This window comes from Pelodiscus sinensis, chromosome 1 (assembly GCF_052426305.1).
Source record: "Pelodiscus sinensis isolate ZL-2025 chromosome 1, ASM5242630v1, whole genome shotgun sequence".
In the NCBI taxonomy this organism is placed as follows: domain Eukaryota; kingdom Metazoa; phylum Chordata; order Testudines; family Trionychidae; genus Pelodiscus; species Pelodiscus sinensis.
The window spans coordinates 48,900,899-49,045,077 of record NC_143052.1 but is presented as its reverse complement, the minus strand read 5'-3'; the positions used below and the strand labels follow the sequence as shown (position 1 = coordinate 49,045,077).

Here is a 144,179-nt window from a genome sequence, read left to right as displayed (position 1 = left end):
TCTTTCAGTTTTGTAAAATTTCAAGATTATTGAGACCCTGCAATGGGTTTTGTATACCAGACCAGTGATAGGTTTTAAGAATGGGATTTTTGACTGTTCTATGAACTTAAGAATGAGACCTATTTTTTGCACAGCGGTGGATAACCGGTTGTGAAGACCTAACCATGGGTGAAGGAAGGTATCCCCTGAAAGCGAGGAAAACCCACAAGGTGGAAGAAGCAAGCCACTAGGTTTCCCCCACCCCCGCCACATAAGATAGTTTTGATGGTAGGAGACCTCATTACTTCACTTTATAATAGTCAAATAATCATCTAAACTTTTGAGACTGGATGAAAATTTTATTTTATATTTTCCTATTACAATTTGAGGCACTGTGATATGTCTGCTTTTGCAGTAAATAGCATCAAAGCTGATAAAATAAATCATGAAAAAATAGTCTTTACTGACCACCTGTTATACCAAAAATTACTCCCCCCTTTCTCTCCCCCGAAACAATATACAATGTTATCTTGATATCACATGGAGGGACAGCAGCAGGTGGAATATGATAAACATGGCTCAGATCATGGCTAATTTCAGTCTCTAATTTAGGTTTAGTTGTGACCCCTTATTGTGGAAACTGGCACACCCAGTGAGTAATCAGGGAAAGATGGTTTACCTTTCAGTTTATATCAGTATGGCTTATGCTGAGTAAATGCTAGGTGTGCAGAGTAATGTCTAATTGTCTAGTTTTCTCCACAGGGGTCTATATCCCTGTTAGGCGAACTCTGTGCCAGCTAGCAATGGCGTGAACCTAACCTAGGGAATAAGTACACATGAAATTGAGTAATTCCACAGGAACCAGGGCATTTCACAATCAAATGGTTAACCCTTTCACAGCTCTGTTTCTGCGGAATTAAATAAATGAGGGTATTGTAATGTAAAGAATATATGTTGGCCAAAGGACACCATGAGAGAGATTAGAGGGGGGGATTAGAGATGAAATTATAAAGTCTGGGTAAAAGATATTCAGTTGAATTCAATGATAAATGACAGCGAATGGACGAGAGGGATATTTCTATGATGAGCTGTATTTCCCCAAAGAAAAATACTTGTGAGATCAGATTTTTAAAGAAGGAATGTTCTTTTTTTATTATTGAAAAGGTTAGATTATATCATTTTTCAGAGCTTTGTTCTACTGAATATAATAAAAATTGACATGAAGTGTTTTAAATTTGTTGATAATTCTGTAGTATTCTGACTCACTTTATCTGAATATCTTAAAATTCAATTTCACTTGCAGAAGGTACTCACATATTATCCTGCTATATAGGCTACAAAAGACTGGTAAATCGATAGATGTTCATGACCACTCGTGCAGAAATGAAATATTTAACTACAAGGGTATCTTGTATTTGGGAAGTTATTTGCTGAGATTTCATTCCTTGATCCTTGTAGTCCATACAAAATGATTTGCACACAGGAAATATAACTAAATACTTTACAAATTGACTTTTTGAATATTTTCTGAATACTGTTAATAAATTTTATTAACTGCTTTCTTCTCTGAAATATTTCAAATGTTGTTGTTTTTATCAAGTAAAAGCACATTGCATTTACTAATCCTCTTAAAGGATTCCTCAGTTTTCCTCAACAAAAACAATAAGAGGATATGAGTGTACATTTTTGTAACAAGACATTCGAAAGCTGATGAGTATTAATTATAGCTATTAATTTTACTTTTGTTAAAAGAAAGATTAATTATAATGCTATTATTATGAAAAACCCTCCATAACTTTTAACTAAGTATAAACATTCAGACACTAGCCATTGATTTTTATTTAGTTTGAGTAGTTATTAATATAGAAATCTTACTAATCTTCCTGCTTTAACATTTAGAACAAACTCTAAGATACACATTTCATAGATTAAAAATGCAGCCTCATGTCATTCTAAATCACATTAAAAATCAGTTGAAATTGGGAGGGTGGATATCGAACTGTCAGGTTTTAAAAAGAGTAGAAAAACTTGATATCAGATTTTCAGCCTACAAATTCAGATGGAAGAATTTAATCAGTCACTTTCCATGTGCTTCATTGACTATCAGAAGTTCTGTCTGTCACACAGATGTGGATGTGGATGTTTGATGTGTGTTTCCCAGCTTTACCTAATTGGAAAACTATGAAACCAGTATTACAATAGACAGTAGTCAGAACTGGACAACAACCACATTTGTGACTGGAAGATATATATTTTTCAGCTTATTTTCTGTCAACACAAAGGTAAGTATAGTAGTAAAGTAGCTTTATGACTGGATTGCATTTTAGTGGGAGGGTTTGTATCAATAGGATTATCATGTGTGAGATGATCTGTGGTACAGATCATGTGGGGGTTTCTTTGAAAGCATATAATAATTGTCCCATTTATCAAAAGTAGCCTTTGTTTTAATTATGTGAGCCCTGAAATGAATGACAAATAGAACGGCTCTTAGAAAACTTATAAGAAGTTAGTCTGACAGCCTGGAAAAAAAAATGTACATACTGGAGTCAGGACTAAATTTTGTTTTCCGTTACACCCTGGGAATCCACAAGGGAGTATATTTAGTCACTTTCTCAGACTGGAAATGAGATCATTGCAAATGTAACCACTATAAAGCAAGTTTTGAGCATGCTCCATGTACAATATATGGGTTATGACACCATCCAATTTGGCATCACACTGTCCTTCACTATATGTTCAATAGTATTAGCATCACAGTTACCCTGTTCATTTTCTTGCCATTCCCATCTAATAAGTTAGTTCATGACTGGAGCAGACAGAACTCAGCAAAACCCATGAGTTGACAGATCTGGTTGAATTGTAACATGCAAGTTGCATGCATTATATTAGCAAAATGCCTGTAAAATTCCTGACCAGGGATGTCACTAGTATCCATAGCCTCATTCCACTGTGAACACAATTTTGTCTCAGTTGAGCTGTTTACATTTGAATAAAGCCCATGAAGAGTGGGTCTAAATGGGAGAGCAATGAAATTTTGAATAATTTACCAGAGGCTTAAAATATTTTGGTAAACTAAGATGTCTGGGAATTCTCCTCTTCACATCCTTGGTGCTGTAGTTTCATTAAATTAAAAGTGGAATCATTCTGGAACAATCAGGAGTCATATGAATGATATGGACCCAATGTAATCTCTTTATTTAACTGTGGCAGTGGGTCAAAAAGACTCCAGCAAGGGGTATAAATCTTAGTAATAAAATATTCTATGACATCCATAGGCTTGAATTATGCAGCTACATTGATGCCAAGTCCCCAAACAGGCAACTTGGTCTTGTTTCTTTCAGATGCTTGAATGTCACAATGCATACATCTCTTGCCTCAGGTTTGGACTACTGTGATATACTTTATATGAGATTCACTTCAAGTCAATCTAGAAAATAAAGCAGGTGCGGAATGCAATTGCTCATGTAAGTAGATTATATCATTGCTCCATAGTCTGCAATGGCTGCTTATTGTTCTGGGTGGAATTTAAGATTTGGGGATTTGGTCTATAAAATCCTGGAATGCTTTAGACCTGACTGTTTGTTATCTTGCCTCTTTCCCCATAGCATAATACCAGACAATCAGTCAAAGGGCTTAAGATGGAGCCATGGGCTGTGTCTACATTGGCACCCTTTTCTGGAAAAGGGATGCTAATGAGACACTTCGGAATTGCAAATGCCGCGGGGGGATTTAAATATCCCCCGCGGCATTTGCATGAACATGGCTGCCGCTTTTTTCCGGCTTGGGGTTTTGCCGGAGAAAAACGCCAGTCTAGAAGGGATCTTGTGGAAAATAAACCCTTTATTTCAAGTAGGAATAAGGGATCTTCTGGAAAAGGGTTTATTTTCCGCAAGATCTCATCTAGACTGTGACATTCAAGCATCTCCGGCAAAACCCCGAGTTGGAAAAAAGCGGCAGCCATGTTCATGCAAATGCCGTGGGGGATATTTAAATCCCCTGCAGCATTTGCAATTCCGAAATGTCTCATTAGCATCCCTTTTCCGGAAAAGGGTGCCAAAGTAGACACAGCCCTGGTGTTCTCCAAGGACATGTATACACTAGGAAAGTATTTCAAAATAATTAAATTCAAAATGAAAAACCTTGAAATAACTATTTTGAAATAAGCTTATTTTCTGAAGAAAGCAGGAGTACAGATTTCCAAATAACCAGCCCTTATTTCAAAATAATGGGCTTGGTAGTGAGCACACTCCACTTATTATTTCGAAATAAGGGTATTCGTTCAAAATAACTCCCTAGTGTAGGCCCAGGGCCAAGAGGGTGCACTGCAAGGCCCCCATGAGCCTGGGAGAAGATAAGATGCAGTGTAAAATGGTGCTTGTTAGTGTGGTGGAGTAATGTCATGTTTATTTGGATTAGTTCTTGTTGGTTGATTATTTTCTGTTTTGGAGGAAGCAGCTGTATTCTGTATTCTATACTGTCCTGTAGGGCTGTGTCTACATTGCCACCTATCTACAGTGGCCATGAGTACTTGCGCAAGAACACTGATGTTCTAATGTAGGAAATCAATGCTTCTTGTGCAAATACTCTGATGCTCCTACTCAGGGATAAGCCCTCTTGCGCAACTGTTCTTGCGCAAGAGGCCAGTGTAGACAGGCAATGTTAATTTCTTGCGCAAGAAAGCCCGATGGCTAAAATGGCCATTGGAACTTTCTTGCGCAAGAGAGTGTCTACACTGGCACGAATGCTTTTGCGCAAAAGCACATTTCTTTCGCAAAGGCACATGCCAGTGTAGACGCTCTCTTGCACAAATACTTTAACGCAAAAACTCTTGTGTTAAAAGTATTTGCGCAAAATCATGCCAGTATAGACGTAGCCTAGATATCAAAGGCAGATAGAGGTGCATCATAGACATTCCCCTTTCCCCTCTTTTAGTTGTAAAGATAAAGACATTTACTGGATAACATAACATTCTAGACTCTTAACTGTAATGTACTTGATAAAAATTGGGTGCAACACATCAAAGATTAGTGTCAATGGGTGTCGTATGGTGTTTTCCCATACAAATATTGGTATGTAGCCCTTCCAAAAAATAGATATATTTAGGATGTATAATAATTGAAATATATTTCCCACACACACACACCTCAATAGGTATAAAAAAAATTTCTCTTTAGTAAACGTTTTCTCAGTCTCCACCAGGTAATAATCATTTTAAAGTTTCTCATATCTGTAGGCCAAAGTTGGTTGAATGTATTCATTTAATATCACACCCACCATGAGAATACAGCAGTGCCAGAGAGTTGGATTTTATAGCTAACATATTTTTAAAATTAAAAGAAGTGTTTAATGCCACTTTAATCATGCATGACAGTAGCTTGGATTTAGTCACTACTAGTCACTTGCAAATAGTGAATTACCTTCTGCAGAAGTGTGCCAGAAACAACAAGTCATTTTGTATGTTTTCCTGGAATTCAGCTCCTGAAATGGAGTTCAAAGCTATAAAAGAAAAAGGTATGGAAGGGCCATATACAATAATCTAGACACAAATCTACATTGTTAGGACAGAAATGTTTAAGTTTAATTTGACAAGGGGAGTGAAGAAATCAAGTTGAAGCATAGTTAGAAAAGGAGATACTGTCGCACTGAAATTCTTCACCTAGAAAACATCTTTAGAAATTTTAATTAAGAAGAAAATAGCACAAATACTAAAGTACTTGAGTCACTTTAGGTTTGCAGATGACATTGTCATGTCTGCTGAAAGCCTTAAAGAGCGTGAAGCCATAAATAGAGAACTCAGCATTAAAAAACAAAGATAGTAGATTCAAGATAAATATGCAGGAGGCCAAAAATTGGTTAATCAGATAACTTAAACAAAAAAAGAAAAAAGAAAAAAAATGTTTTCAAGTGCTTAGAAATTTGCCAAATTGTAACCATTTGGACTTGAAATTTTCCATGTAGGTTGTCAGCCTGAGGTTAAATTTTGTGGAAAATTTCAAAATAGTTCAACTATTTCTGAGAATGACGTAAAAGCCTATGATTTGTTCATGTTAAAAAAATTCCAGTGACTTTTTTTGTTAAGTTCTAGCACTTCCATGTTTTAAAGGAGGTACAGGCAGTCCCCGGGTTACATGGATCCGACTTACATCGGATCCCTACTTACAAACGGGGTGAGGCAACCCCACACTAGCTGCTTCCCCCCAGCAGACCAGGGAGACGCGAAGCTAGCGCTCCCCCCCCCCCCCCCCCCAGCAGACCAGGGAGACGCGGAGCGGCTTTTCTCAGCAGACACCTCAGCTTGAGAATAAAGGACTGAGGAAAGTTGAAGCATAGTTAGAAAAGGAGATACTGTCGCACTGAGGTGTGGGAGAATAAAACTGAGCCCTGTAGAAATGTTTGGCTAGAGTTTCCCCTATAATATGTACCAGTTCCGACTTACATACAAATTCAACTTAAGAACAAACCTACAGTCCCTATCTTGTATGTAACCCGGGGACTGCCTGTACTCAAATTTTGGTATGGCCTTTTTGTTCAGGGTGTGCCTTTCACTGTTCCTGTGAAGATTTACCTAAAGGGGCCAAATTAAAAAACCTTTGAAAAATCAGTTTGCACATGCTCAGTAGAGGGAGAAGTGGGAGAACTATGTAGCTAAATTCCCTGAAGCTCTCATGCACACTGGGCATGATGTAGCTGGAGCTGAACAGGGCTTTCCCAGCAAGTGCAGCTCTGGACTTTTTCAGGTGAGGCCGGTGCTGGGCACATGAATTCTGAATAGGGAACCTATCACTCCTGTGTTCTCAATTCCCCCTATTTTAGGCTTATACTACATAAAGAAGAAGCTGCCTGATTCAATTGCAGAGGAAGCTACTGCAGGACCTTATAGTCTGCCAAGGATGGGGGGAGAGACTGACTGGAAGATGAAGTCAGGCAAGACCTGGGTAACCTGAATTTGGCCCCTTTGTGCAATATACTATGATACAGCCTCTAATTATAAATGTTATATATATATAATGTTTTAATATCAGTTTTGTGTATATGTGTGTATGTGTATGCAATTACTTAGGTTTTTAAAAATGCAACTCAACCAAAAGCTCCAGCACATACCATTATATTGTCATCCTCGTGGGTCAGCAGGCTTTAATCCTTTAGGTCCAGTGCACAGATCTTTGCCACTTAAGCCAACACACTAACTTGATAATGGTAGTAGGTTGCCATCTCTGTGCAGACCAGCATGACAAAGGGCTGTGACACAGGTTTTGCCATTGCTTGTCTAAGAGAATTGCAGATCGCAGAGGAATGGTGAGACTCAGGAAAGTTGTGATTCATTTCACGCTATGAAGAGAGCATGTCATCCCAAGTCTGGGGTGGGCAATAATTTTTACATGGGGGACACCTCAGGAATTTTGGAAGAGGAGGGGCCTTGGGTGGTAGAAGTGGTAGAAGTAGGGCCTTGGGCAGAAGAGGACTCTTTCCTCTAGGTGCAGCCTGCCCCTAGTGGGAGGAGGAGACTTTGTGTGCTCCCCCACCCCCTGGCCCTGATTGGCCTGGGGGTGGGGGACTGTGCAAACTCTTTGTCCCCTGCTCTGCCAGGTGTGTGCAGTGCCTAGAGAGAGTTGGCAGGAGAAGACTTTGCATGTCGTCTCCTCCCCACCTCCAGGCCAATTTGGGCCTGGGGATGGGGGAGCATGCAAAGTCTCTTCCCCCTACCCTCTGCACCCCGCCCTGTCAGGGGCATGCTGCTAGAGGGAACTGCCAGCTATTTTGGCATGGACTTTGTGCACTCCCCCTGCCCAAAGCTTTGATTGTCCTGGGGGCAGGAGAACAACAGGGCGGACATATCAAATGGCTTGGTGGGCCGAATCTGGCATGCAGACCCTATCTTACCCACACTTGTCCCAGATCCTGTCTACTCTATTTTCTACAATCTGCTCCAGTCCAGTTCTTACCCATCTCTAGCTCCTCATCCTGATCCCATTCTTCTCACATTGTCAGCATAACCTTGGTTGCATGTGGGGTTGCTGGGCCTACTCATCTGAGTATGTACCCACCCTTTGGTGCTCATCGGAGGTCCTGCTTATGTGGCTCAGGCTACAGTGCTATGTTTAGTACATTAGCTTGAGCGGAGCTAGTACAGCTACATCTATGTGAGCAGATCAAACAGACATACCCTTTTTGCCTCCTAGTAGAGTGCCTAACCACTTCTAAGTCTCCTTCTGAAACCATTCCAATTTTTATAAATAATTAAACCAAATTAAATTAATTGGGCCAGAGAAAGATTGAGTGATTATGTAGCCTAGTGGTTAGGGCACTCTTTTGGGGTGTGGGAAAGCTAAATTCAAATCCCTGCATGATATCAGTCTGAGAAAAATTTAAACATGGATGGGTTAAAAGCTAACAGTTACATGGGGTCACCAAGTTTGTGGATCCTGCTGAGGCTTAGGCACAACCTAGGTGTCAGGGTGACTCAGGACATAGGCAACAGTAAGTGCCCCAACCACTTAAATTGTAGGTGCCTAGTGGTGCTATCGATTTTAGGCACTTACTGAATTAGGTGGAAGTTGAAAGTGGTTTTTGTGAGTATTGTTGATGCCTAAATATTGTATGAATGTGCCTAAAGTGGCATTGTAGAAGAGCCAAGAACTGAATCTTGTACCTGAATCTTTCTAAACCATATATCCTTTTGTAAAGCACTGTGAGCATCAAACTCCTAATAACTTTTATTCAGATACCAATATATTTTTATCACTTTTTTTAGCATCCTGCTGTTCAAAGATTGAGGAGGGTAATCAGCAGAAAATGTCGGTTGTAGTGGGTTGCAAGTCATCAAGACTTGGTCATTTGTATCCTGCTAAGTAATGTGGGAGAGTTTGTATAATTTATTTTTTGCACATATTTCATTATTATAACTAATCATAAATAAGTTGCATTTGAATGATAAAGAGTTATAGAAAAAGAGGCTCTTAGTGTATTACAGAGCTGTACAATCATCAGGCTCTTATTTTTGTGAAGAATAAGTTACAGTAAGAGACTGTTATCAAAACCTCTTTAGAGTTTACTCTGAATAAAACTGGAGATAGGCCTAAGGTTAGAAAACAGGATTTAAACCTTGGGATGTATCCCAAGCCCAACTTCAAACTTTGGGCCCCTTTCTGCATGCAGTTGTATATACATCGTTTTAGATGCTTGTAATTCAAACAGCGTTTTTAGAGGATTTTTAGTGCATTCATCCTTGCACAACAAAGTTCTTCATAAAAGCTGTTTCTCTCCGCCTTGATAGTTAAAGCACAACATGAATAGTTTTTCACCATAGGAACTCACTGAGGCAGCTAAATCTGAGCTTAGTATCTTAAAAATTGCAGTCTCTTGGAGCAGTGTTCCCTTAGCTCCCTTCAGAAGCAATTAACTGGTGGTGATACACCTGGAGCTTATTAATTCTGGAGAGGGCTTAAAGCTACAGTTCACATTTCACTGAAGTTTGTAAGAAATCAAATAAAAGAGTGATTTTAAAAGGCAAAGTAATGCTTATTCCATATTTCTGGCAAGCAAAATATTCTATGGAAGTTGCTTGCTTCCTTTGGCTAGAAAAAACCCAATTTCCAGGCTGAGAACCTTCATATCATATGAATATTTCATTTCCTTCCATTTAACTGTGTAAAACTGAACAACATGTGCAGTATGTGATATCTTTAAAGGGTCTCTTCATTTTTGCATTACATTATCTATGCAGCCTTGTAAAGATCCATGGCCTCTCCTCACAGAAATGTCCTGCGTATAGATCAGGTCATTCAGTTTAATAAGGGTTCTGTGGTGAGTGAACTCTAGCATCACAATATGATGAAAGGTGCTAATAATATCTGGTGAGTCACATTCACTAAAACTGACTGATACTGATCCCGTTCTATAAATATTGTCCTTATAGGAGGCCACATTTTAGTCCAAGGATGATTTGGGGGAAAGTGTAATAAAAGTCAATTTAATAACTGGTATGGGGGAAATAGTGGTGCTGATATGAGGTAAAATCTCAGCTGGGGGTTTGTATTTTTTTTGGACCTCATTATAACCCTCAATCCACAAGTTGGAGGGGTTCTCTACATGTGGATCTCCCATCCTCCATACAGAAAGGTGGCTCAGTACCCTCTTGGGATTTCTTTCTCCCTGCAACCAGCCTAGATCTTGGTGGGGCGGGGGAGATTTCTGAATAGTTCTGGGTTCATGTGCACAGAGGGAAGTAAGGGGAGGAGTGAGTTCAGACCTACAAGAGACAGACGATCTCACATGATTCTCAGATGCTTAACAGCCTGGCCACTGCTGCTCACATCACAGGTAAATATCTGAAAACCAAAATGAATATGAAGATATCTGAATGATCCCAAATACCATTTGGCCTAACATAAGGAGCTGTGTGATAGGAGCCAGGAAACCAAGGATTTCTTGGTTTCATCTCTTTTAGTGGCTGCTCTTTAATGTTTTTCTGCAGCTCACCACCTTATTACTCACCAAGACCTCATGTCCTTGCTCATTCAGGCAGGTGTCATTGACTTATTTCACAAATGAGATGACTAAAAACTAGCAAAAACTCACTTCAGAGAGATCTGGAAATAGAACTCAGGTTTCTAATATGATAGAGCCAAGTCTCATAAACTTAGTCTGATTTTCAAAGTGAATGTACCAAATCTGTATGCTTAACTGTACTGTCTGTAACCACTAGACACTCTTCTTTCTCAAAGCAATGAACTGAACTTAGAATTCCTGATCCCTAACTTAAGGGGATCACCACTGCTGCTCAGATATTAAGTATTATTAATAACGTATTATAATAATGTATTATAATTATTTATTATTATTTATCCTTGTGCGTAGGAGCCCTAGCCAAAATCCATCATATTCAGCACTGTACGAATAGAATAAAAAGATGGTGTCTGTTCCAAAGAGCTTTCAAGATAAGACAAGAGACAACAGACGCATACAGGTAAATGGGAGAGTTATAAACAAACAATGAAATAATATTTGATAGGAAGTGGTCTCAGCACATCAGTAGCTCCCCTGTTGTAAAGTATTTTGTAGGCACCATGGCAAACAGGATTTGAAGTGGAACAATAGAATGGATATTTACAGGGAGCTCCTCCCAAGTCTGGGGCAGCCTGGAAGGAAGCACACAGATGCTTGTTTGAAAATGTAACAAATGGACAATGGAAGCTGGCATCATGAGTTGATTGGAGGTTGGTGCTGACAATGAATTAGAGAGGATAGGTAGAGTAAGGATTGACCATGAAGAGCCCTGACAGTGAATACAAGCAGCTTATGTTTGTAACCCAATGGCAAAGTATGTGACGTGGCCCTTGTACGGACTGCTCTACACCAGAGATTATCAAACGTCATTGCCCAGTATTTTTTTCAGTTGGTCTTTTCATTTTTGAACTTTCCATGGTCCATTATGTGTGTGTGTGAGAGAGAGAGGGAGGGAGGGAGAATTAGCATTGCACCCTCTTCCAAATGTGTTGGATAAAGTAGATTTAGTGATTGCTGCAGGATCTTTCACCCCCACCTGTGCCCATCTTCTGCCCGACACTCCATCTGTCCCCTAGCCTCACCTCCAGGCCCACCGACTGGGGGAGGGGAGAGGCAGGACAAATGGGACAGTTGCTCTGGGGCTCAGTGATTCAAAGATCCTTTAAATCTCTGTGGGGAGCACCGTGTGGCACACTCTGGATGACACTGAGGGCCGTGCAGAGGACTGGCTGCCTGTGACCCCACCCTTTCTAGGAGCATGGAGCTGGACCCCTCCGCACTTTGCCCAGGTGCCTGCGAAGGCTGTTGACACCCATGCTCATTTCTGTTTCTCCTGGAGTTCTTTCCTCTCCTCTCCCAGAGCTGGGGGGCTGCAGTGGGATCCTTTTCCTTCAGATGCTTGAGGAGGGGCATCTTCATGGGCTCAACACCCCGTGTCCCTTCCCTGAAAAGGGGTTGCAGTGGGGATGGGGGAGGAACACAGGCACTGTCCTATATTTTTCTCACAGGAGGTGCCCACCCTGCCTCTACTCTTGAGAATGACAAATGGGAGGGAGAGAGATTACTGGCTTCTGGTGGGGCTGAACTTTGCCATGGGGCTGGAGCTTTTTGCATTCATTTGTTTAGGTGTTTTTGACTAGGTGCAGCTTTAATGATGAGCAAGACCTGGCATCATTGACTTGTGGCTTTATTTAGAGTATTGTGTATTACCTACTGTAATGTAAAGAAATATAAATACATGAGGTTTAATTAAATAATTTTAGGGCATTTTCTGTCTGAGGTCATACTTGGGCCTATGTAGAAAAATTCTGAGGTGGAAGTAGACCAGGATGCAGTTATTATCAAGTCAAAAGGAAACACCCACTATTCATTATAGTACTGCAGTGTCTAATGATTTTTAGACACAGTACAGTTAGAAGGAGTGTTTGTATTTTTATATTTCTTTGGAATTTGATGCCAGGCACACTGAAATCAATAGAAGTCTTTTAGCTTCATTCAATGAGGTTTGGATCGGATCCTTATTGATTTTTTTTTCAAATGTGGAGATAGAAGATACAGTGATAAGAGATGTTCCCAAGCTGAACTGTAAGATGCAATTCATGAGTCTATATCTGTATCATCTAATACACAGCTATATAAAGGCTCCAGTACTGCAGTCGGATCCGTTTGAAGGAGTCCTATTGATTAGGCACCAAAGTTCTGAAAAGTTAGTGTACAAAATATATCAGATCAGGTGTTGTAGGGGGGAAATACTTTTTTTCAATTGTTCAGGGAAGCATGACTGTGGAAGATGACTATTACAAGAGAAAACTGAACATACTGTAATTAGTTTGAGTCTGCAAGTTCCTTAACAATTATGTGGCAACTGAAACTGTGAGATTTTCTCACATTATCTCTCAGTGGTAAACAAATAAATAAATTAGAAATAAAGTAAGAGGTTTACACGGCTTTTCGACAAAGGGAGGGCTCATCGAAAAAGCAGCGTCTAAACTACTTTCACTTTTGAAAGCTCTGCTTTCGAAAGTGCGATCGGAAGAAGATATGCAAATTCCTATGGAATTTGCATATCCTTTTTTGACTGTTCCACGTAGTCTAGATAAGCCCTTTGTGTCTTATACAGCCTTTGGCAGGATACAAGAAAGCAGCTGTGGCTCCACTCTCTATGGAAGCTGTTTAATACAGTAAGATGTTCTGGTTTTGCTTGCATTTTAGGGTTCACATCAGGTGAGAAAAGGGTGTGGTGATAGGCTTTGAAAGTTATTGCTTTCATTTTGTGTGCTGCATGTAATATTTTGTCATGATCTTAGTATTTGATGTTAAAGTAACATTGTTTTTGCACTTTACAGTGACTATTGGTTTTGAGTCACAAGCAGACACTATGTACTTTCATGCTCTTTCAACCCAAATGGATTTTTCATCAGTATTAAGTTTTAATATCCGAGTAACCCACTTTTCCAGAAAGGTCATTATGGTTCCGATGCTGCAATCTGATTCACATGGGAGTAACCAGGCATAGCCCAATTCACTTTAGCTGAACTAAATTAAAACTGTATGAAAACATATATCCCATTAATCTGAATGATACAATAAAGGAATCAAACAACCTACAAATTATTTACAGCTTCTCATTTAGGCCAGATTATTTGGAGAACAGAGAAAAGTAAATGTGGCACTACTGATCAAAAGGGTGAAAAGGACAATCTGAAGACACACTGTCAGCATCAGTTAAAATAGAAGAGGACACAGAAAGGAAATTGATCTATAAACATGTAAGTAACCATAAATAGAGGAACACGGGGCAGTACTTAATTTTGAAAGATGAGACCATCACATTAGATTTGCTACACATACGAAAATTCTTCAGAAACAACAAAGTAAACCCCCAAATCCTAAAAGTATTGTTTGATAAGGCCGTTTCTGGGGACGTACTTTATGAGCCACATACGCCAGCTTTCTTTGATAATATTTGATCTCTTTTCCAGAAAATAAAATAAAATTAAGTTTCCAAGGTTTCTGACTGTGTAGTACCTAGTTATCACTCTAAATCTCTACCAGCAGTTCTCAGAGCTTTTCTGTCATAAACACTGGAGTAGCAGGTATTCTTGTTCCCTTTCCACCCAGCAGTTCCAATTACTTTCTCCTTAGACGGCTGCTTTGACAGTATCAGTTCTGAGCAATCCAGTAGTATGATAAAGATTCTTAGGGTACGTCTACACTGCAAGCTTCTTTGGGAATAAGATTTTCCGGAAGATATCTTCCAGAAAAGCTTATTTCTAAATAGTGCATCTACACATGAAAAAGCACAACAAAATAATGATGTACTATTATGAAAGATAGTGTTCACACTGATTGGACGCTATCTCACATTTAAGGCCACCCGGAACCAGGTCAGGCAGGGCATTAGGTGAGCAGTTGCTTCGGGTGCTGCTGCCTAAGACTATCTTAGGCATGCTTAAGGGGATCTCCCAAGACAGCTGTTTCTCAGCTTTTTCTGCTTGCTTGTCTACCTCTCTGAGGGTACATCTAGACTACATGCCTCTGTCGCCAGAGGCATGTAGATTAGGCTACCCGACACAGTAAAATGAAGCGGCGATTTACATTTACATGGCTGCCGCGCTGAGCCGACAAACAGCTGATTAGCTGTTTGTCGGCTCAGCGCGATAGTCTAGATGCTCCCCTGCCGACATCAAAGGTATTTGTCGACCACCCAGGTATGCCTGGAACAGCTGATCAGCTGTTTGTCGGCTCAGCGCGGCAGCCATGTAAATGGGAATGAAGCGGCGATTATTTAAATTATTTAAATCGCCGCTTCATTTTACTGTGTCGGGTAACCTAATCTACATGCATCTGGTGACAGAGGCATGTAGTCTAGACGTACCCTGAGGGACAGCAAAGCAAAGCATGGTTGCCCTGCTTCAGGATTCCATAGCACTCCTTGCCATGGAGCCAGAGCTGCCTCTGTGCATGCGATGGCTGCACACTGCCATGCTGCAGTTTCTGCAGCAGTTTTTGCAGGCTGCCTTCATGGCCCTTCATGAGCTCGACTCTGAGCTCATCATTGAGAACCTCTTCCTGTGTGCAGGAGCAAGGCTCTTGCAACCGCACCTCACGGTGGAGAGACACTTCTGGAGGTTGGACACCAGTTACGACTGGTGAGATTGGCTGGTTATGGAGTGGCGGGATAACCAGCAGTGGCTCCACAACTTCCGTATGGGGAAGGATACATTCCTGGAGCTGTGTGTCTGGCTCGTCCCTGCCTTCTGATGACGGGGCACCCAGATGCGACCCACTATCCTCCGGAAGAAGCAGGTCTCCATCGCCGTCTGGAAGCTCGCAATGCCCAACAGCTACTGGTCCATGGGCAACCAGTTTGGCATGGAAAAGTTGACCATCGGGGCCCTCCTCATACAGGTAATGCACGTTCGGAATGCAGTCCCTGGAGGGTGGGGGAGTACTGGAAAGGGAGACCCAAGGGAAAGGGAGGAGGTTGGATGTGGGGAGGCATGGGCTGTGGGTGGTGGTTCTGAAGTTCCACCCTCACACAGCCCTGCAAGGGGGGATGGCTTAATAGGGGGTGGCTCCTGCAGTGTTTGCAGGGGAGGGGGGAAAGAAGGGTAGAGCTTGGGGACCTCCCAAGGACTCAAGCACCCCCTTTGACTCTGTTTTGTTTCTTTGTTTGTCTCTTTCTGCAGGTGGTAAGGGTCATAAACACCGTCCTGCTGCACAGGGTCAGCCACCTGGGAAACCTGGACCCCATCATGACTGAATTTGCCACCCTGGGCTTCCCAGCTGTGTGGGGCCTATAGATGGAACCCCCATCCCCATCCATGCCCCCAACCAAGGCGCCCGACAGTATATAAATTAGAAGGGATACATTTCCATGGTGTTGCGTGGAACCACAAACAGTTCACAGACATTTTCATCAGCTGGTCATGGAAGGCGTGTGATGCCCGCATCTTCCGCAACTCCAGCCTCTACCACAAGTTGGAGGCTGGCACATTCTTCCCCAAGCGCAACATCAGGATTGGGGACATTGAGATGCCACTATGCATCGTGGAGGAAGTGGCCTACCCCCTAATGCTGTGGCTGATGAAGCCCTATACCGGCCACCTGGACCCAAGAAAGGGCCGGTTCAATGACCGCCTGGGCAGGGCCTGCATACAGGCTGAATGTGCCGTCAGGAGCTTGAAGGCGCAGTACAGGTGCTTCCTGATGCTCCGTGATGTGCACAACATCCCCAAAGTGATCTCCACATGTTAGATTCTCCACATCATGGAGAGGAAGGGGGAGACCTTCCTTCTGGGGTGGGGGGTAGAGGCTGGCCAGGAGGGACAGGACTTCAAGCAGCCATGAAGTCTGCTGCCATCCGCCCACCCATCAGGTGAGGGTATGCATCCAGGAGGCCCTGAGAGAAAGTTTCTCTCAAGGACCCCAGTAACTCTCCCCAGGCTCTCCCCACTAGGGACCTGTGCCTTGCCCTTCTCTGCCTTTCCCACAACAACCCCTCCCTTCCCTCCTACAACCCTCTTTCCCTGAAGACCCAATAAACAGACATGTTTACTTTTGAAAAAAAAGAACACTTTGGTTTTTTATTTGGGATAGAAGTAACTGGGGAGGAGGGAGTGATGAAAACCTGGGTAGGTGATGAGGATTGAGAACCTGGATATGGGGAGGAGGAGGAGGTGATGAGAACCTGGATTTGGGAGTGGGGGTGAGACTCTGGATAGGGGAGGAAGGCTGAGGACCTTGGAGCAGAGAGGAGAGGCTCAGAGCTGTGGCTGAAACTGGTGCGTCGTTTGGGTGCTTGTTCCATCTCATGTTTGGGAACCTCAGCAACCTCGGGGACAGGGTAAGGTATGGGAGGTGGTGTAGGGGCTGGCATGGGAGGGAGCAGGTACTGGAGCAGGAACTAGAGCATGGACTGGGACTGGTACCAGATAGCTCATCATTTCCTGGATGGTGGCACACATGTTGTGGCTCTGCTGGTCCACATCTGGGCCCACCATTGTGCATTGATCTGGACCTTCTGGGCCATACTTCCTGCCCCCTGCCATGTCCCACAGACAAGCAGGCAAGGGAAGTGTCCAGCCACACTGGGATCCAATGGCTGAGAGATGGGCTTCAAGCAGCTTGGGCTTCCTTTGGTGCCACACACACACACACACACCTATGCCTGGCAGCGTTGTCCCCGGAAGTGGGTGCTGCCTTGAGCATGCAGGCATGCCTGTGTACGGCACTACAGAATCTGTGTACAGGCGTGCGTGTGCCCTTGTCCCCAGCCTCCCTCCAGCAGTGGCTGGTAGTGGGAGGGCTTCCCACACTGGGAGTCAGAAGTATGTCTGGCCTCCCCAGAGTGTGTGAGCAGGATCCCAGGGGTGCTCCAGGGTTGTCTCCTGGAGCTGAATAGTGCAGACTGGTGCTGCACATGTATCCACATGCACAGACTGCAGTGCGATGGCCAGGCCAAGAGACAATCACACCATGTTCCTCAGTGCCCAACACCCCTGCCCTATGTATGTGAAAAACTAAGAGCACTCACCTGATGATCCCTCTCCAGCCTCGGAGGATGCCTGGGAGACATCCAGGCCCTGGGGTACTGGCTCCAAAGTCAGCATAGTGACTGTGCTGGCCGTTTCCTCCACCTCTTCCTGTGGAGGGACCCTTTGGAGGGTGATGACAAGCATTTCCAGCCCCAATTCCACCATCAGGTGGGGAAGGGGCTGCACTGCTCCCCAGAATGCAATGGAGTTTGTCATAGTAGGGGCAGGAGTGGGGTCCTGCCCCGGAACGTGGACTGTGCTCCCTCGCCCTAGCATAGGCCTGCCAGAAATCTTTGACCTTGCTCCAGACCTGCTCCAGGCTCCTGTTGTAGCCTTTCATGGTCAGGCTGTCAGCCATCCAGCCATATATATCGGCATTACGCCATCTGGAGTGGAGATCCATTTTACATATGGATAGTAGTGTCAGGCACCTTTGGCAAAATCTCTGACATTTAGTATGCCTCTAAGACAAATCCAGCTGTAACATTAATTGCAGGCACAAACATTACAATTTACCAGTGCTTTTACTCACAATTAATAGTATTTATTTCTTATGTATTCCTCCTAAATTCCAAAGTAACATTTAGTTATTGCAAAGGCTTTTGCCTTCTAGACATTTTCAAGACCATTATATTGATAAATTCCTGGGGTGAAAGCCTAACCCTCTGAAGACGTTGGTAAAACACTTACTGACATCTGTGGGATCAGAATTTCACCTTTGGATTGTTCACGTCTCCCTTTAAGAAGTCAGAAAAGTACGGATTCAATAAACAGATAAATAGTAGAGGTTAAAATTCCACCTTTTGACTTTATCAAGAATACTGTGTAATAGCAATATTTTTGTATACTTTTGCTTTGAACCTTATTTATATTTCAATACTATGGAAATACCAAAGGATGTCACTGTCTTTTTAAGCATTTAAATGTGACTCCGCAGTTCTCTTTGACTTAACAAGATCGTGATATTGTTCATTTTTGAAGCGCATGTGTGTGTGTTAAAGAATTCTGTATCCCTAACAAATTTTATTAATTTCTCATGAGTTAGTATACTGTCAATTAACACTTTTAAATTCTATGGGCTTTTGATTTCCATGTATATACCAGGCAAAGATTATTTGTTGGAACGTGATGTCAGCTACGTAAAATTTTTAATTGATATTACTCCCTGTTTTCAAGCATTCATCATTACTATAGCTAAGGGCTAAGTTTTCTATTCTAGTCACTTGTTAAAATATATATATTTCTTCCAGAGATTTTATCAATGTCAGATTATAAATACAAAAATTCTTCAAGCAGTAAATAATCTTTCAGGTGGTCAAGAATATTATTCTTATTTGCACGTGAATAAACAGACAGAAAACTGGAGCTTCCATTTGCTATCTATTCTAACTATGCTATGGAAGATGGAGTTTGGTTTTTTTTTGTTTGTTTTATACATATGAAATCAGTAATGTTTTTTCTACCATTCATCTTAGATCTTATTCAGACATTCCAGGAATGTTAATGTTGTTCAACAGAATATATTCGGTTAGCCAGACATACTTCCTCTTGTGTTTATTATGTATATAACACCCTCCATCCAGGGATCTCAGCTCTTTACAAAATATGGATTTAAAAACAAATCCTAGCATATCCCTATGAGATAGGCCTTATTACTGTGTCTTATGGATGAGGAACCTGAGACATAACGTTCCCAGACAGTTCCACAGACACTACTCAGGGTTAAGAAAGGTATAAAGCGTTCACACATAACATTAAGGTGAAATTTACAAATTTGAAAATTGCAGACCATTTACCTGAGTGTGGGAGTGTTGTGGGGAGGGAGGTGACAGTTTTCATGGTTTACAACATTTGGTTTCTCAGTCCTTCCAGGCATTCAACAGTCTGGAAAACTTGAACGATTCTGGAGATTCCTGGAAGACAAAGGGTCATTTTATTCCAAGCTGTGAATGCTGAAGGACCTAGAAAGTACATCCTTCCCTGAAATGTGACCAGCTGTGTGGAGTTCCTATTATGGGAAAAGTTTGCAGCTATCAGCACTCAGGATTGGATGACAATTCATGGGGGAATCAATATGTTCTACTAGCTTCCATGTAGATTACTGCCTACCTCTAAGCCAGGGGTGGGGAACGTACAGCCCAGGGGCTGGATCTGGCCCTTGGCTTGTCTGGATCCAGTCCCCTTGCACCTTTCCTCCAGCCCATTCCCAACATCCCAATCCTGTTTCTTGGCATCTCCTTCCCACACGCTGAACCTCTCATTTTTGACCCCACCATTTTTTGCTTCACACTTTTGGATGGCCCCCAACTGATTTTTCTGTGGATTAGCAGCCTCTGAACCAAAAAGGTTCCCCGCCCCTGCTCTAAGCTACTGAAAGCTCTCTGCTGTAGTATAGATATGGCTTATGATAAAAGTTTATTTGGACTACATCTATCTGGAGATTGCATGCAAACAAACCCAGCACAGCACACTAAATACTGTACATATGGACTATATACCTACCATAGGGATTGATGGGATCCACAACAGACAATACATTGCTAATCTTCCCTCCCATTCACCCCCCAGCAAGTACTGGTAACAAATAACTACAAAGCTTCCCTCTTTCCCTGGCATGTGGGTGGACTGCATACAACCCCCGGAGCATTTAGGACAGTTAATTTGTCACCTGTGTACTACATGCCCCCCACCTCCCAGCACAGTTTACAGGAGGCTTAGTAGGCTCTGATATGACTGATTTGTACAGTGCAGTGCACTGCAAGGGAGGCAATATAAACTTCTCACTTAATACTCAAAGATATCTTTGCACATATTTTTACTCTAGCTGCACGGCATCGAGAGTACATGAGTTCTCTTTCTTCTTCTGTAGCTCACATGCTGCCAGTTTTCCTCCCCAATCTGTGCTGCCCTCTCTGATTCTTCAGCTTGCTGTGCCTGAAGTACCAAGTGCTGACTCCAGAAAGACTTCATTTTCTCAGATACAACAGAGGGTTGATACTTGGGCCTCTAATCCTTTAAACTTCTCTTCCAATGTGAAGACCAGCTTGCACTGTGTACAGATAAAGTCACTTCTATCCCCTAAGAGAAAGACAAACATGGTACAACCTGTGCAGGTCACAACAGTTGTTCAAAGAACCCTGAAAGACACAAACATTCTGTGAGAATTGCCCCCAGCACTCCCTCTGTTTGCTATTCACTCATTTAACAACTGGCTGCTTTTTTATAAGGCTGCTGGCTCAAAGCCTTCCCTCCAATTGACCACTCAAGGCCCACCTGGAATAAAGCACTCCTAAATCACACTTTTCAAACAAATACATGGTCAAACAGTCCCTGCAACTAGCTCCAGTCAAACAAAGGGTCACAGCAGGCAGAAACTCAGATATTTACCCCCACCAGCTCACTACACAGCCCTCCTGAGGTGGTGCTCATCATAGCTGTTCTTGGATGGTCCCCAGGCAAACTCCCTCTGTTCACCATTCACTCAGCTTGCAACTAGCTACTTTTTTTTATAAGGCTGCTTGCTCAAAGTAGTTGGTCTAGCACATGCACTAGCTTTTATGCCCCGGGTTATAGCACATAGTAAGAGGAAAGCTGACAGTCTAAATAGACAAGAAAGAAAAAAAGTAGGAGAAAAGAAGTAGATTATCCCAGTTCACAGATCAGGATCTGTAGTGCAGTCCCAGTCCATCACATTAACTGCAAACACCTGCTTTACCCCACATTCTAGCTATAGCTGATGTCTTATGGGAACTCCCAAAAGCTCTCCCCCCCCCCCCTTTTTCTGTGAAATCATGGCAAGAAAAAACACATCTATAAGCATTGTTACCTACCTCTGGCTGTTTGAATACCACTGATTGTCTTTGATGACAGATGAGAGCTATTAAATAAATAAGGAATAATAAAATAACATTAATCAGAGGATCCTAATTGTTTGAGGAGGTCTGGTATTGAAAGAATTATCTGCTGTCTGCACAGGGGGCTGGGAACTTACATCAGCATAGCTAAGTCAGTAACGTTGTAACGTTGGGGCTATGCCTCTGTAAGGGTTAAAGTGTAGACCTACCCAGGGATATTGAAAAGCATTTAAAACAGCCGTGAGGGTTTAGTAACATTCATGCCTGATACTCTGTGCTATTTCAGTTCTTTTGGACTTTTACAAGAGAAGCACAAATAGTTGACTGAGGTACAAATGCTGCAGGTAACAGGAACGTGGATCAGGCATTGAGAATATACTATTGCAAATCTGGCTAGGATCCTTCAGATTCTAAGCTAAATGTTAAACACGCTCTAAATGACTGACAACACTAAACTGCTCTTTGGCAGGTCTCCAAAGTTTAGAGACACATTATTTCTGGGAGTGCTTAAAGCCATCATATTAGCCACTTTCTGACTCTGTGCTACCCAATAAAACCATGTATTTCTATGTCTACAGAGTGTTACTGCTGTATTTGGATACCACCATATTCCCAGGTATTGAACACACCAGAGTGTTGTAATTCCCCTCTTTTATCATTATGCTTAGCATCTTTCTGTATATCTGCTATCTTATATGACTTAATTTTGTCCCATAGTGTTCTAACTCTAATGCCTCATTCTACTTCATTGCCTGTGATGTTCTGTACCTTGTACTGTGTACATTCCATCCTTTATTTCTCTCTGCTAAAGTGATGTTCAGAGTGCCCTTCAGTCCTGTTTATGTCAGTGGAATTAAGAGTGATCTAGACGTAGACCTCTACCGCATTACAACTTTTCTTTCAAACGCTTTACAAGCTAGTTTATTTTCACAACTCTCCACTGACATAGGTGAGTATTATTATCTTCCACATTTTCAAAAAGACACTCAATATGTAAGTAAACAAAACTAAACCAAAAAAAGTCAGGCAAGAGATTACAAAAATTCAGAATGAACTAGAAGCAAGTCTACTGACCAAGCTATGACTTGAAAAAACAGTAACGGATGGACAGACCGACTCATGGACAGACAGACGCATAAACTCTCTAATATATAAATGGGTGACGGGAGGGATCACATGAGGATTACCTCTTGTGATCCTTCCCTCTGGGGCATAAGGTATTGGCCACTATTGGCAGAGAGGATACTGGGCTAGATAGACCTTTGGTCTGACCCATTATGTCCATTATTATGTTCATATATATATATATATATATATATATATATATATAAAGTGTTGTAAATGTAGTCCTTATACATTTTATAGGGGCTGGTAATTGGGATTTTTATGTAAGTAGACATTAGATGCCTATAAGAAGGTGAATAAGACAGTCTATTTTATGCTGAAGCAGTCTGATACATGTTTAGAAAAGCTGGTATTTTGATGTGAGGAAAATCAACCACATAATACATTTGCAGTATTCTTCTCAAGAGTCTCAATGCAAACAAACGTGTACTGCCTCAAAGAAGCAATGTGCATGTCAAGCGGAATAAACACTCAGTAAACCAGACATGCATTTTATCAATACTCTAAACACTGAAAACAAATTCAACAAAATACTGGCAAAAGATATGACAGCAAACTTAGTAAGTTACATTTCCGATAAAGGAGAATCTCCTATGAAATTGTATCCACTGACTCTAGCATAAATATTAATATCGCTAGCTACAGCATTCTATTCCTGAAACAAATGCCATTCTTAGAAAAAGATTATTTTATAAAAACATGCCTGACTGTACTCACTCATTATAGCAATATTTGTAATTAAAATGTTTATCTGTTATTGCATATGCAACAACATTGTTGCCCTGCATGTTTTATAGTTGTGGATTTCTTACAGGTAATATATTATCATAACCTAAGCATAGCCTAAAATAAATTGGTTGCTTTATAAATTTAAAGGGCTGTTAAATTATTGGTGATCTTAAATTATTGAGGCAATTCAGTGACCTTATTTACTTAATTACCTAAAATGTTTTTTCTCTTTTGCATTTGACAAGAACTCTGGCTAAATATTTTATTCATTTGTCCCCTTTCCCTTCTGTGAACCTATTGTGAGGTTCTCACTTTCCTAAAGTGTTGGCGGTGATCTAAGACAAGATATTGAATTAGATGAACGTTTGTGCCTGATCTAGTCTGGCAATTCCCATGTTCCAACCACTCTGCAAGCTGGAACAGAAGACCAGTTATGGGCAATAAGAAATGCATGTAGATGAGCTCCCTGTATGCTAAATAGCAGCATAATGTAACTATTCCTTCCCCTTTCCCTCACCCATCTTGAATTACATAGGGAGTAGGAATTACTTCAGTCCTGAGCAGCAGAAACCATAAATAATTTTTTTCAGGTGGTAGGAGGGGTTGCAGGCTCTGATTTCCATCTCTAGTAAGGAGCTGCTAAGGGGACTATGATGCATGATCATTAGAAGTTTTAAAGTGGAAACAGCTAATAAAATGACAAAGCTAAATGCCAATCACCAATAAAATGACAAAGCTAAATGCTATGTCTCTTTGGGTACGTCTACACTACAGCGCTAGTTCGAACTAACTTAGTTCGAATTAGTTAATTCGAACTAAGCTAGTTCGAACTAACGCATCTAGAACAAAAAACTAGTTCGAATTAGCGTTTTGCTAATTCGAACTAGCAAGTCCACATTGAGTGGACTCTGAACAGGGCTTAAGGATGGCCGGAAGCAGTGCTGGCAGGGCATCAGAGGAGGACTTAGAGCGTGGAGATGCTGTCTCAGGCTAGCCGAGGGCTGCGCTTAAAGGGTCCCGACCCCCACCCCGGACAGACAGTTCTCAGGGGTGCCCCGCTTACAAACCAGTCCTGGCTTGGAGTGCCCGAAGTACCCACACTGGGCACATCACACCACTCGGCCATCAGACCGGCTGCACTTGCCGCATGCTGCCATCTGGGGAGAGGGGACAATCGGGGGGCTGCAGGAGAGCTTCCACCCCCAGAAGCCCGCAGAGCCAGCCCAGTCCTCCCCATCGGGGGCTCGTGCCCCATTCCTCCCTCACCTCCTTCCACTTACCCTTCCCTAGCCCCCCTTCTTATTGATGTACAAAATAAAGGACACGTGTTCAAAAATAGAAACTCTGTTTATTTAACAAAACTCGGGGAAACTGGGAAAAGGAGGTGGGAGAGGGGAAGAGAGAGGCTGGGAGAGGGGAGGGGGAAAACTGGGAGGAGGGAGCTGAAAGGGGGAAGCAAGGGAAAGGAGGGGGTGGGGAAACTGAAGGATCAGGGGTGGGGGTCTCGCCGGGCCGACCGCCTCCCAGTACAGCGAGGGAGGGGGCCTCGGCGTCCCCGGGGCGATGGGGTGGAGGGTGCGGAGGTTGAGGTGGGGGGTGTGGACATTGAGGAAGAGGTTGTGGGGGTTGAGGAGGGAGAGGTGGGAGGGGGAGCAGGAGTGGGAGGAGGGACAGCAGTTGGGGGGACAGCTGGTGCAGGATCAGCACGGGGCACCATGCTCTGCAGCAGGAGCTGCAGGTTGGTGCTCAGCCCTCGGACCTCAGACAGCAGCTCGTGGCGGACCTGCAGGTCTTCCTGCATCCATGACCGTAGTGTGCGGTGCACGGCTTGCAGGGCCCCAAGGTGCTGGTCCCAGTATTCCTGCTCCGTGCTGGCAGTCCGGAGCAGGCCGCGGGTGCGGGAGCATGTCCCAGGCGGGGTGGTGCGCCCTGCACGAGCAGCTGGTGCAGCTGTAGAGAAAGAAGAGAAGGGGTCAGTTCTCCCTGGGGACGCAGAGGATGATGCCCAGCCCCCTCCCCAACTCCGCAACGTGAGGGTGACCATGTCCTGCACCGTCACAGCCGCTGTGCTTGTACAGAGGCCATGGTCAGGATGTCTGGCTCTCCCCGGGACTGGAAGCTGCCCCAAGACCGCACCCATGTCCCTGTGCCATGTATAGTGTGGCCGGGGCGGTGGGGGGAAAGGGGAGATGTCCCCTGCCTCCGTGTAGAGGGGACATGTGAAGGGAAATCATCCTGCTGGGTCCTGCCCCGGGGTCGGGAGCATGTCACGTCTCTTTGCACAAGCATGTGCCTATTGGGCAATGGCCCCTGGGTGTCACGCAGCTGGAGCCACCTGCCCAAGGGTGGCATGGCACGTGCTCGCACGTGCACAGGTGTCTGCGTGATCCGTGGAAGGCATGGCCCACGCGCGCGGTCCCTGGTCTCCCTGCCACCTCCCCCCCCGAACTACTTAATTCAAACTACTTACCTGGTACAGTCTCCCTGGACGACGCTGCTGGCGGTGACCCTTCCGGTGTGCCCAGGTCAGGGCCCTCTGGTCCCGGCTCAATGTCCCCCGGGCTGGCACGGACCGCCCTGCCCCCCAAGACTTGGTGGAGGGCAGTGAAGTAGGGGCAGGTGGCAGCCCCTGCAGTGGCGCCGCCTCTTGTGGCCCTGGCGTACGCCTGGCGCAGCTTTTTAATTTTAATGCGCACCTGCTCCTGGGTGCGCCTGTGTCCCCTGGTGGCCATGGCGGCTGCTATGCGCCCATAGACGGCCGCATTCCTCCTCCTAGTGCGGAGATCATGGACGTTGGGGGCCTGCCCCCAAACCTCAATGAGGTCCATGACCTCCGCACTAGTCCAGGAGGCCGCGCGCCGTCTACGGCCCCTGGCTGGCCCCTGGGTGCTGGGGGACTGGGCAGGGGACATGTCACTCCCACTGGCTGCCTGGCTCATGGTGGGGCCACTGGTTCGGGGCAGAGACTCCTGGCAGGGCTGGCTGACTCCAGTGCCGTCTGGCCAGAGTCTACCCCTTTAAGGGCCCGGGGCTGGGGGAGAGGAGAAGAGTTTTCCTGGTTGTGCCCAGAGAGGCCACCAGGGGGAACCTGGGAAGGGCTAGCCTCCCACTAGTTCGAACTAAAGGGCTACACAGCCCTTAGTTCGAACTAGCTAGTTCGAACTAGGCGTTAGTCCTCGTAAAATGAGGTTTACCTAGTTCGAACTAAGCGCTCCCCTAGTTCGATTCAAATTCGAACTAGCGGAGCGCTAGTGTAGCACCTATTAAAGTTAGTTCGAACTAACGTCCGTTAGTTCGAACTAACTTTGTAGTGTAGACATACCCTTTCTTTCCTGTGATCAACATTTCTGAGTACAAAGTAGGAACAATGTTGGAGCAAATGAGTCTTTCTTTCTGTCTGTCTTCTCCTTAGCTGCCAGAAAAGCACAATTGTCATCTGGGAGAGGTTCTTTGGCCACAAACCAGTGCTTTAAGCCCTTTTTTCAGGATGGCTGACAGATACTTGAGGAAATACCAGACTGTCACTAGGGCACTGCTGAGTGCTTTCCATAATGTCACTGGACCTGATTTCTTACTGGTTTGTACTTGTGTTTTTGTTTACGCCAAATCCAAATGGTAGCATTTTACACCCATTTTGCAACAGTAATACACAAAGTATAAGGCCATAGCAAATCAATTCCCGTGACTCCGCTACTTGGCGACTAACATATACATTGGTTACCATGTGTGGGTTTTTATTTGCATTTCTGAGCTGAAACATTACCTCAAATTACAGAACAGTCTACTTAGCTTAGGAAGCTGGAATGAATTCAAGGAATTTTTGGCTCCACAGATGAGGATGAAATTTGGGTCCTGACAACTATTTAAAGTATTTCTATGCTAATTCCTTACATAATTGTGCAGGTATTAGACCACAAAACTGTCTTTCACAAAGGAACACTAAGATACCAGTGCTGAGTGGTAGTTTCATGGGGGAGAGATGAGTGTGCCAAACATGTACAACACCTCAACTATGGTTGCCCTGTCACAGTAGTACAAGCTGAACCTCTCTAGTCCAGAACTCTGGTCTGGAAACACCCATTGTTCAGAATGATTTTAGTTAGCCGGATGTCCGCTTTTCATGGGTGTAGCCAAGTTTCCCATGGTCCCATAAAGTTTGTTTATAGCTGCCAGTCCTAGCTCTCAGTGTTCTGTGCTGTTATTTAGCACAATTTACTCTTAAATGTCCTCTAAGAACCCAGTAAGCAGTGGAAGTGCTACTAGACAATATTGACCTCCCATGGTCTGGAAAATTCTCTGGTTTGGAACTGGTCAGGTCCTGAGGATCCCAGACTGGAGAGGTTCAACCTTTATCAAAATCTCTTATGATTATACAGTATATATGAATAATCTGAATAACATAGTTACGGTGTATGATCAGTGAATAGGCTGAGTTCTTTTTTGGTAGTCACAGAACACACAGGCTCTGAGCAGCATCCCTAACATTTGGCTATATTGGTAACTCAAAAACAGTAACACAATATAAATCTTAACCTAAGCTGCTTCTTTGGATTTTACTCGATTTCATTTTCCTACCAGGACCTTCCCCTCCTAACTCCATAGTTTCCTTTTCTTAGAAGGTAACTCCCTTCCTCCTTTATATTCCTGAAAAATTCAAGAGCTACATCTGCCACAATGAGACAGCAGAATTTCAAAATCTTTATACAGGCTTCCAGCACCTAACAGAATGGGCTAACAGAAGATCCTTGCTACCCAATTACAGTGGCAGTAGGAATACAAACCATAAGTCTATATGCCAAGGTATGTGTGTTCACTCATCAGTATCATCACTCCAATTCTACACAGATAATCCCATCATAATTATTTGTTTTTTAGCCTAGCTCTTGAAGAGAATGACATTCACTTTTTGAATTACCACATACTCTTACTTGCTCTCCATGTCTCACCTTAGGCAGCAACTGCATCAGAAAATTTTTCAAACTTGTACATACCTAGAAAAATATCCTTTTTTCTCCCTTATGTTTTTTGTTAAATTTAATTCTGCCTTATTGGTTCATGGGAATAATACTTAGGAAGTTGGAATATTCTAGCAATAAATAGCTCTTATACTTACCAGTGCCTTAGCTCCATTTCAGTATTTAATCACCCTCAAAAGCCAGAAATTGCCTCATGTAGACCACCACCATGAATGTTACCCCTTAATTCAAGTAGATTTACAAGTTTTAGTGATATTACACATTTATATATGAACTTTGATGGATCATGAGACTGCTGAGCCAGAGGTAGTGGTGATGTAAATGCTGGAGTAAGTCACACATCAATAAGTAGGTTTAAGTTACTGACTCTTAAAAATGCCAAGAGGACAGACATGTCTGTAGCAGAAAAAACTATTAACAGGATTGTTCAAGTTATATATATCTTATACCACCATTTATGTGTGGTCCAATAGATATATATTCAGATTTAGCATTTTTACATTGTGATCAGCAGGAGCACAAGCCTCTCTCCACTTTCCTGCTATAAAACATAGCAACAGTCCTTAAATTTATTATAAACCAAAATTACCCATTCTTACCTTCCTGAAGTACATGCCCCTAACTTTCTGAACTGTCCCCAAATGTCTGCTGTATTCACAAGCTCAGTGTGCTTGTTATGTCAACAGACTTTGGAAATTTATAAACAACATGGAGGAGGAGCAGGATTGGAATTCGAAAGCTGAGAAGTCCATAGAGAAGATGTCCTGTGAGATTCTACCCCTCTCATATAGGTACCCAGGTATTTCAATGGATTCTGCTGATCACAGCTGTGTTAATAGGGCTCAGGCCATACTAATTTACGTTGTTGACTAGTGTAACACTGCTCACAAACAGAATACTAAGGCTATGTCTACATTGCAGGCTTCTTTCACACAAAACTATTTTTAGAAGAGATCTTCTGAAAAAACTTCTTGTGAAAGAGCGCGACCACACATAAAAGTGCATTGAAAAAGTGATGTTCTTTTGCGAAAGAGAGCGTCCAGACTCATTGGATGCTCTCTCGCATAAAAGGTCACCCAGAACAACTTCAGCCAGGGCTTTAGTGTTGCTTCCAAGTGCTGGTGCCAGAGCCTTGCAGAAACGCGCTTAAAGGGACCCTCCCCCCCCGGGCATACATTTCTCTGCTTGTTCTGTGTGCTTGCTATCTCTTTGAGGGACAGCAAAGCTCTCACAGTACCTGCTGTGGTTGCCCTGTTCTTTTTTGGATGCCACAGCTTTTTCCTTTGTGCCATGGAGCCAGAACTGTCCCTGGGCATGTGATGGCCCCACACAACCATGCTGCAGTTTTTGCAGCACTTTCTGACAGCTGCCTTCCCGGTCCTGCATGACCTGGACTCCAAGCTCATTCTGGGGTCCCCCTCCGTGGCTGCAGCTGCTCCACCCTGGCAACTGCAGCCCACTATGGAGAGGCATTTCTGGAGGCTCGACACCAGTTCGGACTGGTGGGACCAGCTGGTCCTGAAGCAGTGGGATGACCAGCAGTGGCTGCAAAACTTCCACATGCGGAAGGCCACCTTTTTGGAGCTATGTGCCAGGCTTACTCCTGCCCTCCAGAGACATGACACTCACCTGTGGCCCGCCATTCCCCTGGAGAAGCGGGTCACAATAGCCCCCTCGAAGCTCACCACCCCCAACAGCTACTGGTCGGTGGACAACCAGTTCGGCGCAGGGAAGTCAAAGCCCTCCTCATGGAGGTAAGACGTTCTTGGGCTGCAGTGTCTGCAGGGGGGTGGGGAGAGTGTTGGATAAGGGGGACCATCAGGAAATGGAAGCTGGGGGCTTTAGGGGCTAGAGTGGGAGGGGGGAAGCCCCCTGTCCCAATGGGCTTGTGCTGTCCTGCCCTCACACAGCCCTGCTGCTGAGGGGGGTGGGGCTCATAGGTGGTAGCTCCTGGGGGGGGGGGGCAGAGAAGGGGGACCAGGGCGGGCACCTCCCAAGGGCTCAGGCACCCCCTCTGTCATTCTCTGTTTTGTGTGGTTTTTTGTCTCCATCTGCCAGGCCATCAATTCTATTCTGAGGCAGACGGTCATCCATCTGGGAGACCTGGACGTGACCGTGGCCGGATTTGCTGCCCTGCGGTTCCCAAACTGTGGCACAGCCATAGGTGGGACCCACATCATGATCTGCACACTGAACCATCGAGCAGCTCAGTATATTAATCAAAAGGGCTACTTTTCAATGGTGCTGCAGGCACCAGGTCAGGCACCAGGGACACTTTCCAGACATTTTTGTCAGGTGGTCGGGCAGGGCACACGATGCCTGTGTCTTCAGGAGCTCTAGCCTGTATGGGAAGCTGGAGGTGGGCACATTCTTCCCCCACTGTGACTTCAGAGTTGGGGATGTGCGGATGCTATTCTGCATTGTGGGGGCCATGGCTTATGAAGCTGTACATGGGCCACCTGGATCCCAGCAGGGACCAATTCAATGCCCAACTGAACTGGGCCTGGATCCAGGTCAAGTGCACCTCAAGGCATGTTTCCAGTGCCTGCTGACCCACCTTGACATGGGAGGAGCACAACACCCCCAAAGTAGTGGCAGCATGTTGTGTCCTCCATAACATTGTGGGAGGCCTTCCTCCTGGCATGGGGAGCAGACGCTGGCCACAAGGGGTGAGCCTTCCAGCAGCCACAGACAGGTGCCATCTGCCAGGCCCATCAGGCCGGGGTGTGCATCTGGGATGCCCTGAGGGAGGCTCCTCCTTCTTGAAAACCTCTTGCCCACTCCCCAGGATTTGGTGCAGCTTCTGCTAATAGGGGCAGATGGGTCCTGCCCCTGAGCACAAGCTGTGGTCTCTGGTCCAGACATATCCGTGAGCTCTTTACCTTACTCCAGACCTGTTCCAAGGTCCAGAGTGGGTGTCTATGCTCCACCAGGGACCCAACCATATGGCCATAAATGTCCACGTTGCATTGCTTGGCCCAGGGATCCTGTAATGTGTCCTCCTCATCCCACAGTTCAAGGAGAGACTGGTTCTCTAGGCCTCACCAGGACTGGGCATGCCTCTTTGTCCCCCTGGGTGGTCCTGGGACCCATGGGGTTGCTTCCAGCAAGGGCCAGGAGGATCGTGGGGGGCTTGAGACTCGGCCATCAGTGAGCAGGCCTGTGGCAGGGAGAGCCGCGTGGTGAAGTGCTGCTCTCTGGCCAGCTTCCTGCCACAAGGCTTGTCCAGGGTGCCTGCTGCTTTAAGAAGGGCCAGGACACAGGAACTATAGAGTTGTGATTACTTTGTGTGGAGTGACCACCAGGGCACCTGTGCTTTTTCCTGGAGGCCTCTTCTTTGGGGAAAAAAACTCTCCTCTCTGTCCACCCACACCTTACTTTGCAAAGCCTCGGGGAAGCCGGCAGCGGAGTAGTCCAGGTGTCCCTGGGCTGCCCCGCTGCCGGCGTCCTCAGAGGGTTTGCTCCCGGTGTCCCTGGTCTGCTGGAGACGGTCCCCAGCAGACCAGAGGCACCGGGAGCAAAGCCGGGGAGGCGGAGGGGCGCTGGGGCACTGTCGGTTGGCCTCTTAAGGGGGGGTAGTCTTATAAGGCGAGTATAAGACGAAAACCTATTTTTTAACTAGAAAATTAGGGGGTCGTCTTATACGCCCAGTCGCCTTATACGCTGGAAAATACGGTAGTAAAGAAGAGAGACACTTTGATCCAACAAAAAACAGGACTATGTAGCACTTTAAAGACTAACAAGATGGTTTATTAGGTGATGAGCTTTCGTGGGCCAGACCCACTTCCTCAGATCAAATAGTGGAAGAAAATTGTCACAACCATATATAATTGTCGCGCGTGTGTGTGTGTGAGAGAGAGAGAGAGAAAGAGAGAGAGAGAGAGAGAATTTTCTTCCACTGTTTTTTGTTTCAGCTACACCAGACTAACACAGCTATATTTCTATCACTTTGAGTCAAGAATGTGATGGGCTACTATGTTTAACCAGCAGCAATCCCTATTAATCTATTTGCAGAGAAAAACTAGACTAAAATAAAAAAAAGCTTCTGTTTTTATCCTTTGGGTAATAAACAATTTGGGAAACTATCAGGAAATATTAGGAGGAAAGGTAAAGCTCATGGGTCACAAAAATGTTGGTCACAGAGAATGGTAAGTGGCAACCATTATGATGACTTGTTCTGCAGTTGATTTATCTTGTATTCAGTATTTCTGAAATAAAAGTAATATTAAGCACTTACATAAATAGAATTTAAATATTTAATGAACTGTACTAACATGGACCAATTAATCAACATCCTGTGGTTCAACACAAATGTCCATAGCGTATGTCCTTAATCAACAGCAATGAAAAATTGTCCTAAGGAACTGGGGAAAGGGAATAAAGAAACGGGAAAATACATCAAGACCAACTCTAAAAGCTATACTTTTTTCATTTTATTTATATTTTCAGAAATGCATATTAGTTAAAATTAAAAAGAGTAATTGATACAAAACATTCACACAGAAAACAGAAAGTGAGGGGAAAACAATTTTAATTTTGTTTGGCAACATGCAAAATTGATCCATTAGAGGTAATGCAAAAAATCAAAAAATGAAAACAAAAACAAAACAAAAAAACCATAAAGAAGTTCAGGAAGAATTAACACAAAAATCAAATCTCAAGAAACATCTAAATGATAATAAATCAGATTTTTTTTTACACCTCTGTAGTTAAAAAGAAACAGAATGAGCAGAATGAAAATAAGACATTTTTCAACATTAACTGAAAATGTATTGTACTTCTGTATAGGTTTTGTAAACAAAACAATGTGAATTCCTGTATCAAAATATGTAGTCTCCTTGATGACTTCAGGTTACCTTTATTATATTTTCCTTACCAATCACGCATCCATAGGAAATAAGAAGAGTACTACAAAGTTGGCAAGTGTTAACTGAAGTGGCCAGAGTCAGTGATTTAAAAGTTGATCTAAAACACCTGAGAACATATAGGACAAATCAAACTTCTGACCCAATATTTTTACAGTCTAAAGAAAAGACATTACACAAGTCAAGTTCTTTAGCATTTTCTGATAGTTATATTCTTTTCACATTATACAGTTTAATACATTGTAACAGATTGTTATTTTACAGTGGAGTAAGGAAGTTGTTGGCCCAGACTCTATCCTGCATTGCTCTCTCTCTCTCACCCCTGCCATAAAAGTTCCAGAAATATGGCTTCCCATAGGAAAGCAATGGCGTAAATTCCCCTTTCCTGTTACACATGCTGATGAGAATATGAACAATAATCATTTCTAGAAAGTATCAGCAGCAATGGAGGCTGTTCATTATTTTTTAAAATTACAGTAGGACAAATTCTGATCTAATTTATGCCAATCCTGAGGCCAGAGTTATTTGACTTTACAGTGGTAAAAATGAGATCAGAATCTTGAAACATGAGCATAGCAGTATTTGAAATATTGTATTCATTTGCACTTCAGTTTTGCAAAATTATATATATGAATATATGCACACAGTAATTTTTTTGAATCTATTAAATTAAAGCAAAGACTATAGGAAGGTTTATGGAATACTATACGTATAAATAAATGTTTATCTAAGTATGTGTCTAGACACCCATTTTTAGATAAACTCATACTCTGCACATGTGAGCGATATGCTATAACACACTATGGCTGTGTCTACATTGCACCCCTTTTCCGGAAAAGGGATGCAGATTAGACCCTTTGGAATAGGCAAATCCGCGGGGGATTTAAATATCCCCCGCGGTATTTGCATTAACATGGCTGCCGCTTTTTTCTGGCTTGGGGTTAAGCCGGAGAAAAGCGCCAGTATAGACGTGATTCTCCGGAAAATAAGCCCTTTTCCGGAGGATCTCCATCATCCTTTCCCAACTTTTAGTACAAAGGCCAATCTCTTTGATTCCAGTGCAAATAGGATTGATATTTGCTTTTTGTCAAATCTTATAGTGACACAGAGTTCAGCAAACCAACATTTTATACGTACATTCACTTTGAGAAAGCCTTTGACTCCACTAACAGAGAAAATCTGTGGCAAGTCCTCAAGTGGTAGTGTTTTAGCTGCAAACTGAGTCAAATACTTCAGTCTGTGTAACATAGACTGGCATGTAGTAAGAATCAATGACAGATGTCAGTGGTTTAAAGTGAAAGCTGGAGTTGAACAGGGATGCATATTCAATTAAATACTCTTTACTCTATATTTAGAAAACATCTTGTCCAACTTTCTTATGAATATTGATAGAGGCTGCATGATGATAGAGAAAATTAGCAGTCTCCTTGACTTTGTTGACCATATCCTAATGATAATGCCTATGGAGGACTACAACCAAGTAGCAGTAATTAACGTATACACTACAGCCAGAGAATGGTATTAAAATTGAATGAACAAAACACCAAATGAATAGTAACATCAAATATCAAGAAAGAAGCAAAATTAGTCATTAACCATATAGATATTGAACAAACAGATAGCTTCTGCTACTTGGGCTTCATAATAACACATAACAACTGATATGAAGATGACATTTACAAGTGGATAGTTGCTGCCAGCAGCACATTCCTGTGACTGAAGGGAAACTTTTGAACCTTAAACCAGATTATATACAATGCAAAACGTGGGTCCTGTCAAAGTGTGTGCAGCAAAAGAATAATTTGAAATCATATCCTAGGCATGACAAAGTTAGATGAACTAAGGAATGCTAAAATCCATGAAAGACTAATAGTGTAGTTATCAAAATTCACTAATTATAATGGTTCAACCATGTGGTTAGAATATTCTCATACAACTGCCTAAAATTGTTCTCTATGGAAGAATACATGGTAAGAGAGGTCATGGATGTCTTTCAAAAGGATGCAGCTTACTTCCCCCCTCATATCTGGCTGGTATTCTGGCCAATTATTGGTGGGAAGACCAAGGATCTCTGCCCTATCCACTTGCTCCACGGTGGGAGGATATCCATAGAACATGATCTGTGCTTTGCACCAGACCTGGATCCAAGATCCAGATAGGTCTTACTTAGCTGAGCAAGTAGACTAGACAGAGCATAATTCTCCTTTATTCTTCTGCTTGGGACAATCTAATCCCAAATGCTTTATAGAGACAATGAATCAAGTATCATGCATTATTTCTGTAAGTTCATCAAACTGTTAATCTATCAGTGTAGTAATACGGACATCTTATTGATCAAAATATTGTGTTAATGTCATATAGCTGTGTATGGAAGTAATGACTTTCACTCATGGCAAAGATATGTCAGGTGAGTGAGTAAAGAGAGACAGAGATTGTGGGAAAATATTATGTATTTTTGGTAAATAATTTTGAAATAAGCAATCATTACATTCAAAATTTTCCACAGAATTTTTATTCTGTTGAAAATTGAGTTTGGGTTTTTTTTCTCCTTTGGTTGGTTGGTGTTTCCTTTTATTTTATTTACAAAAATGTTTTGAGGAACACTTGTATAGGACTTTAATGTGAGCTTCTTGCTGCTCTGTATTTTACTTTTGAGAATCTGGACGCTTAGGTGTTGAAATATAAATTCAGGAACATAATTTGAGGCATTCATTTTTAAAATCTTGGTCTTACTTATCACAGGGTATGAGAAAGAGAAAAAAAGAGATGACTTTCTGAAATACCTTGCAGTAAGAAAAAAGTTCATTGAATAGTTATAATTCAGAACTGGTTTTCCTCAACAGTTGCACAGCCAAAAGTGAGAAACCGCCCCACAAATGGCTGAGATGTTTGAGTGAGAAGCATGAGTGAACAGCTTCTGTGTGTATGTATAGTAACTACTTTTTATAAAAGATTTTACTATGTATTCAATATTATGGACTCATAATATGCAAATGCATTCTACTGTTAATACGAATTCACAGCATAGACATTAATGGTTCCAAAGGAGCTGTTACAAGATATGCTCTGAATATGTATTAGGAATAATACACAATATGTAACTAAGAGTATTCTATATTATGAATCTATAATACTGAATGCATAGTATTGTTAATATCCATTCATAGCATACACTATAAAAGCTCAGAAGGAGACATTATGGTGTATGTTATGAATGCATATTAAGAATAACACAAAAAAACTTGACTAAATCTTTATGGGTCCCTTGATGTGATATCCTGATGTAACATAGTAATATACGGTACAGAGTTCTGTTCCAATGCATTATTCATTCTATTTGTATAATAGGGATATTTTTTATATTTTTCATTTTAATATTTTGAAAGGGTTGGCAAAGCCTTTTTTATATGGAAATCTTTTTGTATGTGTGGAGGAGTGTGTGTGTAATTCTGTGTATTGTACTTTTACTAGCTTCACTTGATGGTGACAAATTGTTAGTATAATACTGTTGTGAAACTAATGTAAGAACTCATTAAAATTACAATTCTATGTGTGTAAAATATAAATATGAGTGACACTGTATCCAAATATTTATTGAGTTACAAAAGAGAAAGGAGTACAGTCAACCTGAGAATCACATTTGTTTCAACTATCTTTTACCTGATACATGTAACACCAAAGATAACTGGAACTGGAAAATGTAAGTGAGGAAAAAATTGTTTAGTCAGTGTGTTTACTTGGTGGATGTGTGTGACATTATATGGTTATGAAATAACTAGGGATGTAAAATCCCATTTCATTAGTTAAGTGGTTAAGGTTAAGTTTAACTGATTAACTGATTAAACGTGGAAGAGTAGAGGAGGGGGGGCTGTTCCAGCCTACAGCACTGTAGTTGCCCCTGCACCATGGAGAGAAGCTGCTCCAGCCTGGCTGCTCCAGACCTTCCACTGCGCTGCCCCTTTGCCCCTAAACTCTGCACAGTGCCTCCTTCATTCCAACCCTGCACTTCCTCCCAGCTGTACCCCCAACCTCACCCCTGTGTTTCCAGCATGCCACGCCACACTGCCCTACTGCCCAGTACTCTCCACTCTCTTTGCCCAGCAACACCCATGTCCCAGCCCCTCACCCTCTGCCTATGATGCCCTGGGCATGGGCCCAGTTTTCCCAACCCTAAGGCTGGCCCTGTTGCGGGGGAGGGCCTCCCTACCCCACACAGAGCAGCTGTGCCTGCTTGCAGCGATTGGAGACTGCTCCTGGGTCACAGTTAACCTGTTAAGAGTGATACTTACAGGGTAAGTGGTTAACTAGTTACCCATTCACATCCCTCAATATAACATCTCATTGAAGTATGACATATGGCTAGAAAAGAGTTAAGAAAAATCCCAGGCCAAATGACAAGAGTCAACCTGTAGAGGCACTGAGAACAGTGTGCAAGTGATAATTGGAACCATTCAATGCAAGGTAGGAGACAACTTTGAAACGCAAATCTGACTTGTTAGAAATTAGAGGTAATACTAATTGTACGTGTTTGTCTATATCTCGTTTGATGTTAGCAGTTTAAACAGACAGTTCCTACTTATTACTATAATTATTGATTAGGACATCAAAGGGAATATTAACATTTAAATGAATCTTGGATAAAATAATTACATTGTTTATATGTCTCTTTAGAGTTTGTGATAAACTGTTTAATGGATAAATTACCTTATGTTAATTACCATGATGTTTGGGAAACAGAAGGTTTCATCAAAAGCCTCTTTGTTTCCCTAGTACTGAATGGTCAAGAGGCTGCTTGAAATGTATATAAAAGGCTCTTGGGCCCTAAACCTGTTTAGCTCATATATGCTTGGATGTACATGAGGAAAGCTGCAAGCCATAAGAATATTCTGGTCCCCTTGTAATGAACATCGACTTAGTATCTCTGATCTGTTAAAGGTTTCATGCAGTGGAAGCCTAAACCATAAGGACTGAGATCCCAGTGTTAAGCTGGTGCACCCTGAATATGATGTTGAACTTTGAACTATAACATACAGACAGAATTCTGAAAACTTCTTTGCAACCACAGAGCTCATCTTCTCTACTATGAATCTGCTCTAAGAACTGAACTCATGTCTATATGTATACCAACCTTTTAACCAATACTCTCGCTCTCTCTCGCTCTCTCTCGCTCGCTCTCCCTCCTTTTTTAAAATAAAATTTAGTTTAGTTAATAAAAATTGGCTAATAATATGTATTTTGGGTAAGATCTAAGTTATATGTTGACCTGGATGTGTGGCTGGCCCTTTGGGATCAGAATAACCTTTAATTGGAGATAGTGATTTTCATAACCAGTCGTCCTTGTAAGGAATGCTACTGGTGGTGATGCAGGGGAACTGAAGGGACTTGCTTGTATGACTTCTTGTCAGCCAGTGTGGTGAAACAGAAGTTCTTTTTTTGAGGTGTCTTGTAAGTGAAAGATCCTCAGTTTTGGACTATCACTGTCTAGTTTCTAAGTAATTAACCCTGACATGGTACTCTCAGTAGTGTTCCACTGGAACACTCATTTACTATGGTTGGATGCACTGCTTTGCACTTTGTTCCATTCACTACCAATTTTGTGGAGTTGCCAATCTTTTCTTTATTGAGAAGATCCTTATAAACATCAGGGAGAAGAAATACCTTTAAAATGTTATGAAGGGATTTAATAAAAAATCATTATACAATATCACAAGGATGCTCTTTCAAAAAGCTTGAACATTTGTTAAAATTAACCATTCTTATTGATAGGCGCTCTATGGCTTTATTGAAGTGTGAAAAGGTGAATGCTGAGTATATGCTGCAAATAAATTAATTGTTGCAACCCAACCCACTTACTTTTGTTTGAGTCTTGAATAATTCTTCTTGGCTTGTCTCTGGGAATATTATGAATTGCTAGTTGAAAATTTGTTGTGATGAAATGTCAGTTTACATGCTTACATGAGATCTATTACCTCTTTGAGTGAACTACCTCCTTGAACTTGCTCAGAAATAGCTGAAACTATATTAAACCATGCTATACGACCTACTTTACTGGAAATGTGATAAAGCTTTTTGAGCCAAATTCATCTATGATATAACTTTGACTTCACTTGCATTGCAGCTGCGCTAAATTTGTCTCATAATATTTTACTATGCTTTACAGTGTATATTACATTATAATGTTTGCTGAACATGTTATAAAATAAATATTTCTCTAACCTTCATGGAAGACACAAAAATAATTATATTAAACGTAGAAAAGGAAATGACAAAAATACTTTTCAATAAAACTTAGAGGCCCAGTTTTCCATCCTTGTTTATATTAGGTTCAGTCCTCCACCACTGATGTGGGACAGCAAAAAGCATGTTAAAAACTGCCTTAAATGGGTAGCCAAGGTTTCTCCTGTCAGAACGCAATCGTCAGGTGGCATAGAGTCATCACAGTGTGCTCTGTGATACTTGCTCCTCCCCTCAGAGTGACATGTTGGGGGTGGGGGTGGGGGTGGGGGGCAGGAAAAGGCCAGGCAAGGTCAGGGTGGCCTTTGTGCGACTGCTACTGCTAACATAACTTAGAGGAGCTCTTAGGCTGCTGTAGGTTACACCACTGGTTATTTCAACTGAATAGAGGCCTCAGAAAGATAATTTAGGGCCCTCACCATTCTTCACAGCTGCATCAATTGATGTGAGGACTGAACCCATTGAGTAACTGGAGGAAGGCAAAGACTGGGGAATTTGAATCACAAGGCAACACTAATAAGATAGCCCATCGCAAGTGGATAGGATAATGGAGTAAAAATGTGGGTTCCAGCACAAGTGGGCTTACATGTTCAGCAGAGATAAAATTATTTGCTTAAATGGAACATGTGATTTCATTTCTGATGTTCCTGGGTTGACTGATTTTGCTGGAGTATGGCAAGTCATGGCAAAGATGCTTTTAAACAAGCCTTAAAAGAATTTCAGATTATTTGGAGGGGGAAGGGGGGGGGGATGGGAGGAATAACTAAAACAAAACCAAAAAGCTGTGTTGTAGAAACTCAGCCTTGAATGCCAAGAGCCAATGACATTCCACTCCCACTGTTCCACCAGTCCTTATTCTCCTTCAAATATCTTGTCAATACCCACTTCTTTTATGGCACTTTTTTCACTATTGATCTCCACTTACATGCTGTATACTCCTTACCTCCTTCTCAATTTAAAAGAATACACCTGAATTTGTAAACTTCACTTGCATTGTATTATTTTACAGCATAACATTATTTGCTTTAACTCTCATCTGTCTCTCTCTCTCTCTCTGCTTTAGCTCCCACCTTTATCTGTAACATTCTTTTGCTACATTTGGCTATTGGTACAGCATAAAGTTCCCAAGGTAGAGACTATGTCTTTATTCTGTTTCTGAAAAATGGCTGAAAGGTCACTTGTATGTGAAGTTCAAGCACTATATGAATATTAATGAAAAATATTAAAGTGTGAATCAGGTATTCATAGTCAGAAGGGATGACTTGAATGTGCACTATCTAAAGCCAAACTGATAAATGGAGGAAGATATATTGAATATTCTCATCTTTTTACAAAATGCCTAATAATCAGAGATTCTGAGAACACCTAAGAGGTGCTGAGTATCCTTATTGACAGGAAGAATTTTGCAGGAATTTGGGTCGACTTAGCCAACATCTGGCAACTAGTGATAGTTCTCTAGAGCTTTTCTGCATTGTGCAAAGAGCATTTTTTAAATTGAAATTACATTTTGTTTTCTTATATTTGAAACCAACAAGGGTACAGTTATGCAAACACATCTTAATATCACTGTAGTAAATGGTCTCACTGTTCCCAAAATCTCTTTCAAAAAAACAAAACCAATATCCACTAAGGTTCAGTAGCTGGACATTGAAGCTTGACAAAGACCAATTAGGAATAAGGCACAATTTTTAACAATGTGGGCAATTAACAATTAGAATAACTTAACATGAGATATGGCGGATTTACTTGAAATCTTTAAATCAACAAAGAATGTCTTTCCAAAAAATATGCTCTAGTTCTACCACATACTAGGTTTGATTCAATAGTGACAAAAGGGAATTCTGTATTTTTTACTGTTTTCACAGAAAAAGGAAATTGATGAAACTCATATACTGCTCCAAAACATGCCTGTCTCCCAAATTCATCATCTTGATAGTAGTGGTAGACTCCATCTTTTACACTAGCTTTGTGTGAGACACCGGCCACTGTCCCTGTACTAACTCCCTAACCCCCCCCCCCAACAGCTGTCTAGCTCTGAAGTATGATCATGCCCAACTTTCATCTAATATCTTCAAAACATTTTAAACACCTCTTCCTACCCATGTCATAGGGTATGTCTACACTAGCCCCCTAGTTTGAACTAGGGAGGTTAAAGTAGGCATTCGAACTTGCAAATGAAGCCTGGGATTTAAATATCCTGGGCTTTATTTGCATGTTCCCATCCGGTCACCATTTTTAAATGCCACTAGTCTGGACTAACTACCCGCGGCTACACGCGGCAGTTAAACAGTAATTCGAACTAAGACATTAGTTCGAATTACCTGTTACTCCTCCTGGAATGAGGTGTAACAGGTAATTCAAACTAAGGACTTAGTTCAAATTACCATTTAACTTCCGCGTGTAGCCACGGGCAGTTAGTCCGGACTAGTGGCATTTAAAAATGGCGACCGGACAGGAACATGCAAATAAAGCCCGGGATATTTAAATCCCAGGCTTCATTTGCAAGTTCGAATGCCTACATTAGCCTCCCTAGTTTGAACTAGGGGGTTAATGTAGACATACCCATAGTCTGTCATCATGGGCTGGAAGACTACGCAGGGATTTTATTATCACATAATGAAAGAACATATTGAAATATATATATGCAACAGCCCAAAGCTAAGATGGCTGTGGCAACAGGAGTGGGATGGAGGACTTTGTCATATCTCTGTGCCCCATACCATATGTGATGGATGGTATGGACAGGGAGGTTGGTGTTAGAATCTTTAGTGAGAACTTCCTGATTATGGAGTACTGCAAATTCTCAATTATAACATTTTAGAATAATTTTTGACTCTGCTGTCTAATTTAAATGAAACAATATTTTATTAGAAAAAATATGTGATGTTAGTGAATAATTCCCCTTATATCACTCAATTCTTGCAGTGTCTTTTCTTATATTTGATATATCTCATCAATGATGACCACAACTGAATGCAGTGGGCTACAGGATACAGCATTGTTTGTTAATACCTTGCTGCAAATTCTAGTAAACACCTTACTAAGCTGAAAAGGAACTATTTTTAACCCTTGAATTTAAGTTATCTTACTCACCAGGCAACTTTTCTACAGCTATATCAGAGCTCAATGAATTACAATATGGCAATCTCAACTCAATTTTTTTTATTTTATTAATTTGTTTTAAAATGTTGTAATGAATTAATGTTTGCACATCTGATCTAAAATATGTAGACTCCGACAACTTTGAAACGTGGCAGAGTACACTCGTGCTATCATCTATTAAGTTTAATGCATGCGTCTCACAGATAAAACTCAAAAAATTGAGATGTCTGCTCTGGATTGATATTTAGATCAAATGGCACATTTTTGAGAAGTAGGAGCTAGCTGCAGTGTTCTTGGCTAAAATTTTGCTCCTCCCGTTGCTTTATAAAGTGTGTGCTGGAAGAATGAGCACAAAGTAGGAGTCAAGAAACTAAACTGTAATCCCTATTTTACTAATCCCTCAGAGGATGTTGTGAAAACCAGAACTTTAAGGCTATGTTTACACTGCACGCTTTTTTTTTAATTATTTTCATAAAAAACAACAACAACCCTCAGAAATAGCTTATTTTGAAATAGTGCGTGCACACTACAAATGCCCATTGAAATAGCACTGAGCTATTTTGAAATAGAGTGTTTACACTGAATGGAGCCTGAATCGCATTTCAAGCCTCCTGGAAGCACTTCATGCATCAGTACAGTAGTCACTACCTGGAGCTGCTGCCTGAGGCTATCTGAAGCTTGTGCTTAAAGGGACCCTCTGTACAGTCGTGTCTCAGGCTCTTCATCTTTGTCTACTTTGAGGGACAGCAAACCCTTCTCACTGCGTGCTCTGGTTGCCTTTGTGGACACCACAGCACTCCAGCCATGGACTACTGAAAAGCAGTTCCCAGCTCCTGGACCTGCTGCTGCACCTCCCGGTGTAGTTATTGCAGGCTGCCCTCATGGCTCTGCAGGAACAGGACCTGTCTCTCCCCAAGGAGCACCTCCTCTCCTCTCTCCATGTGCTGCTTATGAAGCACAGTCCCTCCCACCCTCCCCTTCACATGGTGCATCGCCTCGTCTTGCACCAAGGCACCAGTTCTAACTGGATCATCATGGAGTAGTGGGATGACCAACCATGGCTTCAGAACTTCTGCATGCGGAAAGACACCTTTCTGGAGCTCTACAAGTGGCTCACCCCTGCCCTCAGGTGAGACGATATGAGACCTGCCATTCCCCTCTAGAAGTGGGTCATCATTGCTATTTGGAAGCTCACCATGCTGGACAGCTACTGCTCCGTTAGGAACCATTTCGGCATGGGGGATTGACCATAGGGTCATGCAGTTATGACTCTCTCGTGTTATTGTCCCAGGATGGCAGTGAACTGCTAGAATGGAGTTCCATAAGGAAGGTGGGAGGGATGGAAGCTCCCTCCCTGGAATGTTTTTCAGCCCAGCCTTCATAAAGCCCTGCGGGGGGATGGGGCAAGCTATGGTTGGTCCTGATGTGTGGGAAGGGGAGGGGGTTAGCTTCTTACTCCAATGGCTAAAGAAGCCCTACAAGGGACTCTTTGACTCCACGAAGGAACGCTTCAACGCCAGGCTCAGCAGGGCCAGCATTGTTGTGATGGGTGTCTTTGGTCATCTCAAAGAGAAGTTCCACTGTCTCCTCACCCGGCTGGACCTCGGCGAGCAGACCATTCCAAAGTGGTGTTGGCTTGCTGTGTCCTGCATAGCCTGTGCAAGAACAAGGGGGAGACCTTGAAGAAAGAATTTCAGACCAGGCTAGCTGTAACACTCTCCCCTGGGCTTCCTCACAAGGGGCCTCTGCATTGCCCCTGTGTGCCTTTCCTCCTCCAACCCTCCCTTCCCCTACCCTCACTTCCCACCTTCCTCTCCTCCTACTCCACTCTTCTGAAGATACAATATACCAGATGTTTTGTTTTGGAACAAGAAACTGTTTTTTTATTCAGGATAAATATAATTGGGGAGGGACTGGGGAAAGAACCCAGGAGGGGGAAGGTGGTAGGGGGAAGGGTAAAGAGGACAGAGGAGAGGCTCAGGGCTGGGGTTGGGACTGGTGCCTGCCTCAAGCGGTCCCACTGTCTCATATGCAGGGCTCTTAGTGGCTGGTGGGAGGCTAGGAGGAGAAGCCAGAGGGGTGGGAGGAGGACCGAGTGCAGGGGTGTGTGTGGCTGCTGGACTGCTCAATCGCGGTGACCATGTGGTTGGCGACAGCACTGTTTACCGCACACGTGCTCCAGGTCTTCTGGGACAGCTCCTGCTAGGTGGTGCAGTTTAGCTCCCAATCAGCATGGTGCTTCTCCAGCTCCGTGTCCAACCTTTGCTCCTGTTGGTCCAGAGACTGCTGGAGGGAATGGAAGCAGGCTATGTGTTCCTGCTGGAGGTCCTTGCGGGGTCAGTGGTGCCTGCAAGTCTCGCAGAGTCAGGAGGCTGGTGCAGGAGATGTGGCTCACATCGCACTTGCAGCTGGTCCAGCTGCAAAGAACAAAGAGAAGGAAAGTCATCCCTGGAGCCAGGGTGCAAGAAGCCCTCATCTCTGAGCCAACACCAAAAAGTCTTGAGTCAGACAAAGGCAATGTGTTTTGATCAAGGCCATCTGAGGCCCGGACAGTGGGCCCTTTTCTGCAGGGGCACAGATGTCCCAGTGGGGAACCTTACTACACCTTTGCCCTGGGGACAAGCAGACATAGGAAGGTGTCAATCAGGCTGGGAGCCTGCAGGAAGAAGGGAGTCAACAGGGTGGTTTGCCTTCCCTCAGGGCCTTGCACACACCAGTTCTGGCAGTGGCAGCGTCCCACATGGAAGGGACTTGTATCCCTGCCCTCTGGATGGGGGAAGGTGTTGGAGGAGGTGTCTGTGAGTGACAGATGCCACTTGGCAGGGAAGGTGCTGCTGGGGTGCCCTCCACTTCCTTCTCCTTCCAGGAGGCTCCACTGGCAGGGGACCAGTGTCCTCTGCCTCACCATGCTGGTCTGGGAGTGTGGGCATGCCTGTGTGTGGCACTGCTGTGTGTGTGTCCATGACCCTGTCCTCCTTAGTGGTGGCTTGTAGTGGGAAGGTGTCCCACCACGGGGTGGGGAGTAAGGCAGGTCAGTGCAGGAACCCTGTGCAACATTTCTCATTGTGGCTGTGTGCTCCGGACTGGTGCTCCATGTGCACAGGCTGTTGTGAATCTCCAGGCTGAGCAAAGAGCTCACAGCCCTTCACTGCCTGCCACCTACCCCTGCATGTGTCTAGGGAAAGTAATGGAACTCACCTGATGGGCATTCTCCGGCTACATTCAACTCCTGGGACACATTCTGGGAGGTGAGGGGATGACTCCAGGGACAGGCTGAACTCCTGGCTGGCAGGCATGATGTTGGTGCTGGCCTCCTTGTCTTCCTCCTGCTCCTCTTCCTCAGCCACGTTCTCCGGGAGGCTGACGACAGGACCCAGAGTCCATAACAAGTGGGGGAAGGGACTGACACCTCCCCCCCCCCCCAGATGTGGTGGAGCTGGTTGAAAAACTGGCAGGAGAGGGGGTGCTGCCCCTGAGTGAGAAGCACTCCCTGGCCTTGGTATAGGCCTGCCTCAGCTCCTTCACCTGCTCCTGGGTGTGGCTGTGTCCCTTCTGGTCCAGGCTGTCAGTCATCTGGCCGTATATGTCTGTGTTCCTCTGATTGGTGTGGAGATCCTGGAGGTTTGCCTCCTCTCCCCAGATCTCAATGAGATTCAGGATCTCCGCACCATACACAGGATGGCACACTCCCCTTTTGCCCCAGGGCAGGGACTTTAGAGCTGGCTGCCGGCTCCCTTGCAGCTAAGGAGGGCTCGGTAGGAGCATGGGGGTCACTCATGGTGGCGGGGAAGACAGTGAAGGCTGCTGGTGTCCCTTCCCCCAGCAGCCACAGGGCTTTTTTTGTGCCACAAGCCCTTTCCCCTGAGGCTACACCTTTAAAGGCTGCAGGAGAAGGGGAATTATAGAGTTCTGTTGAGTGTGGACAGAGTGGCTACCTGGACACCTGTGAGAATCCCTGGAGGCCACTTATTCCGAAATAACCACAGCTGCACTGTCTGCACCCACCCTCTTACGAAATAACTATTTTGAAATAAATGTTATTCCTTGTGAAATGAGGGTTATAGAATTCAGAATAAGAAGCCTGTTATTTTGAAATAATTTCAAAATAACAGGTTTGCTGTGTAGATACTCACTTTGTTATTAGGCTTACCGGTTAGGTAACAGGTTAACTGGGCCGAGTGGCAGTGACCCCGGACAGGGTAGCTGGTGGGACTCTGGCAGCACTGGTGCAGTAGCCTCAGGAGTTCTGGAAGCTCCAGTTCCACACCCCAGATGGAGGCAGGCAGGACCCTACCCCATAGCTGTTCAAGCTCAGCTGGGCTGAAGCACCCCCCACTCCCCCCCCACCCTCCCACTCATAGTGCAGGGAGCCCTCCAGCCTGGCCAAGCCCACTGTGCTGCACCATGAGTGGGAGGGTGGGGGGGGAAGTGGGGGTGCTTCAGCCCAGCTGAACTGGAGCAGCTCCTGCCCACGGGATAATGGTTAACCTGTTAAACATTTCATTTAACCAGTTAATTGAGTAACCAAAATCCCTATTTTACATTACTAAAATTGAAAGGAAATTGTATAAAATCACATTTAAATTTCACTAGTTGTATTTTTTATTTTTCCTTTTTATTTTGTCAATAAACAACAGGATGATCAGTTCTTATGTGCTAACACTATTATTATTTACAGTGGTTGTCATTAAAATGTCTGTATTTTTCAGGAGATACTTATTACTTAAGACTATTTTGTCTTTCGTCTAATTTTTCCTACTTAGTTTTGTTTGTATGCTTTCTTAGAGAGATGTTCAAATAAGTTCACAGATGAGGACTGAACCCTGGTAGTGAATTTAAAGGATATTACAATTAAATCATACAAATTGCTTTTTAAAAGTTTGAAATGCTGACAAAGAGATTGCTTTATAAGAACATGTTATGGGCCCTCAAACCTGCAAACACTTAATACATGTGCTTCATTTACTATCAAATATGGTTCCCAATGCAGTCAATAAATGCTCTTAGTAAAAAAACTCAACACATGCAGACTCAGGAGCTAAGGTAAGGGGTTAGAAATACTACAGTGATGCAGCTGTACCAACATATCTATGCCACTGTAGCACTGGTGGTGCAGACACTTTATGCCAACAGGATAGAGCTCTCTTATCAACATAATTGCATCACCTGTAGAAACAGTCCTGCCTAAATATCACTGCCCCCACCAGTACTTGGGTTGATATAATTCACATCACCCAAGGGTGTGTCTTTTCCATATCACTGACCAGCTTAAGTTATATCAAAGTGAGCATTGATGTGTACCAGATTGACACAAATTTCTTTTCTATATGGATGAAAACAGACCTGCACTGAAAGATGCAGTCTATTACTGAAGAGGTACTGGTGGAAGGAAGGAAGTGGTTTAGCTCTCTAGGTATCTACACTGTAAAATCTTTGCTTGTTCTGTCCTCATTGTGTGCAGATCTTATGAATAGTTTTGTATAAATGTTTTAAATCATTAAAGTTAAAATATTATTTTACTTGTGAAACCGTATGTTAATACGGCATTAACTTTTTTAAAGAAAGTAAATCTATGTTGTTGATGGAAGGCTTTGGGCCTAGTGTCTCTGACTTTCACAGATCAGTCAAGTTGCTATTTGTTAACCGGTTCAACCTGAAAGGTAACTTCAATGTGAATAATGTCCGAGTCACTTGTTAGCCTTCCTCTCCCAGCCCATGCTACAGCTGCAAACTTTATTGAGGCATGAAAGCCTCTTTTCTGGCAGGGGTGTCTCCCCTGCTCAAGGCACTTGCCGGGTTAGAACCCACCCAGCCGCATGGGTAGGAGGACGTTCGCGGTTTTGGGATGGCCCATGGCCATGACCTCTTTCTGGCCCAGGCTCTGGAGAACCGGTCGGGCAGCGGGACCTGGGGAGCCGCCGCCCCCAGGCTTCGATCGCTGCCACAGAGCTGGATGTTTTCAGCTCCGGAAATGATGAAAAAAAGAAGCGGGAGGAGGTGTGGGGGGAGGACGAAAGAAGTCCCCGCTTTGGCGTGTGCTGGCTGGAGAGGGCGAGATCCCGCGCAGCAGCGGGGCGGGCTGCCAGGGGATACAGCCGTAGAGCCCGGGGGCTGTACAGGAGGAGGCGGCAGCAGCAGCCGTAGCTGCAGAAAGGAGGCGGCCGCGCCGGCAGCGGAGATGCTGTTTCTGCTGCTTGGGGAGCCTCAGTAAGTTTCCCGTGTCTGGCAGGGGGCGGACACCCTGTGATGGGGGGAGGGCAGCGTGCGAGGGCCGAGCAGCCAGGGTAGGGCGGGTGGCTTGTGCTGGTCACCCCCCCAGAGCGCCGGGGCTCTGCTCAATGAGTTTCCATGCAGCAGTTTGTGCCTAGGCAACCAAAGGCGCCCTCCGCACGCGGCGGGGAGGGCCGGGGAGGAGGGGCGCGCCTGCTGAGCAGTTGCAAAGTTGTTGCTTCTGTGAATCTGGCCGGCCCCTCCCCAAGCCCTGGCCCCGGGGCCGGGAGCGTGTGGCGTGCAGTGCGCTCTAAAGGCCCGTCGCTTGTTTGTCCCTTCAGGGTGCTGTGTTAGGTTGGTCGGGGGTGGAAGCTCCTGGGTCGTGGGGTGAGCGAAGGCAGATGTCCCAAGCGAGAGAGCTTCTTCCTCCGGGGCCTGAAGGGCCGGCGCCTGCAGCTCCGAGTGAACTCGGCTTTCTGCGCTCGCTCCTTCGAGGTGAGTTGCTTTAAAGTTTTTGTCCAGTTGTTGCGCCTGTTACTGTGTGTGGAGTGGGAGTGGGGTTGGCCCTGGTCTTTGGGATCCCTCTCGACTGTGCTTGTTACTGAAAAATGTGGCTCTGTACAGAGAACAGGGGAAAAAAGTAGGTGGGTCTCACCAGGCAAGTTCCTTCTTACAGAAACGGAGGGCCTTCAGCAAGACACATGATACGCCTTGAACGTTGCCTTCCTTTCCCTCCCAGCCTTGCGTTTGTAAGCATTTCTCTGTAATGCCTCTGTTTCCCAAGGTGTCCCCCTGGCAGACTAGGGTAGGGTTGCCAGGTGTCCAGTATTGTACTGGACAGTCCGGTATTTACGCTCTCTGTCCAGTAAAAAAAAATCTGACAATACTGGACACGTGCAATGTCCGGTACTTTCTGATTTTTCTGGCTGCGCACCAGATGAAAGCCTGGCGTGGGCTGGGGGAGCAGCTGGGAGTCCCAGCTGGGAGGCGGGGCCGCGATTGCCGCTGGGAGCCCTCCGTTGAGTGTGAGGAGGAGGGGTAGCTTCCTCCTCGTTTGTGTGTCACCGGGACCCTGCGTGGGACAGGCAGTGCCCCGGGATCTGCAAGTGCTGGGGTCAGTCCTGCTCCCTGCCGGCCGAGTTGCTCACCCCCCCTCCCCCAGCTCTGCTTCCTGCCCCCCCTTCCTCCCGGCCAGCCCCGTGGCCTCCGACCCCACCCCCTGCTCTGCTTCCCTCCTCCTGGCCAGCCCCTCCCCCGCCCATGATCAAGTGTGTCTGTTTTTTTGGAGGGGGTCTACCTGGTAACCCTAGACTAAGGCAGCAGGTCTGTGACCATGACTTCTTCCAGTTGTAGGTCACTTGTTTTCCTTTTGAGGCTACCCTGAGATGCTGCTAAACCCAGTTGGTGCTTTATTAACTTATTTTCAATCGCACTTGTCAGAGCTGCATACGATTTTTGTTTTCATCATGTTGCTCACAATTAAACCTGATATTATTTTTAGCTTCACGCCCAAATGAACTGATTTATTGAAACTTTGTCGTACACTAACGTTATCTTCTGAAGATAACATACAGGATGCAGTCATTTATTGTACATACTTATGGTCTGTGGCAATCAGGCTTTATCTCTGTCTTTTGCGGCTGGCAATTTTCACTTCAAGAATTCTGTTAGTGATACAAAATAAGTCTTCGAAGAATAGAAAGGAGGAATCTAATTTAAAATTGCTTCTGTTCCTAGGTATGTATAAAGTTACACAGCATGATAACGCAGTTGTACAACTGTATAAAAAAGCCACTCTCTCTTCTTTGGCAACATCTTTAAATCAATGCTACATGAAATCGAAGTTCAAGACTCAGTTGAGAAATCAGAAAGTATCCGTAGCTAAATAAAAATGTTCTGGCATTGAGAAATTGGCTTATACTGGTCTTATTGTTTTCTTGTCTTCAGAGTGACTCATAACTTCTAAACAGCAGAAGTTTAAAAAAAAAAATTAGATGCAGATCAGCCATGCAGAACTGAAGTTTCAGACCCATATTTTTACCAGAAGCATTAGTGTCTGTAATACATACCTATTGTCAACATACTTTTTTTGAGCATTAAGTGCCACCTTTATTACATCATATAATCAAATGTCCACGCTGGTTAAACTTTACATGTAGGCCATACATAAAAAATTGTTGAAGTTTGGGCAGTGAAATAATTGATTTAGGAAAATGACTTTATTTTTAAGATATGTGGATTTTGAATTGGGATTTTTGTTTGAAATAAAATCACTTATCTTCTAAAGTATTAGGCTTTTTATTTAATGACCTGGGAAAAAACATAGCACTGATTTGGCCACAGGCAATCTATGTGTAAGAAGAAACTTGAATTACATCTATTATATATAACTATCATTTTAAAGGATTGCATAATCATATTCAGAAGAGTCAATGACTCACAGACTTTGTAAATACTTTTGTTTAGATTTGTTCACTACTTGTGGCCTGTCACACTGTGGGAGTGGTTCATGAGTATAAGTGCCAACCTCAGGACAGACACCTGTAACTGGTTCTATAGTTAGATTTCACCGATCAGGAATTCACATTGTTACTGGAAGTTTTATGCCAATCTTTCCAGGAAATAAGTCAGTCCTCTTGGGCACTCCATTTTATCTTGCCACCTAGGCAAGCTGGATTGAATGATAAATGGGTCACTTATGCCAAAAATCACAAAATATTCAGGTTGCTCCTAGTACCAAACCCCAGTGACCAGTCAAATACCTGAGATCAATTTGTACCTTAGATCGCACACCAAAAGGTAATCAATCCTACATTAAACTAACTCAGCCTATATTAACTACAAGAAGGAAAAAAAAAATTGTACAGGTTAAACCATTACTCATCAAGGTGCTCTCCAGTTCACAGAGGGCATTTTTACAGTTATAATGCAAAAACTACATGTTACTTTAAAGCGTTGGATCCAGAGATTACAGCAGGATTAATGAATGCAGAAACTTACAACCAATTGAAAGGGTGTATTTACACTCTATAAACACTTACAGCTATTTCAATATTAACATACACATGAGCTGGTCTGGTTTTCAGCTATGAATTTATTAGTTCTCAGCTGACACCTCCACCTCGTCAAGAACTGGCAAGGTCTGCCGATGTCACAACCACTGCGAACTGAAAGGGACCTTGAGAAGTCATCAAGTCCAGTCCCCTGCACTCGTGGCAGGACCACGCACCGTCTAGATCAGTGGTTCCCCAACTTTTTGGCATCATGCCCCCTTTATGATTTTTGAGAAATGCTCATGCCCCTTCCCCCTCTGTCCCTTCCCCCCCCCCCATAACAGCAAAACTTGTTGATCAAAAAAAGGGGGGGGGACTGACTGGAGCTGAAAACAAAAATAGCAGCAAAACTTAGTGTGCTGGGATTTAAGGGGGGGCTGGGTCACCTCGTGCCCCCCCGGAACTTCTCTCCGCCTCCCTCCGGGGGCACGCCCCCCCAGTTTGGGAACCCATGGTCTAGCTCATCCCTGACAGAAGTTTGTCTAATCTGTTCTTAAAAATTTCCAATGATGACCTCCTTAGTCAGTTTATTCCAGTGCTTAAACACCTGGAGAGTTAGGAAGTTTTTTCTAATGTCCAACCTAAACCTCCCTTACTGCAATTTAAGCCCATTGCTTCTTGTCCTGTTATCAGAGATTAAGGAGAATAATGTTTTCCCTTGTCCTTACAACGACTTTTTATTAAGCTGTCCCCTCTTAGTCTTCTCTTTTCCATACATTAGTTCTTTTAATCTTCCCTCATAGGTTATATTTTTTAGACCTTTAATCTGGACCTCTGGACCTTCTCCAATTTGTTGACATCTTTCCTGAAATGTGTTGTCCAGAACTGGACAGAGTAGTCCAGTTGAGGCCTAATTAGCAGAGAATACAGCCGGTCCCCGACTTACGAACGAGTTACGTACCACACACTAGGTTGTAACTCGATCTGCTCGTAAATCGGATTACGTTCACTTACATTAAGGCCGCGCTGTTCGTAAGTGCGGCTTTTGTTCGTAACTTGCGTTCCGGCTGTATAGGAGGTTGGTCGCAAATACGAACGGTCATAAGTCGATGCGTTCGTAACTCGGGGACCGGCTGTAGTGCAGAAGCATTACAAATATCTACAGAAGAGTATTGAAACAGACGTAGAGACAAATTCTAAAAATGCATCATCTTTCCCTGTAAAATATATTTCCATCCAAATGTAAAATTAGATTAATTTAGTGTATGAAGAAAGAATTAATGTGCAGTGCCTCAAGAAAGCACTTAAGCGCATCATTAACTTCAAGCATGTGTTCAAAATCCCATTGACATTGCATGCTTCAGTTCTTATGTGCATAGGGATGCTTTCCTGAATCCTGGGGCCATAAGAAAATACTGCATCCATACAGGTTGGACTTGGACTCAAGTCCAATACAGGTTGGACTTGGACTCAAGTAATCCTGCTTCATTGGGATTTCTAGAAATTCTTAAGCTTCCAGCTAACTACTTCAGTTGCTATAATAGAACTTTACTACAGTCTGAAACTCTGTTAACTGGGATTCTCTGGTCCGGCAACATCCATGGTCTGGCACTGATGCTGCTGGACCAGAAAGACCCGGTGGAGGGCCTGTGGGGCTGTCCCCGTGTATGGCAGTGGAGCTGCCCAGCGGTGTTGGGAGACCCAGCGTGAGGCTCCCCGGTCGGGCTGGGAGCTGTGGTAGCTTGGTGGGGCTGGGAGCCGCAACGTGCGGCTGCCCTGCAGGACCCAGAGCCACAGTGTGAGTGACCCGCCCCTGCTCTGGCAAAATCCTTCATCTTGGACCAGTCAGGTTGCAAGGGTGCAGGACCAGGAAGGTCCAACCTGTACCAGTTTTTGTATGGTTTTTTTTTTCCAACTGTTGGGCAATTTCATTTTTTTTCTCTAACTTTTTGAAAACTTATACTTTGTTTCCAAATATAAATTATCTGGCTTATTCTTTTAGTGAAATTGGTTTACTTCATAATTGTCAGTGTTGGTTCTCTAAAATGGCACCAAATGAAAAAACAGAAACTTTCATAAATGCCTAACTAGTTTTTGCTGTAAACCTACTTCTGCTTTCAGTTTCATATGCATAGTTCCAGTGAAATGATTCATGTCCACAGTGCTGCAATACATCTGTAAAGCTCTGCAGATAATACTAAATTGGGAGCAGTTGCAAGTGCTAAGGAAAATAGAATTAAAATTCAGAATAATCTGGACAAACTAGAGAAATGGTCTCATGTAAATACGGGTGAAATTCAATAAGAACAAATGCCATGTACTCCAATTAGGAAAAAATAATCAGTTGCACACATACAACATGGGAAATAACTGCTTAGGAATGAGTACTGCCAAAGAGGATCTAGGGTCATAGTGAATCCCAATATGATAAATATGAACAAACTGTTGCCAAAAAGCAAGCATCATTCTGGTTGTATTAGCAGGAGTGTTATAAATAAGACGTGAAGTAATTCTGCTATATGCTTATTTAGGCCTCAACTAGAGCATTATGTCCACTTTTGGGCGCCATGTTTCAGGAAAGATATAGACAAATTGTGGAAAGTGTGGAGAAGAGCAACGAAGCGGATTCAAGGTCTAGAAAACATGACCTGAGGAAAGATTAAAAAAATTGTGTTTGTTTAGTCTAGAGAAGAGAAGACTGAGAAACAGTTTTCAAGTACATAAATGGCAATCAGAGGAGGAGAGAAAGCAGTTGTTCTCTTTAACTTCTGCATGTAGGATAAAAACAATGGGCTTAAATTACAGCAAGGATGGTTTAGTTTGTACAGTATATGAGAAACTTCCAGTCAGAGTGGTTAAATTGTCTTGGGAAGTTATGGAATCTCCATCACTGGAGTTTTTTAAGAGCTGGTTAGCTAAACATCTTGGGCTCGTCTACACTGGCCCCTTTTCCGAAAGGGGCATGCTAATTTGACAGGTCGTAATAGGGAAATCCGCGGGGGATTTAAAAACCCCCCTCGGCATTTAAATAAAAATGTCCGCCGCTTTTTTCCGGCTTTTAGAAAAAAAAGTAGGAATAAGAGATCTCCGGAAAAGGGCTTTTTTTTGGAGGATCGGGGCCAGTGTAGACGCTCTTTTCCGGCTTTTCTAAAAGCCGGAAAAAAGCGGCGGACATTTTTATTTAAATGCCGAGGGGGGTTTTTAAATCCCCCGCGGATTTCCCTATTACGACCTGTCAAATTAGCATGCCCCTTTCGGAAAAGGGGCCGGTGTAGACGTAGCCCTTCAGAAATGATTTAGATTAATATTTAGTTCTGTCATGAGTGCAGGGGACTGCACTAGATGATCTGTTGAGGTCCCTTCTAGTTCTATAATTCTTTCAGGGCCTTAGATAGTAAGGGTTAGGTCAACAAAGGGATTTAGGCACCTAATTGCCCATTTTGCTCCTGAAATCCAAGGATTCTACTGGGACGCTAGAAGTGAGGTGCTGCAGTGCATAAGTACATTTTGTGGATACAGCTCTGAGCTCTTTGCGGGTACAGACCATCTGTTTTGGTTGGTTTCATTGGGTTTTTAAAGCAGCAGTTCTTTGCACAAGAAAGACTTGATCCTGAGTTAGCACAGTAATGCAAATTACTAACAGTAATAAATAATCACCAGGGTAAGAATATGATGCTTTTATTGTATCATCTGGAAAAACTTACAAATGTTTGAAGAGATACTGGGTTTGTGGATGAACGCATTTTAATGAATATCAAATAAAATATCTAGGATGCTACAGTTTGGAAATATTCTGTGTTGAATAAATTGTTATTTATTTATGCAGTGTTAAACATTTCTACTTGAGATTTTAACACCTAAATGTAGAGTGTAGTGATTTTTTTTCTCTATCTCAAGCTGCTGTGAACAGCAAATCTTTTCTTTCTGGCTCTTTTTTCAGGGTTAATTGCATATAGGCTGAAGAATGTAAAGGAGAAGAGGAGGCTAGTATTCAGAGAGAAATCTTAAGATCAAACTTTGTTTTAAACTGAAAAGTGTTATAAATTACTACAGAAAACCTGTGAAAAAGAAGTATACCTGTTTACAACCTGATCATGCAATTGCTACGTATCAGCTTTAGGCTTTGTTGGGAAAACTTTCTGAGAAGTTATGACACATTAGCAGAAGATTTAAGTATTTGCCTGGGTTGTTGGTAATTGTTATTGTAATGCTTTAATTTATTGACCTTGCTTTCATGCATCTTTCATAACAAAATACAAAAATAAAGGAAAACAACACAATATATACAAATACAATTTTTTAATCTCAGTAAATATTTATCTTCACGTGTGCTTAGACATCAACTAGCTCACTCTATCAGCACCTTTACAAACAAGAAAGTAATACAATCCAAGAAGTTTCTCCATTTGAAACTGAATCATGCGATCCAAGAAGCCTAAGCTTTCAATTATGAGGCAAATTCGTGTTTTAAAAATATTTAAATTTAGATATTCAGCTGGAGAGGAAGGGAGAGGAAAATGAGAAGTTATTAATTTCACTGAAATTTGAAAAATATGTGATCAACTTCATCTATGGACATGTAGTGGGCTGATCCTCACTTGTAGAAGTTCATGGTACCATGCTGCATATTTGTCCTTTGATGTCCCTTCCGCAATTTAAGATACTCATTTTTAGATAATCTTCAGATCAAGAGTTATTTTTCTGGTTAATTGCCAACTGCCTTTTTTAAATGTGTACCTTCATACCTGGATGTTGACAATTTAATCACAATTTCATGATTGGTCCTCACAATAGCTAATTAAGTAGTGCTGGCTGGCAGTGTACTGTATATACTAGCAATGGGCAACCAAAAACTAGTTAGTGGGCTGCATGAATGGTCCTCCTTTGTCTCAGTGAGCCACAGTGATGGGCATCTTGTGGCCCACAGCCCACTGGGGTTCCAACTGCTGCCCCCACGTCCTCTCTCTGCCCCCTTCCTCCATGCCTCTTGCATATTGAGGCACGGGAAACCCACACTTGTTAATCCCCCCTCGGCCCTTCCAACATTTTTGGAGCACCATGAATCCACTGATTGACACTTTGTTCCCACTCCTTCCCTCCCTCCAAAAGTTTGAACAGCTATGAACAGCTGATTCACAGCATTTAAGCTCTTGGAGGGAAGAGAGGAGCTGGGGATGGGAGCAGATTCATAATGCTCTGAAAATGCTGGGAGCAGGAGGGGATATAGAAAGTGCGAGGCTCCAGTGCACAAGTGTGAATAGCGGAGGAGGCAGATCGGATGTGTGGGCCATAGGCTGAACCCAAGTGGGCTGCTGGTGCCCCACGGGACACAGGTTGCCCAGGACTGATATATATTATGTTTTTTCAAACAATGGAAACAAAAATGGGAGAGTTCAAGTATGGTTTATTCCTTGGCCCCGCACTATGGATCTCTCAGTCGCCGCCTGGGTTGCGGCACGAGAGGTGGGATATCGGCGATGCGCTGGCTGTTCGGCTGCTCCCAAATGGGCGCACCACAGCAAACAACCCCCTGGGGTTTCAGTGGCATGGGAAGAGGAGGAGGAAATGGGGTCCAGGGTGTGAACTGACGCCTCTGATGTCAGCACGTCGAGGGAAAGGGGTGGAGCACACAACGGAGGGCGGGGGAAGGGAGGACGCCAAAGGGGACAACAAGGAGTGGCAGTAAGATTTAAACCCTGGGGCAGGAAAGCAGGAGGGGGTAGAGGGGAAGGAAGGGAGATAAGGCAAGGGAGGACCGTAACAAACCCCGTGAAAGGGGCGGGGGAGTAGGGCCCCCACGGGAGGTGCTATCGGCGTCCTCCAGTACTGGTGATGGAACTGGTTACGCCCACAATTAGGCAAAAAGGGGGGAAGAAGTAGCCCAAGGGCAGGGCGACGGAACTAAGCCTGTGGGCTGGCGTGTTGTGGTGGAAAGCCCTGCCAGTCAGACAGGACTACAGGCAAGTCCTTGTTCTTAGGGCCCTGGGTTGGGGCCCGCGAGTGAGGGCGGGCCTGGCCCCCTGTCTCCCTGAGACGCGAGGAGGGTTGTCGAGAACAGGCAGTGGATCGTTGCTACCGATCTTAAGACAAGGCCTGACTATCGTCAGGTCCATTGGAGAGTGAAAAAGGGAAAGGACCTGGTGCACGCAGGCTTAGGGGCTGGTGGAAGGGTCCTAGAAACTGTGTAAATAAGGGGTTAATAAACAGGCTAGGCTCATACCCAGTCACACTTGGCGATGGAAAAAAATTGGGAAATAACTATAAAACTAAGAGAGAAGTAAAATTAAGAGTAATCATAAACTATTCCACTGCCCATAGCTGATTTCATATATTGGAGGTAGAGATGTGAATGGTTAACTGCTAAGCTTCTCCCTTCAAAGGCTATTTCAATTGGCTGTTTCAGCCCCACAGGACCCTCCACAGGCAGGAGCACTCCAGCCTGGTTGCAGCCCCACTGCTTACCTTCCCTTTAATTGATTAACCGGTTAAACACTGTGTTTAATCAGTTAAGCAATTAAACTGGATTTTACATCCCTAATAAGATGCTGTTGGCTTAATTCTGAATGACAGCTGCTGAAAGTATGATGACATCTAAAGAAATTTTACTCTACATCTGGTTCTACACTGAAAATTTCAGTTTACTTGGCTAAAATTTTAATTTGGAATTTTGACTGCCTCAAAATACAGTTATTCTTTCAGTAGGACTGTTCTTTAATATTGTCTACTATATCAAGATTAAAAATAGGATTTTGTAACATTACTGCTTATTCAAAATAGTTAGCGCTACACAGTAAAATATCAATTGTACACCAGCAATTCAAGATGGGCATCACAATATTCTTAATTTTTCTACTTTGATTAACTTACGAGCAAAATATTTTAAAATGATTATTTAAATCTATGCGTTTGCTAGAGATGTAGTGCTTGAAATTCTTAGAGGTTTCCTTTATTAATTCCCCCTTCAACAAGTAATAGTTCACTTTATTTTAAAATAGCTTTAAGTAGTACACATTATAAACACATTCCAAAAACGTTACACAGTTTGAAATATTATTTTCACTTGAAATCTAAGTACTGTAGTGCAGTATTTTATGAACCATTTTAACATGGGATATAGATTTTAAATTGGTGGTCTATCAATGACTGTTGTGTTGTGAATAAAATAATTGTCTGTGGAAAATACCTATGGAAGATTTTGTTTAATTTTCATGTTCCAAAAATGGTTCTGTTTGTCAGCAGGAAGAAACTTCATTTGGGAAACTACATGTGAACAATTCCATAGTACTTGTAAAGAAGGTTTACAAATCTTTTGGGCAATACCCTAGAGCAAGCTTTCATAGTTTTGGAGCATGTTTAAAATCATTTTGTAAATGTGGTTAGAATTTTATTTTAATTCAACAGTGACTTTTCATATCTTAAAAAACCCCCAAAACAATAACTGAAAATTCTGTTACCATGGGATTTTTGTCTCCATCTGTTTTGGCTACTAGTTTACATAAGTCCTTAGTCATATGTTGAATTTTAGACCTTTGGCACAGTTTCTGTAGTTTTTTGTGAAATTCCCATATAGCAAGTAGTTTGCACACGAGATGCACATCTGCATGGGCAAAAATACTGGATTTTGTGTGTCGTTTAGAAGTTTAATGTTGTTTTGGAAGGTAAATAAACTTTGCTAAATTCCAAACAGAGTTTGCCATAAACTATCTTTTAAGATGTGTTTGCATGTAAATGCAAGCCCAATGAAAGACTTTCATTAAAGAACTATTCAGATTAGATTAGCAAAAATGATGGGAAAACTGGTTGAAAATTCCCTTTTATTGTGCATTATTTAAAAGGGAAAAGTAACAATATTTATCACTGTTTTGTAAACTTATATTAATTAATTTAATTAAGAAGCTTTTAAAATGTGTTCATAGATCAGTGATTTGAAAATAAATTTTTTTTTTTAATTTATTTAGAAAAATGTGATACAGAGAATACAGCTGCGGGAGAGAGAGACTTAACAGCACCTCCCAATAACCAAAGCATACAGTCAGAGATGCAAGACCAGTCTGTCTGGGGAAATAGCACTGATGGTGACCTCATCAGAAGTAAGTACTTCCAGAACAAATTGCTGTTGTTTAGGCTTGCTTTACTAGTGGAGTACTGACCGTTCACTCAGTTAAATGTGTGTCAAATCAATTATGTTGCGAACATAATGTGTGTCAATAGAATTTCTTCCCTGGAATGATTCCTGTTAGCAAATAAGATGTTTTGATGACTTAAGTGTCTCCGTATAATTGTATGTTAAAGAACTCTTTTACCTTTTAAAAAATACAATATTATATGATATACACTTTGCCTATAAGTTCATAACAGGATGCGTTTATGTAGCAGACAAACTAGTTGTAGTGTTCAATTTTACTAGGTAGTTTCATCTCGGATTTATTAAGTTGCGTTGTTTAAGTGGCAGAGTAAACTAGGTTCAGAGTAGCTTTTGTAAAGCTAGAGTTTCTGTTCAGATTCATTGAGTAATATCATTCTACAAGTGTATAATAATGTTAAGTCCTAAAGTAGCACACTTTCAGAAAGATATTGCATCACAAAATGAAGGCTCGACAGTCACAGAACTAAAAGAATGTTGTAAAACATACCGGAAAGCATGATTGGTGAGGGGCTAAATTAATATTGGGTATCTTTTACAAGCTGTACCCCAAAATACAATTTATTTTAAATAAAGAGCAGAAGGTTAGTTTCTTTTTTCAGTAAAAAAAAAAAAAGAAAGAAAGAAATGCCCTGCTCAATGTATTATCAACAGTTTTTGCACATGCTTGAAGATAAAAGGTTTTGCTGTTAACTGCCCTTGCTAATACTGTATACTGTAACATTCTGTGAATATAGCGCTTTTGAAAGTTAAGGAAGTGGTAGCCTGGGAAATATCTCTAATTATAAGATGCATTCATAAACTGAATAATCAAGGTGCAAAATGCTGGTTCAGATTTCAACCTTGAGCAATGTGGACTGACCATCCACTTAAAGGTCAGAGTTGTGTCACACTCTGCATGTACTGGGCCCACATGTTCAGTGGAATTTCACTAGGATAAATTTGTTGCACTCCAGTCCTCAGAACTCTCCACAGCTAAACATTTCTTTTTCCTTGGCTGTGTCTAGACCGGCCAGTTTTTCCGGAAAATCAGCCACTTTTCCAGAAAAACTTGCCAGCTGTCTACACTGGCCACTTGAATTTCCGCAAAAGCACTGACTTCCTACGTAAGAAATCCGTGCTTCTTGCGGAAATACTATTCTGCTCCCGTTCGGGCAAAAGTCCCTTTTGCACAAAGCTTTTGCGCAAAAAGGCCAGTGTAGACAGCTCAGATTTGTTTTCCGCAAAAAAGCCCCGATCGTGAAAATGGTGATTGGGGCTTTTTTGTGGAAAAGCGCGTCTAGGTTGGCATGGACGCTTTTCCGGAAAAAGTGTTTTTGAGGAAAAGCATCTGTGCCAATCTAGACGCTCTGTTCCGAAAATGCTATTAACGGAAAACTTTTTCGTTAAAAGCATTTCCGGAAAATCATGCCAATCTAGACGCAGCCCTTGTGTTTTCCCTTCTCCTCCCTGTCTGTGAGCAGTAGAATAAACATCTCTCTTAAAAGCTCAATTTCTTCCTTTTTTAGATAATACTTTTGGAGTTTTGTCCTTTCTTGGATGTACTGTATTACTGATTAGCTGTTTTAGGAAAGCTTAAATTTCCATACCGGTAAATCCATACATTTTTAATAGTTTGGTGTAACAGTTGTTTGTGTGGTGACCTAAATGTATATTGAGCAGTTTTGTAGGAGAGCTGTGTTACACAATCATTCAAAATACAGTACGGAGTATTAAGATGTCTGATTAATTGTACAGAGGCACAGTTTCAGCTGTACTCCTGTCATGCAGACATTTGCTACAACAGTGAAAGAGGTTTTTCTATTACTATAGGACAGGGTGGGATGGATCCAGTTTGCCAGGTTAGCCTCTGGAGGACTGGTGCCACTATGTTTATCTGTGCCTTCACAGGTATAGGTGATTGCGGCTCCCATTGGCTGCGGATCACCATTCCTGGCGAATGGGAACTGTAGTATGCGGTGTCCCAGTTGCTTCCTGAAGCTCCCATTGGCTAGGAACAGGTATCCGTGGCCAACAGGAGTTGCAATCGCCTGTACCTGTGGAGACACAGGTAAATACATTGACACTAGCCCTCCAGGGGCTAACCCTGGTAAATCACCACCATTTTATTACCCACCCAATTCCTTCTCCTTTCCTAGAGAGGCAGTAGCTGGGTATATGGAAGAAATCTTCTGTGGACCTAGCGATGTCTATATTGGGGCTTAGGTCGTCACAAGGATATCTTTCAAGGTGTGAATTTTTCACAACCTTGAGTGTTGTAGCTAGGTTAACATAAGTTTAGGTGTAGGCCAGGCCTTGGAAAAAGCAGGGAAGATGGTAGCCATAAGTGCAGGGAAAAAGCCCTTGTAGAAAAAGCTTATGTTTAAAGGTTTTGGAAAGGGAGAGACTGATGTTCTAAATGTAGATATGGTGGGCAAGAAGATGCAGAGCTGAGAATGAAGAAAGAGAGAGGTGTAGTGAAGGAAATGAGGATAGAATTGTTTGCAGAAGGAGGAGATATGGAGTGCCTTGTAAGGTAAAGGTTTGAATGTTATGTGGGATTAGGAATAAAGTTGGGGAGGAAGACTTTGAGCTCTGGGAAAGTAAAATTACTTGTTAGCAGTATTTTAGATGGACTGAACTGCAGTGGAGAGAGAATAGCATAGCAGACATTTGCAGTAGTCAGGATAGGAAAACTAGTGCATGGACAACTGGATTAGACAGAAGGATGTTATTTTTTCTAAATATTGCATTGGAAGAAACAGCAGGAATTGGGGAAAGGTGTGGAAGTAAAGAGGGGATAAAATGACAACATGGCTGAAAGCCTGAGTTATGGGAGGGATCATCTCATCATTGTGCAGAATGGAGAAGGATAAACATCTAATAATTATTTTGGTGGGATTTTCAAAAGGGTTTGGCATTGGCCTATTTGCCCCCTCTGAAATCAGCATCAGTTTTATGACTGACTTCAGTGATAGCCGTATCAGGGCAATGCTGAGTGCCTGCAAAGCTCCTATCCTTTATATTTGAGCTTTGTATAGCAGTAAAGTGGTGTCTTATGATGAGGCATGTGTGAGTAACTGCTGTGAGATAATTAATACTTGTTTTTTATTTCACCATTTTTTTTACTTCATTTTCTTAATGCTGAGTGAAGTGATCCTCCAAGAAAAATTAGTAACCATCATGATACTAAAGCAACTTTTTTCCACTGTTTATCAGTTGTGAGCATGAGGAGAGGCATAGCTTTAACATCACATTAACAGTATTTGGCTCAGTTACATACTGTAAGTGTTATCTGTAAAAGTTTTATGCTTTGGTCTTGATAATTCAAGCTTGAATAACAGAACAACAGAACAACTTGTGTGTCTAAAACATTGTTTATCCTCTTAAGTACTTCAGCTAAGCATGACAATGACTCATTCAAGCATACTATATTAGTCAAGTAAATTCAAGGAATAGTGTGTATAAAAGCAAGTCATAGACTAGAAGTAAACAGTTTTTGTTTTTTTTGTTTTGTTTTTTGCCATATGGATATATTTTAAGTAAGAAAATGTACGTACTGGTGCCTAGTCAAATAATTAGTTCTCTGTGTTTAATTTTAAGCAAAAGACACATTGTAGTTTTTGTTCAAGAGTGTTGCCATCTATTTATCACTGTCCTAATGATTCAGTTTCTCTTTTTCCATATGGATTGTTTTGTCCGCCCACACAGTTGATACATGGCTCCTTTTGTAATAAGAACCTTTTAGTTTTCATATTATAAATGTTTCCATTTGTTAATTTTCCAGGTTTTGCTTCTTTACAGATGTTTGTTATCCTGCTGTGTATGTAACTAAATTCATAAGTCAGTTTTACTGGTCCACATACAATACAGTTGATTAGAATTTTAGAGACTCTGTGTAATGAGTTCACTCTTCTTATCATTGATCATATATATTTGTAAATTAACTTTACCAGTCAAAACTAATACATTGAAATATTTCATCCACTCTCTGCCTCAGACAAATCCCTTCACTCTACCCCTTAGCTTGCAGCCCATTCCCCAAACCAGCTGCCTAACTGTTTTGCTGCAGCTCTGTATTTGAACTCCCACCCTTCCCTCTGTAAAAACTTTCTCATCCCCAGTCCCATCCTCAAGTCCAAATCTCAGAAACCAGTCATGAACGCAGTCATGCTACCCCAACTAGTGGCATACCTTTCTCCCAGTTGATGAGCATTCAGGTCATAGTTTAGGCATGCTTACAAGGTAGGGAATTGTATTGTGGAAATCAGTGACTTTCTTAAAAGGACTTGGATGTCATGATGGATAATCAGATGAACATGAGTTCCCACTGCACTGCCGAGGCCAAAAGTGCTAATGCAGTTCTTGGATTGGTGAACAGGAGAATATTAGGAAGGAGTTGGCAGATTATATTACATCTGAATTTGGCATTACTAGAATATTGTGTCCGGTTTGGGTGTCCACCCAAGAATGTTATGTTAAGAGTTCAGAGGAGAGCTATGAGAGAGATTGAAGGGTGAGAAACACCAAGGGCTCAATCTTCTTACCTTAATCAAGAAAATGTTAACTGTGACATCATCAGAGTTAATAAATAACTATGTGGGGAACAAATTTCATAATAAAGGAGGTATTGAATGAAAAGTTATAACAAGATCCAATGTATGAAAATTGAAATTAGATAATACATTCACACTAAAAGAAAGTAGAGATGTAAAATCCTGTTTAATTGGTCAGTCAGTTAAATGTGATAGTTGACAGATACAGGAGAGACGGGGGAGGGAGGGTTTGGAGCCGTCCCCCCCTCCCACAGCTGGAGAAGCTCCTGCCTGTGATTGTGCCCATGCCTGCTGCAGACAGAGGCTGCTCTGAATGGTTTGGAGAGCCCCTGCCTGTGGTAGATAGGGAGCTGCTCCAGCCCCCACTGGTTAACTGGAACCGGTAAACCTTTCAGATCTCCTAGAAGAAAGGCATACATTTTTAACAGAGTAAGTAATTAACCACAGGAACAACATTTCAAAGGTTGTAGTGCATTCTCTACTATGGGAAATTTTTAAATCGGGCTTGGATGCTTTCCTAAAAGATGTGCTGTAGTTTAAACATGAATAAAGTCAGTGAAGTTTTATGGCCTGTGTTATACAGGAGGTCAGACTAGATGATCACGGGGGTTCCTTCTGGCCATATAATCTATGAACACTTTATACGTGAAGTTAGCTATCTAACACTGCAGTGTTTTAAAATGCATTTTGTAAAATAATTTTCTCTGGCTTTTTTTTTTCCACTTTCATTCTCGTTGGAAGTGAATAATACAAATTCATCTAATTGGTAATCATTGGAGCAAATGAATGATGGTGTGAATTTAATTGCCTGGAGGAAGCAAGGAGCCCAACCTTATTTGTTCATTTTGCATTTCATGCTGCCAACAGTGTGTTAGGCCCTGCCCATGTGTGCAGGAGGGTAAGGTAAGGTGTCTGCTCCGAAGAGCTTGCAGTCTATAATGACCAACATTCTAACAGTAGTGGGAAAGAAAGTAGGGATGTTAAGAACTGTGTAATTTGTTAATCAAGTAGTCGACAAAATTTTCGATTAATTGATAAGGGTTAGCACTGCAAGCATTCAGTCCCTTTGTGCACCGGGTCCTGGGAGCTACCCCCACTGAGGCTTGGCAGTAAAAGTCTTTTAGGAGCCTTGCTGCCTGCCCGCAGCAGGGTAGTTGTTGGGACCAGGTGCAAACTGAGACTGAGCCAGGCTGCCTGCCTGTCTGGCTCCTAAAAGATTTTTACTGCAGAGCTGCAGTGGGGTAGCTCCCAGACCTGGTGTGAGATGGGACTGGGTCAGGCTGCTGGCCAGCCCTCTAAAACATTTACTCGGGGGGGGGGGGAGGGGGGCAGAAGGGAAGAATGTGTGTAGTTGATAGCATTAACCAATAGGCTTTTGTTTATTGGTTAATCAACTACACTATTAAAGGAAAACATGCAAGCATGAATGGTCCAGAAGAGAGTATCATCCCATCATATCTGTTGTGAGTGCATTTGTTGCACTCCCATGTTGTATTTTCACAAGTGAATTCTATGTTTATGGTGCCAGTTAGGTAGTCAGTCACTCAGTAGTTACTATTTGTGTCAGCAACACATTGCAGTCCTAAAACTAGGCTTGCAAATTTTGCAAGTGGAAGCTACTCATTCAAAGGAAAGCTGGATATCTGAAAACCTGTCCCATTAGTTACAAACAGAGGCATTGGGTCACTCTAGTCACTTAAGATACATTTATTGAGAGATACAAGACCTGCAGTTAGTCTGGGGTCAGCTGTCTTGGGCTCATAGGACTCAGGTTTTGGGTCTCAAAACTAAAGAAGCCTGAGCCCAAATGTCTACACAGCGATTTCCTTTTTCCCTTTTTCCCCCTCTCTACTCCTCCCCCTTTTTTTGTCATATCAGCTTGAGCCACCTGGCATAGATCCAGCAGCAGCTGTGGCAGCAGTGAATTTTATCCCTGTGTAGACATACCCGCAAATCTCTGGATGACAAGGCTTTCAGAAAAATAAATTGGGTATGACTTCCCACAATTGGTATTTACAAGTTTCACCTACTTTCCTAACTGTTGTCTTTCTTTTTAGGTATTTTTGAAAGGCTTTTGTTAAAGTTTATCAGCTGTTTTTAGTAATGCAGTTACTATAGATTTCACAACTGAAATACAGTTTATTTCTGGCCCTATAGGTTTTTTTTCTTTTACCTGTGAATAGTGTGATTAAGTGCCAAAACTCTAATTCTCTTTGAATGTTCATTGTTCAAGGAAGTGGGTCTAAACATCTTAAACCAAGAGAGAGCAGTGAAGAAAGTTTGTTCAAATTCTGCTCATGCTTTTACTCCCCATGAATTAGGTTTCATGAGGTGTAAAGCACCGTAATTTAGCCCTGTAAGTCAAAACATAGATCTTCTAGTATAATTAGCTAGGCAGGTAAGCAGAATGTTGGAACCTACTCCTCAGAACCTGGATGAACCATTGTCTTGTTCTGAGTCAAGCCAAGGACTCTATTACGGAACTGCAACCCTCTTATACTAAGTGCTTGGATTTGAGCTGCTTCCCTGGACTTCATCCTTAAGATGGTTATTTCTTGTAATCAACCTACTCCAGCCTTGAATTTAGTAACTCTCTGGCTCATGGTGTAGAGTAGGGATGTTAAAATGTGTTTATTTGTGTAAACACGCATCAGCTGAAATATCAGAGGTGGGTCGGAGGCAGCTCCTGCCTGATCTCTCTCCCATGAGCTGCTGACTCTGAATAAGACACAGCAGGGCCAGGGAGTGGGGGAGGTGGCTTTGCAGGAGCCAGTGTTCAGGGGAGAGCTGGCTTTTAAACCAGCTCCCTGTGAGCACCACTGATGCTTCTGTGGGAGGCAGCCAGGGGGTGTAGGGCTGGTATCTCCCCACATGCACTGGCTCCCACCTCCGTCCTCTCCCCCCGCCTCTGATAAAGAGGGAGGGGGAGACTGTGTGTAACTAGAAACTATTGTAACCCTTTTCCCTCCCCCCCCCCCCCCCCGAGAATAACCCTCTACCTACTTATTTCAGGATTCTATGGGCATTCAGGATATTATTCCTCTAATAAAGATATTCTAAAGCTATCAAGTTTGCCTTTTTTCCCTAGTTATGTGCTTACATACTAGCTAATAGCTTATTTCCCCTCATGAGAGTACAGTCAGGTATCCTTTATGGATCCTGTTTCTGCTACAAATCATACTTGGAAGGGGTACCTAATAGAACATGAGAGTTCTGGAAACAGATGACGCTACCCAGACATGCAGAAAATAGGCTGGGCCAGCCAGGAAAAAAAGAAACATTCACAACCACTCATATGCCCATTCATGTACACCCCATAACTGTATATACTCACCCCATTAATCCTGTTCTGACCTTGCTTGTTGCAGTGGACTCACAACTTTCAAAGTCTCTGCATGTTTTTTCCCCCCTGTTAAGTTGGAAAATAAAGAAGGTGCTTAAGTTTAACAGTATTTGCTTTAACTAGCATCTGAGGAAAAGGTTATAATTAGGGTCCTACAAATTCACAGTCCATTTTGGTCAATTTCACAGTCATAGGATTTCAAAAAATAATAAATGTTATGATTTCAGCTATTTACATCTGAAATTTCAATGTGCTTGTAATTTTGGGGGTCCTGCCCAGTGTTCCCTATAAGCTGAGTGCTTGTGTGGCCACTCAGAAGAGATTCAGTTGTTGCCAGCTGATTAACAGAGCACCCACAACTAGGTTCTTTGTTTCTACTGTGCACATGAAAAAATGTTTTTGCACATGAATGGACAACAATAGAGGGAACATTGGTCTTGACTCATAGAGCAGTTTGGGGGTTGCAAGGTCATTGTAGAGGGAAGGCTGCAGTACTGTTACCTTTACTTGGAGCTGCTGCTGGTGATGGCCTTCCCTTCAGAGCTCAGCAGCTGGAGAGTGGTGGCTGCTGGCTGGTAGCCCACCGTAGAAGAAAGAGCCACTGTCAGCAGCAGCACAGGAGTAAGGAAGGAATGGTATGGTATTGCCACCCTTATGTCTGCACTGCTGGCAGAGCACTCTCTTTAGGGCTGGCTGGGTGTTTAGCTAACAGTCATGGCTTTTCAATTTCCCAGATTTTAAAGTAGTGTAGAAGTAAGGGGAATAATAGTGTAACTCAGCCCCCAAATAATTTTGCAGCACCCCTCCTTTCTGCAACTGCCTGTGACAACCCTCTCCCTGAAGGCAGGGTAGTCTAGTGATTAGGTGCCAGAGTTAGCTGGCAGAAAAGTGGTGCAGACCCCTACGGCAGGTGCCCTAGCCTAGAAACTCCAGCCCACTATATGTATGTCAAACATGCATCAGCTGAAATTATCAGAGACAGGGGCAATCAGCTGGGTGGGAGACAGTATGTGTTTGGGTACATAGTTCTTGTGTTTGGGCATGGCCCCAAGAGTCCAGTCCTTAGCTAGGGTTTTAACAGTCCGTCCCCCCGACCCGAGGCGGGGTTGGAGGCTTACGTGCTAGTGTCGCTGGCCAAGTGGTCAGGCTTTAGTTCCTGTCCTGCAGGCAGCAGAACCACACTCTCGTCTCCTTGCTGGTCAGCCCCTAATTGAGCCAAGCTCCTGCCTCCAGGTCTGGCATTCGCTACAGGTAAAATGGGGCATGGCGATCTGGGCCAAAAGGCTTTGTTTTGCCCCTGAAATGCCAGTCTCTTCTCTGCCTCACACTGCCTTCTGGGTCAAGACCCCCAATTTGAGAAATGCTGGTCTCCCATGTGAAATCTGTATAGTATAAGGTAAAAGCACAGAAGAGACCAGATTTCACTGTCTGTGCCATGTTTTTCACAGCCCTGAATTTCAGTAGAGTCTGAGCTATAATGCAACAGTGCGGCTTGTAGCAGCGCTTCTCTTGCCCAGTTGGAGGCATTTTTTCACCAGTCCCAAACTACTCAAATATTCAAACTATACTGACACACAAAAAATCTTTGTTCTAGTAAAAACAATGTTGAAAATGGTAAAGTAGGTAAACCGTAGAGACTCAAGTCTTACAAGAAGTGAAAATAAATAATTAATGTTTGTTTTATGTAGGAAAAATGTGTGTGTGTGTGTGTGTGTGTGTGTGTTGAAATTTCAGTGATGTGACTGTTTATTTGTGAGGATTTAATCTTTCTGGTTCTCAAGGAGCACCTTAGCTTTATGATATTTAAGAAAACAAAAAACACCTCCCATAGATTCAAATTGTCATGAATAATTGATTAATAATAATCCAATTCTCAAAATTAAATAGCCTAAAATACGCCCATGTTTTACAGATGGAAAGGTCATTGCCATCCATCATTTCTCTGCTTCAATTGCCTCTTTCTCTTCTACTAAACAGCCTCCTGCATACGTGTTCTTCTCTTTTCTCTTCTTCCCATCTCTTTGGGGATAAGTGTACATTGTGGTGCCCAGTATCTTAATTAAAGAAATGGAGGTAAGGAAGGTGTATGATTATGTTACTCTAAGGGTACGTCTACACTACAACGTTAATTCGAACTAACTTAGTTCGAATTAGTTAATTCGAACTAAGCTAATTCGAGCTAACGGATCTAGACTAAAAAACTAGTTCGAATTAGCATTTTGCTAATTCGAACTAGCATGTCCACATTAAGTGGACCCTGAACCGGGCTTAAGGATGGCCGGAAGCAGTGCTGGCAGGGCATCAGAGGAGGACTTAGAGCGTGGAGATGCTGTCTCAGGCTAGCCGAGGGCTGTGCTTAAAGGGTCCCGATCCCCACCCCGGACAGACAGTTCTCAGGGGTGTCCCGCTTGCAAAGCAGTCCTGGCTTGGAGTGCCCGGAGTACCTACACTGGGCACATCACAGCACTCAGCCATCAGCCCGGCTGCACTTGCCGCAGGCTGCCATCTGGGGAGAGGAGGCAATTGGGGGGCTGCAGGAGAGGTTCCATCCCAAAAGCCTGCAGAGCCAGCCCAGTCCTCCCCATCTGGGGCGTGTACCCCATTCCTCCCTCACCTCCTTCCACTTACCCTTCCCTAGCCCCTTTTCTTGATGTACAAAGTAAAGGACAATTGTGTTTAAAAATGGAATCTGTCTTTATTGAACAAAACTGGGGGAGACTGGGAAAAGGAGGTGGGAGAGGGGAAGAGAGAGGCTGGGAGAAGGGAGGGCAACTAAAATGATCAGGGGTTGGGAACAGGTCCCATATGAAGAGAGGCTAAAGAGACTGGGACTTTTCATCTTAGAAAAGAGGAGATGGAGGGCGGACAGGATAGAGGTCTCTAAAAGCATGAGTTGGGTGGAGAGGGTGCATACAGAAAAGTTCTTCATTAGTTCCCATAAAGAAGGACTAGAGGACACCAAAGGAATGGAATGGGTAACAGGCTTCAAACTAGTAACAGAAAGTTGTTCTTCACAAAGCAAAGAGTCAACCTGTGGAACTCCTTGCTGCAGGAGGCTGTGAAGGCTACAACTAGAACAGAGTTTAAAGGGAAGTGAGATCAAGTCATGGAGGTTGGGTCCATGGAGTGGTATTAGCCAGGGGGTAGGAGTGGTGTCCCTGCCCAAGGTTTGTGGAAGGCTGGAGAGGGATGGCACGAGACAAATGGCTTGGTCACAGTCTTCGGTCCATCCCCTCCAGGGTCCCTAGTGCTGGCCGCTGTCGGCAGACAGGCTACTGGGCTAGATGGACCTTTGGTCTGACCCAGGACAGCCATTGTAAGCTCAGGGCTCAGGGTCGGAGGTCTTAGTGGACCATCTTGATTTTCATGCATTCCTGCTCCTGGCTGGCCAGGCTGGCAGCTCTCCTGCCCTAGCCGGCCACATTCCTGTGCCTAGTGCGGAGATCGTGGACGAGGTCCACGATGTCCGCACTAGCCCAGGCGGGTGCCCGCCTCTTGCGGTCCTGGGCAAGCTCCCGGGAGCTGCCAGCCTGGTCCCGGGAAGAGGGGGAGGGCTGGGGAGCATTGGGTGGGTGGCTCGATCCGTGCCAGGTGCAGGGTCTGCTGGGTGGGTGCTGGCAGGCTTGCACCTGGCATGGGCACCGTAGCCAGCCAGTGCCCCTTTAAGGGGTCCGGGGCCGGGAGGGGGGCAGACGAGTTTCCCTGGTGTTGGCCAGAGTGGCCACCAGGGAAAGCTGGGGAGGGCTAGCCTCCCACTAGTTCGAATTAAGGGGCTACACAGCCCTTAATTCGAACTAGTAAGTTCGAACTAGGCTTAATCCTCCTGGAATGAGGATTACCTAGTTCGAACTAATTAAATTTGAACTAACGGAGTGCTAGTGTAGCGCCTATGAAAGTTAGTTCGAACTAACGTCCGTTAGTTCGAACTAACTTTGTAGTGTAGACATACCCTAAGAGATTAATGATCTTCTCTATTACGCAGATTTACATAGGTTCTGTTGAAAAGGTCTATTTTGGTACCTATAATTTAGTATTTATGTTTTTTGGTTCTTTATATTATATAATTTACAAGTAGGTGTTTTTGTAACTAACAGTGTAGTATCTGACTGGAGAATGATCCTTTCTGCTTGGTTTCAATCCAAAGATTATTTTTTTCACAGCAATTTTATAGTGCATTAAACAATTTTAAAGTTATGAGAATGAAAAATGTTTTTCTGTTTAAAAAAAATCTTAGTGCTTGGAGTAATTCAGATGTCTCTTCTCAAACTTCAGCATTGACAAGTCCTCTATAAATGCTAGTTTCTTTGTAAGTCTAAAATACTTTACAATTAGATTAGTGGAAATGAATGAAAATAGCATACTAATCTTAAGCAGTAAATCATCTTTAAAGATGTCATTGTACAGTATTCAAAATGGGAATAGATGCAGTGCATGAGCAAAACAGTCTAGCTTTGTTTATTTCTGTGCTCAGACTTTTAAATAACAGCATGTAAAATATGATCTTGAGTGATTGATCCCCTTTGAGCTGTTTAACACATTTTCAGAGTAAGTATGTCTAGACAATAGGTACAGTAGATGTATCTAGAACAGGGTGGGCAAAATACGGCCCGGGGTCTGTATCCGGCCCGCCAAGCCACAATATCCGGCCTACAGACCACCCTGCTGGGACCCTTAGGCACATGCAGCTGCTGCGTTTAACACAGACCCTGTGTTTCTGTGCTCTGCAGGGAGCAGAGACTTCATGCGATCTCCCTGCCCCCAGCCCAATCCTTAGCTCCTATTTGCCAGAAACAACCAGCCAATAAGAACTGACCTCAGCCATTCTCTCAGGCTGTGTCCAGACTCAGGGTTTTTTTTTTCGACGGTGGTAAACCTAATTCCACGAGGAAGAACGCCTTCTTTCGAAAGTGCTCTTTCGAAAGAAGGCGTTCTTGAAAGCAAACAGGCTTTTTAGAAAGAGAGCATCCAGACTCACTGGATTCCGCGTGCAGTCTAGACGCTCTCTTTCGAAAGAGGCTTGCAGTCTAGACATAGCCCAAGCTGTTATTGGCTAGAAACAGCCAGCCAATCGGAGCTGAGAGATTGGCCTGAGAGACTGGAAGTTTGCAAATGACTTTCCCCCACTCTGAAACATGAGAATACCACAATGAGACATGTTCTGACAGTGGAGAAATTCATGTCAGTTGTCCTCTTGCAACGTTAGACACCTATCAGTGAGTTGGGAATCAATTTAGAGTGGGGAAATCTGCAATGGGGGCTGTTGTGACCCAAGTAGCCAAGACATTTCATACCCTTCTGTTACAGAGGGTAGTGATCTCCACAGCAAAGCAGCCTGTAAAATCTTGTTGTACTGGTTCAGAAATGCCACGAAGTCATAATCATTTGGGTAGAGCTTGGGTAGAACTTCCTGGATCAGTGCTTTCTTCACATTGGTATTCACATGTAGACCATGGGGATTTAAAGAACTTGCAGTGAGACTCTCCATTTGAAGAGTCTTGGAAGGTTCCTCTGGTCTGGTATTACAGTGGAGAATAAACCAAAAAGGCGAGGATCCAGGATGCATCCTTGTTTCACCCTATTTGTGATTGGAAATGGGTTTGTTAGTCACCATCAGCACTAATTCTTCTAAACATGGCTTTGTGGAATTGGCAAATAATGTTAATAAATTTTATCTAGAGAGCCACATTTAGAGAGCAGTTTCCAGAGGGCAGTGTAGTTGACCATGCTGAAAGCTTTGGTTAAATCAAGATACAAAATATGCAAAGGTCGATGCTGTTTGTGACTTTTTTCCTGTAATTGTCAGATTATGCAAAACATGTCAACAGTACTGAGCGGGAAAGTTTCACTATTATTCAGATAGAACTTTATCAAGAGTTTGGTTCAGGAACTAGTTAAAGAGGATCCAGGCAAAAATCCTTCTGGCTGTGGAGACCCAGGAGATGCCATGGTGGTTACCACAGTTGTTTTTTAAATCTTTGCCATATTTATAAAAGCAATGTTAGAATTTTTCAGTTGTCATGGTATGATTTCTTGAAGCTAAACTTGTGAGAATAATTCAAAAAGCTTGTCAATGTGCAGATTTCTTCCATATTTGAAAACTTAAGCTGGAAAGTCATTAGGACATAGGAATTGCTATTTATCATTGTTTGAATAGCCGTCAGTACCTCAGCTTATGGGCATGGTTTGACAAATACATTAGATATAGGTAGTTTGTTAACATTCTAAGATAGTAAATAAACAAGTAATTTATTAAAGTGTTCTCACTTCTTTTGGTAAATAGTAGAGTGGTCCATGATAAGAAATTCACTATCCACACTTAGATTTAATAGAGGAAAAAGCTTTTGTGGGTAAAATCCACTTCATCAGATAAATTGGAGTGGAGTTTAGAGGCCTGGATATCTATGGGGACGGCAAAAGAAAGAGAGTACTTGTGTGAATGAGGCTAATCAAGTCTGAGTGGAAGTGGCTTATTCACATCATTTGATGTGGAGATGGGAATATCAAAAGAGGGAAAATTGCCTTTGTAGTGTGTTAACCAGTTAAAATTCTTATTCAGTTCTAAACTGATAGTACTGAATTTGCAAATGAACTGCAATCCCACTTCAGATGATCTGGCATTCATTTGCAAATTCAAAACTATCAATTTAGGATTGAGTAAGGTTTTTAATTGGTTAGCGCACTACAAAGGCAATTTTCCCTCTTTTTTATATTCGTATCTCCACATCAAATACTATGAATGAGCCACTTCCACTGTGACCTTCTTTCCTTTAGAGGCCTGGATAGCTATAAAGACAACAAACTCCACTCCAATTCATCTGATGAAGTGGATTTTACCCACAAAAGTTTCTGCCCTAATAAATCTATAGTCTCAGGGTGCTGCAGGACTCCTCAGTGCTTTTGCAAATACAGATTAACACGGCTACCTCTCTGAGACTTTTCACCATCAACACTTGTTAAAGGTATCAGGGCAGATTGAATAGAGTTTTGATAACAAGCTCCCATGGCAAGTCAATGAAAGTTTCTGTGAATCTATGTATTCTAACTATCCAGAGGAAAGAAGGTCTCTGAACACCGTTTATTTTATATTCTGGTAATGTCCACAGTGTCTAGAGCTTGTAGTCTATGAACAGTTGATGTCCGCTCCTCTTTCAGGAAAGTCAGCTCCTCTTTGTGCCTTTGAAAGTGTTCCCTCCTTGTATACTGGAACAGAAATGAGCTTGACCCAAAACATTTGCTTTTCAAAAACCTTGAATATTGAGCAGCCTTGATCAGGTGCAACTTTTTGTGACTCAGGTTCATTGTAATATTTATTTTTCCAATCTCAGGTGTTCAAAAGTTAGGATCCCAAAAGCATGATTGGCTTGAAAATCATGAAACTTTTTAAAAATACATTTGGGGTTCTTTTTGTCTTCTGAGCCTTGAGGTGTAGTACTTCATGGCTGTAAAGAAAAACTAGAAACAGTGAAGAATTGGAACTTAATTTATATTTATTTTAAAAAGTAATGTTTTCATGTAAGGTGTTGATTCCAGCACCTGTTTTTTTAAGTGAAACACTGAATATTGAGAAACTAATGATATCATGCTTACTAGTGTCAAATGCTGTAATGTTCTTTTTACTAGAAATTTCAAGTGATTATTTAATTAGTAATGTTCACGTTCATTGTGATTGTAGTGGTGTAGTGTGTTTTTGTGATTTCTCATTTAAGATCTAGGCTATGTAAACTAACTTTAGAATCTGGCCACTTAAAATAGCAAAATATTAGGTGTAGCACAATGTCGATAACTATTTGTGTGGGCACGGTAGAGCAGACAAGCAGACATTTGTTATATCTTCAGATATCAAAGGGACTTGAAATGTTTAAGGTCGCTAATGAATAGTCAAGTAATCTATTTCTATAAGTATGATATGATCTGTAGTCATCTGGAGCGTAAGAAATATATTTAAAACAAAATCTGACTGTCATTAGAAATATAGCATTGGATCAAATTTTGCTAAAATTTAGCCTATGTAAAAATAAACTTCTTTTTTTTATAGACCAAGTCCCATAAAAATGCTTCTGTAAAATCTAGTGAATTTTAAAAAACAACCAGAATAACTTACCATTCCTCTCCAGTGTTTGCAATCCATGCTTTGCAGCGGTGCGCTAATACAAGAGAAGACACATGTAAAATTGATTGGAAACAGCATATACGCAAAAGTGAAGCTGACTATTTCATTTTAATTTTCTAAGGCAACTGAAATGCAAGCAGTATACAACATAAATTGTGAAAGTGAATTAGATATTAGAAGCTGTTTCAGGTTTAATAAGTGAATTTGCTTCAGAAAAATATTAATAAGAATTGAAGTTTAAAAAGACTAATTTAAAGAGATACATTATCGGGTTAAGAATTATTAAGAATTATTATCAGTATAATTACATTAATATGAGAAGTTATTTTCAATTTCAGGAAAATACAGCCTTAAAAGGTTTTAAGACAATAATGGGATTTTAATAAATTAAAAAGCTATAATATTTGAGTAATACGTTAACTCCAGCCTGTCTGTACATCAGTTCTTGGACTTGAACTCAGAATGTGCATTGCTACAACAGAAAAATTAGATACAGTCCTGTGTCTCAACTTTTACTCAATTTGCAAATATGTTATATGTCGCATTTCACATAAGCTGCTACATTACTCTTTGGGAGGACTATGTGTTGGTTTTCAATTGTTTGCTTCAGAGTGGGCATTATAGGTCAGGTTACAAAATGGTCTAAACTATATTTTCTTGTTCTTGTTATCCCTTAATAGTCTCCATTTGGCCTTACAAATTTCAATACTAGGTTCCTGTGGAAGGGTGTGTGTATGTGTAAGGTGTCTCTTGAGTGGGGGTTTGGTGTGTAAATTTTTCAGGTAGTTAGAGTGAATTTTTTTTTTGTGATTTCTGAATTACTTTATTTTAAACACTGGAAGTATTTTATTGGATTTAAGTATCACTTTTTCTCAAAAAAGTTACTCAAATCAGCTGACCTTTGAAACTTTGTATGGAAATGGAATTCTGGATAGTTGAGTTTTGATAAGTGACCATAAAATCACTTCTCCATCTTCATTAACATAATAAAGAAGTTCAGATATTGAAGAGATACCGTAATTTAGTGAATATAACACGCACCCAAATATACCCCACGTTTTTTTTGTTTGAGTAAAAAAAATCTTGTATACCCCACGCACGAATATAACCCGCGTGGTATACAAGACTTTTCTGTGCTGGGGGTATATTTGCTGAGGGTATATTTACGGTGTGGGGGGGGGGGGGGGAGGAAGGGGGCAGGATTAGCCACTCACCACCCCAGGTTCTAGTGCAGTCTCTAGCCTCCGGATGGGGGAGCATTCATCCCACAGGTTCCTCTGCAGCCACAGGAAGGGGCGGGGGAGCAGGACCCAACAGCCTCTGGGCAGGGGAGCGCTCACTGTCCATGGGTTATATTTGCTAAATTACGGTACCTATTTTTTCCCCAGAACCTAATGATCCTTTGCAGTTTGTGCATACAAAATATATTTTCTCAGCCCAGGTTTTTCTGTGGTTAGTTTCATAAATTAGTTTTAAATATATCTCTGAAAGAATCCTGGACATAATCCATTTAAAAAAGCCCTCTTTATTGGGAACAAGAGAAAATTATTTGTGAAAAAAATTACAGGTCCTACCAAAAAATTTACTACGTTGTGTCATCTGTAAATACTGATCAATAAAATCCATATTTTAGCTGTTGAAATATAGAAAATAGCTTTAAGTCTAGCAAGATGTCATTAAATAAATTTAAAAACCTAGAATGTGATATGTGAAAATATTGTAAATTTATATATTTCAGAATACATTACATTAATGTTAATGTTGCTTGAATTTCCAAAGAAAGTGTTCAGTGATTAGTAGATGATTTGGGACTAGTTTGCCATAGATTAAGGGTCTGAAGAGTAACACTGAATCTGCTATAGAATAGAAGTTTCATTATGTATTAGGAGATGGTGATGACTGGGGTTCCCAATTAAGGCTTTATGAGTGACTCTGAAGTAGGGATGTTAAAATGTATCAGACAGGCAAGGGGGAAGCAGGAACCAGTGCTAGGGGGAGCCAACTTAAAAGCCAGTTCCCCCAGCACTGACTCTGTGGTGTTGTACCCTGTCCCTCCCCCCGCCCCACGTTGCTGCCCCTATCAGAGATCAGAAGCAGCAGCATGGTAGGGGGAAGGGGAGGCTGCTGTGGGCAGCTGTTCCGCATCTTACAGACAGCCTACTCTGCATCCCACAGAGCAGCCTCTGTCCGTGGCAAGCCTGGTCCTGTCCATGGGTGGAGGCTGCTTCATGGCAGCAGCTCCTGTCCATGGGCGGGGGGCGGTCCTATCTCCTTGCTGACAGGGTCTGCTGCTGGACCAACCTCTGTCCATAGATAGTCTAAACCACCACAGAAAGAGGCTGCTTTGCAGCAGCCTCACCCCCACGCCCGCCCCCCTCTCCGCAGCAGCCTCTGTTCTCAGGGAGCTCAGACCCTCCATAGAAAGGGGCTGCTGCCTCTGTATCAGAGGAAGCAGTGCAGGACAGCAGGCAACTGGTCCGTGAGGGAAGCTGGTTTTTAAGCCAGCTACCCTCGCGGACTGGTTCCCACCTGGCACCCATGCTGCTGCCTCTGATACAGAGGCAGCAGCATGGGGTGGCAGGGAGCTCCCCAGGAGTGGGGCCAGAATGCACTGGTTGCCAGCCGTGCCCCCCCCAGGGACTATAGAATAGTCAACTAACCACTAAGAATTCTTGTGGTTAGTCGACTATTCTGTTACCTGCTATCTAGCATTCCTAGTTTACACCATCACATCTAAAGTAGATGTCCATATTTCCAATTTTTGTATAATTTCACTGTTTAGCATTTCCTGGATTTTTTTTTGATGTGTAACTACAGTGTTCTTATGAAATATCTTTGCCCCTCCTTCCACAATTCATAATAAAGTTGGTAAATATAGGTTTTTCAGTGGAGGTTATCAATCTGCATCTTTATAGCCTGACTCTTATCTTAAGATTTTTGTCTGGATAAAGTCTTTGCAGTAGTTCTTCACGCTAAATCCTTCACAATGTATCCAACAGTATGCACCTGTACATCTGAAAAAGTTATCAGATCCTCTGCGTATTTCTTACATATATAGTGTTAGCCTTCATTATAACTAGATTATAACTGCCAGGTAGGAATGCTGCTAGTGTGGCTTCTGCAGACTTTGAGTCGGCCAGCATTGCAGTTGGTTTATCTATAGCCCTTGTTATTGATGCTCTGGACCCAGATCCTCTGATAGATGATCAGAAAAGATGAGACAGATTAGAAAGGCAGATCCGTTGGTTGGGGAGCCCTTCTTATAACATGGGCAAAGGTCTAATACAGTAGTCTGCTCTGTACTCATAAAGTGCTGACGATGAGTCAGAAACTAAATTCTTGGTAATACTGGATAAACAACATGTGAATGTTTTGGATTATACAATAATTTTCTTTAAAAAGTATTTATGCCATTTAGGGATGTAAAAAAAGTCAGTTGAATAGGTAACCGTGTAACCCCTGAAAATATGAAAATTACACAGTTACACGTGCTGCAGGCTCTGCAATATAAAGCCTTCCCAGGAATGGGGATGCCCAGACCCTTCCAGTTCCGCTTTCAGGAAGGAGGCTGTTAGCCCTGCTCCTGGGGAGGAGGCTTCACTGTAGGCTCTGCAGCCAACCGTGCTTCCAGGGAGCCAGCGTGTAACCAGAGGTGGAGAGCTGAGCCACACCCCCCACAGACAGCTGTCTGGAGCAGCCCCTGACTGCAGTGGGCCTCATGGGACTGGAGTCAGCCCCCTGCCCATTGTGAATAGGGAACTGCTCCAGTCCCTGCAGTTAATTGGAATGGGTAAGCATTACCCATATAGGGTGATGCTTACCAGTTAACCTTTCACATCACTAATGCAAATTTTGGAAAAAAAAATAAGGAATAGCATATGAAGCATAAATAAGGTAGATGCATAAAATAATGGTTACCATAGCTGCATGGGAGAGAGGGGACTGGAGGAGAGGGAGAGTTCTCTCCATAATCAAAATACTTCTACCTGCTATCTTCATAATCCTAGTCTTCCTTTATTTGCCACTTTATTTAGGTCCTCCAGCTTTTTGAAGCTTAAATAATACTTTACACCAACTGCATTTCTTCAAATTTGTTTTTAATCAAGTTTATTTAATTTTTGGTAACATTTTGCCATTTTAAAAATAATTGCATACATGTATCCTATGAAGAAATAATATAGAAGCTATGTTACTCAGTAGTTGATTTATAAATGCACTAGGGATGTTAAATTTAGATTAATCAGCTAATCGAATAGTCGATGCAATTTGCTTCGATTAGTCAGTAAGGGCATCTCCACCTTTGAAGTGTAGGAACAGCCCCAGGGCTAGGGTTAGGGTTAGCCCCAGAGCTGTTTCTACACTTCAAAGGTGAAAGTGCTGCCGGGAGCACGGGGCCAGCCAGGGACTTAGTATTTCAAAGCGGCAGGGCCACATGGAGCCCGGTGTCAGCTGGGGACTCTGACTCACCAGCTGATCCCGGGCACCATGCGGTGCTGCCACTTTGAAGCACCTCCTCGTCTCCTCCCTTTTGTTGCCTCTTTCTTATAGAGGCAGAAATGTGGGGGAAGAGGGAGGAAGCGACTAGTTGACTAGTCGTTCACATCCCTAAAATGCACAATGAATTATTTTATAAAAATCTCACTGCTTGTGTTTAATCTTGTCTTTACAGGTGCATTCTTTTTGCTCCCTTTGGACAAAATCCTTTTATCTCACTCTCAACATCTGTGTGTGTGTGTTTGTGTGCACGTGTGCATGCACGCTAGAAGATATACCTTGGGTCCTTAACTCAATTTTTGTTTTTTGGGAAATAAAATAAAAATGTACATTGCTCTAGGGTGGGGCTGGGGATGAGGGGTTCAGTATGAAGGCTGTCCTGGGGAGAGAGGACTACCCCAGCCCACTATCACCACAGTAGCTTGAAAACATGACTCTTACATTAGAGATGTTAAATGGTTAACTGGTAAAAGTGTCGGTAAGCATGCCAGTGAACTCCGATGGCTGTCAGCTGCACTGGGACAGAGCTGCACCTGCTGTAGAGGGGCTAGTAGGCTAGGATGCGAGACCCACAGCTACAGTGAGGCTGGATGGTGGGATGGACAGAAGGACCTAAGTTAAAACTGTTAACTAGTTAAGCTCTATCATTTAACTGGTTAACTGTTTTAATATCACTACTCAAAATGCTCAAAATTTATAGAAGAAGGGGGGAAAACCCTTTTTAAAAATAAGTATATAAGCCAGTATCAGTTTTTTGGAGGGATGGGACTGACTCTTTTTTTATGTTTGGGTTTTCAGAATACAGCAAATGGCAATAGTTCTTGGGCCACAGAAAATTTACAGTTGCAATTGGACAGTGTGTCACTGACAGAAGCCTGGAATACAGAAAAGTGTTGGAAAACTTAAGATAGTGGGAGCAGAATGTGAGCCTTGAGGAGCTTAGAGGCAAAAGATTTTGGTAATTATTTCGATGGAGATGTCCTACTACTAAGATGGCTCATTCTCTTTATAATCAGGGCCCTGTGCATTCCACAGCATAGTGAGGCCAGGTACAGCAACAGCCCTGAAACTCTGCCACAACATTGCTTTATTCTCTTGCTAATATATTTCATTCCAGTCTTCTCAGTCTCCACGAAAACATGTCCAGTGGTGGCTCATAGGTCAACATGTTCACTGACATAAATTCTGTTTTTAAGATGATGATTTTCTAGAATGTACAATTCATTATGATCTTCAGGCAGTTGGCTCCACCCCCCAGGGTTTGGCTCCCGTTGTCCAGGAAGCTTTGTTTAGAACTTCCTTGTCCTCATGTCTGTCTGGGTGACTTTAACTGTTTAAATTCCCCAGCTCTGAGGCCTCATCTGCTGCACCGCTGTCCTAAGTTGCCAGCCACCATTTGTATCTCTCTCTCCCTGGCTGACAGCTGGGCACCAGTTGTTGCTCCCCAAGTCTCTTCTGAACACTTCTGTGGTTCAATGCAGGGTGCATGCTTTATAATCCTATTAACTTCTCTGGGAAATCTGCAGAGCAAGAGGCAGCTTAGGTAGGTCATGGCATAAGAGAAAGGCAGAAAGCAAAATATCAAGTGTCTGACTTCAGCAAAATTAATTCTGTGTCATCTAGGAAAAACACAAATGTATGTTCCTGCAGAGTTGTGGAGACTGAGGCCCTGAGTGGGGTGGAGGAGGCTAGTTGCATCTTTAATAGCTATAGATTCAGGCTCTCTGCAGATTCAGGTGGTGACACTTCTTCACCTGTTTACACTTGATTCATATTTTTGAGGCTTTCTCCACAAACATAAGAACTAGAAACTTATTCCTTTTGTTTTTTTAAAAAAGCCAAAAGCTCAACCTGGAATTACCTGGCGTTGCTTGGGAAAGTTGATATAACTGAAGAGCCTGTGGGGAGGGAGGGGGAAGGGAGCTGCATGCCTGCCGCTGGTGCCTGAGCCTGCCTTCCGCTTCCTTGTCCCTCCGCTGGCCTTAGTGACTGACTGTCCCTGCCGCTTCCCCCGGAAGCCGCTTCTCCCCGCACTGCCAAGCTCCGTGCAGCCCTGGGGAGAGGCATTGGTCTCTCATCTCGTCCCTCCCTCAGTGCCTTAAAACCTTCTCCTGGATGAAAGGTTATCCTATGGAAAGTTTGGTTGCGGCAGCTCTTATAGTGTCCAAGTTATTAGCGCACAAACATACAAACATTCTCCTTTATATATTTTTTTATGTATATAAAAAGAGAGAATGAGCCCTTGTTACAAAAATGTATATATAGGAAGGAGAGGAGAGGGATTTTTAGGAGAGAAGATACTGAAGAGCACATTTGAAAGTTTAGTGAATTAAACCAAAGAAGAGAGTGGTGGGAAGCAAAAGATAGTAGTACAGTAAAACTCCATTAGTCCGGCATCCAGTGCTCCGGGACTCCTGATGGTCCGGCACCATCAGGAACCCGGAAGTGCTGGGGCAGCCGGACAGGCTTCCCCCATTCAGCTGCTGCTGAAACTGACCAGCAGTTGAATCGGGGAAGCCGGGAGCAGAGCAGCTGGGATGCTGCCGGGCTGGTCTCATAGCTCTGCCCCTCGGGGCTGTGGGACCAACCCCGCAGCACCCCAGCTGCTCTTGGGGACCCCTGGGGCAGAGCAGCTGGAGTCCTGCCGGGTTGGTCCCGCAGCGCCAAAGGACGGCGCTGCGGGACCAACCCGGCAGGACCCCAGCTGCTCTGTCCCAGGGGTCCCCGATTCAGCCGCAGCCGAAACAGATCAGCGGCTGAGTCCAGGAAGCCCCGGGCAGAGCAGCTGCTCTGTCCCAGGCCTCCCCAAGAGCAGCTGGAGTGCTGCTGGGTTGGTGCCGTAGCGCCGCCCCTTGGCGCTGCGGGACCAACCCCGCAGTACCCCAGCTGCTCTATTGCAGGCATCCCCAATTCAGCTGCTGCTGAAACTGACCAGCAGCAGCTGAATCAGGGATGCCTGGGCCAGAGCCGGACTATCGTAAGGGGGGGCTATGAGGAGTCTGGGGTGGCATCCCCTCCCACCCCACTCCAGACCCCTCATAGCCCCCTCTTCTGATAGTCCGGCATATCTGATAATCTGGCACCCCCTGGATCCTAAAGGTGCCGGATTATCGGAAGTTTACTGTACTGAGCTGGAAGGAGAAGAGGTTGAATGATAAGCAATTTAAGGTAGGGTTCACTTCAGCATGTTAGCAGAGGCATGTAGAAAACAAAGGTTGGTAAAATGACAGGATTCCTGTGGCAAAGGGCGATGACATGAGGAGAATGGTAAAATTTAAGAATTTACATTAATAGCTCCATGGAAAATAAAGAATGCTTGAATTAATTAAAATTGGCTTGAAAAGGCAGAAGTGTAAATGAACCTTGAGTACTATAGATGAGAAAATGGCAAGAAGCTGTGAAGGCCTTACTCTGGAGCTCTCTACCTCTGGCAGTGGTTGCAGTAAGAGGGTGAGAACTTAATAATTGAGGTGTAGAAGTGCAAGGAGGGAGGCTGTGATGTGTGGTGCAGGTATTTAGTCCTTTAAAGGCAAAGGGAAGGAGGCAATCCATTTGGCCTGATTGAGCAACTGTTACTGGTGATGACTAAAGTGTTTTTGTCCAGACTATGGAGGATTTCATAACCTGTAGGGAGGAAGGCTGTCTGCTTTCTCTGCTGTGGACAGAGGGTGTACTCTGGAGCTTGGGGACCCATTGAGTAGGTCAGAGACAGTGTGTTTAACTTCTTTTTTAGCTCTACTTGAACTGGATAGGTACAGGAACAGGAGTTTGACTAAAAAATTAAGCCCTTTTACTTAAAACTGTGTTCCTTGGCTGTGAAATCTTACAGCTGAGTTATAAAACTCTAAATAGGGGGTTTGTAATGGAAATTCTGACATTCTTACCATGGTATCACGAATAGTACTTCTGTAATAAAGGTTTCACTAATGTGTCTGCACTTTATGTTGACAAAATAATTCTAGTTTAAAGAGCAGAAAACCAGATGCTTTTTTTTTTTTAAATGGGAAAGAGTACATACAAATCTTGTAGCAGTTGCCTTCTAACCACACTCCTGCCAGGGTGGGTTTTTTTTTCCCACAGAAAGGTTCACTTTACAAGAAGCCCTTGAATGAGAATCTTTCAAAAGGTGAACATTAACAGATTTGAGACATTAACTGGGAATATTTTTAAACATGAGGGGGCCACTAAATAAACTTCATATTAGTTTTACAAATTAAAGAAAAAAAGCTTCAATTTATAATGAAAACTCATTTTTATTGATAAATGATTTTTTTATAACAAGACTGCTGTAGTCCTTTAGTATGTGAAAGATAAAAAACAGTAGTCTGCTGTCACTCAGTTAATTCCACAAGATAAGGACTTGTGAGTGTCGGTGGCCTCAACTGTATTGAAATTGTGTGAGCATAATGATTTCACAGAGATTTATATCTTGTTCCATGAACTGCAAGGAGGATCAGAATTTTAACTCACTGAAAAAAAAAAAAAAAAGGTGTATGGGTAATTTCATCCTATTATGGCTGTCTGCCCTACTTCGTCAGTGAATGTTTTACTATTCGTCTTGCTCTGTGAATTTGTGTTTTTGTTTTTGCCTGTTTTTGAGCTTTGCCCTTGCACAACACTGATTTCACATCTAACTGGTACTATATCCTTGCTGCCAGTTGTTTTATTCAAACACCAGTGCTGCTTCCTAAATTGTTTGGCATTGCTTTTGAGCATCTTGTGCTTTTCTTCCTCTCAGGAAACTGAGTGCGTCACTTCTACAGGAAGTTAGTTCACTCTTCACAGGACCTGCTCAGTCATCCCACTTTCTACAGTATTGTATAGGGCAAATGACAATGGATAGGCAAAAACTGTTTTGCTTAATAGGGTAATGTTAGTTTTTTGTGTATCATTTTCTTGCAGTGACTCTTACGTAGAAAAGGATTGCTAGGATGGATGAACACTGTAATAGTACAGTCAAATGAGAATTTCTTTCTAGGTCATTATATTTTCTATGGCAGAATAGAGTAAATCAGAGGTAAGAAAACTAGACCAATCTGCTATTCAGTATATCTGAAAGCAAATCAAAATTGTACTTGCAGTTTAATGTTCAATAAATAAATATTCATAGACATTTCAGATAATTTATTTTTCATATGTTTTCAGTGCTGAGAAATAACATTTTAAAGCATTTGAAACATCATGAAACCAAAGTTTATTTAAATGCATTACTTGTACTCAATTGTATCCGTTTAGAAACAGCTGTAGGGAAGTCAGTTCAAAAACTATGTGGACACCAACTCCAAAACTGTGTTCACACAGTCTTCCTCCCCTCCCCCCTTTTCTCACTCACTTGACATAATACTGCCTAGGGAGCTGCTTTGTATTCTGACATCCCTACCTGGAATTGCTGTGCATAGTTCCAAAACCCAAAGCTGCTCCGGAGTCCTAGTACTGCTCTTTGCTATGGCGATCCACTATTATCCCCGTCTTGGCTCCAGGCATATTTGCTGCATTGGAACTTGAGGGGCCAATCCAGGTTCTTTAGACAGTGTCTGCACTGACAAATGTTTGTGACGAAGTGTTCACTAGATGTGTACGGGGAGGTGAATTCCTCCCAATAAGTCAGCATAATATTTACAAGTATATGTTGCTTCTCTAGCTCTTCATCTTAGGAAGTCCTTTTGTTGGAGGAAGGGGGAGGGAAGGGGACTTAAGGACACCTGTCCCTTTCAGTTGTCACTTCCTTCTCCCTCTCCAATTATCTACCCTCCCATCTAAAAAAAAATGCCACTAGCTTTCTAGGAGAGGAAGACTAGATGGTAAGCATCATAAAGTGCATTTTGTATCTCCTCTCCGTCTTTCCCTAACTCTGCCCCAGGCCTCCAGTCACTGTGTCTGACTTTGAGTTTGACAATTTGGAGTCATACTCTAGCCCTGCAAGAAGGCAGAGTTGTGCTTGACAGTAAATGACCGTGTTGTTCTAAGTATAACCTATTTATTATCCCCCAAGCTTCTTGCAGTGTTAAGCTGACTGCTAACTTAACTTTTCTATTTCCACTGCCACTATTTTCTTACATTATTTTGCCGCCTCCTCAGCTCAGGTATCCTGTTTAAATAATTAAAAATATCAAGTGTCTTTGTGCTGCTTGTTGTTCCTACTCTCTTTGCTTTCCTCTTGTTTCATTTTCCTTTCAGCTGTGCTTTAGCTGCTTTTTTCCTCTGTCCTGTGAAAATTTGTATAAATTGAAGCATAGCATCAACCATAAGAGAGTCCAAGGATGGAGAAAATAGGTGCTGCAAAGGTGTCAGAAATACAGAACAAAGGATGTGCTCCTTTTCTTTTTTCTTTTTTAAATTTGCACTGATGTTCTGCTTCCATTTCCCCTGCTCTTGTAGGATATTTTCTTTTCTCTGTCTTTACTCTTCCTATTTTTACTATTTAACACTTTCTGAATCTTGTTGTTAGGTCTTGAGACATTCAGTCTGGCTAATACATAGCATTATAGAGAGATCTGAGAGAAACTAACATTGGGCCAAATTCCCCCTCCTCCCCTCCCAAAAAAGTGTAACACTGTTGATATGTACTACTGACATAAAAAACAGCATTAGCAGATTGAGTCCACTATAAGAAGTAATGACAATACAATCATAGAAGTCCAGGGCAATACAAATTTAAAAGAAGCTACTAAATTTTTCCATGTGTGTGTTTAAAGTATACATACATGTCTGTATGTGAAGATCCAGTCATATGAAATTTAAATATGTAAGTAGCGCTGTGAATAAGCCTGACCCTAGAATCATTTCTAGAAGGGTGAATGCAGGAGCAGGGATAATACTGACTACCTTGTAGTGTGGCATTAGCCTGCCTTTATTATCTTTGCAGTTAGCCATATCCATCCTTTGCAAGGACTATTTTCCAATTTTTTATTTTGTGTGTGTGTTTATGCACATGCGCACGTGTGCTTGTAAGGTGGCTTTCGTACAGGATCTAGCTGATGGAATAACTGATGAGAATGAGAATTTTTTCTTTTCTCTTCAGGTTGGGTTATTAGTCTTGTTTTGTTTATCCTGTAGGGGACAAACAACAGCCAGAATCCTATCTTTGGTGTCCTCTGTTAAACACTTGTTACGGTTTTGAGAACCTTGAGGTAGAATAGCAGGCAATATCAAAATGGTTCTAACTACGTGGTTAGTATGTCTAAATTTCATTGTACACCATTGTGTGCATATGTGGTGGTATAACCTTGAGTAGTAATATATACTAATTATGTGATAACTGTAATTATCATTCTAGCTGTGCCAAAGACACAGAGGCATATCAGAGGCAATAGTGGAGCTGAGGAGAGGGGCAGGCGGGCCTGTTAAGCCGGCCTGTTAAGGCAGCAGTAGCATGGGGGAAGGAGAGGGCAGATGGCTCTGAGGATCCACCTCCCTCCCGTGTATAAACTTGTAACCACTGAATACACATATTTTAACATACCTAGTACAAAGATGTTTTAATTATGCATAGCATCTCACTTAGCTTTATTTCTAGAGCAGTGTTTCCCAATTTTATTTGGCTGAGGAACCCTTTTCAGCTTTTCAAAATTTCAAGGAACCCCTAGGTTTGTCAAGCAAAAAAAAGGGGGGGGGCAGGGGAGGAGAGAGGGACCCACCAATTCATGACCCAAGACCCCCCCCCCATATCTCCTTTCTGTGAGGCCTCATCTGCTCTGTTCCCCTCCTCTCCATCACTTGCTATATCCAGCCCTTATACTTGTCTCAACCTAGTGAGTGAGATGTGGGGTGGGAATGAGGGATTTGGGTGTGGGAAGGGGTGAGAAGTACAAGCTCTGGGAGGGAATTTGGATGCAGGAGAAAGGGCTGTTGACTCAGGGAGGGGGCTCTAGGCTGGGGAGTGTTGGGTTCAGGTGGAAGGTTGGGGTGCTGAGCAAGCCAGGGCTTGTCGATATGAGGGTGCAGGAGTTTGGGCTGGATATGTGAGGGACTCAGGGCAATAAGGTTGTGAGTATGATGGGCTCAGGACACAGATTTGTGATGTGTGGATGGTGGAGGAATGTTGTGGCAGAAGACTGAGGATGTGGGGATGCAGGAGTGTGGGGATGTAAGAGGCTCAGGACGGGGGCTCCAGTGTATGATAGGCTCAGATTTGGGGTCAGGTGGTGCAGGAGTGTTATGATGTTGCAGTGAAATGGGGGTTTGGTCCCAATTGGGGGCTTGTTGGCCAGGCTTCCTTTTTAAATAAAATATTATGTCAAACTCAAAAGGTTTTAGCATTGTCTTTATATGTGAGAGGGGTGAGGAACCTGTTTTGAGTCAAAGGTCACTGACCCACAGAAAAGTCAGTTGGGGCCACAGAAGTGAGATGCAAAAAAAAAAAAAAAGCTCCTCCAAAAACCCCCAAGCCTCACTAATGTGTTCCCAAATGTGCTGGTGGGGGTAGGGGACAGAGTGCTAGTGGGTGCTGGGGAGAGGGTGCTGCTGGGTGGAAGGATGCTGGCTCAGGTGGCAGGGTGCTGGGGGCAAGGTGCTGGGACAGGCAGGTGGCAGGGTGCTGGGGTCAGCGACATGGTCCTGCTGGGCACTAGGGTGACTGGCAGGGTGCTGGGACAAGGAATAAGGCGCTGCTGGGTGCTAGCGTGGATGGCAGGTTGCTGGGGCTGGGGCCAGGGCCAGGGTGGTGCTGAGTCCTGGGGTGTGAGGCAAGGTGCTGGGGCCAGGGCGGTGCTAGGGTGGATAGCAGGGCTGCCAAGGAGCGGGATAGGGATGGGGTGCAGGATCTGGGAGGGAGCTGGGGGGCGGAAGGGAACAAGGTCTTGGTAGGGTGCAGACCAGATAGGTAGGGTGCAGAAGCAGGCTGGATGTAGGGTGTCTGACTATGAGGGAGGGTGCGAGGAGGGGACTTGGGTAGGAGTTGGACCTCCCTGATCTGGCCCCCTCTAGACCTGACTGTTCCCAGATGAGGAATTTTTGGACCAGTGGAGGTCATTTCAGGGCTCCTGGTCCCCCACCTCCTTCCCCACTAGGCTTCTTTGCACCTCTATCCCCTGCAACCGAACTAAGCTGCCCACCCCTGCTGGTTCCCTGCACTTCCCCCAAAACCATCCCTCCCAATCCAAGGGAGTGCAGCACCAGTTCCCTGCAGCCCCTCACAGCCCAGCTGAGCTGCCTGTCTGTTCTGTATGCCCTCCCCCATCCACCTCAGCCCAGCTGAGCCCTGCACTGGTTCACTGCATGCGTCCCCCACAGCACAGCTGATCCCCGTTTCCCTGCACCTCCTCCAAGCCGCACAACACTGCTGAGCCAAGAGCCGATTCCCTGTCTCTCCCTCCCCTTGAGTCTAGCCCCAGTTCCGGGCACCTCCCTCCTCCTGCAGTCAAACTGAGCTCTGAGCTCCACACACACACACACCCCATCCCACCCCACCACCCAGCCCAGCTCCCCAGACCTCCCCACTCTGCAACCCAGCTGAGCTCAATTTCCCTGCACCTTCCCCCAAACCATGTAGACATGCTGAGCCAGTGCTGATTCCCTGCCCCTGCCTTCCTCCTTCCCCTTGGCTGTGTCTACACTGGCACGATCTTGCGCCAAAGCGGCCGCTCTTGCGCAAAAATTTGCTGCCTGTCTACACTGGCCATGTGTTCTTGCGCAAGTACACTAACGTTCTCATGTATGAAATCAGGGCTTCTTCCACAAGAACTACGATGCCACTATTTTCTTACATTATTTTGCCGCCTCCTCAACTCAGGTATCCTGTTTAAATAATTAAAAATATCAAGTATCTTTGTGCTGCTTGTTGTTCCTACTCTCTTTGCTTTCCTCTTGTTTCATTTTCCTTTTTGAGCAACTATTCTTGTGCAAGAAGCCAGTGTAGATAGGCAACATGAATTTCTTGAGCAAGAAAGCCCTATGGCTAAAATGGCCATCGGCACTTTCTTGGACAAGAGAGTGTCCACACTGCCATAGATGCTCTTGTGCAAAAGCACAGCTCGCACATGAAAAAGTGGATGTGTTCTTGCACAAGAACACTTGCGCAAGATGTTCTTGCACAAGAAACAACCAGTGTAGACATAGCCTAAGAGTTTCCTCACATGAGCAAAATGAATTTTGTGTTGTGCACCAGTATTGAGATCATGTGGATTGTTTGGATGTGCCACCCAAGTTATTAATAAATATTTTTAAACCTCTACGTTTTCCCTCTGATGCAATGTCAGCTCCCCTAGTGCCTACTGCCCCCCCCCCACTCCTCACCCTCCTGTGCTGTCCTGACTCCTGCTCTTCTCACTGTCCTCAGCCCTCCTGCAACCTGCCTCCCTCCACCAGCCATTCTTTCCTCCCTGTGCCCACTTCTCCAGTAGCCCCACTCTGATCATGTGAGCTACCCCTCCTCATACCCTTTTCTAACACCTCCCTCTACAAACCTGCCCTGCGTCTCTCCTCTGATGGTGGTCCCTCCACTGGGCAGGTGTCTACCCAGACTCCCCTGGCACCTGCACCTTCTCTTACCCCTGCACCCTCCTGGTGCCTTCCCCTTCCCTCACTTCCTCTGCCCCCTTTGCTCCATTTTTCCCTGATGCCCACCCCTCACCACCCTCTGCCCCCATTCCCCTCATGCCCCTCTGCCCTCTCACATGACTTGCTCCAACCCAGCATTCCTCATGCCCACCCCTTCTTTCAAGCCTTCTCCCAGCACCTCCCCTCACTCCTCTAGCCCCCAATGCTCTTACCCTCTCCCCTCCCAGCATCACCCTGTCCCCCTCCCACTGACACCTCCTCTCCCCTCCTGCCCTTTTCCTCATTGTCTGTGTTTGGCCCCCTGGCAATTGTCTCTCTTCCACCCCGTCCCTTTGGTGCAGTGGTCCCCAACCACTGGAGGTTGCTGGGCGCCAGGGGGTGTGGCCATTCGGGCGCCAGAAGGCGGGGACACTTGCGCGCCTCGGGGCGGGGCGGGCCCCCCATTGCCGCGTGCCCGGGGGTGGGGCCCCCCCAAGTGCCGTGAGCCCGGGGCCGGCGCCCCCCCCATCGCCGCGTGCCCAGGGCCAGCACCCCTCCCCACGTGCCCGGGGCCGGCTCCTCCCCCCCCCCCCCCAGAGTGCGGGCGGCCAATCTGCGGCCCTCCCGGGGCCAGCGCTCACCTTCAGGGAAGGTCGCACACGGCAGGGACGGGTCCGGGGGAGAGACGCTCTGGGGCCGGGCTGGGAGGATGCGCACGCGGGGCCGGGACCAGCTCCATGCTGGCTAGCCGGCTCTCTCTCTCTTTTTCAGAGGGGGCGGGGGAGCGCCGGCTCCTCACGGAACCCCTCGTTGTGCTCCGCGGAACCCCAGGGTTCCGCGGAGCACCAATTGGGAAACACTGTTCTAGAGAGTGCAAAATCTAGAGGTGAGCACATTTCTACCTAGAATGTTCTTTCTGTCTGGCATTTCTGACAAAGTTGTACAGTATTGTGGGTCAGAGAAGGAAAGACAGTTTCTTATTGCAAAGTAACTTGAGGCTTGGCCATTTAGGGTTTTGTAGCAATTGTGTGTGGGTGGGTGGGTGTTTATAAATGGATTGATAATTGCTGCTGCGTGCAAGCCAGAGATACTCTATGTCGGCGTCAGGAGCCTAAGTCCCAGGGGTCGGATGCAGTCCTTGGCTTGCCTGGATCTGGCACCCATGGCTCAGGACTCTCCCCATTATTAGGGAAGCTGATCTCCCCCCCTACCATCTCCCTGACCCAAAAAAGGTTTCCCACTCCTGTTCTATGACCACGAAGCTCTTTCCTGCTCTGGAGGTTGCTATCTACTTTGTGCTCTGTTGAGAGCTTCCAAGGTGTTTTTCATCTCAGGTACCAGCTTGGTTCCATTTAACCTAAACATCACACAAATGTGGATGATGATAGCAAGATGAGCATTTGAGAAGAAATGAGAAACCATTTGGCTAATTGAAGGTAATGAAAGGACAGGAAAATAGTCCAAGGTTAGAATATTAAGACATGGACAAATTTAAAAAAATGCTGAATAGAATATTTCTGCAAAAGCTTTCTATTTTTTTATTTAAAAAATGAATAGGCAATTCTTTAATGATTACTCCTTCAACATTTGAAACTCCACTTGAAGAGGATTCACAAATGGAATATTTAACATTATGTCGGTGGCAATGCATTCTTAATATTATGGGTTTTTTAGGATAGAAAATGGTGGCTAACAAATTTCTGATTTGTTGGTTTTTGTTTTTTTAATTCAAGATTTGGGCCAGTTGCATTTGGGTGGAATTTGGAATTAAATTAAAATGTACAAAACGATATTTTAAAATAATACGTATTAGCTAAACCAGGGGTCGGTAACCTATAGCACGTGTGCCATAAGTGGCACGCGAACCAACTTTCAGTGGTACGTGGGGTGGGAGCTCAGCCCTGCCCCATCTCCGTGAAGCTGTTCGAGAGCCCTCTCTCTTCCCTAGAGCAGGTTAGACTTCAGTGGGAGGAGGCAGCACTGCGGCTGAGGCTTCTCAGCGGCACCTCCAGGGCTGGCCTTGGGATCATGTGGCCACGGAAGCATCGCCTCTGAGGCTGGCCCGAGACTACGTGGCTATGATAGCAGTGCTTTTGGCCTCCATAGCAGTCCCAGGACTGTGTAGCTGTTGTGCTTCTGACCTAAGCCCAGGACCACGTGGCCATGGCAACAGCGCCTCCCGGGCCGACCGGGACTGTGTGGTTGTGGCAACGGCTCCTCCAGGGCTGGCCAGGGACCGTGTGGCCGTGGCAGTTGCTGCAAGGGGGTATAAAGCCAGGTAAGCATCCTGCCTCATACCCAGACTCTCACACCTTAATTCTCACTCATTCCCCTCTCTCCCCCTCCCACCAAGACCTTGCACCTCCAGCTTGCTCTGACACCCTCCCTAGTTGCTGCACCCTCCCTCCTGGCCAGATTGCCTATACCCATCCTGCTTCTGCATCCTTCCCACTGGCCTGGCCAGAAACCTTCCCCCACCCTGCTCCTGCATCCTCCCTTCTGGCCACACATTGCACTCTCCCTTGCCCCTGCTCCCTGCACCTGGCCAGACACCCTACTCCCAGCCTGCTTCTGCACGCTACCTCCCTCTCAGATCCTGTACCCCCCAGCCCTGTCTCACTCACTGGTAGCCCTATATCTCACACTGTAGCCCTAATTTTTGTCCCTACCCCAGAGCCTAAGGTGGTCCATAAAATAAATGTGGCACCCCTATAAAGTAAATCTGGCCTATGGGAAACCATGAACCTTGGTCCGTTTCTCACTCTGTGAGGCTGGAGCATCTGAGGAGTGAGGTGTCCCCATTGGGAGCCACATCAGTGAGGGATGGGGTTTTTTGGAGGTGTGTGGTTTTTTTTTTGGGGGGGGGGGGGTTTCTGCTTTTCCCCAACTGATTTTTCTGTGGTCAGTGACCTCTGACCCAAAAAAGGTTCCCCAGCCCTGACATAAATAAAGACAACATTGAAACCTTTTGTGTTGGACATAGTATTTTACTTTATTTAAAAGGAAATTTGATAAACTAATATGAGAAAGATAAAATGCTTAATAAATTAAATTGAACTGTCCTCCCGAGCTGCAGCTGTTTCAAAAAATATAGTCACCATGCCTATCCTGCCCCTGCTCCCCCCGCCTTCTTCCTCGCAGCACATAGAGCCTTGAATAAGTTAAACCTTGGCATGCCACTTCTGAAAGGTTGCTAACCCCCGAGCTAAATTAGACTACTTTAAATGTGCTAGATATAAGGAGGGAAATCAAGTTTTTATCCAAACATGTTTTACATATGAAGCAAACTGATTTATTAAATGAGCAAAGCATTATCTGTAGTTAATAAATTGTATGGATTTGTTCTGGTCACCATGTCTATCAAAAATTTCGAACTAGTAGATCTCATCCTCTTGCACCTAGTTTTTAGTCATAGATTGGAAGAGGAAAACAAGCTTTTTATTTTTCAACTCTGTTAGTTTCTCAACTTTGAATTAGTCATTGAACAGTACTAGTTGAATAAACTGAATTGCAGTCTTGCTTCACCTACAAAAGAGAATACTTCTATCAAAAGCTGGTTTAGAACTTCAACAGACTGAATCTGGATGTTTAGCCCGTGATTTCCTCCAGTTCACGGATATGACTTGCTTTAAAATTTCTACAGTGAGCATTTGTACTGCTTGATGTTTTTTATATTTAATTTAAATTGTTTAAATAGATTATAATAACATTTAACATTCCTGTAGTGGGAAGAACACCTCAGCAGCCCAACACTATGGCACTTAATTTCAGAAAGGGGAACTACGCAAAAATGAGAAGGTTAGTTAAACAGAAATTAAAAGGTACAGTGACTAAAGTAAAATGCCTGCAAGCTGTATGGACACTTTTCAAAAGCACCATAATAGAGGCCCAAATTAAAAAACACAGTAAAAACTGAAAAAGAGCTGCCGTGACTTAACAACCATGTAAAATAAGCAGTTAGAGATAAAAAGGCATATTTTAAATTGGAAGCCAAATCCTAGTGGGGAAAATAGAGAGGAGCATAAACACTGCCAAGTTAAGTGTAAAAATGTAGTAAGAAAAGCCAAAACGGTGTTTGAATAACAGCTAGCCAAAAACTCAAAAGGTAATAACAAAATGTTTAAGTACATCAAAAGCAGGAAGCCTGCTAAACAGCCAATGGGCCCTCTGGATGATCAAGATACAAAAGGAGCACTTAAAGGCGATAAACTCATTATGGAGAAACTAAATTAATTCTTTGCTTCAGTCTTCATGGCTGAGGATGTTAGGGAGATTCAGAAAACTGACCCATCCTTTGTAGGTGACACATTTGAGGAATTGTCACAGATTAAAGTGTCATTAGAGGAGGTTTTGGAATTAATTGATAAACTTAACAGTAACAAGTCACCAGGGCCAGATGACATACACCCAAGAGTTCTGAAAGTACTCAAATCTGAAATTGCAGAACTGTTAAATATGGCTTGTCACTTATCCTTTAAATCAGCTTCTGTACCCAACGACTGGAGGACAGCTACTGTAACACCAATATTTAAAAAGGGTTCTAGAGGTGATCCCAGCAATTACAGATCTGTAAGTCTAACATCAGTACCTGGCAAATTAGTGGAAACAATAGTAAAGAATAAAATTGTCAGACACATAGAAGAACATAATTTGTTGGGCAGAAGTCAGCATGGTTTCTTTAAAGGGAAATGTCTTACTAATCTGTTAGAGTTCTTTAAAGGGGTCAAAAACATGTGGATAAGGGGGATCCAATAGACATAGCATACTTAGATTTCCAGAAAGCCTTTGACAAGGTCCCTCACCAAAGGTGTAAATTAAGTTATCATGGGATAAGAGGGAAGATCTTTTTATGGATTGAAAACTAGTTAAAAGACAGGAAACAAAGGATAGGAATAAGTGGTAAATTTTCAGAATGGAGAGGGGTAACTAGTAATGTTCACCAAGGGTCAGTCTTAGGACCAGTGCTATTCAACTTATTCATAAATGATCTGGAGAAAGGGGTAAACAGTGAGGTGGCAAAGTTTGCAGACGATACTAAACTGCTCAAGATAGTTAAAACCAAAGCAGACTACGAAGAACTTCAAAAAGATCTCACCAAACTAAGTGATTGGGCAATGAAAATGGCCAATGAAATTTAATGTGGATAAATGTAAAGTAATGCACATTGGAAAGTATAATCCCAACTATACATGCAATATGATGGGGCTAATTTAGCTGCAGCTGATCAGGAAAGAGATCTTGGAGTCATCGTGGATAGTTCTCTGAAGACGTCCATGCAGTGTGCAATGGCAATCAAAAAAGCAAACAGGATATTAGGAATCATTAAAAAAGGGATAGAGAATAAGATGGAGAATATTTTATTGCCCTTATATAAATCCATGGCACTACCACATCCTGAATACTGCGTACAGATGTGGTCTCCTCATCTCAAATAAGATACTCTAGCATTAGAAAAGGTTCAGGGAAGGGCAACTAAACTGATTACAGGTTTGGAACAGGTCCCATATGAGGAGAGATTAAAGAGATTAGGACTTTTCATCTTGGAAAAGAGGAGACTAAGAGGGGATATGATAGAGGTATATAAAATCATGAGTGGTTTGGAGAAAGTGAATAAGGAAAAGTTATGTACTTGTTCCCGTAATATAAGAACTAGGGGCCACCAAATTAAATGAATGGGCAGCAGGTTTAAAACAAATAAAAGGAAGTTAACCTGTGGAACTCCTTGCCTGAGGAGGTTGTGAAGGTTAGGACTATAACAGGGTTTAAAAGAGAACTAGATAAATTCATGGAGGTTAAGTCCATTAATGGCTGTTAGCAGAGCTTGACAAACAGTGGTGAAATCTGCTCGCCAGCTCCGCACTGCGCATATGCAAGACCCGCATTGCGCATGCACGCGCTGCTGGTGAACGGGGCAACCGGCTAAAATCTACTTGCCGCAGGCGAGTAGATTCAATGATTTGTCGAGCCCTAGCTATTAGCCAGGATGGGTAAGGAATGGTGTCCCTAGCCTCTGTTTGTCAGAGGATGGAGATGGATGGCAGGAGAGAGATAGCGTGATCGTTATCTGTTCAGTTCACTCCTTCTGGCATTGGCCACGGTCGGACGACAGGATACTGGGCTGGATGGACCTTTGGTTTGACTCAATATAGCCATTCTAATGTTCTTATATTCTTATAATAACCTTTAAATTTAATCATAAGTAGGTTTATTTTTTAAAAGAAAAATGTATTTTATTTACATTAAAAATCTTAATTTTTAAAAATCTTTTATCCAGCCTGATGGGGACAGGTTTGTGATACCTTTTCACTTCTCAAACTTGTGCACAGTTACTAAAGACTGGACTGCATCTCCCTAGATTTAAAATTGTTGTTACAAAACTTATTTTCCCCCTCCTATTCTGTTCTGCAGGTGTGTTTTTTGACATGTTCTAACAAACTGTTCTCAGTGTGGGTCTTCTACCAGCAATTTCACCAAAGTATTTTCTTTACAAAGGAATTCTGTTTCATAGTAATATATTGTATTCATTTTAAAGATGCTTCTTGTAAAACATAAAGACATTTCTGAAAAAGATGGTTGATGCTGTTAGTTGGTACTTTGTTTTCCTTGTAAAGTCAGCATGGTATAAAAAATTCAGTGTGAAAAATTGATTTTAAAAGATAGATTCTACCTTGATGGTACCTTGTTATTTAGTTAATGTATGCTTTCTGTGATACAAAAGGTGCAGTATATGCTATTTATTTCCTAGAAAATATTCAAAAATAATTGCTGACAAAAGCCACTTCACAGGTTGACTCTCAAAGAGTACATCTTGTAATCTGAATGTTAATATTCTAGATAGCTATGCAGAGCTACCTATTGAAGTAGTTTGAAGATCCATGTAGAGGCTAGTCAGGATTTTAGTTTGAAAGGTGGGGGAGGGGAGGAAGCAAGGGAAACTATTGAGGTCTTTAAGTCCTACAAGCTTTACTAAAAGCTTATGGAAGGTATGAACACATTCAATTTGTAATTTTTAAAATATAAGCTTTTGTGCAAGTCATTTTGAAGTGTTGCCGTTTACATCAGGATTTTCATTTCTAGAATCAATTATCCAGTCATCTTATTTTTACTTTAAGTAGAGACAGTTGTGGGATTTTTTTATTTTTAATAACCCAGGGTTAGTTGGTTTCAACGTGATTTCTCTCAAGACCAGGTTTGTAATAGGCTAACTAGAAACTACTAGGAGTCTGACTTTTTTCATTGCTTTGTCATTTGTCTCCTCATGCCAGCCTATGCAGAGTACTTGTAAACAGTCACGATTCTGCTGAAGTGACTGCACAAAATAAAAAGCAGTGGAGAACCAATCCTTTGATGTTTACTAGACCAAATCAGGGCCGCCTTATCGCCTAAAAGATGATCGCTCCACTTGCTGTATTTAAAGTCTTTGAGATAAAAGCAAGTGGCAAGTACATGTTTAAATTGCAACAGTACTTCATATTTTTCAGTACCTTCTGAAAGACAGCATTTTTCTTTATTAAAAAAATTGCCTGAAAATCAAATCTTTCAGTGAATCCAACTTCCATATTTTTGACATTATTCCAAAAATTATGCTCTAATGAGTATTGTGATGTTATATCCTGAATCACTCCAAGGTGTTGAATCTTCTGTTTTGATAATAATCTGATGATTTAGGTAATAAATAGGAGGACGCTTTTCCTTACCTTGGCTGCTTGGTAAACTCCATATTCAAGTGTGTTGCCAGCCTTTTGAGTTGCTTTTGCAGTGTAAGTAGACTGCTAATTAACAATCTTAGGTTTCCTACTTTCTGATATTGTCATTTGACTAAGTTCAACTCTGATGAATTTCTTGTACTCTGTATATATGTTAGTTAAAAAAATTGTGTAAAATTCCAGATTTCTTTATACTGATTTTTTTATGTTAAAAAGAGAGTTCCCTGCTTGCATAAATTTTCCCCTTTAAAGATCAATATTTAGTCACAGGAACAATACAGATATTGTAACTTTCTAAATCTTTGCAAATCACTACAAAAAGGTCACCTTCTTATACAGTGAAATTTGAATAGGGATATGTACTCTATATGTATATGCAAGTAAGCCTTTTTTGGGAACTTGACAACTGGCTTGCATTCAAAATATGAATAAAGTGCACATAATCACTTCAAAATTATCAAAAGCTTAGTAAATGTTAAAATATTGGAATATTTTGTTACCATTTACTCATCTTACAATTAAATTTATTATATAAAGTTGTTTAAATAACATCAGTTACTGTGCTAAGGCCCACTTTGTACGGAGACGGGGCAGCCATGAAACACACTAATAGATTATATGTTATAGCAATATATTGTCTTTTTATTGCTTTTTCACAGGCAGCAGATTCATGTATAGTTATTACTAGCTATATTATCTGCTAGTTTTCTATCAAGAGATTTACTCTATTGAATCATTAATCCAATATTTATCATTCTTATTGAAAATTCACTAGTGTTAGCACTGTATAAAATATTGATCTAAATTTACTGGTTTTGCTACACATTGAAAACATTTTAACCTAAAAAGCACGGTATTTCTTAGGACATTTGAAACTATTCATTGTAGATATTTAAAATTATAATATTTCTGTGTTGTTCAAGTAAAGATTTTTTTAAACGTCTTCAACATATATTAGGTAACCAGTGCCATTCTCATTTTAAGATGCAGAATGTCTATGCACATGGTATTTGAAATTTTGATGTGCATTACATTAGTTACTGAATATCAAGAATAAAATTTTTGCTCATACATAGAGTGTAAAATGAGGTCTTTTGTAGCGGCACACGGCCTGTTTAGAATGATATAACAGACGCTGAATGTTCACATATCAAACAAAATGCCATCTTTCTGTAGAAAAGAGGTGTCAAAAAGTTTCTTTGTACCTTTAACGCATGTGATTATGTAGTACAAAATGCAGAGTTTGTAAAATTTCTTGAATATACAGGCAAAAAATGAATAATTCAAAACAACTCATAAGTTCTACATTCTATTGTATCTTTTATAACGCAGGCAGAAGATAGCATTGTGTTCCCAGTAGAGCTGAATTTGCACAAGTTACACCTCTGAAAATGCCAGATGGTCTATGGTCTACTTTTGAGAGCTGTCACATATGTAAAGATTTGAAAAAAGAAAGACAGCTGAATGAGAGCAGTGGATCATTAAAGGGAGAGTGAGGGTCCCTGGGTATCGCTGTGTTTTAAGAAGCATTGTGTATTTCCCACATTACTCATAAAAAAGATATACACAACCTTTAAAAAATAAGGTAAAAATATTTCTGCTTTAAACCAAATGATTGTGACTTAATCTTAGAACTGTCAAGTGCTTTTGTTCTTTATGCTAGAATACAGTCATATGGTTCCTAATTGGTTTCAAGTGTATTTTAACCATAAGATTCAAGTCTCCCTGGTGAAAAATTATCAATAAAGTTAAAATAAATTTAAATTGAGATAACTAATACATTTGGGGGTTTTATTCAGATTTGACCTACATATCATATGTGACTACTGTAAAGTCAGTCAGCTAAAAAATTGTATGTTAATGCTAAAAGACTGAAGTAAGAGTACTTTGGGAACAGAATTATTAAAAAAAATTCCTTAGTAAAAATAATAATAAAATGAATCTAAAACAAATAACTGAGTATAGCTTCGTTTCCCCTAGACTTCCCATTCACCCACAAATTGACAGAAACCGACATCATTTTGAAGATTGAAGATTGGATAATTTGTCAAGTTATTGAATTGTAATAAAGCTCCAAACATGCACAAACAATTGTAAGCCACCACCACCAATTTAGCTGGCTAGGAAAAGGTCATGACTGTCAATTTTAGTAATTTTGTGTCTAGACACACACAATTCTTGCTATCTTTTCTTGTTTTCATCTCTTGAGGAAGGTTACTTGCTCCCTCAGCAACTCTAAGCCTTGGTGCTGCTGTAATGCTTGGTGGCATGGCATCCTAAGTACAGTACTTTTCAGCAGAAATTTAAGTGGGCAAAGCAACTTCATTTTTCTCTGAGATGTGGAAAGGATTACTTCAATTTTCCTAATTATAGATATTAGCGATGGAGAGCCATAGGGACATACTGGTTAGAGCAACTACAGTGTGCCTGCCTCAGTACCCCCATTTGCAAAATGAAGCTAATATTATTGGGAAGTGGTTTGAAACTGTTGGATGATCTTAGCCATATATGTGTACAGTTCTTTTACTATGTGACAGGGCAGGTTAAAGGGCTTGTTGGAAGGGGAGAAAGGCAGCTCTGAAACACTGCAACAGCCCTGGTTAATCAGGGGCAGCTGAAACAGGCTGCTATAAATCAGTTAAGGTCCAGGTGAGCTGACTTCAGACTGCCAAGGGGACCGCTTTAAAAACCTTCCCTGTGGGGGAGGGCAGGAGAAGAGTGGAAGAGGAGTTTGGAGGAGCCAGAGGGAAGTGAGCTGATAAGGAAAGAGAGAAGGGAAAAACTGCCAGAATAGAGTAAGGAGTGTTTGGGCTCCCTTCCCCAAGCGGCCTGAGATCCCAGCCAGTGACTGAGGAGGACTGGTTACTCAGCCCAGGCTGACCAGGGCGTCTGCCCCAGCACCTGTTTCCAGAATGCTAGAAAAGGCAAGTGAGACTGCGAGGTTGTGGACAGAGCAGGAGTCTGGGACCCAGGAGTGGGTCTGATCCTGCCACAACTATCATATAAATTTCACCTACGTAGATTGTTCACTGCAGTATATTCGAAATTTCCTATTTAGTACTGTTTCAAGATGCGTTCTTTCAAGTTTTACTTTCCCTAAAAATTGTAGGCCTTTCACGTTTTATGAAGACAAGTTTCCAGTGTTAACAGAATGTGTAACAGTGCTCTTCCGAATCTGTAGAGAAGGCAGCCTCTGCTTGTGATATTGTTCCTAGATCTGCCAAACTTCAAAACACAAGTCAGTTTTGATATATCTATTCCACATTTGCAGGCAGCAGTGAAATGGTCAGGAATCAGGTCAGTTTCAAGCTGGTGCACTTAGCAAAGCTATTAGTGGAAGAATTAGCGAATGAACAAAAGCAGGGTGATGAATAATTGAGCCCTAATCGCCTCCATGCCTACCTCCTCTCCATTGAGGCAACACCAGGAGGAAGACCAGATTTAGTATAATAAAGGCCTGGCAACACCACCATCAGGCAGATTCTGGAGGTGAAGGAGGAGAAAGAGAAAGATGATCCTTCTCTTTTATCTGAAGAAGGGCTCTGTGTAAGCGCAAAAGCTTGATTCTATACATAAATGAAAAACAATAGATGATATTCAGAAAGATTTCTTCCTATATTGAGATACTGGAGGTCAAGTTTTAGCCCAGAGATAATTTTTATTCAGTGGTAATAACACCTTATTAATAGAAATGTGTAACAGAAGCATTTGTATAATCTTAATCAGAGCATTGTTAACTAGGATTAATATGTCCTGAACACTGTTTAGGCAACTGTTCTGTGAAGTGTTTCATTTTATTGTGGTTAGAATTTGAATTGCTCCATCATAAACATTTTTAAATTGTGATTTTTTGAGTTGGTAGGCTCTGATTTTTGCATGGATTTTTGGTTACCACACAAATCAGTTAGTACGTTGTTTTTGAAAATTTGGACCAGTTAGTTGAGCCAACTGTCCTACTCTCCAAAGCCTGTGTCATAGTTCTTCCTGAGGAAACATTGGCCTTCACATGTTTAAGCTCAAATTTTCTATTTAGGCCAGGTTTACGCCGGCTGAGAAAACGGGTGCAAGATATACATTCCAGTTACATGAATTGTATAGCTGGAGTCAATGTATCAGTTTTCTGAGGTGGCCCCACACCAAGAGGTTAACAGGGGAAATGCTTCTGTCAACTTCCCTTACTCCTCGCTGTTGTGATGGGAGTGCCCTCAACTTTTGATTTAGTAGGTCTTTACTAGTGGAGGATTGATTGCCAGCGAGGTGGAGATGATGTGGCCTTAGCTCAGTAGTAAGGTCCTCCTTGTTTTCCTGCATGGCTGAGGAATGGTCTTGCTGTGACTGTCTGGCTCCCCTTTGTCATGTGGAATATTTTTGTCAGCCTAAGTGTGCTGCCTTCCTCCAATTTCACTTCTGTACTGACATGCTTTTGTAGGTTCATTCCCATGCTTTCCTTCCCTTCCTGTTCTGTCTCATTTGCCCTATTATCTTCCCGCATCCTTTTTACTGTTACCACATTCTAACTTCTGTTCTTTACCTTTCTGCTCCTTGATTTTCTCGCTCCCTCTCTCTCCATTAGGGATGTTTAATTGTGAGTAATTTAGTAATCGAATAGTTGGTAGGGCGCCTCCGCCTTTGAAGTTAGCAAAATGCTGTTGCTACACTTCAAAGGTGAAAGTGCTGCGTGGACCCTGGGTCTGCTGGGGGACTGACCCTGGGCTCCATGCGATGTTACAACTTTGAAACGCTGTGCGGAGCCTGGTGTAAGGCTCCTTGCAGCATTTCAAAGCAACAGTGCCCGGTGGAGCCCGGGGTCAGCTGGGGACTCCCAGCTCCTTTTTCTGATAGAGGCAGAAAAGGGGGGAGGGGGCAACTATCGAGTAGCCTGTAGACTATCCGATAAGCATTTGCTTATCGGATAGTTTACTAGTCCTTTACATCCCTACTCCCCATTTCGCTCTTTCTCCACTAGTCTTCTTTGTTTTCCTCTGTCGTTCCTGCTCTCTTCCTCTAACTTTCTGAATTATAAACTTATTCAGGGCAATTCTTATTCTGTGACTTTGTAAGTGTCTCATATTTATGACATTTTACAAATGTTTAAATTTCACTAATCTCCATAATTTTTAGTCTAGAGTTTTTTTTTCATTCTTACATTCTTCCAGTTTCTCTCTGATCAGTAAATAAAGGCAATAAAAAGATATGTTTCCTGTCAGATTTCAGTCTCTTCAGATACTAATTGACAAATTGTGTTAACTCTCTCTTTTTCATTTTAAGCACAACCTCAGCGCTTGCCTCAGCCAAATACTTCAGCGTTGGAAAAAAGCGAGGAAGAAACTGGCAAGATACAGAATGGTCATGCAGGTTTGAGTAATGGAAATGGAATTCACAACGGGGTCAAACATGTAACTACAGATAATAGAAAATGTTCAGCTCCTGTTTCACAAAAAATGCACAGAAAAATTCAGTCCAGCTTGTCTGTCAATAGTGATAGCAGCAAGAAGAGTAAAATAAGCTCTGCATATTCTCAAAAACCAAGTTCTTCTCCTGAAGGTAAGATTAAATTTTTATTATAAAAACAAACAAAAATAAAAACTCTCTCATCTAACCAAATGCAGACTAACCAAAACCCATTTTCTCTCATAATTACACAATCAACTAAAAATAATTGAAGAGTATGGCTCATGCTCCAGAAGCAAATAGAAATTATTATGATAAAACACAAGTTACTTCCCCAAAGGAAAATGTTAAGTATTTGAAGGAAACTGAAGTAATAGGTGATTTCCTGCTTTCAAACATTTCTCTGCCATAGTTGGTTAATATTTGCAGACTGAATAGTTACAATTCTAATTGGTAACATCCTCACAAATACCCCACAAATAGCGTAAAAGCACTGGTTCAGGAGATTGGTAAACATTTAATTTTTGCAGTAGCAGATTCTCCCAGGGCAAGATTTGTTGCTGAAAATGTGCTGTTAGCAGATTTCCTGAGTTCTTGTGTGGTCTGAACATCTGAAGTTTTTTTTAGTATTAGTATTATTATCATGCATTATATTCTATTTGGTTTGTAAATGATTTGCATGGAACAGTTGCTTTTTTCTCTCTTCCCTATGCACAGCTTAAATGAATAAAAGTAAATTTTTCCTTATGTTTAGCTGTGTTTATTTTTCACTGCCAATAATTACGCTAATGGCCCTAGAGTTCCTGAGCCCATTTTCAATCCACTGCCTTTCCATTAGTACTAATAGACTCAGAAAGATTTGCTTCTGCCTGTTGCAACAGCTACACTGGAAGCTCTTTTAATTTTATTGATGTTGAGCCAGACTTTCATGCACTGTTTTGGGGAGGGAAGGTGGCTTAAGCAGTCTGAGAATGCAGGTAAAGTGGAGTCCTAGGGGACAGGGGAATGGAAGATAGCTTTGTTCAGAGAAATGAAGGGAATTCTCAATCTGGATGTGAAGAGAGGAGAAATGGATGAGAAGATATGTACATTTCAGGCCTGAATCAAAACCTGTTAAGGTAAACTTCCGATAATCTGGCACCTTTGGGACCCATGGGGTGCCGGATTATCGGATATGCCGGAGTATCAGGAGGTACTCCGGAAGGGGGGTTATGAAGGATCTGGAGGGGAGGGGGAAGCCCCACGCAGCTGCCGGCGACAGGCCAGCTGGGGCTGCAAGCGGCAGCGGCGACTTGGGGAAGCAGCGGGGTAGAGCAGCTGGGGTGCTGTTGGGTACCGAGCAGGTGGGTGAGGGGCAGTACTGTGGGACCAACCGGGCAGCACCCCAGCTGCTCTTCTCTGCGCCTTTTCCACAAGTCCACCACTGGTCAGTTTCAGCAGCGGAAGCAGCAGACTTGGGGAAGCGGTGTGGAGCAGCTCCAGTTGTCTGGCTGGCTGGAGCATTTCCGGGTTCCAGTTGGTGCCGGACCACTGGATGTCGAACAATTGGAGTTTTACTGTACATCAACAGAATGATGCCCATTGACTTCAGTGGCCTTCCAGTTGACTGGAAGTGTCAGGAGTAGTCAATCACACTGGCATTGTGGCATTTGATTACTGTGGTTTTATTTTCAGCTACCTGCTATAATCCTCCGGTTATAATCTCATTTGTTTCAAACTTACTGACAAATGCACCTTCTTATGCTTTGCTGGAATTCTCTACTGCTTCATTTCATTTTGAATCCACTTCACATCCCTGCTGAATATTTTCCTTCTATTCATTTCTCATATTGTCTCCTTATGCAGTATAAAAAAAAATCACAAGAATTAATCTGTTCACATGGCTCATATGGCCTGAACATTGCCAAGTTTAGAAAACCTAGGCTCTTAAAAGGACATTTTAGTATTCCTAAAAAAATTGCGCTCCTCTTAAAGGATAGTGTGAGTTTGTAAGACTGTAACAGCTACTTAGGAAAGTCATATTACGGGCAAAAAATAAATAATGACTGGAGTTCAGTGGAAAACTCGCTGTTAAGAGACACCTGCAGGTGTAGCTATAAATTCCAGTTTAAAATTTAATATCAATCATGTAATAAAAGCCATAGTCATATTGGCATGATAACCAGTACTCTTATTGACAACCTCAGCAAAGATTAAATGATGATAGATATTGAATTTATTCTCTTACCTCTGTCGGTGGTAACTCTAGGTCAAGGGCGAGGCACATTCACAGTGCACTGTGAGGAATTTTGCCCTGCTTCTGCCTATGCTGTATAATTCCAGAATTATGTTTATTTGAAAGTCAACATATTGATCCAAGGTTTACATGAATGTAGCAGAAGAATCTGACCCAGAGAAAAATCTGACTCATCATTTATAAGGAGGATACCAATTTTTGTTGGTCAGTGTGGTGCCTTCAGGTTGGTTTTCAGAGATGCTAAACATCTGAGACTCCACTTACCTAATTAAGATTGTAAATGCACTTATCCCCCCCTGAAAACCAGAATCAACATGTCTCATGTTTGGCTCTCAAAATTAATGGATAAATTAATAAAAATTGAATTAAATTAATCCATGTTTGCAGCGGGTCATTGACATTGCTGAGAACTAAGGATGTAAAATACTATTTAAATGTTAACTGGTTAAAGTATATATTTAACCAGTTACTTGGCCTGTTGCGCCATGGAGGGGAGGGGGGCACTAGAGCTGGGCTGGAGTAGCCTCGCTGCCCCCCACTACCTGCAGCTGCAAGTGCGGGGACTGCTCCAGTGGAGCTGGGAAGGGCTTGCCACACTGTGCCATGGGTGGCAGCTGCTCAAGCCAGGCAGGGCCCACAGCTCCATGGGTGGGATGGGGGGCCCGCACTGGCCTGGCCAGATGCTAGTTAACTGGTTACCCTGGTAAGCATGCCTGTATGGCAGTGCTTACCAGGTAACCAGTTACCCCTTTATATACCTAGTGAAAACATAAGCTTACTCCCAATCCTGTCTTCAATAGCTAATTGTAAACCTTCAAAGTAAAATAAGCATAGGTATTTTTTTTTCTTTTTAAACACACAATTCAGGCTCTGAAATCTTTTTATGAAGTACTATCTTGTAACAAGAGTCCTATAGGCAGACACAACCTCTCAGTAGTTTAATTCTGTTTTCAAAATCAATTACACAGCAAAATACAGGCAGTGCCCGGGTTACGTACAAGATAGGGACTGTAGGTTTGTTCTTTAAGTTGAATTTGTATGTAAGTCGGAACTGGTACATATTGTAGGGGAAACTCTGGCCAAACATTTCTCCAGAGCTCAGTTTTATTCTCCCACACCTCACTTCCTTCAGTCCTTTATTCTCAAGCTGAGGTGTCTGCTGAGAAAAGCTGCTCCGCATCTCCCTGGTCTGCTGTGGGGGGCTCTAGCTTCGCGTCTCCCTGGTCTGCTGGGGGGAAGCAGCTAGTGCGGGGTTGCCTCACCCCATTTCTAAGTAGGGATCCGATGTAAGTCGGATCCATGTAATCCGGGGACTGCCTGTAAAGCCTTCACGTGTGTGTGTTTAAACGGAGTCCTATTTTCTCTCCAATCATAATGGTTCCATTTCCTGGCCCAAATGAAACTCTAGGGGTTCCCTGTGAATTTGCTGCACTGTAGTTAAAATGTAGACCCTCAATATAACGTAAACACATGGGGAGGCAAGTTTCAATACACATGTTACGCTATGTATCTGTAGAAATGACACTTTATAGTCAGGAATGGATTGTGCAATTTCCACAAAGGGAGTGGCAGAGAACAACAGGGATACCTGCCTCAGCTATGCACAATCTGTCCCTGAGGAAATCGGAAGTAAACTAAGCCCTGTCTGCCTTTTTTCCCTAAACACTTAAAGTCCACGGAACATATCAAATAAAAGAGACCTAATACTTGCCCCTTTGTTCCTCTGTGGTATATTCCCCAGAGGGAGCAAGGGACAAGCAGAAAGATCTTTCTTTGTGATCAATTCAGTGGATTTTTGGTGTTCTTTTTTGTTTAAAAAAAAACAACAACAACCTCGAGCTTACTTTACTCCTCTTGTTTGTGCAGCTCTCCTGAGTTATTTTGAGCTCAAAGAAAATGAGCTAAGCCATACCTGACAGGCTTAAAGGATAAAATGATGCTTCATATGTGAAAACATTTTACATGATATATAAAAATTAGTATGAAACTGTTAGTTGATACTATTTTCTTTGTGTGATGCAGTTGTTGATTCACTTCATGTTCCCATTCATAAGTTGAGGTAATTTTGTATTCTTGTCCTATACATTAAAAATACAGTACACTCCCTGCATAGTCACGTAAAGCACACTGGCATGTATAATCTTTAGATACAGAATTATCCAACGGCTAAAATTAGACATGTTTAATGCTATGGCTTTTGGAGTTGGAAAAATTTATATTGGCTCTGAATAGTATGATCTAAGACAACTGCTGAAATAGTTGCTCAGGTTAAAGTGTTTTCAGTTAGCATAGATTTATAGTGTTGTAATTAAACTGTATGGAGGTATCAAGTGGGGAATACATATCTCTAAAAAATATTGTTTTTCTCTTCCATAACTTGGTTTATTCTGTCTTGTGGTCCTGTGGCAGACACGTCTGTATCTATGTTTTAAAGGCTAAACCTGTTGGCAACTTTTTCAGGACTTGAGTAGTTTATTCTGCTGGAGATGCAGTTCTGGAGACTGTTGGTGATGTTTATATTAAGTCCTTATCATGCAAGAAATACTCACCTTGCTCTTTCATCACTCATTTTATTGATTAAACATGCAAGAGGACAAACTGGTACCAGTCATTTGACAGGGAATAAATCTTCAATTGAAGAAAATATTTATCTTGAGCAGGGGTCGGCAACCCCCAGCACATGTGCCACAAATGGCATGTGAGCTGATTTTTACTGGTGGGGAAGGAGCTCAGCCCTACCCCTCCCCACACAGCGGGGATCTAGTGCTGAGGCTAGAGCCTCAGCTGCACAGCTGCACAGCTGCAGCTCAAGCACCAGCTCCAGCTTCCTGCTCAGGGAGGGGGATGGGAGAGGCATGTGTGTGCATCCCTGGGGCTGCTTCCAGCTTTGGGAGGGGGGCTGGGCCTGCTCCATAGAGCTGGGGTTGGGCAGCCACCACATGTGGTGCGCTGGGGCCCAGGATCTGCCGCATTACTCCCCATAGGCTGGGGGCAGGGAGCCCCTTTCCCTGCGCGTGGCCAGGCTGGAGCTAGCCTTAGGCAACCCTGGGCTCTATCTGCCCCAGCCTCAGAGCTGCAGGCAAAGAGTTGGGCCAGGCAGGGAAAAGACACTCCCCTCCTCTCCTCATCCCAGTGCTGCTGCTCTGCCAGTGAGTGTGCTGGAGTCACAGGAGGAGGTGGAGGCAGAAGTTGCACTGAGGGGCATGGAGTGATGCAGGGGGATCAGGCTGGGGGCATCATAGGGCTGAGGGAAGCAAGGCTGAAGCAGGGGGAACGTGTGAAGGGGACATACAGTTTTACTTGGCAGAAGCTGCACTTTCCTATACTCCCCACGTCTTTGCCTCCCTCCCCCGACTAGCTATTTGGCTGCATTCTCACTCTGTCAACTTTTCTGCATTACTTGCCAACTCCTTCTAGACCCTACCCTTCTCACCCCTCCTCCTGCCCAGATCCTGCATACTCATCCCACTCGCTGGCAGCCCTGTCTCGCACATTGAACTCCTCATTTCTGTTCCCACCCCAGAGCCTAACAGTGTCCCCAAAGTTCTCTAACACTGGAACCCCAGAAAAGTAAATCTGGCCTATAAACCATTCTCCCTAGCTGCAGCACTAGCAAAATGGCTCAGGTGTAATTATATAATTAACAATGAGTTTCCAGTAGCAACTGGTAGTCCATGGAAAGGTTTGCATTGACCTAGGTTGTGTACCGGGCATTCCGTGAAGAGAGCCCCTCCCTCTCCAGGAGGGCAGCACGGCCCAGAGAAGGAGTGTTAAATCTTGGCATGCCATTTTGGAAATGTTGCTGACCCTGATCTAGAGCAATGGTTGTGAACTTCATTTGAGTGTGCCTCCCTTTCTTTGTAGTAGTTTGTGCCCCCTGCCTTCAGAGCTGGGTGCCAGGCCAATAGCCTCTGTGTGTTTTCTGAATTGGGTGCCCAGCCAGCAGCCTCTACTCTCTGGCTGCTTAGCTCTGAAGGAAGCACCACCACTAGTATCTATGGAGAAGTAAGGGTGGCAACACCATGACCCACCTTGCTTCTGCGTTACTGCTGGCAGTGGCACTGTCTTCAAAGCTGCTTTCCTGGCCAGTAGACACTGCTTTCCAGCCCCCCAGTTCTAAAGGCAGCTATGAAAAAGTTACCCTTTCATAACTTCTTATAGAAGGTTTATTTCCTAATGACTAATAAAATGCATATTCAATCCAATTTAACTCTAGTAAAAACAACAAATTTAGAAAATCATATATATGTAGGTTCACACTCCTTAGTGCTGTATATAACATTGTACATTTATATACCCAGCAGTATATTTTGTGAATAATTTTTACCTTTTCATACTGGGAACTATATCTTTCCCAACAAAGAGATTGCGTTCTGGACACCACAATCCCCTTTTTCTAATTTAACACTCCTATCACAATGACTAATTGTTTCCCAACTTGTCTGTGTAATATTTGTTAGGTCAGGCATGTAAGGCGTTGCTACTTGTTTTACATATCCTCTACAACTTACCATGCATTTGAGTGATTGACAATTGACAAGGATATACCGGATATCTATTGGAAAGAAAAAAAAATGTTGACAAAGGAGTAACTCCATTTGGTGCTGCTATTTTGCAACAAGATTAAATGAAGGCTAGGAGACAAAACCCTGAACCAAATCCCCTGTGGAGAAAATATCAGGAGGCAGGCACTGCAACTCAGCTCTGGCATCTGCTGCAGCTGTGCTGCCTTCTAAACATCTAGGTCCTAGTCAGTACTGTTGAGCAGAGGGCTCTGTTCTTCTTCGAGTAGTGTCCCCGTGGGTGCTCCACTGTAGGTGAAGGGTCGCCCTGAGCCTCAGATCGGAGCTTTCTATAGCAGTTTCCCCTGTTGAGCCACGCATGCCCAGGAGGCGTCTCAAGCCCTTCCCGCCTCCTGAGGAGCGTGACTCAACCCCCTCCCTTTCAGTTCCTCTTTAACCGCCCTCGCCAGCGGACGGAGCAAACAGGAGCTCCCTGTCAGACTCTCTGACTACCTTTCTCTCCCTAGTTTAGTCATAGTTCTTTCCCCTGATATCCCAAGTTACCTTTCCTTGTTTCTTCAAAAAAAAAACCAAAAACCTAGTAATAAGGAAAATACACTTACCTAAACCCCCCCTCAGGGGGCTTGAACCGTCTTAAACCGGGACTCTGAGATACCGGTGTTCTCACAGCTGTTCAACACAGGAAAGAAAGAAGAGACTTAAAAAAAAAAAAAAAAAAAAAAAAAAACGGACACTGACGACAACAACAGTAATAGTCAAATAAATACATAGAACAAGCTCAAACAGGAGAGAACCGGCCATGTCCGCCGCCTCAGGCTTTAAAAAATGCAACCAATGCCGGGATCCTGTGCTGGCTTCAGATGGACATTCAAAGTGCATTCGCTGTTTGGGGGAATCTCACTCTCCCCACAGCTGCACTCCTTGCAATTCACTCACGGCGAGAGCCAGGAAGGACCGAGAGCTCCGCCTGAGAATGATCTTATTCGAAAAGGCTTTACAGCCCGCTGGGGAACAGGCGGCAACGCGACAAGAGCCTCCCCCACTCTCCAGGAGCGAGCCGAGGGGCAGACCCTCACCATCCCGCTCCTTACCAGCCTCTTCCTCTCCAAACCATGGAGGAGAGGCATACCAGAGCGGGAGGACCCCTGCCACGAAGGCTTCGGGGCGATCCTCCCACTCCGCACCGGCATCGGGGCGCGCTAAGGCTGAGCGGCCCCGGGAGCGCTCCAAACAGCCAGCACGGCAAGAAAAGCCGGCGCCGAAGCAAACCGCGGTGCCGCTTCAAACGGCGGCACTGCTTTCAACCCTGACACTGCCTCAAGCTTCGGCGGCGCCGAAAGCCGCAGCACAGCTTAAAGCTACGGTGCCGACTAAAGCCACGGCACCACAGCAGAGCGAGTCACAGCCTCCCAAGCGCCCGGCACCACCTTCAGGTAAACAGCATGATGCTGCACTAATGCTGCCAGCGCAAAGAGACAGGCAGCCAGATGACACTGCTATGGAGCAGCCTCAGCAGGAAACTCACTCACACAGCAGCCTTTATGATCAGTGCCTGCCTTCCACATCTTACTCACCTGGGAAGTCCCCATCAGGGCTATCCCCTCCCAGGTCTACGCCACTCTTATCCGGCCAAGACGCTCCTCTTCCTGAGGATGACCACCACACGTCTTATTCCTCGAGGCACGCATCACCTAGGCAGTCTCGCTTTCATCATTACAGGGCTTCACCACGACAGAACCCATGGCACCCATACTGGCCTTACCCACCCCCACCTTATCCACAATGGGGACCCTGGGAACACTGGGAGCCATGTGGACAACGCTCCCCAACTCACTCCACTCCATCCCGGAGAAGCTTATCTCGGCCGCAGTCCCTACCTCCAGCAATTCTTTTGGATGAGGAGGTAGACCGAATCTCTGGCAATGAATCAGACAGTCATTCAATAAATGTTACACATTCTGATGCTCCCGATACACAATCAGATGAAGCCGTAGTTCCATCAGATTCTGCACCAATTGATGACCTAAAACAGTTCCAGGATCTATTCAAGAGGGTAGCAACAAGCCAGAATGTTTCCCTGCAAGAGGTCCAGAAGAAACAGTACCAATTGCTAAAAAATCTCCATCCTACAACATAGCAAGATTGCCCTGCCTATAGACGAGGCAATAATGGAGACCTCGGAAGACCTCTGGAAAACACCTGCATCCATTCAACCAACTAATAAAAGAATCGATAGGAAGTACTTTGTCCCATCAAAAGACAACGACTTTCTCTTCACACACCCACAACCTAACTCGTTAGTCGTAGACTCAGCACAACAACGTGCAAAGCTCCCACAATACAAGTTGGGCAACGCAGACAAGGACCACAAAAAGTTGGACTCCTTTGGCAAGAAGGTATACTCCTCTTCCACCCTACAACTCAGAATATCGAACTACTCCGCTCTTTTAGCAAATCATGACTTTGACAATTACTCGAAACTGGAAGAACTGGTGCCACATCTCCCTGAGTCCAAAAGATCCATCTTGAAAACAATAGTTCATGAGGGCCATATGATCGCCCGCACTGCTCTCCAAACCGCAATGGATGTTGCTGACACCGCAGCCCGAATTACAGCTACAGCGGTGGTCATGCGTAGAGCTTCTTGGCTCCAGTCGTCAGCTGTTCCCCGCGATCTCCAGCCTAAAGTAGAAGATCTGCCATTTGACAAGCAAAAGCTATTTGCAGCTACTACGGACGAAATACTCCATAACAGCAAAAATTCCAAGTCCACACTTCGCACGTTGGGCATGTACACGCAGCCCTATAGACGTGGACGATACACCCCATATAACTCATACAACCGATACCGATATGGGCAATACAATAGACCACAGAGGCCCTATGAAGACACTAGACCAAGGCAACGAGGTCCCAGAAGGCGCCACAACCAGGCCCGCCCACCAACTACCCAACCATCTAAACAGCAAATTTGAAGATTTGGTCGAGGGCCTGCAACACCTTTCTTAGGATCTACCACGACTCCAACATGGCCATCTGTTCACCCACCGTTTGCGGCCATTCCTTCCTCAATGGGAATCCATAACATCGGACCGCTGGGTTTTAGAGATCATTCGAGTGGGCTACACCATCCCATTTACCTCTATCCCCCCTACCCTTCCCTCTATCCCGTCCCTCTTCAGGGACCACTCTCACGAGACCCTTCTGAAACAAGAAATCGATCGACTCCTCATCGGAGCAGTAGAAAGGGTACCCCGAGAGTTCCACGGGAGAGGGTTTTACTCGAACTATTTCTTAACCAAAAAACGAACAGGGGGTTGGAGACCTATATTGGACCTCCGCAAACTGAACAAGTTTCTCAAGAAACAGCATTTCAAGATGGTCACACTCTCCACAATCATTCCTGCGCTAGATCAAGGGGACTGGTTTGCAGCCCTCGACCTCCAAGATGCCTATTTCCATGTAACCATCCACCCCTCCCACAGACGTTACCTACGCTTCATGTTGGGACCAGACCACTTCCAGTACAGGGTTCTTCCCTTCGGCCTCTCATCAGCCCCGAGGGTATTTTCGAAGGTACTGGCGGTCGTGACAGCGTATCTCAGACGACAAAATGTCATCATATTTCCCTATCTAGACGACTGCCTTCTAAAGGGATCCTCGTACGCCGAAACAGCCTCTATGATACAGACGACCATGACCCTCCTCAGTCGTCTAGGCCTTCTAATCAACCAAGACAAGTCAACTCTGCACCTGGTTCAAGACATAGAGTTCATTGGCGCACGCCTGGACTCAGTTACAGCCCGGGCATACCTACCTCAGCAACGTTTTGAAACTATGCAAGAAATTATAAACGCGATGCTTACAGTTCCTACCACCACGGTACTTACATGCCTCCGACTAATGGGGCACATGGCTTCCACCACCTACGTAGTCCGCCATGCTCGTCTGCACTTTCGATGTTTTCAACTCTGGATGGCAACCGTTTATATCCCATCACGACACCCTCGAAACAAAACGGTTACTATCCCACCAGACTGCTGGCATCCTTACGATGGTGGACAGTGCCAAACAATCTTCTGATGGGGGTTCCATTCCAACAAACCGAACCCACTATCCAAATCACCACAGATGCTTCCCTGCTCGGCTGGGGGGCACATATGGACGGTCACGAAGCTCAAGGCAGGTGGTCCCCAAACGAGACACGCTTACATATCAATCTCCTCGAATTGAGGGCCATAAGGAATGCCTGTGCACACTTGGCCTCCGACATCGCCAATCACACAGTCCGCATCCTAATGGACAACATCTGCACGATGTTCTACATAAACAGACAGGGTGGAGCCCGCTCCCACTCTTTATGCACGGAGGCTATTCGCCTGTGGAACTCGTGCATCCGCAACCAAGTCACCCTTATAGCATCCTACTTGCCCGGAGTGAACAACATCAAACCGGACTCACTCAGCCGAAACTTCACCTTGAACCACGAATGGGAGTTACATACGGAGGTGACGAACTCAATTTTCCACCATTGGGGATGGCCATCAATAGACCTCTTTGCTTCTACCCAGAACACCAAATGTCCCCAATTCTGCTCACGTGCGGGACTTGGCAAACACTCTCTGGGGGATGCCTTCCTGATCAATTGGACAGCCTCCCTACACTACACCTTTCCTCCCATGCCGCTCATCCCAAGAGTCCTGCGCAAGATCCTGAGAGACAAAGCCCTAGTCATTCTGATTGTGCCATCATGGCCTCGCCAAACCTGGTACCCATACCTTCACAGGCTAGCGGTCCAGCCTCCCTACCTACTACCGTACCGGATAGACCTACTATCTCAGGATGACGGCAAGATATTGCATCCACAACTCAATACCCTGCATCTTCAGGCTTGGCTTCTCTCTGGTTCTCAGAGGTAGAAGATCGCTGCTCCCAGCGAGTAAAAGACATCCTCCTCCAGAGCAGGAGACAGTCTACTCAGAAAACTTATCAACAGAAATGGGCATGTTTCTGTCACTGGTGTCAGCGAGTCAAAGTGGAGCCCCGTGCCTCACCATTAGATACCATTCTAGACTACATTCTGGACCTTAAAGCATCAGGACTCTCTATCTCCTCCCTAAGAGTACACCTCTCTGCAATAGCAGCATTTCATACATCAGTAGATGGATTCGCCATTTTTAACCATCCTATTACAAAAAGATTCCTCAAGGGACTCCAGAATGTGTACCCACCACATAGGGCTCCACCCCCTTTGTGGGACCTAAATCTTGTTTTGAACTGCCTCACCAGACCTCCCTTTGAGCCACTGGCAACAGTGCCACTTCGTTTCCTTTTTATGAAGGTCTGTTTCCTCTTAGCCATCACCTCTGTCAGGAGGGTGAGCAAACTCGGAGCATTAATGTCAGAACCTCCTTACACAATTTTCACAAAGGATAGGGTCATACTTAGACCCCACCCCACGTTTTTGCCAAAGGTCGGCACAGAATTCCATATTAACGAACCGATCGTGTTACCTACCTTTTTCCCAAAACCACACTCTTCGCAGACAGACGCCAGCCTGCACACTCTGGACATCCGGAGGGCTCTGGCCTTCTTCCTAGAAAGAACAAAACCATTCCGTAAATCTGAAAGACTTTTTATCTCCATTGCTGAACGATCCAAAGGCACACCAATATCATCTCAATGAATCTCAAAGTGGATATCGACATGCATAATTAAGTGCCACTCTCTGGGCAATAGACCGCTGATATGCCCACCACGAGCGCACTCTACTCGAGCCACGGCTGCTTCCACAGCCTTTCTGGGCAATGTCCCCTTAAGAGACATTTACCGGGCAGCGACATGGTCCTCAGATCATACCTTTGCTAAACATTACGCCATTCTTCCACAACTTAAGAGTGACTCAGCAGTTGCCACGGCAGTGCTCTCCACCACTGCCAAACATTGACTCCGGCTCCCTCCAGCCATATACTGGATACTGCTTTGTAGTCACCTACAGTGGAGCACCCATGGGGACACTACTCGAAGAAGAAAAGGGAGTTACTCACCTTGTGCAGTAACGAGTGTTCTTCGAGATGTGTGTCCCCGTGGGTGCTCCACGACCCTCCCTGCCTCCCCTCTGCTTGGAGTCGAAATTACTCGGGTGGAGACGAGGAACTGAAAGGGAGGGGGTTGAGTCACGCTCCTCAGGAGGCGTGAAGGGCTCGAGACGCCTCCTGGGCATGCGTGGCTCAACAGGGGAAACTGCTATAGAAAGCTCCGATCTGAGGCTCCGGGCGACCCTTCACCTACAGTGGAGCACCCACGGGGACACACATCTCGAAGAACACTCATTACTGCACAAGGTAACTCCCTTATTCGAAGGCAAGTGTTAGACTTTTTTTTTTTTTTTAAATGTGTGTCTAAACATGCACACTACCGGCTTGCGCAGTAATTGCCTTCTTCAGACTTGCTTGTTGGAACGATAGACAATAAGGGAGGTCACCGACGCTACAAAATTATGCTGCCATTGACAGAGAAGCTAGGAATCAACATAGTTGCTTTCACTGAAATCAGAGTAGCTGACACAAGCGCTCTCTGCAAGATGCACGACACTTTTTTGGGGAATGGAAAAAAGCAAACAAGATTGCTGTGAACATGGAGAGGATGTTGCAACAAAAACTCATTAAAACCCATGGTCTAATGTAGGGATGTTAAATTTAGATTAATCAGCTAATCAAATAGTCAATGAAATTTCCATTGACTACTCAATTAGTCTATAAGCAGTGGGGAACATGAGACAAATGGGGACTCAAGCAGTCCCCACTTGTGCTGTTTTCCCCCACTACACTTCTGCCTCCCCTGCTCCCTCCCTGCGGAGATGGTATTGAGTGGCTTTTAATCCTGCTTACCCCAGCACTGGCTCCTGCTTTGCCTCTTGCTGCCTCTGATACAGCGGCATCAAGGGTGAAGGGATGCAGCTAGTTGAGTAGTGACTCTGGTAGACTTATCAAGTAGTCGACTAGTTACTTACATCCCTAGTCTAATGTGCCCTTGCAGCATCAGAATGTATCATATTGCTAGAAGTATCTACCAAAGGTGACTCAAAACCAGTACAGGAAATGTTTTAATGAATTGTAGTTTTGCAGCCTCCAGGAAAATTGAGTACAGGTATGGCTTATTAAGAAGGAGATGGGCTAGTGTAAGGGTGGAGGAGGGAGCGAAGAGAGAAAAGGAGAGAGAGGATATCATATTAGCAAGCATAAATGGAGGAAACTCAAAATGGGGTCAGGGTTGGAGTCCAATGAAAGGGGATAATGGTAAGTGAGAGAGCCCAAGATCCCAGGGAGCTATCAGGTGAGGTTTAGAAGGATAAAAATCCAAATGAACCATGGCCTGGAGGAATTTGCTTATTATTATTATTATTATTATTATTTATTATTATTTATTATCAGGACTTGACAAGTGGCGGCGGTGCGGTGCCGTGCCAGGCTATGGGCGAGTAGATTGCCCTAATTGTTGAGCCCTGATTATTATTTTATTAATTTATTTGATTATTTATTATTTAAATTATAATAATAATGACAGAACATGAGTTCACTTCCAAGAGAGTGAACTGGAGAAAGGGTGTCTTTATTAGGTATGTTAAATGACAACTAATCGACTAGTTGATGAACTTTCCATTGACTAGTCGATTAGTTGATAAGGTGGGAGAACTGCAGAGACGCAGCAGGTTTAGCTCCTGGCCCTTTTAAATACATTTTAAAAGCACAAGCACAGCTGATTCCCAGGTCATGCCCGGTCTTCCGCTACGCCTCTGCCTCCCGTGGCCCCCTGTGGAGATGGTGCTGGGGGGGGAACCGACTTCTAAGCTGGTTTCCCCCAGCACCGACTCCTATTCCTCCCTCCCTTGCTGCCTCTGTCTGATAGAGGTAGCAAGGGTGGAGGGGGAGAATGACTAGTCGAGTCTCTAGTCAACTATTCAATAAGCATATGCTTACACCCCTAGTCCTTGTAGGAGATAAGTGGAGATTTTATATCATAAGGTGTTGGACTGGGCCATGGTAAGGAGAAAGCATTAATCTACAGCAATCACAAAACAATAGATAGAGCCTTATAATTTCAATACTGCCACAGCAACAGCATGAAAGAAATTGGATGGTGCAGTAAATTCATCCCTCCCTCTGTGTTGTTTAATATTTCTTTTTGTATGAAGACAAGAAACAGTTATAGCTGGGCTACCAGGTCTGATGTGCTGAACCTTTTTTTCTTTCATTCATGCCATGTGGTCCATCAGATCACTACCAAATCTAATATCTATAGATAAAACCCTATGCCTGCATAATGATGCATTAGAGCAGCCCAAGAGGATGAAGAGCCATATTGGTCACCCATCCAGCACAAGGTCTATTGCACATGGAAGAAGGGGATGGAGGTTCACACTGTTGGGCATGCTTTATTAATAACCGGAAAGAAGCAGCATGCACCACCTACTATCTCCAAACCTCAATATATGCACTAGAAAGCCAAAGACAACACACACAGACACTGCTGCTTTCTGAAGTGCTAAATTAACATCCTTCCCTGATACCGTCAAAGGGGAAAAGAAGCCCTTTTCACCAGCTATTCCACCTCTGAATATACTGACACTGCAGTAGGCCAGAATCTGGTCCTGTGATGTAATGAGTTGCTGTTCAGCCTTTTCCACACAATATGTCTACGTGGTTCGATAGCAATAACCTTTGAAATCTTCTCTCTCAAAGAACTAGTTTGTATAGTCTACCAAGTTGTCCCAACATTCCAAAGGTACATTATTAGAAACACTTTCACATCAAGACTTAGAGGACAGAAATGTACTCACTATTCCTGTACTTACTTTGCATCCATTATTAATCCATGTTATCCCTGAAGAAATCTTGCTCTTCTCGATACCATCTGCTGCAAACAAACTCTGAAAGGGTAAGACAATACTTCACTTCTCTTGAAAAGGTAATTTTTGAGTTACAGCTCAGAACTAAATCTTTTTCATTGGAAATGTAACAACTTATGTGGCTGAAAAAGGTAGACGATTAAATGGAATGTCACAGTGGTGACCATTGCATCCTGGGTTGACTCATTTTTTCAAATACATGAATACACATTTGCTTTTACTAATTGAAATTGCCACATTGGAATTAAAATTTTAACTTCTTTTAATTTTTTTATGTTGATATAAAGAAATAGTCTTTTATGCAGATTTTTGGCATCATTGTCATCTGCTGAAACGGTATTAAATTAAGAGGGATTCCTTATCACTTCATTCCCTTTGGAGCCTGAGTTTGGCCCCCCAGGCTAGTGTTTCCCCAAACTGAGATGGTACCAGTGGGAGAAGGATTACAATGTTAATGAGAGAAGCCGGTAGATAAACTCACCAGCACCTTCCCGTCTGTATTTTTGGCAGACCTAGTTTGGACGCATCTCATATCCCACATGTGGACATTGAACTTGAATAAAAAGTTTAGGAAAAAATGCAGTGAACGCAGTATTCTGGTTCGACATGAATCATGTGCCTTGGATGGATAAATTGCTTGAGAGGTTGGGGTGGCCTGGTATATAGTCTCCCTTGGTTTGACCAATGGATATTGACAGCCTCCCCTCAACCCTGAATCCCATATGTGGGTCTAACATTTGCATTATGACAGCATACTGGGCTATCTAATGTAATGTTCTTTGTCCAGCTAAAGATGCTGCAATATTTCCAGTTCTGCAGTTTAAGTGATAATCGATCGAAACCGTTGAAAATATAGCAGCTGTCTGAAAGAGGAATCTCATTGACCTTGAAGTGGTCAAAGTAAAATTTGCATTAAATGCAACCTCGGCTATTCTTGTCTGGAATTTTACCATGCTGCAGTTAAAAATAAGAAATTGCTGGAAATAGCAAAATTGAATGGGAAATAGAAATTCAAAAACTAGACTCGATGGATTTTATACAAGTATAAAGTTCTTAAACATTCACGTTCAAATGTGTAGTTTAAATATAGACTCAGGGCAGTTTGGCACAAAATAATCTCAGTGAAGATGCACACAAAGTAAGCAGTTTGGATAAACACATCCACAGCACAAAAAAAAACAAAATTGTGATATCAATCTTATTTAGATGTGTTCTCTCTCTAGACACTGTAAGTGGCTGTTGAAGGGGAGAGGTGCAGCATTGTCATGTGGTTATGGTGGGTTTGCTGTGTGTTTCGGGAGAGGGGTCGGACTTGCATTTCTGAGGTTGCAGTCCTAACACCTTTGACCTAGGAACCCAAGAGGGGCCCTGAAAGAAGGGATGTTGTCCCCAAGAAGACTCTAGCTACGACTGTGACTGTGCCCCAAACGGAAGAGCTGTGGCCTGCTGGAAAGTGACCAGCAGAGGTGTGAAACCTGGAGTGGACTAGAGAGTGGTCTGTACACTGGATCACCCCTTCTGGGCTCTGAGTTGGGACCGAGGTCCCCCTCCCTCTGTCATGATAGAATGCCAAATGAAGAAGAGTGGATACACTGGAGTGAGAAGCCTGTGGAATTCAATCTGTCCAAACTCCCCTTAGAACAAAGTAGACTGATGAAAACTGTGGAGTTGCTGCCAGACCACTGGGCCCACTGGCTATTAGACTAACCTATTAAAACTCCCTTGGATGAGTGCCTACGGATTGCGGTAGCTATCCCTTAAGTATTAGTAGTATTCATAGTGTTTTCCCAACAGAGGGAGGGATTACTGCAGATTCTGAGGTATCCTTATCCAATCTTAACTGGCAATACTTAAAAATTAGATTATTTTTCTTATCAGATTGTATTTCATAATTCACATTATGGGTCCTGATGAAAGCTTCTATTTGTTTCCTTTTGTTTATATGCCCATTCTTCCGGGTAGCTTTTTATTTTTTCTGAAAAAGATAAATTACTTTTGTCATTTTTTTAAATGTTTGAAATATCACATCTTTTCGTGTTTCGAACTTTTATATTTTTTTCCCAAGCTAACTATATGTTTAGTTAAAAGTGGCCTTGCTAATCTAGGGAGAACTATATTATGGATATATCCTGTTTGTGTGGTTTTTAAAATTTTGGTTCAGTATTTTGCTTATTGATAATGAATATTTTCAAGCTGCTGTGCAGACAAGGGGAAGAGGAGTTCACATCATAGATAACCGAGTTTATGCCCTGCTACCTTTTGTACAATGCTCTGTCAGTATATACCATATATATATCTCTATTTAAGTTAATAACTATCATCATTGTTGTTTTTCTTTTGCTCAGCTGGCTTGTCTTAAGCTTGTCTTTTGTTTGTCTGACTGCTGTGCTGCTTTGGTTGTGGCCTGTCTCTCTGACAGTGCTCCGTGTTCATCCTGGGCTTTCTCCAGGTCTGCTCCTCCTAACTGCATGAGACCTGTAACACCTGCTGAGACTTCTGTTCATCTCTCTGTATGGGCCTTGAGCAAACCCCTGCTGAGGACCTCAACTGCCACTTTGATTGTGGTTTTGCCCTTTTTGATTCTTGCTGCGAGACAGGAGAGTGCCTGGAGATTTGTTTTGAGTTGTCTGAATTCTGTGAATATAGTTAACTGAAAAGCTGACCAAGGTCAGCATTCTGTAAGTGAGCTTATTTACCATTACAGACATGAAAACCTTTTATCATATATGACCTGCTTGCCTGGTAGAAAAGCTTATTGGGTCAGTTTGTGACAGGTTAGTGTCAAGTATTACAAAAGAAGCAAAGATCAGTCTGCATGTGTACTTTTTCTCTACATGTTTGCAGTGTAACATGGCTGATCTTGTGCAGTATAGATGGCCATGTAATGGATTTCTTAAAATCTTTTTGTGAAATAGACCTAACCAGTTTAAATAAAAGAAGTGGTAGGAGGTAGTTAGATGGGAAGCTACCCCAAAAAAAGTTTTTAATCTTTAACGTTACATTTGGATAATGAGGAATTGTTAATGTGTATTCTGAAGATGGACGTTGTGCCAATACTAATACTGTTCATAATAATTCTGACCTTTAAAAACAAAATTACATTTAAATATATAACTAAATCAAGGAATGATTTTTGCCAACTTTGATCAAGGAAAGTTAAATTTAGGGTAGAGTTATCATCCAATTGCAGCAGTGTGCTCCAAGATACTGAACCTTTTCTTAAAAAATATAGATAAAGAAAGGGACCCTTTGGTCTCTGTTTTCAGAACCAAAATGTGCTGGTCAGTAGGATTTTTGAAAGACCCCTGGGAGAGGGTTTTTTAGTTTTTGAGGTCTTTTGGTCTCTAAATGCTTGAAGTATGAACCTGCCTTTTGGCAAAAACAAATAGTAAGAAGTTAAGGCTGCTAGCTCAAAACCTAACTTGGATCTGTGTCATTCACCAATACACCTTTCAAATCTAGACATTTTGATGAGCCTTGAAGTAAGTCTTCTATATCCTCGTCTGGAAGAATGGTAGAAGTTTGTGAATAATTTCCCATGAATAATATTCTCCACAAATTAAAAATTACTTTTGCTTACAGAAGTTCCATGGGGAGATTATGATTTCCTCAAATGTATTAGTTATTGAAAAGTTTTCAGCGCTGTTTTGCAATGTATAATACTATGGCTTGTTTTAGACCAGTTTACTGTGAAAGGTATACTTACAGAATTCAGACTCTTAGTTGTTTCTGATCCCAGACTAAATGAGTATAAATATTTTAATTGGGAGGGAGGAAGAAGCCATTTGAGCTTTGAATCTCTCAAGGAAACAGCTGTTAAATAGATTACAGTGCTTAAAACCTGCATGGATTTTTGCCTGAGGTATCATAAGCAAATTAATACAAAATTTAAGTATTGGTTGGTTTTAAAATCTAAGCTGCCAAACCTGGACTAGTTTGTGGTATTTGTTGTGACACTGAAAAGGATTTAAAGAATCCTGTTGAAGAAATCTTAAAATACAGCAGGATATTCCAGAGAACTGGGAAAAGAGTTACTAGTGTGTTAATGGTAATAAGAATGGCCTATATTGGGTCAGAATGATCTAGTCCATTTAGCCCAGAATCCTACCTCTTTCAGAAAAGAGGTGCCCCAGATGGGGTGAACAGAACTGGGAATCAAGTGATCCCAGCTTCTGGCAAACAGGCGAGGTATACCATTCCTGTCTATCCTGGCTCATTGCCATTGATGGAATTATCCTCTTTGAAATTGTATAGTTCTTTTTTTTTTAACCCCGTTATGGGCCCTGTTGGCCTTCACAAAATCCTCTGGCAAGGAGTTCCATGAGTTGACTGTGCACTATGTGCAGAAATTCTTCCTTTTGTTCATTTTAAACCTGCTGCCTATTAATTTCATTTGGTAGTCCCTGGTACTTATGTTACGGAAACAGATAAATACATTTTCCTTATTGTTTTCTCCGCGCCGGTCATGATTTTATAGACCTCTCTCATATCCTCGCTTAGTCATCTTTTTTCGAAGCTTCAAAGTCTGAATCTTATTAATCTTTCTTGATATGACAGCTTTTCCATACCCCTAATCATTTTTGTTGCTCTTTTTCTGAACCATTTTTAATTTCAGTATACTTTTTTAGAGATGCAACATCCATACATGCATGCAGCATTCAAGATGGGAGCATATCATGGATTTAAATAGGATTTATAAATTTTCTGTCTTATTTTTATCCCTTTCTTATTGATTCCCAACTTTGTTCTCTCTTTTTTTTTTTTTTTTTTTTACTGACACTGTGGATAGTTTCTGAAAACTATCCACAATGATTCCCATATCTCTTTTTTGAGTGATAATAGCTGATTGAGACCCCATCGTTTTATATGTATAGTTGGGATTTTCCAATATGCATTACTTTTCAATATTAAATTTCATCTGCCATTTTGTTGCCCAGTTTTGTGAGATCTTTTTTAGTTATTCACATTTTGCTTGGGACATAACTATCTTAAGTAGTTTTCTAAGACCTGCAGATTTTGCTTTCTTACTGTTGTTAGCCCATTTTTCCAGAACATTTCTGAATATGTTGAATAGGATTGGCCCCAGTACAGGTCTCTGGAGGACACCACTATTTACCTCTCTACATTCTGAAAATTAACCATTTATTACTATTTTTTGTTTCCTATCTTTTCAACAAGTTCCTGATGCATGAGAGGAGAGGGCCTTCCCTCTTATCCTATGATGGCTTACCTAGCCTAAGAGCCTCTCGTGAGAGGGACCTTGTCAGAGACTTTCTGAAAAATTTAAGTACAATATATCCACTGGATCCCCTTTGTCCACATGCTTGTTGATATCTCAGAGAATTCTAATAGATAAGTGAGGCATGATTCCCCTTTACAAAAAAAATGTTGGTTTTTCCCCCAACAAATTAAGTTCATTGGTGTTTCTGGACAGCTTTGTTCTTTACTATCAGTTTCAACCTGCTTGCCTGCTAGCGAAGTCAGGCTTACCTTCCTGTAATTGCTGGGATCACCTCTGAAGCCCTTTTTCAAAAACTGGCATCACAATAACTGTTGTTCAGTCATTTTATACAGAAGCTGATTTAAATGATAGGTTACAAATTACATTTAATAGTTTTAAAAATGGGTGAATGATGGGAAAATTTATTTCTGCACAAAGAAGTACATTTTTGAAGTTACCATATCACTGAGGTGAAGAGTGGCTTTAGTTCAAACCTTCGGCTGCTATGGTTTATTAGGAGACAGTTTTAGGCACAGCAGCCCTACTCCATATTAGGGATGTAGAAGTAGTTTAAAAATCTTAGTGATTACACGTGCTGTGGACTCTGCAGTACAAAACTTAGCTTTATACAGTGCAGAGCCTGCAGTGAAGCCTTCCCGGGAGCAGGGCTGGTAGAGGCTGCCAGCTCTACTCTTGAGAGGAAGTTTGGCAAGTTACCTCCCCAGGAGTGGGGCCTTTGCTGCAGGCGCTGTGCCTTGGGGAGCCATGGTGTGCACCTTTTTATATCCCTACTTTGTATTACAGTATAATGAAGACAACCCTCTCTATACCAGAAAGGAATAGATGTTTTAAAAGTTGCCGAAAGGCACCCTCCACCCCAGATTGCTGACCTTATTCTTTTTCCATAATCTTTGCTCATCTTTGGGAATGTAAAATGAAACTAATGTTCCAGATGGTTGGGTTAATGTGTTCCACTTCTGACTCATCTCTAGCACCTGCTATGGTTTTTAAATGCAAGTGGAAATAAACTCCATTGGAAATAATCTTTCATTAAAACACTATCATCAAATATATTTGTGCTTATCCAAGATGTTCTGGTAAGTAATCTATAAGGATTTGAATTTGGAACCTGGGAACAAGTGTTTTGAGATCTTATGAAAGGAACTGGAACATAATTATCTGCAAATGGGTATGAAATTATCTTTTTGATTGTATCTTGTGTAATATACTAGAGGTGCATGTGATGTTGCTTTTAAGTAACTGGCTTACAAAAAAGATAGGGACCTCCAACACGCACTCGTTCAAGAGGCAAAGATGCTTCTAGTGTTGGAGATGAAAAACCAAGATATGTTTGCAGCCAGTTGATCTGTTGCACATGCTCATATCCTCACGGTTTCTCCTTTATTCTTTTATGGCTGTTAGTCTCTATTTTAAATATTATCTTTATGACATGCTTAGATGGGATGTTGTGATAATTGTGCATACATATTTACCCTAATTAAGAGCTCAACTGTAAGAAGTGAGTGTAAGTTTATAAGATTTCACCATAACAACAAATCTTGATGTGAAAAGATACAAAAGACAGACTGACTGTATTAGTCTCAACAAAAAATCCTACTTGTGTTACTGAAGGACTGTGTTAAGATCAAGCCTGGTAAACAAGAATAATGTGTGGGAAATCAGTGACCCAAAACTGGTGTATCCGAAACTAGTTTAATAGGTGGACAAAATAATGAGGGAATCCGCAATGCTGTCTATCACTCCCAATTCTGTCCATAGCTCCCTTTAAAGAAAGAAAATATGTGGAAAAACTTGGTTACTGGAAAGAGCTTCCCATCTGCTTGCCACTCCACTGTCTTTGAGGCCCCAAACCTTTTTCTTCCTGATTCTGAAAACTGTTCTGATCAGATTGGACCAGAGAGTGGGGAGTCAGGAGTCTTTTTGACTAAGTTCCAAATACACTTCGGTTGTGAGACTTCGCTTTTCCCTCTGTCTCCCCTTGTGAGTCCTTTTTATTCTTTATTCTTTTTCTTTTCCTCTTTTTTCCAGCAATGAGGTTGCAAGTGGGAGGCAACAGAGATACAGAAACTGCATTTCTATCTTTGCTGTTTCTTTTGTCACTCCTTTTGCATGTATTTATCTTATCTTCTGTGAAACAGATCTAACTTTAACAGCAGCTCGGCCTATCCCTGCAAACTTCTCTTTTCCCCAAAGAACAGTTATCTTTAATGCCATCTAAGCAACTGTCAGAGAAGTTGTTTTTCCCTTCTAAAAATGCTCCCCAGCTAAAGAGACAAGGAATGAGGGAAGTTTCTAAAATGGAAACCTTCACTACTTTACATTCCAGATGCTTGAGCTTTTTTTCCTTCTTTTTTGGAAACGTTAAAAGGTTTTCTAATGGGGTGCTTGCCATGGTACTAAGAAGGCCGAGGTGTCTGTGTACCAAATCCTGAACCTTATTTAAAGTTGTTTAATGTTGGATGGTGGCTTGGTTATGTTAATACCTTTGGTCTATATATTCCATCTAAATTAATACCACTGGGGCCTTCTCTACTAGTATGTTCTGTTTAAATATAACCTCCGGGTCTGTAATAGCTTTGCTTATGTGTACCTGTGATACCAACCAAAATATAGAGAATTTGGAGGAACTACTGAGCCGCCAAAAGTTTAAGGTTAGGTTGATGGTGGTGATCACAGCTTGTCCATCACAACATGTTGTATAATCTTCTAGACCAACAGATGTTCAGAGCCTGATTTAAAATCAGTAGCATGGGGGGAAAAGTTCCAGTAATGTTTCAACTCTGCCCTTGAAACGTGGCCCATAATTTTTGTTCATCATGCAGTTGAGTCACTGGTTACTGAAAGGATAAAGAAAGTAACACAGATGTTATGCCTTTTTTTCATTTTCTGAAGTCTCTGTAGGATAAATAAACCTCATAGAAAACAACAAATCATCTGCAAATCATCTTCTGAGCAGAGAATGTATTAGTTTGCTATCAAGGCAGCTTGCATCAGAATAAACACTATGTGCATAAGTTTCTGCTTCTCTCCTGTGAAGAAGAGATGAAAGAGAAAAAAGCATCCACAGTGACATCCATAATAGAACCATCAGCCAAAATTAATAGTGCATCATTTCTTTGTGTAATTGAGCATACATGGATAGCTTTGGCCTTTGATAATTAGCCAAGAGTGAAGTAGCTTTATTTAGACCAACACCGTCTGTCTGCTTCAGTAAATATCTACATAATGGAAAGCTTTGCAGGTTCCATGGAATGTCTTTTACTACACTGAGAAATGAAAAGACTAGTGAGTTTAGTTTTGTGCTTTAAAAGCCAGTACATCAATATAGTGCTTTATCTTGTGTGTATCTGTTAATTTCTATCTCTGATTTATACATGGCTGGAAAATGTGCACAATCCTTACACTTATGTGACTGTTGTCTTCCTCACCTAGTTTTCTCATATCAAAAACAGAATAAATAGAAGATCATCCCCATGACCAGTTAATTAATCACAGCGAAGCTTTGGTCATCTTCAGTCAGCTAATATTTCCTAACTTCATTTCACATATCTGTTGAGTTTTGGTTGAAGGTCATTTATATGAGTGTTGGATTGAGGGTTTTTTTTTTTTCATATAAAGAACCCATTTTAACAGACACAGACACCCCCCCCCCTCCTTTTTTTTTAAGTGATTGGAGCTTATCAGTATTTCCCTCTCACAGTTCTCCTTCCCATGCAATGATATGGAATTTCTGAGAGTTGTTCTGTTTTTCTTGCTCTCTTTCTGGCTTTAATACATCTTGAAGGTTTATTCTTCACTACCTCAATTATTTATATAAATTCATTTGTTGGCTTAAGTACTGCACATAACCTAAGATATTTATGTATGCAGATGACAATGGTCTTACCTACTGCTCCTTATAATCCTCTTGTCAACACTTTCCTGTGTCAACTGGCTCAAGGAAAATCACCTCCTTCATTTATATTTTTAAACATGAGAACTGCAACTTTGCTGTTTCCTACCAAAATTTGTAATTGGTCATTAATCTTAAAATACATGTTTATAATTTTAATTTCTCAGCTACTGAATGTATGTAAAAACTCATAAGTCTTGTTTGAGCACAGTCACTCATGGTATGTCTGTGCTGTTCGTGGAAGGTGTGATAGGCTTGTACTGGGACAGTTAAACCGTACCGAAGCCTATACTGCCAATCAGGGACTCTGGGTATGTACTCATAATGGGGATTAGAGGTTGAAGGGCCCTAGGCCTAAGCAAATTAGCCCTTCATCCCCTCGTGCTCCTGGCACGGAAATGGGGTAGAGGCAAAGGGGCTTCTCCTGTCAACCCAATGCTCCTGCTGTGGGGATAGGTCCTGTGCCCCAGTCCTGCTCCCTATCAGGAGCACCTGTTTTTTTTTTTTGGTTTTTTTTTTTTTTTTTGCCACTGGGAATGTAGATTGCTGAGTTGTGCTAAATAAAGTCCGCATGGGTGGGCTTACAATAACACTGCTGTTTACAATATGGAGTATACTTAGCACACATGCTGACACACATATAAGTTACTAAGCTTACTTATTTTACTACATCTAGACTTCACAGATATACTTTGGTCAAGTTTTTCCATAAATCCTTTTAAAATGTGACACAATCTATAAGCAAGCAAATATAATTTTAAAAATATTCTTAAGCATAATGTTAAGTTATCATGACTATTGCCTCGGGTTACATTTACAGGTTAGCATGAAAATCACCTTGCTATAACTGTGTATGAATGGCTAAACAGTTTGACATCAAATGTTTTTGAAATCTTATAGCTATACCTCTAGAAAAAACACTACAGATTGAACCATTCTAGTCCAACACCCTTAGGACCTGACTGGTGCCGAGCCAGAGAAATTGCCAAACCACTGGAGCTCAATATTGTCTAGTACAATTACCAACACTGCTCCCATTAGGCTCTTGGAAGGAGTCATTTAGTGGTTAATTTAGAACTAAATAACAGCACAGAACAGGGTGAACCAGTACTGGTGGCTGTAAACAAACTTTACGGGATCATGGGGAAACTTGACCACACCTGTGATAAGTGGACATCCAGCTAACGAAAATCATGCTGGACCATGGATATTGCCAGACCAGAGAGTGCTGAACTAGAGGAGAGGTTTTACCTGTAGTAATACATTTTCCTCCATTGAGCTATAAATATTGTTAATCTAATATAGGTTTTAATCTGTCTAATATTCAGAACTGATTATTTTAATCAAATTTGTTTCATACCCAAGTGAACCATTCATTTTTTTTACAACGTAAAAACTTTAAAGTGGCAAGACTTTTTAAAGCAAAAGGACACTGTAGGGTAATACATTTGTAAAACATACGCAGCTTTAAATGTACACCTCTCCAAATAATATCTGTTGCTGAATGAATACAAATCAAACTTGTATGCATGATATATGCAGCTGTATCTGTAGGTTGTTTTTCTGTTGTGCATTTCTGAACATACTGTATGGAATTGGGTTTCCTTTGAGTTCATTTTAATGAAAATCTGATAAATGTAAGTATTACTTTTTATTGCTCAGTTTTGTTATTCTTTCAGTCTTTAGCATAGTGTTAGCACTCAAAATCAGTGACAATTATCCGATATGATTACAGAAGGCCTCCGCTTTGCAACAGCCCGATTTATGACCCATTGCACTTATGACCATTTCTGTAAGTGCGGAAGGAGCTGAAATCCCCCGACTTATGTCCTCGGCCCCACATTTATGACGGGGTATGATGCATGCTGTAAATGTGGACTCAAGTTATGACGCCTCCGACTTGTAACGTTATCTCCAGAACCAATCGTGTCACAAGTCAGGGGCAGCCTGTACATGTATTCATTGTTTGGATGTCATATCTTCAGTTAATAATGTATGGGGTACCACTTGAGTGTGCACGTTCTCATTTACTATTTGTGATTTTTTTTCCGTGCTCATGATAGTACAGTATTTCAGTTCCAGCCTCATTCTCATTTCCAGATAGTTTTAAAAATCAATTAAATATAAGCTTGGTAGAAGAATGCATGATTTATAATGTGGGATCAGAATAGACTTCTTTCTTTGTTGAAAATGTAGATGTATGTATGAGCCATTGATATGGCTATTTTGGAGATTAGCCTGATATCAAAGAGAAAACAAAATCCTCCTGCTGGTGTGGCATCTATTTTGCTATGGCTATTAGGGATGTAAAGGACTAGTCAACTGGGGCTCTTATGCATTTCAAAGTGGAAGCATCTGGGTGGAGCCTGGAGTCAGTGGGACTTCCCGCTGGCCCTGGGATTCACTTAGCATTCTAACTTTAAAATGCACAAGATCCCTTGCCTAGTATCGTGTTCATTTCAAAGGTGAAATGTGGAAATGCCTGTCGAGTAGTCGATGGAAATTCTATCGACTACTCAACTAGCAAATTAATCGCTACTTAAAATCCCTAGTGACTATAAACATCAACATAACAAGCAAACACATAGTTTATACATAAAATTCCAGCTGCCACGGCCAAATTTTACTTTATTAATTCTCAGCATTCTGTTTTTGTTTACAATCTAGAATACAGATGCAAAGGTAGGCCAAAAGGAAGCACTTTAGATAACTTGATATTTTTTCATAATCTGGTAAATTCATGGGCCCCACAGAAGAAGTGAGTTTAAAAGACAAATTTGGAGGAGATTTTAAAGACTGATCACGCATTGTACTTGCGGAGGATTCACTGCATAGAATATATAGAGCAGTGGTCCCCAACGAGGTGCCTGCGGGCGCCATGTCACCCGCCGGGCCATTTCTGTGTGCCCGCCAAGTGATCGGGACCAGCCCCACCCCCGGGCACGTGGTGCATGGGCGGTGCCGACCCCTGAGCGCGCAGCGTATGAGTGGCCCTGCCCCCGGGTGCACGGTGCAAGGGCAGCCCCACCCACAGGTGTGCGGTACATGGGCTGTGCCGGTCCCGGGCGCATGGCGAACGAGAATCCCTGCCCCAGGGCACGTGGCACAGGAGCGGCACAGGCCCCAGGTGCGCAGCGCATAGATGATGCTGGCTTCTGGGTGTGTGGCACAGGAGCGGCGCTGGCGCCGGGAGTGCAGCGCATGGGTGGCACTGGCACTGGGCACGCAGCATATGGGGGGCCCCAGGCACGTGTGCGGCCCCGCCCCCAGGTGCCCTGCGCGTGAGTGGCCCCGCCCCAGGGCGCCCGGCAGCCCCAAAAGGTTGGGGACCACTGATATAGAGGGTAATGTGAAAACAACAGTAGAAAAAGGACATGACATCTGCCATTAAGGCTAGCATAACTGAATAATGGATATGGATATACAAGATGTGATCCAAGATTTAATCTTGGCTGTGTTGTGGCTTTGAAGAGTACACAAAATTTGAACTTCATGCAACAGAGGAGAGGAAGTGTTGCTGACTATTAGCAATAATAATAAGTAATTATGTGATATACTTGATGTAAAATATAATACTGATTTATTCTTTTTTGTTCTTTCTTTTTATATGTGGCACATTACAAAACTGGTTCCTCCTGAAGATTGCTGTGTTCACTGTATCCTGGCTTGCTTGTTTTGTGAGTTTCTCACCCTCTGTAATATTGTTCTGGCACAAGCTTCCTGTGGCATCTGTACATCCGAGGCCTGCTGTTGTTGCTGTGGGGACGAAATGGGGGATGACTGTAACTGCCCATGTGACATGGATTGTGGAATAATGGACGCTTGTTGCGAATCATCAGACTGCTTGGAAATCTGTATGGAATGTTGTGGAATTTGTTTCCCATCATGAAATATTTTTATCTTTTTTATTCTTTTAAAAACTGGAGAGCTTTAAAAAATACTTTTGAAGAAAAATAAGGTAAGAGTCTCACACAGTAACCTAGTATTTGCACTGTTAGCTAGCTAAGTTTAAAGAATCGTTAGAGAAAACAAACCTGTAATCTAACATGTTTTATGGTTGTTTAGTATGTGAAATTCTAAATTACTTTCCAACTCCGTTTAGCTTTGCAAATAGGACAGTTGACGGCAATCAACTTAAAGGCCTGATACAACAGACTTTTAATGTTGCTGTTTGAGTTAAGTTTTTGCCAGAGAAAAGACTACAAAAGCAGTGCCTTAGATATTACCACCTTACTTACTTTAATGCTAAATGCTTAAATAGCCTTTCATACCTAAAACACTTCTTGCACGACTTGAAAGCAAAATACCTTAATTTAATCTTTTATGGTTTGAAAGTAACCTTTGCCTATTAGATTTTGAAGTGAATTGGTCTTGGCAGAGTGGTCACACTGAAATGTTTCTTTGATTTTTGGGTGATTTTCTGTACTTACCATGGTAAATGCTGGTAATAGGTGAAATCCAGATTTATTATGTCAATGAGAGTTTTGCCATAGACTTAAAAAAAGACCAGTATTTCACCCACTGGCTTCCAAACCACAATAAACTTTTTAAATACAACCTGTATTTCCCTTCTGTGTTAATGATACCAGAAATAATTAATTTTAGAACAAGTCTAGGTACAACATGAAGTATACCCCTTCTCTATTGGTCTATATAATCAAAGTCACTCTAATTATATATAGGAATATCAAAAAAATTATCAGATTCTAAACGTGCCAATTTTTGTGTCTTTACAGCCACATATCCTAATTTAGTCACACACACACACACACACACACACACACACACACACACACACCCCTAACCTCTTCTCCCTGTTCCTGTGTTGTAGGAGAGATGCACACAAATAGGGGGAATGGGCAGACAGAGAAAACAGTGAAACAATTAGACAGGAAGTACTGCCAAATGCAGAAATTAACTTCTAAAATATTGTACACCCTCTCTCTGAGTTACGAACGAGTTACAGACCAAACAGTTGGCCGTAACTCGATCCATTCGTAACTCGGACTCCATTGAGTTACATGCAACTGTGCTGTTTGTAAGCACGGGTCGTGTTTGTAACTTGGGGACCGCCTTTACGACCGCTTTGGGAGCTTTGGTCATAAGTGCGAAAGGTCGTAATTCGACCATTCGCAACTCGGGGAGTGGCTGTATCTTAAATAATTGGTTCTGTTAAGTGTGTTACTTATACACAATAAATAAAGAATTTTCAAATAGTTACTTTTAAGTTAGAATCATAGAATACTAGAACTGGAAGGGACCTCGAGAGATCATCAAGTCCAGTCCCCTGCCTTCATGGCAGGACCACATACACTCTATATTATCCCTGATAGGTGTCTGTCTAACTTGTTCTTAAATATCTCCATTGATGGAGATTTCACAACCTTCTTAGGCAATTTATTTCAGTGTTTAACCACCGTGACAGTTAGGAAGTTTTTTTTTCTAATGTCCAACCTAAGCCTCCCTTGCTGCAGTTTAAGCCCATTGCTTCTTGTCCTATCATCAGAGGCCATGAAGAACAATTTCCCCCCTTCCTCTCTGTGAGACCCTTTTAGATACCTGAAAACCACTATCATGTCCCCTCTCAGGCTTCTCTTTTCCAAACTCAACAATTCCTTCAGCCTTGCCTCATAGCTCATGTTTTCTAGACCTTTAATCATTTTTGTTGCTCTTCTCTGGACCTTCTCCAGTTTTTCCACATCTTTCTTGAAATGTGGTGCCCAGAACTGAACACAGTACTACAATTGAGGCCTAATTTGTTGATTGTGTTTCTCTAAAACTAAAGGAACTATAGTAATGTCTTTTAAAAAAAACAACCCTAACATTCAGTGGGCTAATTTTTTCTCTTCATTGTACCATGTAAATATGGATTTTTCTTGGTGTAATTAAGTTGGGCCAGCATCTGTTCTCAGCTATTCATTACAATTTCCAGATGTTGGGAAATAATGGTGCAACTACTAGTTGTCTCTGCTCCACGTCTATGGCTCATTAGTTATGTTACGTAAACTACCTGAACATCTTGGTCTCATGTTAAACTTTGCTATCTAGACTCCAGATTTCTCCTGTTGGTAGCTTGTTGTAGTTTGTTGGTCCTCGTTAATTTAAGTCTCACTACAACAGTGCTTGATGGATAATATCACATTTCCATGAAGCTAGTTGACCATAAAATAGTTCTTTTCACTGTATAGAATTCAATTTTTGCAAATGTGACAAACTGAAAGAGCATGGGAATGTGAAATTGACTGACAACACATTGTTCTTATCTAGAGCCTGGTCCTGCAAACACTGTCTAGTGGTGCTTACTACTGTGAGTTCTCTCTGAAAATGATAACCTTAAAATGGCTGTATCCTCCACAGTTCTGTTAAACTAGGGAGATGTTTCCTTCTGCTTTGACTTCTCCCCAGTTGTGGTATATTCCACTTCAATGCAGATTCATTCAGCAAGTATCTTTGTCCATTTTTGACAATTACTACAGTGGCTGTACACATCTGGTTTTGCTACATAGGTAGGTAGGGCCAGATTCTGATCTCACATTAAGGTTTTCTCCTCTGTCATCGTTTTCCAAAGTTGTGACTTCATTAAGGAAGTGCTCAGATTTTATGTTAATGGACACTATAATAGAGCAACTAAATTGTTAAATAGATAAAACTCCTGAGCTCAGAATCAAACTCCTGGGCTCTTTTCTGACTCTTTACACCCTGAACTATGCTGGAAAGGGAGAAGAGTCATGCTGGTTGAAAGGCAGTGCCTGGAGGCTTTTTGCCTTTGTAAGATAGAATGCCTCTGGGAAACATGGTGGGCATCGCAGTAAGCAGTGTGACTTGTTGCTCTTGGGAAAGTACACCCGTGGTGTCCTGCACTCTAACCACTAGTCACATGTGGCTGTTTGGTCTGTTGAGTGTGGCTAGTTGGCTTGAACAATGTGGCTATTTGGCTGGTTGAGTGTAGTTAGTTCAGAACTGGTTGGACACCACAGGGTAGACAGTACTTTCCCCAACACTGTTCTAACGGATGTCACCACAGTAGTGTTTGGGAAATGCTCTTTGGGACCAGGTAGCACTGAAGACTGTGCTAGTTCTCCCATCTCTTGTGTTGCTTAGCACAGCCAAATAAACTATGCCTTCCCGTTGTTTTAAATGTGCTTGTGAGTCAAGGGAGAAGGGCTTTCTATGTTGTCTTGGGGTGCACCTCTGCCAGAGTAGTCACATTTTGGATTATAGGTTTCTGGAAAAATGAATGTCTGCATTATTAAGATTTTAGTAGATAGATACTAAATTTTAAGAATTGTTCAGTATTGCTCTTGAAAATAAATTACTATACCATAGGGCTGCTATAGACGGGCAAAAAATTATGGTCTGTGTTTTCATGGTTTAAGATGTTTGTTCATGTAGATTGTTATACATACATACATATATATTCTGCTTGTAGGATATAAGGATGTGAACGACTAGTCGACTATCCGATAAGCAAATGCTTATCAGATAGTCAGTTAGTCGCTTCACTCCCTTGCTGCCTCTATGAGAGAGAGGCAGCAAGGGAGGGGGGAAAAAAGGGGATGCTTCAAAGCGGCAGTACCACGAGAAGCCTGGGGTCAGCCACTGGGCTCCATGTGATGCTTCTGCTTTGAAATGAGGCATGCAGCTCAGATCCTCAGCTGGCCCGGGCTGCACACAGCATTTCAAAGTGGCAGCGCTGCATGGAGCCCAGGGTCAGCTGCGGATTCCCCCACTGACCTCGGGCTCCATGTGGCGCTGCCTCTTTGAAATGCCACGGGGAGCACAGGATCAGCAGGTGTCTGCTTGAGTCCCCCTTTGGCCCCGTGCTCCCTTCAGCGCTTTCGCCTTTGAAGTGTAGCAATAGCACTAGGGCTGTTGCAACACTTCAAAGGCAGAAGCTCCTTTATGGACTAATCAAATAGCCGATGAGCCAAATAATTGAAATTTTACATCTTTCGTAGGATATTTCACAAATGGAAATATTTTGGGTTCAAAGTAGAAAAAGGTGGGAAATGCATATATTTCATTCTTTTTTTTTTTCTAAACAGTGTACTTCCAATGTTGTTAAATGAAAACCAAGAACAGTTCTGTTCATGATTTATGTAATTAGAATCTGGATATTTATGTATATCTTATTTTAATATTTTCTTGCATCCACTTGATTTGGGAAATATTGGGAATTGAAAATACTGGCGGGTTATAGGACATACAAAATCCTTTCAGTGATTTGGAACTATCAAATCATGGCAGATTTAATTCTGAAAATTTTATTTGTGTGATATGTTTAACATTTAAATATATTCTGCTACTATTTGTCATAGAAATATTAGCATTTTTGTAAAATTTATCTCTGTAGCAGAGAATATTAGTGAGTAGTTAAAAGAACTTTTATATATTTATATTCTTAAAATTCTTTTTTGTTGTGTCCACTCTGTAGGCAATCTTATGAGCACCTTGTGTAATAAAAACAAGCAGAACTAAAAGTAGACAATGTGAAAAGGTATAGTTGAAATAAAAAATCATTACTCATCAAGTTTGTAAAATTTCTGGTGGACATTCACAATGCTTCAGTTTACAGTTCTGCAAATTGGCCCTGTTTTTTACAAATTGGTAAATTGCTATTTTATATTAACTGGATCTGTGTAATTGTAAAACACTATTTTAAAATAAAATAACTTTATTTTGAAACTTTGCCATACTTCATTATTATGTCGTTGTCTTATTACTGTTTTGCATTTAACATTACCTGAAAGTCTCTGCATACAGACATTGCTTTGTAGGCCTACTGTTTTATTACAGGTGCCTAAATAATATTTATGACAGAGAGAGAGAGAGTGCGCGTATGTCTGTGTTTGGAGACCAATGCTATGGTTACACTGAGGCAAATACACTACATGCCCTTATCAGATAACCTTAAATCTTTCTACAAAACCTCTGTTAATCTAAAATTTCTGAGTCCTACAGATGTCAAAAAGCCCTCTGCCTGGGCTTAGATCTTTTTTAGGCATTTGGAAACACTGTCAAAATTGTCATGTTAAATTTAGATTAATGGGCTAATCGATGCAAATTGCATCCACTATTCAATTAGTCAATAAGGGAGTATTCACTTTAGAAGTGTTGCATCAGCCCCAGAGCTGTTGCTACACGTCAAAGGTGAAAGCGCTGTGGGAGTACCGGGTCAGTGGGCAACTCAAGCAGTCCACTGCTGACCCTGGGGTCCCCGCGAGTTTTCAAAGCAGCAGTGCTGTATGGTGCCTGGGCTCAGCTGGGGACTCTTAAACAACCAACTGAGCATGGGTGCCATGCAGTGCTGCTGCTTTGAAATGCCACAGGGAGCCTGGCATCAGGCTTTCCACCCTAGGCTCCATGCGGCGTTGCCACTTTGAAATGCTGCATGCAGCCTGAGGTCAGCTGGGAACCCAGGCTGCCTAGGCTCTGGCCCCGGGCTCCGTGTGGCGCTGCTGCTTTGAGGCACCCACTCCTCTCTCCCGTCCCTTACTGCCTCTTCCTGATTAGAGGCAGCAAGGGGGGGCAAGTGACTAGTTGACTAGTGTGTCAACTATTCAATTAGAATTTGCTTATCTGATAGTCAACTAGCCTTTCATATCCTTACTCTGTTGTGGTTAGAGTTAAAAGAAGGTAAATCAGAGATTTTTCTCTCTGAACCAACAGTAGTGAAGGTATTTGGAATACTCTTTGAAGCACCAAAGATTGACTCAAGAAGAGAGAAGTGGCCTGAGATGCTCTATATAAAAAATGAGGATTCACTATACAGAGACTAATCTTCCTCACTTCCTAGCTAAGCCTTCTAGTACTTTTATACTGCAAATGCTTTCCAGTTCTAAAGGTAGCGACATGCTCTTGGCCTAATATGAACATCAGAAAATGGAAAAGTCTTAAAAGTTATCCTGTACCCACTTGAACTTGTTCAGGGCACTCAACTTTCTAGATGATGAAGTAGACTACCTATATACAGACCCATTGATCTAGGAGCTTTGTCATGAGCATTCACCAAATGTGTGCCAGTGATTTTTGCACCAACTAGCTCTCTTATCAGTCTTTACCATGGCCAACTATTTCCATCCTGGTTAGAAAGGAGTACCATCTTCACTCCGCAAAATAGGAGCAGAGGTAGGTTTTGATTACAGGATCAGGGCCTATATGTGGCTTGACTTTTTGTTTTTAAATTTTCTGCAATCTAATTTTTCCTCCTTGTGCCTATGCATTATAGTACTGTCTAGATCAACACTTTACTGAAATACAAAATAGTACACTTTTTTGTATAACTTTTAATACACGTGTAACATCTTCTTCTTTTTTTTTTTTTTTTTTTTTTTTTTTTTGAATGCATGTAGTATTTCATTGCCATAATAGCACAGGATAATTTGGGAATCTTTTATATGAGCCTCTAAAGCAGGAGTAGGGAACCTTTTTTGAGCCAGGGAGGTTACTGACCCACAAAAAAATCAACAAGTGAGAAGCAGAAAAACAAAACCAACCCCAAGCCATCATTGATGTAGTTCCCAACTGAGAAGGAGAGACTCTCCCCATAGGAGAGTCCCATAGTCTAAATGGGTCCAGGCCATTTTGTGTGTTCACCATGTTTCAAGGATCCACACAAACCAGAGGCCACATCCAGCCCCTGAGCCTTAGGTTCCCCACCTCTGCTCTAAAGTGTTCAATCAGCAGTCAAACACTATTACAATTTTTTTTCAGCCAGACATGCATCCTTCCTTAGCTACTTCATCACTGAATTGCACCTAATTACAAAGCTACTTCAGGTGCACTAAACAGATATTATACCTAAGTTTCATACCTAATGTAGGGACATTGCAAAAGATAGGATAGTTACTACTAAGTGAACTTAGGTCATCATCATGCATGCACTTCTGGGAGCAACTGGTATAAATTGTTGTAGCACGGATATTATGACATTTTATACAGCTGTGGCTCTCTCTGGAACCCCCCTTCAGGAAGTTGAAGGCTGCTATCAAATCCTCCCTCACTCTTCTCTTCTGCAGACTAAATAAGTCCCCTCAGCCTCTCAAGTCATGAGCTCCAGCCCCCTAATTGTTTTAGTTGCCCTCCACTGGACCCTCTCCAATGCATCCACAGCATTCTCCTATAGTGAGGGGCTCAGAACTGACTGCAATTCTCCAGATGTGGCCTCACCAGTGCCGAATAAAGGGGAATAATCACATCTCTATATCTGCTAGCAATGTTCCTCCTAATGCAACCTAATATGCCATTAGCCTTTTTGGCTACCAGGGCACACTTGACTCAGATCCACTTTCTCATCCACTGTAATCCCCAAGTCCTTTTCTGCTGACCTGCTACTTAGCCAGTTGGACCCCAGTCTATAAAAATGCTTGGGAATCTTCCATCCCAAGTGCAGAACTCTGCACTTGTCCTTGTTGAACCACAATTTTTTGTAGCCCAGTCCTCTTAATTTGTCTAGGTCATTCCGGACTCTACCCCGCCCTCCAACCTATCTACCTCTCCCTTTAGTTTAGTGTCATCCGTAAACTTTCTGAGGATGAAATCTCTCCCCTCATTCAGGTCATTAATAAAGATGTTAAACAAAACTGGCCCTAGAGTCATTCCTTGGGGGCACTCCACGTGAAATAGACTTCCAACCAGACATTGAGCCATTGATCACTTTTTGTTAATGAAGGTCACATATCAGCCTTGTGTCTTTTGTTGTTACTACTAGATTTTTTTTAAAAAGGTGCTTTTATGCACTCCAAAATATCTGAACTTTCCAAAGAAACTTAACTTGGGCAGAGACATATCCTATAAAACTATAGTATAAATGGTCACATTTTCAGAGTTAATTTATTGAAACCAGTGGATTAAAATGCAAATGTACATACAACTTTAGTTAAAGTAAACCAATGAAGCTTTAAATATAACAAAGCAAAAGCAAACATTTACCTGGAACAAAATGTGTTTCAACTCATCTTCCTATGTTTTGATGCTTCCCATTCTTCATCTATATTTATCTTATTTAAATAATAACAGCATGCAGTCCTTTTTTGGGTCTTTTTCAAGTATCTAAACTTTTGATACTATTTATATTTTCAGTCTCTTACTGGATATTAACTTTGTATTTAAAATGTTGACAGCAACCATACACAAAATAAAGTGCTTGATAAAGATCTTGTAGGTGTTAGTCTCTGTGGGATTGGAGCAGATATGGTTGCATGTTAGGGCTTGTCTATAGAGAATGGATTATGTGATATGTCCAGCATGGAAGCTAGAGGCATGTAGGTAAGAACAGTAGTTAATAGGTTTCTAGTATAGGGTGGTGTTTATATGACCATCATTTATTTGTACTGTACTGCCCAGGAAGTGGATCTCTTTTGTGGACTGGTCCAGGCTGAGGTTGATTCTGGGGTGGAAATAGTTGAAATCCTTTTGGAATTCTTCAAGGCTCTCCTACCTGTGAGTCCATATGATGACGATATCATCAACGTAGTATAAGCAGAGATAGGGTGTTAGGAGACAGGAGCTGGGGAAATGTTCTAGGTCAGCCATAAAATGTTGGCATATTGTGGAGCCATGTGGGTATATAAACCACACCATCAAGGGCTCATGCTCTTACACATCCCACTTATGTGATATATGCCGTGAAGCACCAGCAATGTCCCTTTATCTTATATATTGACCAAACCAGACAGTCTCTGTGGCAAACAATAAATGGGCACAAATCAGACATTAGGAATGGTAACACACACAAGCCTATAGGTAAACACTTTAACCTATTTGGACAGTCAGTAATTAAAAGTAGCCATCCTTCTATAAAAGAACTATATCACCCAATTACAGAGAGAGACAGCAGAAATGGAGTTCATTTACAAATTCAAACACTTTCAACTTAGGTTTGAATAAAGATCTTGACTGTTAATGAAAGCATAAGAGAGACAATTTTCCCTCTTGATTTTTGCATCTCCTCATCAAATGTTGCCACATCCACCCTGACTTAATTAGTCTCATTAACACTGGTCCTACAATTGACAGGTAACTTCTTTTGCTGTTTTATATATCCCGGATTTTGTTATTTCCACTCCAACTCATCCAATGAAGTGGGTTTTACCCATGAAAGTGTATGGTCTAATAAATCTGTTAATCCGTAAGGTGCAATAGGACTCCTTGTTGTTTTTACAGTTACAGACTAATACAGCTACTCCTCTGAGACTTTTTTCTGAAAAAATTGACTTCTGAAGGTAACACATTTGGAGATCTCCAGCTATTAGTAAGATACTTACTATGGGTTTCCTACAGCAACTGTAACTCATCTGTGTTTTACATATAGAACATGTAAAGGAGATAATGTATCATCTAATATTACACCTATGTATAGTAATAGAAAATGCCATTTATGCATAGGACCCTAAAAATACGTGCACTTGGATGATTAAATTCACTTGAGTAGAATTTCAGCCGGGGCTCCATAATAGATTTATTTTTTCTATGATCACAGGTGGTCACCCTTACTCCTGCTGAGTTGCATCCCCCTGCATGAGTTGCCTTTTTTAAATCAGTGGGATTAGACATAGAATAATGGCCTACTGCTTCCTGAATCTGGGCGTAGTGAAGTTAACACATTAGGGAAAAAATCCTTAATTTTAATTGGTTTCCTCTGTAATAGTGTATGGAAATCCATTATTATCATTGATATTTTTCATATGGAACTGCTTCAAATAAAGGCCAGAAAAGAAATAAAAGCTTCAGAGGGGTAGCCGAGTTAGTCTGTACAGGATAAACTTAAAAAACAACAAATAGTCTGGTAGCACTTTAAAGACAAAACATGAAGATGGAATTATGCGCTTTCGTGGGCACAGCCCATTTCTTCAGAAATAGAAAGAAGTAGTACAGTACTTCACAAAAATCTTGGTTAATCTCTGATCAACGTGCGTCCAGTTAAAGAGCCAACAGACCTCAGAATTTGAGCTAGTATGTATAATTTTTATATAATAATAATAATAATTTTGAAATACAAAGTTTCAGAGGGGTAGTTAGTCTGTTTTAGCAAAAATGAGTCTTATGGCACCTTAAAGTCTAACAAAATGTATTAGCTTAACATAATTTGTTAGTCTTTAAAATGCCACATCTCTCATTTTTAATATAAAGTTGACAGTCTTGAAATGATTTTTTTTTCTGGATGGCCTGCACATATTTCTAAAATTAGTAGATAATCCAGTGGAATTACGTAGTCTAGCTGCTAAATTCTATAGCGATTACAGCTGTTGAAGACTGGAAGGTGGAAGACTGGAAAGTGGAAGATGTGCAAGCAAAACTGCAAGAGGTAAGATATGATTAAATGACAAGGTTTTGTTAGCCTGCCTTGAAAACATAACTCTCCATTTGTCTGTTTCTTGATGTGGTGGTAAGATACCTTGATTGCATAATTGATGAAGGCTTCAAGTCATGGCTCAGAATCCACAATAACTTCAAGGTCATTATGAATAGTGTACGAAGGATAAAGAGAACCATCGTGGAAGAAAACCACCATACATGACAACTAATATTTTAGTGTCAGTGATCACTTTTTGGCAACTATACTTTGATGAAGTTAAGATTGAGAAAGGGACATCATCTATGACTGAAATTTATATTCAGTCTTTTTACATCAGAGAGAATAATTAGACGTATTTACGCAATTACATTTTAGTAAACTATTATGCCAGTTTAACTGTAACACATATTCTGGTAAAAGTACATTAAACAGCAATCGAAAAGCAATTTAGCTCCTGAAGGCATTATTTTGTAGCTAATTATTCACAAATTAATGAAGAAAATTAAATTCCAATCACTGAAAAAATGAAGCAATTGTCAGAATCAGAACTACAGATTAGTTAAAGTAAAGCTGTGCAATGCATAACAGAATTAAAGCATTCTTTTATTCAAATTCAATGCTTAAAAAAGAACAAATCCATCATCTTGAAATTTGACTTGTAGCTTGACATTAAAAATAATATGAGTAGAATTTTCAGTGGGGTAAGCACAAAACTAGTTCAAGTGGTGTCACTCTCAATTAATGTACTCAGGTGGTGTGCCCATTAAAATTCCCACTTGTGGGTTCAGCTCTCTATGCAAATGGGGTCATTACCTGGAGAATTTAATTGGGAATGACACTGGGAGTAGGAATTTTCCTTTCAAAATAAACCCACTTGCACACATTTCCACTAGAAATTTGATTGTTACATATACTTCATATTGTGTGGGTCTATAAATATTTACCAAAATCTAAAATGTCTTTACTTTTATTTTATTTTATTTTATTTTATTTTATTTTATTTTATTTTATTTTATTTTTTTACAGGTGATTCATAATGCATCAACGTGATTTTTAAATTGCAAAGCTTGTTAGAAGAGACCTTTGGTAACTATATATATATATTTGTTGCTTGTTTAAATAATGTTTTATTTTACTTTCCTTTAAGAGTTGTCAGTTGTTTTTTTGGTATATAAAACCATAACTACTCAGTTTCTAAAATATGAACATAAAAATCAGGACAAATTCTATCCTTGGCTATGTATCAAAACAATACACAGATTATGTAGTAG

At 42.5% G+C, this 144,179-nt stretch overlaps 1 protein-coding gene and 1 long non-coding RNA gene across 4 annotated transcripts; one reads left to right on the top strand and one right to left on the bottom strand.

The window, feature by feature from the left end:
* Positions 1-44,317: 44,317 nt before the first annotated feature.
* LOC142826538 (uncharacterized) lies at positions 44,318-46,732 on the bottom strand. Its single transcript, XR_012900737.2, has 3 exons — positions 46,561-46,732; positions 45,609-45,770; positions 44,318-44,827 (listed from the first exon to the last, which is right to left on the bottom strand). It is a non-coding gene; the product is annotated as an uncharacterized LOC142826538 (long non-coding RNA).
* Positions 46,733-47,804: 1,072 nt separating this feature from the next.
* Positions 47,805-137,295, top strand: MDFIC (MyoD family inhibitor domain containing). 3 transcript variants are annotated; one of them, XM_075929460.2, is made up of 5 exons: positions 47,805-47,823; positions 48,962-49,115; positions 59,572-59,703; positions 103,689-103,964; positions 132,254-137,295. In XM_075929460.2, the coding sequence occupies exons 2-5, from the start codon at positions 49,022-49,024 to the stop codon at positions 132,499-132,501; spliced, it is 750 nt and encodes a 249-aa protein (XP_075785575.2). In that variant the 5' UTR covers positions 47,805-47,823; positions 48,962-49,021; the 3' UTR covers positions 132,502-137,295. The 3 variants fall into 3 exon arrangements, with proteins under 3 accessions (XP_075785575.2, XP_006122594.3, XP_075785570.2); XM_006122532.5 differs by lacking the exon at positions 47,805-47,823 and adding an exon at positions 48,380-48,617 and having other exon boundaries at positions 132,254-137,294; XM_075929455.2 differs by lacking the exon at positions 47,805-47,823 and having other exon boundaries at positions 48,703-49,115.
* The last annotated feature ends 6,884 nt before the right edge of the window (positions 137,296-144,179 follow it).

Excerpts from the sequence above, each read along its gene's own strand:
- MDFIC (XM_075929460.2), top strand. The coding sequence starts at position 49,022 with ATGTCCCAAGCGAGAGAGCTTCTTCCTCCGGGGCCTGAAGGGCCGGCG. Across the intron at positions 59,704-103,688 it reads TGATGGTGACCTCATCAGAA|CACAACCTCAGCGCTTGCCT; the intron begins GTAAGTACTTCC and ends TTTCATTTTAAG. Across the intron at positions 103,965-132,253 it reads ACCAAGTTCTTCTCCTGAAG|ATTGCTGTGTTCACTGTATC; the intron begins GTAAGATTAAAT and ends TTCCTCCTGAAG.